The 144179-nt window shown below is 47.5% G+C and overlaps 2 protein-coding genes across 6 annotated transcripts; both read right to left on the reverse strand.

The window, feature by feature from the left end:
• Positions 1 to 13242: 13242 nt before the first annotated feature.
• Txnrd1 (thioredoxin reductase 1) lies at positions 13243 to 104116 on the reverse strand. 5 transcript variants are annotated; one of them, XM_052752998.1, is made up of 14 exons: positions 103998 to 104116; positions 36934 to 37056; positions 35428 to 35500; positions 33753 to 33872; positions 31841 to 31983; positions 31280 to 31395; positions 28841 to 29066; positions 25916 to 26008; positions 25350 to 25426; positions 24827 to 24983; positions 24631 to 24738; positions 23936 to 24031; positions 21386 to 21520; positions 13243 to 14990 (listed from the first exon to the last, which is right to left on the reverse strand). In XM_052752998.1, exons 2-14 carry the CDS (start codon positions 37018 to 37020, stop codon positions 14928 to 14930), a joined length of 1494 nt encoding a protein of 497 aa, XP_052608958.1. In that variant the 5' UTR covers positions 37021 to 37056; positions 103998 to 104116; the 3' UTR covers positions 13243 to 14927. The 5 variants fall into 5 exon arrangements, with proteins under 5 accessions (XP_052608958.1, XP_052608957.1, XP_052608956.1 ...); XM_052752997.1 differs by lacking the exon at positions 103998 to 104116 and adding an exon at positions 73864 to 73912; XM_052752996.1 differs by lacking the exon at positions 103998 to 104116 and adding an exon at positions 57937 to 58070.
• On the reverse strand, positions 38874 to 49292 carry Eid3 (EP300 interacting inhibitor of differentiation 3). Its single transcript, XM_052753001.1, has one exon. It carries the CDS (start codon positions 46130 to 46132, stop codon positions 45023 to 45025), a length of 1110 nt encoding a protein of 369 aa, XP_052608961.1. The 5' UTR covers positions 46133 to 49292; the 3' UTR covers positions 38874 to 45022.
• Positions 104117 to 144179: the final 40063 nt, after the last annotated feature.

Consider the following 144179-nt stretch of genomic DNA (forward strand, 5'->3'; position numbering starts at 1 on the left):
CCCAATACTCAGGCATTGGAAACCAGAGGATAATGAGTTTCAGGCCAGCCTGGGCTGCACAGTGGGACGTCATCTCAAAACAAGCAAATCCAAAATAAACCAACCAAACCCAAAGCAGTCTGAGCTGCCTCTTAATTTATCAAAGTGGATCTGGCCCCCAGTCTTTTCCAGCATCCCAAGTACCTGTTCCGGAGTCCTGACTCTCAGCACTTCTCAGCCCCGCCCCTACCCTACACCTCTCCAGGCCCTGAGCTTCCCTTCCCTTCCCAGGCTCCTCTTCCCCATATAACTCAGCCTTTATGGCTATGTGCTCTCTTGGCTCTGCTCCTGGCCCTCTCTCTTCGCTCTCTCTTCTCTCCCTTTCTTACTCTCCCCTCCCCCTCTCCTCTCGTGGTCCAATCTATTCTGCTGGCCATGACCGTCTGGACTCTTCTAGATGCTTCTGGCTGTTTTCTCCCTCGCATCTACAGTAAAAACCTTCTCCTCGACCATCCCTAGGAGTTTGCTCATTGACATTCAAAGGCCAGGTAAGGCCCCCAGAGATGGGCACTTTCCAGCCTGAAGCTTGAATATGTTACCTTACATGGTAAAAGGTAATGTGCAGTAGTCATAGATAACTCAAGGATACAGAGATGCACAATCACCCTGCATTTCCCAGATGTGCCCAAGTTAATAATGAGGCTCCTTAAAGGGAGGAAGAGGACCCGGGTGGCAGTGAGATAGGACAGCAGAGCAAGAGGTTGGAGTGATACACAAAAGGGGTCACATATCAAGAGAAGCAATGACTTCTGGAAGCCCGGTGAGGGAGGGAGGTGGATCCCAAAGGAATGCAGCCCTGCCCACATGAGGTGTAAGAGAGCAAACCAGTCTGGTTTAAACTGATGTGTTGGTAGTGACATGTCATGGCGGCCATAGGAAGCACACTTTTACTGCCCAGGACACATGCCAGCTGCTTAGAAGCTGCTAAAGGGGTGGGGCTGGAGAGATGGCTCAGAGGTTAAGAGTACTGGCTGCTCTTCCAGAGGACCTGGGTTCAATTCCCAGCATCCACATGGTGGCTCACACTGTCTATAACTCTTGTTACAGGGAATCCAGCACCCTCACACAGACATACATGCAGGCAAAGCACCAATGCGCATAAAATAAAAATAAATATTTTTTTTTCAAGACAGGGTTTCTCTGTGTAGCTTTGCGCCTTTCCTGGGACTCACTTGGTAGCCCAGGCTGGCCTCGACCTCACAGAGATTCACCTGCCTCTGCCTCCCGAGTGCTGGGATTAAAGGCATGCACCACCACCGCCTGGTACAAATAAATAAATAATAATAATAATAATAATAATAATAATAAGAAGAAGAAGAAGAAGAAGAAGAAGAAGAAGAAGAAGCTGCTAAGGGACACTGGCTCCTCACTTGGACCCATTCGAAGTGGGATGACAGCCTGACACTGTGACTGTATTCTGTGTGGGTCTCATGTACTTAACAGCATAAGACATATGCATACGGCTACTGCAAAAACACTTAGGCGTGACTTTCCTGAGAAGACCGCGCTCATGCCTGAATGTGTCTTACCCTGTCTCCAGTGCCTCTTTCTAGTAACACTGTGCGCAAGTCTCTCCCTGATAAAGTCAAAGTCCACGGCGGTTCCCTGAGGATCTGCAGCCCCTGGACTCTGCTCCGTCTGCCCCTCTGGCTGCTGACTAGGTTTCTCTGCCTTCACCACCACGCCTTTCTTTAACTGGTGGATCAGGACACGTGACTGAGCCCGGCCTGCTGGGGAGGCTGGAGCCTGGGCTTTTGTGTGAAAAACGTGGGCCGCATTGTGGACAATGAACAGGAGTGGCGATAACGCCAAACGTCCACCGAGTGCCTAGCTGCGCTCCTGCCTGCCCGGACAGGAACCCCACAACCCCACGGAGGAGCTAGTCTTACCTTCATCTTAGAGGTGGACTGAAGGGATAGTGCCCCCTGCTGGCAGGGCAGTAAATAGCCCAAGTAGAAGTTTAAATCAAGCCAGACTCTGGCAAAGATTCCGCGTGCACGCGGCAGAAACTGACTGGGGAAGTTGAGTTAGTCAGCTGGAGCCTCACTTGAGTTTTCTCTCCACTGCCGAGCTTCTTATAACTAAACTTCTTGCTTCGCTCTCCCTTTCATATCGAGGGGTTAAATACTAGTGATGTCTCTTGGAAATGGTTTACCTCTTAGCTATTTTTTTAAGATTATTTATTATTTTTGTTTTATATGTACGAGTGTTTTGCCTGCACGAATGTACATGAATGCATGCTTGATGCCCGCAGAGGCCAGGAAGACGGTAATCCTCAGAAACTGGAGTTATAAACTGTCATGTGGGTGCTGGGAACTGAACACAGGCCCTCTGCGAGAGCAACCAGGGCTCTCTGTCTCCATCTTCCAGCTGTTTTTAAGGACAAGGACACGGTGTTTTTACTCTTGACCTGTTTTGCTATTCTCTTCTCTCCCTGCTACAGAATTGGGCGTGGGCAGCCAATCATTAGCTAGACAGGGGCCCTTGAGGACACTCTGAGACAAACATGCTTGTGTCTGAAAAGGCGGCAGAGGCGCAATTCCACTTCCAAAGCTGGCTACCCAGGGAGCTCACACAGCACAGGACAGTTTTCCAACGCAAGACATGTCATAGGCTGCTACTGCCACCGGACCTGAGAGGCTCAGTGTGGGGACTCTGGGCTGGACAGTGTTCTTCTATGCTGCTGACTTCTTACAGGGCCTCCAGCCAGCACCGTCTCTCCAGGGTCCCTCCCTCTATCTGCAGAAATCAAGTGCAAGCTCAGAGCTCGGGGGTTTCTTGCAAATTCCAGTTTTAAAGTGCATCTCACCCAAGGAACAAATGCCCCACAGACCCTTCCAGCTGAACAGAACTGCTCTGAACTGCAGGTGGTAAGTGTATGTCCTGAGCGCCACCTAGTGGCAGTACCAGAGTCCCGGTTTTTGATGGAAACCTGGTCTGGACAAAGTCACTAGTCGGACCTGGCCCCAGGACACGTCCAAGACCTCCAATGCTTGTCCTGTCTGTGAAATGCCCCAAGTTTCTGCCTGGATGCCCAGGGAGCTGTCCTGGTTGAAGGATCGGACTTAGTCCATCTGTGGAGCATCCCCTGAGAGTGTGGCCAGGCTCTGGGGCGTCAGCATTTGCTTTGATGTGAAGAATAAAGGAGTAACATTTAGAACACTCTCTGAGAACATATGCTTGATGGATAACTTAGAATACACTAAAATCCTGAAAAATACAATTCATCCTGTATTGAACTATGAATATAGCCACAACTGTTAAGGAAACTGAATTTATAATTTAAAGACTCACAGAAATGAAGTCTCCAATTCCAGATGGTTCCACTGGAGAATTTACCAAATGTTGAAAGAGGAGTTGGCCCAATCTCTACACACTCTCTTTCTGAAAACAGAAGAGAAGGGGAAACTTCCCATTCATTTTATAAACCCAGCACAGCTCTGATAGTAAAGCCAGAGACAGCACAAAGACCCCCAGCTAGAGCTCCCTGAGCCTGGCCTCCTCTGACTTGGAAAGCTAATAGGATGGAGCCACGTTAGTACTTGAGTGGAGAGAACCATAGGTCAGTATCCCTCTTGAATATGGACACAAACATCCTTAATAAAATATCACTAAATAAAATTCAGTAATATGAAGAAGAGTGACACATCATTGCCAGGGGGGTTTGTTCCATGGATGCCAGGTGTGGTAGTTTTTAGGGCATTTTAGGAATACCCCCATGGGCTCATATAGGTGTGGCCTTGTTGAAGTAGGTTATGGCCTTGTTGGAGGGAGTGTGTCATTGAGGGGGTGGGTTTTGAGGTTTCAAACGTCCACGCCGGGCCCAGTGTCTCTCTCTGCCTGTAGATCAGGATGCAGCTCTCAGCTACTGCTCCAGCGCCATGCTCCCGCCACGATGACAATGGGCTGACCCTCTGAAACCGTAAGCAAACTCCCAGTCAAATGCTTTCTTTTATAAGGGTTTCCTTAGTCATGATGTCTCTTCACAGCAGCAGAACACAGACTGATACACCTGGATAGTAGAAAACTTTAAAATCAGTCAGAGCAACTTGCCATGTTCACAAGTTGAAAAGGAGAAATCACATGATCTTACAAATGAGCGTAGTCATGAAGCAATGGCCTTGGGAAAAAATGCAATGCCCATTCAGGATTTTTAAAAGAACTCTCACTGGGAGGCAGAGGCAGGTGGATCTCTGTGAGTTTGAGGTCAGCCTGGTCTACATAGTGTGTTCCAAGCCAGCCAAGACTATATATTGAGACCCTCTCTCAATAAGTAAAATAAAATAAAATAACTTCCCAAAAAATTAGGATAGAGGAGCATTTTCCCAGCTTAATAAAGAAATACATAGAAGAAAATGCTTCAGTAACATACTTAATGGAGAAAGGCTAGGGGCTTTCCCCATAGACGGTGACTGAGGGAAAGGACTCACTCTCCCCCTCCTACACGGTCCAGTATTTGGGTGGAATAATGTATGAGAAGTACATGGAAGGTACAGAGAGCAGAAAGAACTGTGTGCTTGCAGGCGGCAGATCGTCAGCGCATTCTCCGAGACCACCAAAGCAAAAGACACCTTTAACCCAACGAGTTTAAGAAGGACACAGTAGCCAGGTGTGGTGGCACACACCTTTAATCCCAGCACTAGGGAGGCAGAGACAGGCAGATCTCTATGAGTTCCAGGCCAGTTTGGTCTACAGAGCGAGTTCCAGGACAGCCAGGGCTACACAGAGAAACCCTGTCTCAAAAAAGAAAGAAAGAAAGCAAAGGACACAGTTTGTAAGAATGCACAACAAGCAATTTTGTATCCAAGCAATGAGCACACATGAATGCCAAGTTACAAATTACAATATTCTTGTAATTATGCACCAAAATTAAATACTAGTTATCAACCTGTCAATATACAGTTTGTGGGGGTTTTTATGTTCAGATCTTTCATGTAGCTGAAGAAGCCCTTGAACATCTGATCCTCCAGCCTCCATCTCATGAGCCCTGAGACCACAGGGTGCAGGGGATCAAACCCAGGGCTCTGTGTAAGCCAGACAAGCAGCTGAGTTCCATCCCTAGCCCATATACACAGATCTTCTGCTGACAACTATAAAATATTTATGAAAGGAATTCGAGAAACTATAAATACATAAAAAGACACCCTGTACTCATGATTGGCAAGTTCATCATAGTAAAGATTTTAGTTCTGTGTTAAGCTGCCAGCAAGACTGTTTAGCTATGAATAAGATTATTCTAAACTTTATACGGACAGGAAAAAAAACCAGAATAACTCAGATAACTTTGAAAAGAAGAAGAAAGCTTGGGAGAAATCTGTCTCGCCATTTCAAGAGTCATTACAAAGTCAAAGTGATCCAAAGTGGGTTGGCAAAGGAAGAGACTTGGAGATCAATGGGATGGGACAGCAAACCCAGAAGAGCCCAAGAACACGCTCAACAGGGCATTTGTTCCTGTTTCCTTGTTTGTTTGTTTTATTGTTTGTTTGAGACAGGGTCTTGCTCTGTAGTCCTGGCCAGCCAGGAACCCACTCTATAGACTAGGCTGGGCCCCAACCCACAGAGATCTGTCTGCCTGTCTCCCACACTCTGGGATTAAAGGTGTGTGCTACCTTGCTCTCACCTAATTTTTGAGAGGCAGAAAAATAATCCAAGAGAGGAAAGAATATCTTTCTAATAGATTGCTCTGGCACAGCCGGACATCCACAGGTGCCAAATACAGAACAACAAAACCAAATGCCCCAGCCTCTCAACTCCAAACCACACATCTCATCCAAAATTAACACAGCTGTGGACAGGAATCCAAAGTGTAAAACTTCCAGCAACAAAAGGAGAATCCTTGAGATCTAGGGACATCACCCTCAAAATACAATCTATGGAAAGAAAAGCTGATAAACTGGACAGATCAAAACAAAGCGCGCTGGGCGGTGGTGGCGCACGCCTTTAGTCCCAGCACTCGGGAGGCAGAGGCAGGCGGATCTCTGTGAGTTCGAGGCCAGCCTGGTCTCCAAAACGAGTTCCAGGAAAGACGCAAAACTTCACAGAGAAACCCTGTCTCGAAAAAACAAAACAAACAAACAAACAAACAAACAAAACAAAGCGCTAGTTTTGCAAAAGATCCTGTTAAGAGATTGGAAACATCTGTAAGCCACATCCCCAACCAAAGCCAGCGTCTACATTCCATAAAGAAAAGACGGTTCAGCGTCCCTGGTGACTGGGAAGAAAACAAGAGACGGGCGTTAATGAAATGCCTCTGGATAGCTATCCCATGAGCGGTAGGTCTCAAACTCAGGTACCGGCTCTGGCCTCCAGCTTCTCCCAGCATGGCGACTACCCATCTGGAGTCCTGGCCCCCCACCCTAGACCCCTCCAGCCCCTAAACTGGGCTTCCCTTCCCCCAGCTTCTGAGTCCTCTATAACAGCCGGTTTGGCTTCCAGCTCTCTTGGTTCCCCTCCCTTTGCTCTCTTGGTCTTTTTTTTTTTTTTTCTCCCTCTCTCTCCTCCTCTTCTCTCTCACCTCTCAGGGCCTGGTCTATTCCACTGGCCATGTTCGGTCCGCACTCTTCCAGATGCCTCTGGCTGTGTTCTCTCTCAGATCTACAGTAAACCTTTTCCTCAGCCTTACCTAGGTGATATACCCACACAGGCGAGGCAAGGCTTCCCACCCCATCCTTTTACCCTCGCCTGTCAGCCACTGGGTTAACAAGCCGGTTGTATTTTGCCAGGGCATGGTGGTGGGGGTGGGGTGGGGGGACAAGGGGAGCAGGCGTCTTGGAATCCGGGACCTGCTGTGCTAAATGCAGGAAAGTCCCTGACAAACCAGACATAGTTCACTCTACCGGAGGCTCCCAGATCTGCGTCATCACGGCTTCCTCTCCAGTTTCCCTGTTAGACAGTAACCTGAAGGGCAACAACTGCGTTTTGCTTTACAGTCATGATTGTTGGCTGCTCAGTAAGTACGTGGAGATAGAAGGTCGAAGGGAGACAGGAGGAAGAAAGTCGAGTGGCTGTGACCCCGCCTTCAGGGTTTCCTAACTACTTTTTCCTCCTGTATTTCAGGAGGACCCGACAGGGAGCTGCTTGCACTGGCTGCCTGCCGATAATGCACACATCCTGTGACGGCTTCTGAATGGACTGTGCCCTAGCTTTGATTTGTAGGGTTTCTCCCAGCACCCCGTGAGCTGGCGCTGGGCATGACTGTCCTATACATCATACATAATCAAAGGCGTCGGAACCCAGATGTGAACAGGATGGGTTGTGAGTGCGGTCGGCCTGGATTCAAATCCCGACTCTCTGGGTTCCCGGCTGTGTGACCTTGGACAAGCTGGTTTGATCTTTCTGCCTCAGTTTCTTCACCTAACATGGGTTTAGGAATGATAGGGGCTCTAACCCCCGTTAGAGGGGCTGAAAGGCGCCCACAGTGGCCTGAAGCTGCAGTGAACTGCACATTCTGGAGGGAAAGCGGACAGCAGCTCCCGGCATCTCTGAAGGTCAGGAGAGGGTATTCTGGGGTGAGGACACAGAAGGCGCAGGACACCACTGTCTCTCCGTTACAAATGTCCCCTCTCACGAGTCCCCACTCATTGCCACAGAAACCAGACAGGCCAGGCCCCTGAGGTCCTCTGGGCCCCTACCTACAACTACGATTCTGCATGCCTTGTTATTGAGGGGGCCAGGGGCTCTTGTGGGGATCCTGTTCAATGCTGAGTCCTTGAGGAAGCACTCTACTAATGATTTAAACACCTATTGTGATGAGTCCAAGTGTTCCTTTGGTCCCTGTTGTCTATCGGTGCCCAGACCTGCCTCATGTCCTCATCTCCAGACCTCACAGCTACCTTCTTCCTGTGATTGGGGTCATAAACCAGGAAGCAGGATGGCCCTCTACAAAATGGCTCCACTTCAAGCTCCTCCCCTGTACTCTAACCTGAGAGACGGCAGGGGAAACAGAGCATGCTGGATTCAAATCCAGTGCCGAACTCATCCTCATCACCACACTTTGTCTTTTTAAATGGTTTATTTTTATTTTATATGCATTAATTAGTATTTTGCCTGCATGTATGTCTTTGTTCACTTGGAGCAGTTGTGAGCTGTCCTGTGGGTGCTGGGAATTGGACCCAAAACTTCTGGAAGAGCAGTCAGTGCTCTTAGCCGCTGAGCCATCTCTCCAGCCCCCAACACCATCCTTTCTAGAGAGCTAACAAAACAGCCCCTTTGTCTGCAGACACAGTGAGGTACACGGATTCATTTCCTCTGCTTCAGATACTCAACAGCCTGGAACACACACAAACACATGAGGGAATGCACCATACACACCCGGCACTCACACACACACAGAACTCACACACAGAACTCACACACACACACCACACACACACACACACATACACACACAGAACTCACACACATACACACACAACTCACACACACACACACACACACACACACACACACACACACACACACAGAACTCACCCACACAACACACACACAGATATGAAATTAGAAAAAATAAGACACCAGGCTGTTTCCAAAATGCTTGCAGTTTGGGTTTCTGGAGGAGTGGACCCTAGAGAGTCACTCAGTTCCTGCAAGGGACACGGGCTTAGGGGACCAGAGAAGGTGGGTACAGGGTAAGGGCAAAGTCACCCGCTCTGGAGGAAAACTGGATCTGTGTCCGAGTCTAGACTTGACCTGTGACCGGCTGGGTGACCCCTGCCAGTGGCTTGTCCTTTGTGGGCCTCAGTGTTTCTCCTGGGTAAGGAGCACACATGAGCAGAGCTGGCTGAGAGATGGTAAAGGGTGAAGTCTGCGGATGCCGAGACTGTCTCTGCCTGGTGCTGAAGACGAGATTGTCACAGTTTTTCCTGCCAGGCCAGGATGGACCACGGGAACGTGGAGAGCCAATGCTCAGAATCCATTGGGCCACCAAAGCCACCACAGAAGACGCAGGGATTCGGCTGGAAGGCTAGCCAACAAGAGCTACAATGGTGTTTTTCTCTGTGGCCCGAAATGGCTTGTCCACCATGGTGGCCTGGGCACTCTGCGTCTTCATTACCTAGGTGGGTGGGGCAATCAGCCCTGTTTGGACCTCCCAGGAGATCTATTTTTGTGCAGCAAACAAGACCTAGACAAATCCAGAGGCAACCTACCAAGCCCCAGGCAGGACACCCACAGCTCCCACAGAAAGCCAATGTCTCATCCAGGATAGAGGCCTCCTGGAAGGGGCGGTATGGGAACAGGCAAAGGCTGTCTGTGTTAGCCAGAGCAGGGTGCTGGGGTGGGGGTGGGCAGCAGTGTATTAGAGAGGCTAGCTACCACACAGACCTATGCCCCACAGTCCCCACAGGCCTGGGGAAGCACACAACACCCTGGTTGTTAGTCAAGGGTTGGCAGAGAGGAAGTGGGAAGGAACAGAGCAGGAAACACAACTCCCCGGAGCTGCCTAGGGTCCGCAGTTTACAGCTTCACCCACAGACTCCAGCACCCAGCTTGCCGGGGCGCTCGGCACTGAGGGCCCTTTCTGAGGGCAGCTCGTGTTTGCCAAAAATAACTGGCAGGTCAGAAATGCTTTCCACTCAGAGGCGGGGAGATGGAAAGTTCCAGAAGCCCCCTACGTAATGGGGCCTTTCACGGCTCACCCAACAGACCCTGGAAAACAGTAAACAACTGGCCAGCTGTTCAGAAAGTACTACAGGGTCCCCTCCAAGAGAGCTAAAGCTGGACTCCAGAGTGACATGTCAGACACACAGCGGCAACCTCAGAGAGAACCATCTCTGAGTCGTCACACTTTGGGGGTTCCCCACTGAAACTCCGGCAGGGGAAATGACTCAGAAGTAAAGGTGTGCATGCAAGTGTGAGGATGAGTCCCCAGAACCCACTTAAAGGCTAGACACACATGACAGTGCATACCCGTCATTCCCGGAACGCCCATGGCAATGTGAGGCTGAGGCAGGGGAGTATTGGGAAGCTCAAGGGACAGCCAGCTAGCCTGGTGGTCACCGTGGCAGGTCACAGGAAACCCCGTAGTCAAACAAGGTGGAAGGTGAGGACCAGCACCCATGGCTGTCCTATGACCTTCACATCCTGTGCTATGGCACACGTGCACCATGCTTGTGTGGCCCAAATTCATACACATACAATCACAACACTATATATACATATATGTATAGATAGATAGATACAGATATGTAATGCTAAAGGGGGAAATAACAAAGTGGAGTATGTGGAACCTTTACACTTTTATGAATTAATTTGTGTGTGTGCAGGGGGAGGAGGGACAAGTGTGTGAAGGAGGTCAGAGGAGAGCTTGAGGGAGTTAGTTCCTTCATTCGGCAGGCTTGCTGGCAGATGTATTTACCAGCTGAGCCATCCCGCTGGTCTTTTGGTGGGACCTTTCAGAGGTGGCTGGGGCGGAGGTGGGGCTTCAGTCCTCACAAGCAAGCCATCCATCCGATCATGAGTGGTTCATCCAAGTGTCTCTTATAAAACACGCAGGCCGTCAGGTAGGCGCTAACCTGTTGCTCCCTGGGCAGACACCAGGGGGCAGGCCATCCCTTGGCCTCAGGAGTCACCTGTACCACATAAGCTCGCAGTGAGCTCCAGCACGTGACTGAGTGCTTCCAGGCTACCTTGCATAAGGCTTCTCTCCGCGGCCTCTTGGGCAGGCTTACATGAAGGTCTTCACTGTCCTGTGCACGTTTTTCTGAATTGCCCTCTTCCGGCACCCCAAACGCACCCCCACAGTAACAGCCCCTCATCTACAGGTGTATGGGAACTGAATCCATCTGACTCATTAGACCGAGATCCTACTACGTAGACATTTAGAGATCAGGCCATTGGAATTCCAGGTTTGTGCCATCACCTTCTGAAGCATTTTTAAAAGTTAAGGCTTTGGCAAATGCTGGGCCTTTTGTTCATGGCACCCAGCGGTTGAGACGACCCAGCTGTCACTACCTCAGCAACACTAACAATGCTCGCGGGTGACGCTCCTTTTGCTGGGTAGTGACAGAGTCCCACCTTCTCACTGACAGCCCCTGCCGAGCCCTCCCAGACCCTGAGGGCTAAGGGAGTGGGCACCCGGCCCCACATATCGGGTTGTTATGCAATTTGATCTGAATAAGGAATGTGAAGGGATGTCGGAAGGAAACCATACAGGCAATATAAATCAGCAAGAGATGCGGGGAAATCGAAAAAGGGGCAGTTGCCATGGAAACAGGAGAAAGGAGCAACACAGTCTATGATATGTCACAGTGTGCTTTTTCAGTCCAAAGAAAGTGTGGAATCCCGCCTACAGGAGCTTGGCATCGCTGTGAGCGCTGGGTGGTTGGAGGCACCGGCAAGTTCAGGCGTCTGTGAAAGACCCTGATGGGAGAGAGGGCGAGACCCAGATGTTGGTACAATGCTTTGGTCTTTCAGCTTCCAGCTCATTACTGAACAAAAGGCCCTGCTAGTCGGACCCAGATGTTGGTACAATGCTTTGGTCTTTCAGCTTCCAGCTCATTACTGAACAAAAGGCCCTGCTAGTCGGCCAGGTACGAGCTCACGTTTCACAGATGAGGGACCTGAGGCAGAATCAAGTCAGACAGAGGCGGCAGGGCTGGGATTCGAACCTAGATTGCTTGAGTCAGGACTGCAGGGGGAATTCAATGTACCCAAAGCGGGCTTCGATAAAACGGGGACTAAAACCAACTTGGGGAGGAAAGGGTTTATTTCAACTTACACTTCCAGGTAACAATCCCCCACGGAGGGAAGTCAAGGCAGGGACCACAGAGAAATGCTGCGTACTGACTTGCTGAGTCTGTCTGGTTCAGCTAGCTTCAAGGCCCATCTGCCCAGAGGCACCACCCACAGTGGGCGGGGCCGTCCCACATCAATCATTTGCCAAGGCAGTGAGTGCCCCCCACACACCCCGGGGCCGATCTAAGCGTAGTTCAATTGTTCTCTAGTTTGTGTCCAGTTGACAATAAAAACCAAGCAGCGGTTACCCAGGGCGGGGACAGGGGTGAGGCAGGAGGAAGTGTGGCTCTCCCCACAGGCAGCGACCATCTCCGTGTCCCAGTGTCTCCGGTGCGGCTCCTGCTCTCCCAGGCTGCTCCCCAGTCCTCCCTTTCCACCACCTTGTGCCTCAAACGTGAGCTATGTTCCCACGTGTCTGCCTGGGACATTCTCTCCTGCTCATCAGGAGCCTCCCCCGTCATTACCAAAAGAGTCCCCAGGCGTTGTCTTGGGGTGCTGTTCTCTCAGGGCCCCTCCTGGCTGAAGCTCTGAACTTTATTCGACCCGCTTCCTTCCTGGAACTCCTGGCTTGTGTCTGCTGGGCACCTCTGCCTAGCAGCCGTGTATTTGGGGCCAGAGAGCGGATGGCAAGCCCCACTGGTGGAGTGGGGCCCAATTACACACCCGAGACCCAAGGGCTTGGGCCAAGGGTGGTTCAGGAGCAAGATCTGCTGTGTGTGGTACGGGAGCGAGATGGCAGGTTAGAGGGAAGGGGGTGGCAGCGGTAGGATCCGTTAGGAAGTCAGGGCACCTCAGAGTGCAGGCAGCACCAAACGAGGCTGTGGCATGGGATGTCCAGGGCTGATGTGCAGTCAGGATGCCTGCCTGTCAGATGCAGTGTAGCAAGGGGACTGAGGCTGGGTTTTGGTGCCACGGGCCTGGCCTTTGTAACTTGGTGTACCACAAACTGACTAAAATCTTAAAAAAGTGATTCACACCTCCCGGCGGGGTGCTGAAGATCAAGCCAGCCAGCGTGTGTCGACCGGTGTCTGGCACGTGCCTTGGGGCACTCAGGGCAAGGCACTGATGGCAGCCTGCAGCTGTTCACGGTGAAAAGCAAATACGTTTTGGGAAGACACTTGCTAAGAACTAACCCAAACGGGGCATGTGAAAGAGGACAAGGCACATGTCACTGCTGTCCACTCAACGGAAACCAGAGACTGCATTCACCAGGGCTGGGAACAGTGCCCATCAGAACAGGGACATCAGAATGTGATTTGATGATGTGGATGGCTTTGCTTCCGGAAGACCAGGGTGGACAGCCAGGCGGAACTGGAAAGGGTAACTGAGGAGCCATCACCCTGTAAGGGAACCCTCAGCTGATACTGCCCAGGCAGCAGCACCACGGAGGCGACACACAAAGCCATGGGCCTGCTCAGCCCTCTGCAGCGTCAAAGAAGCCCGAACCACCACTCAATAAGAAGGCACACGCGAATTAACACCTTTTACTGTTTCACATTTTTTCCCCAGAAAATTTGTAACAAAAATACATGGAATTGGAATTTGAGTTACAGTACATTGTGCAATTACAGAATATAAACAATGAAAACTATTCCTTCTCATGGGGGCAGAACATTCCATTCCACGAAGAGAATCATAACATGATTAGGCACAGTTAATCTACACTGTCGTTCTAATCGCAAAGACTGGCAGACTTGGGAGAAAATTAAAAAATAAATAAATAAAACTGAACAGTCGACTCCTGGGGTCCCCTGACCTTTCTCCTCTTCCTACTGTCTTCACATAAGCTGACGGTGAGGACGTGAGGGAGCCCTGTGGGGGGGCAGCAGAGGTGCTGCTGGCTGGACACCAGGCAAACACATGTTCCCTGAGGTGGCCCAGAGTGTTCTGTGGCACCACTCAGTACTGCAGGGACAGGTGGGTAGAGGAGAGGGTAAAACAAGGAGCCACAGGACCAGGGCAGGCGGCTACAGTGGGAAGATGGTGTGAACACAGTCCTCAGCCTGCGCGTTCACAGTCTTGTAACCCAGGAGCTAAAATCACGCTGTAAAAACACCAGCAGCAAGCTGCCAGAGTTCCACTGGGTTCATTCAACAGAAAAAGGAAAAACCATTTGGTTTTTCAATGAAAATCCTTCACATCCACCTGTGTTCAATAATAATAATAACTTATGTTATGAACAGCTTCCTTACAAAAGTAATTACCTCAGAAGATTTATGTGCTAGGTCTGGAAAGAGCTACTGGCCTCTGAATGTATTCTCAGGGGACAGCAGCTTAGAACTAAATCTACCTCACAAAAACAAGAAGTTTAGAGCAAATTAAGCATTTTCCATTGTGAACAATCGCAGCTCACTCAGACCAACAGACAATAAACTGTATCAAGAAAGACATTTGCTGTTGGTCAGCCTCTGGGCTGGCAACAATCTACAGTCCTGCAATGGCCATGCAATGGATTCAAGTGGGCAAGCCAAGCCGCACCTCCTTCCCAAGCAGCTTCAGCAACGTGCACAGCGGGAAACTTGCAAAAAGTGGACCATGGTTTTTCTTGTTCTGGACATAAGACTCATGAAAAGAGACAGTGAGTGCTACACAGGTCACTAAATGATCAGTGTATTTAGTCACAGGGTGATCACTGTCTCGGGACAAACGTTTGTGGCTTTCATAAGCCAATTCATCCCCCTTCTACACGACTATGCAGTCCAGCCACGACACGTTTTTAGACGAAAACTGATTGCTAACATTCCCTATCTCTAGTATCATTAACCCCATGGAGAAAAAAGAAAATAGAATTGACATTAGACAGCTGGAAAACAAGATTATACAACCTAAAGGGGAGGTTGAGCTGAACAGATCCATCCAACAGCTGCTCCATCACTGCCTACCACTCTGGGCTTGCGGCTGGTGACTTCATGGACGCATCTCCCTGATGCACTGCCGAATGTCTGTTTGAGTCCGTTAAGGTGACCCCAGTGTGACGCTGCAGCCTTCCACCTGCCACCTCCTACCCACGAGATCCCAGGGACCTGGTGGCCTCAGGCCAGCATCTTGGATAGATGCCGAGAGCCCAAGAGCCTTCCTGAACTTCCCCTGGATGTGGGCAAGGAAGCAAGGCAGATCTGTAGTCTTGGCGACAGCATCCACACCGGGGCTTAACCTCAGCAGCCAGCCTGGAGGATGTCTCCACCAGAACGCTTAGTCACCGACAACGTGGTGAATATCTGCAGGGAAGAGAAGAATTTTCAAACCTGTGAGCAAACAAGTCCACGGACAGCAGCACATGCAGAGAAATGACCCAGGTGTCAGGGAGAATGGCCAGGACAAAAGGAGTGTGACAAGGACATCTCTAGTTCTCCAGAGGATAACAGGAGGGACTGCATTAAAATGAGCAGCGGTCTTGTGCGTGTGCAAACGTTCAGTGGTTAGGAAGTACTCACTACCCTTGCTTTGCACACCAGAGAGCTAAGCCCAGCTCATACAGATCAAAGCCCTGGAGAGGACGCAGGCTGCCTAAGGATGAGCTGGAGGGGCCTCAACAAGCTCCTTCTGCAGCAGTTCTGGCCGGCCCCACCCACCCTTCCCTCTTCTTGTTTCCACAACAGTGCTCCACGTCCTTGTCCTCTTCTGTAGCTCTGTGGTCACAGCCCAGAGTTGCAGTGAGATCCTGCAGACCCCAGTCACCTTACAGGCAGCCCCACCGTGATGCACAGGAAGCTCTGCTGAGTTCCACCTTAGCTTCCCGGTGTCAGGTACCCAGTGCTGTTCTGTGAGCAGCTCCTTGTGGGCACACGGATATGTGCAATCTCCTGAACTGGACCCTCCTCCTCCACTGACACTTCACTAGAAACACTGCGTACCCACTGCTCAATTCCTCCCAGCTCCTCTCGGGCAAAAGTTTGTCTTCTGTGAAGTTCTCAGGGTTCAGTCACCAGGCCGTCCCCTAATGACGCCATTCACAAAGGTTATACATCTAACAACATGGCAGACTGTTGCTACCCTTTCAGTATTTCCAATGTCAGCACAGCCTAGGGACCTTTAAACCCCAGCCAATGGGCTCGACCTGCCCCGCCGAGCAGAGCCTCCTTAACTGAAGGCCACAGGGCATTTGGAAGTGTACCCGAGGAAGCAAACACAGACTGCATGCTACCAAATAATACCTTCCCTGGTTCTCAAAAACTTGGTTCTTAGAACACTAACTTACGTATTTATCCATTATTTGAGACAGGACCTCACAGTCGTCCAGACTGAGTTCCAGCTCACGGCGGTTTTCCTAGCAGCATTCCGAGTACCACTATTCACCTACAAGCCACCACTCCTAATCCACGAAGAAAAGGGCATGACAGCAAGGCCATCTTGACACACGGACCAAAGCACCTGGGATCAACCAATGATCCTTCGGAGAAAGGGGTTTCTAATCCCGAGGAGGCCTTTGCTCTGGCTTAACCTTCGAGGGAGGCATGGCCTTTTCCTATAAACCAGCAGCAATGTAAAAATTCAGACTTGAGTACTTCCAGGCCAATTCCTAAAATATGAAAATTCAATTCAAAACCAGGCAACTATAATAGGGGATTCATCTTTGTTAGCAGGGATGTAAAGTCCCCGAAGTAGACATCCCTTTCGTAACTACAGAAAAAAGTACATTCACACTGAATTGTGAGAGGCTCATTAGCACCCTTACATTCCACGCTGACACACTGTGAGCCAGCCCAACTGTTTCTGAAAAGGAACGCAATTCCTTTGTTCAAAAACTGCGCGTTACGGATGGGGACAATGTGTGATAATGAAAATAGCTGTGAGGATAACAGTATTGTGTACAATTTAAGACACCATCAGAAGAGCTCTTCCCAGTCTTTACGACGGGAGACAAGCAATGAGCAGAGAGTATATTTAAACAAACTCCTGGCTCCTGACACCTGCAAGCTTACATTTCGTTTCTTGGGGTGTAGAAAGATTCAGAAAGAGGTTTGGAAAAGAACTAACCCATCGAGGAGTGGGAGCATTTAACAAAAAGAGCTGTTACTTCTTTTCCTGTACTGGCGGAATGCTACTGACGAGGAAGCCAGCCGCCACTGACAACAGACCCATGGGAAGATGGGAGGGTCGATTTTCCAGAGATGTCAACTCTTGTACCACTGCTTTAGAACTTTTGAAAAATACTTGTCTGTGAAAAGTGACCGCGGAGGGCAGCACACAGGACACTAGAGGAAGTGCTCGGACACTTCCACCGGGACACTGGGGTCTTGCCTGGGTTTAGCTGGGCCCCCAGTTCCCACCCTCTCTTTAGAACGGGAATGTACTGAACGTTAAAAACAAACAACAATTTTTGATGCATTTTAAGATGGGCTTGGTTATTTTGTTTTCTGGACACAAGGTCTCACTGTGTGGCTTAAGCTGGGCTCGGCTCGGAATTCCCCTTTCCTTCTCTCCTGACGTAGCCTGTGCTGCTGCAGCCAGCCTCACTTAAGACATTAGACACTTTAAGGGAGTTTTCTGGAAGCTTTCTGTGTTAGCTTTCCCCCCACAAGTGAAGTCGCTTAGCTGGAATCACTCGAGCATGGCTGACACTCCAGGCCCTGGGGCTTCTCCAAGACCTCCAGTCAGAACAAGAACCGTTTCCTACAGAAATTCCAGAAGGAAATTGTATCGCCTAAAGATGGAGTGTCAACTGGAGAATCTTCTGTGTCTGCAGTAACGACTCCTCTGAGGTAAACAGTGAAAACTGCTGTCTTCTCCTGGGTTCCTTCACGTGGCAGCAGGCAGAGTAACATTGAGTGTTCGCTGCAAGGCTACCAATGGCTCGGGTGCCATGGCCATTTCAGAACACTTCACGGTAACTCAGGACTGGTTTCTAATTTACCATGATTTCTGTGTCTATGGGCTGACATTTGTGAAATTCAACAAAACGCATTAGGAAAATGAAACTTTAAAAGGCATGTCAACTAGGGCATTTAAACTGTCAAATGGCTCACGTTTCTGACCCTTCTCTTCATTTCTAGCCCTTTCTGTCACAGGCCAGCAGCAACCATCCCAGGGACCACTCCAGACAGTAAGTGTCTGGACCCTGCCTCCCAGCCACCTGAGTCAGCTCAGCCTTCAGCAGAGAAGCACCCCTTGAGAGTCAAACTTCACTTCTAGATCAAGCCCCTTCCCCGGGAAAAGATTTCTGCAGTCGGGAAAGAAAGCCTTGGATTTGCCAAAATTCTAATTTCTCATCAAGTGGAGTTCACGGGCAAGGTTGACAAGACAACAAAAACTTCCAGTCAAGCTGTTCCCTCTGGGTGGGAAGGACCCAGGGAGAAGAGTCGCCTGGTCAGCTGGTACAGTGTCAAATGTACATCCACGCTTTGCCACAGCCTTGCTGTCGGGGCCACACTGGACACGTTCCCACTTTAGCACACTTGGCTGCGAGCCAAGCTGAAGAGCAGAGATGTGCCAGACTTCGCTGAGAAGCCGCTGCTGACTGAGATCACAGCTCAGGCTGGGCAACCGTGGGCCAAGTCCTGTGACCTGTCCTCAGTGTCACTGCCTGTCATCAGGAGATGCTGCCCTCAACTTCCTGAGGAAAGGGAGAGAAAAGCTAACCCAGGAGAGCATGGTGCCCAGCACACAGCAGGCCCTCGTGCAGGCAGTGGGGGGTCTTGGTCAGTGTCTCCACACTTCCACGGTCCCCTCCCCTCCCCTCTCCCTTAACAGTCCTGTTCTCCTCAGTTCACCTCCCACAGTGTAATGGAAGCAGGCTGGTGGAGATGGAGGAGGCACGGCTAGAATAGTGGGGATAGATTTCTGTTGTTTTCTTTTTTAAAAAAGATTTTTATGATTTATTTATTTTTATCACCTAAAAATTGTCTATGTGTATATGTGAGCAAATGCCAAGTGTGTGCAGGTGTCCTAAGGTCCCCTGGAGTGAAGTCACTGGTGGTTGTGAAGCCCCTGACGTGGGTGCTGGGGACAAACTCAGGCTCTTTTCAAAAGGGTCTAAACTGTTAACTGCCAGGTCATCTCGCCAGCCTGATTTCTGTGTTCCCACATAAGCCTGCTCCTGGTGCTGTTAACATGCTCTTAAGAACCAAAATTCACCAGCATCTTCCCCATGCAAGCAGTCTGTCACTGCCCTGAATAAAAGATATGGCCAAAGAGTATTAACCAAAACCGGGTGGTAGTGGTACATGCCTTCGATCCTACTCAGGAGGCGGAGGCAGGAGGATATCTGAGTTTGAAGCCAGCCTGGTCTACAGAGTGAGTTCCAGGATAGCCAGGACTACACAGAGAAACCTTGTCCTGAAAAATCAACCAACCAACCAAACAAACAAACAAATAAATAAAATTAGTCTAGACTCTGAAGTCTTTATGATTTTTGCAGACTAGGTTTTTGTTTTTGTGAATGACAAACAGCAGCTTCCATGACTCATGCTTCACCTCTCTGCTGTGCCTGTTCGGAGAAACAGGTTAGCAGTTTAGTTTCCGGTCAGTCTGGAGGAGGACCCCATTCCCAATGACGGAGAGGCAGAGCAAACAGAAGCTCAGTGTCTCCCCACCCCCGTCTGCGCTTTTGTTTGTTTTAAAGATGGGTCTTCAGCCTATTGCTGTAGAATATTATTTTAAAATGTGTTACATTTGTTTATGCCGTGGAACATTTGTTTAATGATGCAAAGATGTGCTGCATTCTTTCATGTTGCATCTGTGAAGCTGTGTTGCTGTGCCTGTCTAAAACACCTGATGGTCTAATAAAGAGCTGAACGGCCAATAGCAAGGCAGGAGAAAGGATAGGTGGGGCTGGCAGGCAGAGAGAATAAATAGAAGGAGAAATCTGGGAAGAGAGATCTAGAAGCAAGAAAGATCAAGGAGCAAGAAAAGAAGAGAGGACACCAGGGGCCAGGGGCCAACCACCCAGCTACCCAGCCAGCCACAGAGTAAGAGTGAAAGTAAGATAGAGAGAAGTAAGAAAAGGAAAAAGCCCAGAGGCAAAAGGTAGACGGGATAATTTAAGAAAAGTTGGCAAGAAACAAGCTAAGCTAAGGCCAGGCATTTATATGAGAGAATAAGCCTCTGTGTGTATTTATTTGGGAGCTGGGTGGCGGGACCCCTAAAAGAACAAAGCACCAAAAGAGTAAAAAATCAAACCAAACCCAACAACAGCCTATTCTGTGCACAAATTCACTTCGTAGCTGAGAATGACTTTGAACTTCTGAGTCTCCTGCTTCCAGTTAAGTACTAGGATCACAGGGGTATGCTGCCACGACCAGTTAAGTACTAGGATCACAGGGGTATGCTGCCACGACCAGTTAAGTACTAGGATCATAGGGGTATGCTGCCACGTCCAGTTAAGTACTAGGATCATAGGGGTATGCTGCCATGACCAGTTAAGTGCTGGGACTGAACCAAGGGCCATATGCATGCTGAGGCAAGCACTCTACCAAGTCACATCCAAGCCTTCTGTGTGTAGTGTGTGTGTGTGTGTGTGTGTGTGTGTGTGTGTGTGCACGAGTGTGTGTGCATGCACACTCAACTTCAGGTGTCTTCTGTTGCTTTCCACCTTTTATTTTTACACAGTCTTTCACTGAACCTGCTTCCAGGATCCACCTGTCTCCATTCCCTGACCCTCTGACAACCCCACCCCACCTCCGTACTGGGGTCATGGAGGCATGCCACCACACCAGAGCGCACTTTACCCACTGAGCCATTTCCTCAGCCCCTCCCTTTCTGTCTTCTCAAAGCTGACATTTCAACATTTCAACAAAGCATTCACGAGCACAACTGGAAACGGAAACCAGCCAGTTATGAGCTGCAGAATATGATCCAGTAAGAACGCGCACACACACACCTCCTGCGAGGACACACAGCACAACATATGGCTATAAAACTGCCATTATCAGCCCCCACTAAACCACTGAGTTCTTCCACGGCACCCTCGGCTTATGATCCCTGCATAGTAACAGTGTGCTAGCCTGGAGAGCTAGACGTGAGCCAACACTGACACCCAGAGGCCCGCACCAGGCAGTCTCCAGTTTCACTGACATCTGCTCAGTGTCTTAAAAGCACCACATCCCAGTATCAACCTCGGATACCCACAAGCTCAGAAGCAGACACCATCTTTAGCTTTGAGACTTTCCCAGACAACTAACATAGAGGATAAATCATCACCATGGAAATACTTCAGGACATACAGGAATAAAAGTTGTTATTGTTTTTTCCTTCCTTTGATACAGGGTCTCACTATGTAGCCCTGGCTAGCCTGGAGCTTGCTATGTAGACCAAGCTAGCCTTCAACCCACACAGATCTGACTGCCTTGGGGTCCCAAATACTGTAATTAAAGGTGTGTGCTGCCCTGATCATGGATAAATTAAAGCTTTAAGGCCAGTTTCTCTAGGCATTCTCAACACTCTTCTATCTATCTGCAAGGCAGAAGTCTCTAGTCTATACAGCAGTGGGAAATATGAAAAAAGGGGAGCCCAGTCTAGAAGGCAAGCCTCTGTGGAGGCATTATCAATCACTGCCACATGATCAGGTACAGAAGCAGCTGAAATGCTGGAAGAATGCCAGCGAGTCCGAGGCCTGCCACTCTGAGTGGCAAATGCGGGCATTTTTTAACAGAGGTGGAAAGTGCATGTGACTCACCTCCGCGCAGACAGGGTGGATACCAATAGTGCTGTCTAGCTGCTGCTTGGTCATTCCACACTTGAGTGCAGCCGCGAAGCCCTGCGTCACTTCTCCAGCATTCGGACCCAGTACATGAAAGCCCACGACACGCTCCTAAGATGCAAAATAAAGTGATACAGGTAAGTCGGTTTCTCCCTTCTCTCCTCACAGCCTGGGGTACCTCCCCACAAAGTTCTAAGAAGCCCCTCACAGAAATGGCTGCCTTGCACTGTTAAAGCCCGACTGTGTGCCGTGGAGGGTGATGACTTCGACACGGACAAGAGAGAACATGAGCTCACATTAAGCAGGAGGAAAACACCAAAATCTGAGTGCAACAGAGAACTGGAAAAGCACAGTCTGCAGCTCCCGGGCCACACAACCACTCCAGAAAGCTCGAGCAGAGGGCAATGCCCCAAGCCCTCTATCTGGTTGTCTCCGTGTCTGACAACTGATTGGTGATGATGGAAGTCACTCAAGTTTCAAGATCCTTCAGCTAACATTCTGGCATAGAAAAAGCAACTCCGATATTGTCCATACCCTTCCATAGGCGCACAAAAGGGAAATACCTGCAAACTCTGAAATACCTGTGTGAGCATTTTTTATTTGGGAGAAAATCTAAATCTCAAAGCCAGATTATCTCTGCCAAGAACAGAACTGTTGTGCAGACCACTGTTTAGCTGGTGCCTTTTCAGAGCTCATGGACTAGACCAGTCCACTCTGCTCAAGACAGACAGGCAACACAGGCCACCGGCCGCACACTAACGTGCAGAAGCTTCATTAGAAACAGCCAAGGTCCCTCTGCTGCAGGTCTCCTGACATATCCTACATCAGAGAACCAGAGGCTTGGGGTGTGGAGAAGGGGCACCCATGTGCTGTCACCTTAAAGGCATTTAAAATAGACCAGGTTTGCATGTCCTTATGCAGGAAAACATAAAAATATAATCAGGGTTTTGTTTGCAGCGTCAGGGATTGAACCCAGAGCTGCAGGCATACTAAACAAGCACTCCACCATGGAGCCACATCTCCTGTCCCTTCAAAACCGAACAGAAGTAGAAGGACCAGGCTCCGTTTACTGAGGAGGACTCTTAATTAAATCACAAAGCACTGTGTAATGTGTATATATGTGTAGACACACAGCAAACAAACAAAAACTATGAACAGTCTCAAGAGACTCCCACCCACTTCAGAAGACGTGTGAAGGAATAAAACAAAAGTACGCCAGCAGGAAGTGATGGTCACTGGCATGGCTGCTACACAGGCTGGAATCTAAGAACTCTGCCATTAGCTAGGTAAATGACTGGACTGTTTCCTCATGCACAGAAAAGGCAGAAGGACCAGGTAAGACTTATCAGTATTCACGGATGTGCTGACCAATCAGCACACGTGAACACAGATCCTGAGGTGCGCGAGCATCCGGAAGTGGAGCTGCTGCGGACTTCATGAACGGTGCTGAGCTCTTACAGCAAAACGCTGGGGCTCACTGGCCTGCACAGTGAGCACTTTGTGCGTGAGTTTTAAATGTTTCACACATAAAACCTAGGACACTCAGTCATTGTGAAGTCAGGTGACACTAAGATACAGTATGTTTTAACAACTTATGTCCAAAGAGACAGAGAAAGTGACATGTAATTGTTCCTTAAGCCAATGGCATAGTTCATTAGGAGTAAGTTACTCTACTGTATTCATTTACTAAACACTGCCTCAATGATGAGGTTTGTGTCCAAAGCAATGTCCTGAAACTCTGGATTCTGAAAAAAAAAAATCTGTAACTCTCTCACTTAAAACAGTAGTTTTTAAACAAAATATGCATCTTCATTACAGGCATATCCTTAGATTAATTTTTTAATAATCTAAACAAGCTCCTTAGGTATTCAGCATAAGGTTTTGGCTTTCTTCATATTTTTCCTGAAGGAATTTTTTAAGGTCACGTGCTGGCTACGTCGAAAAAATTCAGTTTCTGATGCACTATTTAAAGAGAGCATGTGTTCTGAGATATAATATAAAATATAATTCTTACTGTGTGGTAATGGTCAAAGAGCTTGAAACACACGAATGTATCTCACACTGTGGGTCTGGAGTAACTACTTGAGGTGGAGTTGGCCTGAGGCTAAGTCACCACTGTAGCAGTGTGTTTAAAGCTCCATCAGGAACCCAGGAACCCAGCTGAGCGAGGGCCCTCCCAATGGGCTCTCTACCGTGCCAGCCACTGAGGATCAAAGTGGCCGCCCGCCTGGGGCTTGGGGTTTTCTTTGGGGTGAGGGTTAAAGGGGTTGTTCATTCTTTTAGGGAGCAGAGGACTTCACTGCTCTTCATTCATCATAGAAAAGTCCCAAGTGTCCCGCGACTTCCTTCACTCGAGTGTGCTCTGACCGCCTGCAGAGGGGCCTGTACCAGGAAACAGAGTGGACAGCAAGGACAAGAGCCGAGACCCTGCCTCAAACGGTGCCCAGGGACTCCACCCGGGGGGAGTGCCAATGGCACCCACATCTCACGGTGAAAACTGTATCAAAACTGTATTACCGCACTTACGTTGTCTTTAAGATTACAGATTATTTTTGCATAACATTTGTTGTTGTCTCGGGATGGGACCGTCCACTCCAATGGCCAAAAGAAGCTGTGGTAAACCTGGGAAGAGACAAGCGCAGTGTGGACCGTTACCCTCAGCAGGCCATCGTCAAGCCGTGGGTGTGCAGCTGCTTCAATAATTAGCGGTTATTTTATGAACAATACAGTTCATAAGTAAATGTGACTTGGTCAAAAGGCAACGTGACCCTGGAGCACACCATTGTTTGGGAGGCTAGCAGCCAGCAAAGAACCAGCATTCATCATGGTCTACCCTCCAGCCCCCGCCCCCCAATGTTGGGTTTATATGAGTAGTGGAGACTTGAACTCACGCTCTAATGCTTGCACAGACACATTCTTACATTATTTAGCTCCTAAATTCTTTTTGATACAGTCTAGCCTCAAATAATAATTACAGAAATGGACAACGCTCAGTAGTATGAGTGGCACTGGCAGTCTTCCAGAGGACCAGGGCTCAATTCCCCGCCATCTACCTGGCAGTTCACAACCATGTCTAACTCTCATTCCAAAGGCCTCCAAGGTATACATGTGGTACAGAGACACATGCAGGCAAAACACCCATACACACGGAACAAAAATAAATTGACCTTTAAAAAATAAATTAAAAAAATAACACGAAAAGAAGGAAAAGGAGAACTCACTTCAATATTTTCTTCCCCAAATTTCTCAATAGCTTTTTCTTCAGACAGGCCACAACAGCCATACTCCAAAGGAGTAAACACAGTTGTGGGAACTTTTTCATAGTCACACTGTTTCAAATGGAGAAAAAAAAAGAATTAGGAGAGACAAAATGATGACAGGAACCACGGTCTCTGTGGGTGACAGCACAAAGCTCACCTTGACAGTGGAGCCCCCGTACAGCCTCTGAGCCAGCAATCTCCCTGCCTGGATGGCCACGGGCGTCAGCTCCAGCTTCCCCTCCAGAATGTCACCAATGGCATAGATGTAAGGCACGTTGGTCTGCTCTTCATCCGTGACAGGTATCTTTCCAGTCCTGCAACCATCAACGGCCACCATTAGTGAAGCTGTTAAGACTACGCCCTCTTCCTCCCCAGAAGAACCCGCTCTAATAGCTAAAAACAAAACCGTGCACAGGAATCAGAGCGCTCAGGGAAAATCCTGGCCACTGCTTTAAAAATCAACTAGGAAAAGTATTTTTAAAAACAAATCAAAAAAACCCTTTAACACAGTGGCTAAGAATGGAGTCCTAACTAAGACCAGCCCCACTCCCACCCACTGATTTGACAGGGCTGAAAGAAGAGCTTTCAATGCTAAAGTAATGCTCAGTACTCGGGGATGTTAGCGTTAAAAAGCCAAGGCAGAGTGAAGCAGAAGTAACTGCGCCATGTCGCCTCCTTACTTTTCATTTATCTTCACGCCCACTGTCTCTAAGCCAATGGTTCTTGTACAAGAATCTCTTCCTACTGCCAGCAACACCTGAAAAAATAACAAACTGTTAACAGAGATGCTGCATAAACCACTTAACTCCAGACCCAGAAAACATATTTCATTAACAAAATTCAAGAGTGTAAGTATATTAAAATCTTTTACTTTTTAAAGTCTTTTGAACATCCCTTGGCATTCCTTAAAAGAAAAGGAGCTGCTGTCTTATTTAAGCTAGACAAAGTCAAAATGAGGAGCTCAGTCCGTGGTCAATTATTTCCTAAGTGACAGTCTGGGGAGACAAATGGGAAGACCACGGACAGAGAAAGTCTACTCATGAACAACTCCTGTCTGTCTGTGGCCACGTGGCACACAGCCTACTGAGTTACAGAGGGCACATCCTTGTGCCCCAATGATTCCAATATCAGTAACTGAGATGTCTCAGAATGGGCAAAGATGGGGCATTTTAGAAAGAGGAGAGTCATTTGAAGTACATAACAGACACCCAGTAAGGACGCCGCCTGACCTGGGCCCATGCCTTACTGTGTTAAATTCGTCTTCAATGGTCTCTTCGCTGGTGGTGGACTGAGCAGTCACCCTGAGTCGGCCTGGTGTCCCTGCTTCAATTTGTTCAACCTATAAAAATCATCAAGGTTTGCTCTTAGATAGAGACATGGACAAGGGGAACAGCTTTCATCTGCTTCGTCCCCAGTGACCACGAACTCAGCCCTGCCAGGGTTCTTATATCCATCTCCCTCACATGGCAACATCAGGATAAGCAACTCACACGGTCTACTTACAGGCCTTTTCTCAAATATTCTTAAACAGAGAAATGCAGAGAAAATTGGGAGAGAAGAAGAAAGCAGAGAAGGCACAGGGCAGTCCCTAAGATGGACCATCATCTACTGCTGTCTCCAGGTTAATAATCAATCTGAGAGCCACCGCCATCATTCGAGAGCATCCCTCTTGGCTACCAATGTTCAGTTTTCATTGACAAAAAACAGTGATGTATGGAAGGATTTAAATGACAGTTAGAAAGCACTAAAAATCACAGTGGAAAAGACATGTTTAAGAAGTCCAGCAGTTGCTATGGATACAAGGAAGGAGTGAGAAGCCTCCTGCATTAGCAGGAGAATGAACATCCCCAGCCTGCTGTGCATAGACGTGTCTGCCAACCTCCTGAGAGGCTAAGAGCATCAGACACCACTGGACGGTCCACCAGCTCTCCAAAGGGTTCTCGACCTCTTGAACATGGACACTTTCAGGAAGATGCTACATTTCAGAAAAGCAAACACTTCCCACAGTACAACACACAGTTGTCTCCTAATCACAGCTCTAATGAAAATATAAGGGCAACACCTGTTCCCTAAAGCCAGCTAGATCAGTGGTTCTCAACCTTCTTAATGCTGAGACCCTTTAGTACAATTCCTCATGTTGTGGTGACCCCCAACCATAACACTATTTTTGTTGCCAATTCTTAACTGTAATTTTGCTACTGTTAAGAATTGTAATGCAAATATCTGTTTTCAGTGGTCTTAGGTGACCCCTGTCAAAAGGTCATTTGACACCCCCCCAAAGGGGTCATGACCCACAGGTTGAGAAATGCAGAGAAGAAGCATGCCGTACTGGTAACTCCCAGGAAACCCAAAGCTCAGCTCTCACAGTGGGTTGGACAGGAACTTTGGACTTACTCTAAGTCACATTGTGCTTTGTCCTTAGCTCCTTAGACACATTAGCTAGTACCACCCTCTCAGGCAATATGGAGATGCTGCCACTCTTCTCAGTTGACAGAAGAAACTAAGCTTGGGGAGGTTAAGTAATTCCCCCTAAGTCGTACGATAACAACCTGACAGATTTTTGACAAGTGAGTTTGGTTTCAAAACGTGTATCATGTCAACACTGAGATTCAGTCATACAAAGTCAATTCACTGAGAGAAAACAACCCACCTAGCATTTTAACCTTTACAAACCAAGCCCCTTTGCTTGGAAGAAACTGCCAGTTTGAGATGCTAAGTGGTGGATTGGACCTTGTAGCATGTGTACATGTGCATTAATATAGACTGAACCCAGAGCCTACTGCTTACCAGGCACACGCTCAACCACTGAGCTCCGTCCCAACCCAGTTCTATCACTCTTCTACGGTAATGGTAACGAAGTCAGAGACATAACGTGGTGTATTCCAGAACCTCTGAAGCAGAGATGAAACGGAATGGGAGGACTCGGCCCAGGGACCACCTTGGTCTAGTGAGTATGTGTGTGCACACAGAGAGCTCTAGTGATGCAAACAGTGAACAGGGTGTATGTGTGTGCACACACAGAGCTCTAGTGATGCAAACAGTGTCTAGTGTGTAGGTGTGCACAAACAGAGCTCTAGTGATGCAAACAGTATCTAGAGTGTAGGTGTGTGCACACACAGAGCTCTAGTGACACAAACAGTGTCTAGTGTGTAGGTGTGCACACACAGAGCTCTAGTGATGCCAACAGTGAATAGTGTGTAGGTGTGCACACAGAGCTCTAGTGACACAAACAGTGTCTAGTGTGTAGGTGTGCACACACAGAGCTCTAGTGATGCCAACAGTGAATAGTGTGTAGGTGTGCACACAGAGCTCCAGTGACACAGTGAATAGTGTGTAGGTGTGCACACACAGAGCTCTAGTGATGCCAACAGTGAATAGTGTGTAGGTGTGCACACACAGAGCTCTAGTGATGCCAACAGTGAATAGTGTGTAGGTGTGTACACACACAGAGCTCTAGTGATGCAAACAGTGTCTAGTGTGTAGGTGTGTACACACAGAGCTCTAGTGATGCAAACAGTGTATAGTATGTAGGTGTGCACACACAGAGCTCTAGTGATGCCAACAGTGAATAGTGTGTAGGTGTGCACACACAGAGCTCTAGTGATGCCAACAGTGAATAGTGTGTAGGTGTGCACACACAGAGCTCCAGTGACACAAACAGTGAATAGTGTGTAGGTGTGCACACACAGAGCTCTAGTGATGCCAACAGTGAATAGTGTGTAGGTGTGCACACACAGAGCTCTAGTGATGCCAACAGTGAATAGTGTGTAGGTGTGCACACACAGAGCTCTAGTGATGCCAACAGTGAATAGTGTGTAGGTGTGCATGCACAGAGCTCTAGTGATGCAAATAGTGTCTAGTGTGTAGGTGTGTGCACACACAGAGCTCTAGTGATGCCAACAGTGAATAGTGTGTAGGTGTGCACACACAGAGCTCTAGTGATGTAAACAGTGTCTAGTGTGTAGGTGTGTGCACGCACAGAGCTCTAGTGATGTAAACAGGATTACTGGTGTGTAAAGAGCGTGGTATCGAGGCAGCAGTCAAGCACACGCTCAGCATCCACACAGCACTCCTAATGGTTTGTAATGCTCACAGGACTGCTTCCACCCCAGTCCCGCCTTTATCCTTTCCTGTGACTACAAAACCAACGACCCACAGAAAACCCACTTACTTTAATTGGAACAAACTGCCTTATAAACTTGATGCCATGTTCTTCCATGTGTTCGCCGATTTTGTTGGCCATGTCCTGGTCAAATCCTCTAAGGAGAATGGACCGCACCATTACAGTGACATCCAAGCCGATACCAGCGAGAAATCCTGCACACTCCAAAGCAACATAGGACGCTCCAACCACTAGGGTCTTACCCGGGCAGTAAGGCAAGGAGAAAAGATCATCACTGGAAAAGAGGAGCAAAAGGAGAGGGAAATGTTCACATATGGGTAATGATGCAGTATTTTCCACTTTCCTAAGAATTTAGAACTTAATATTATAAACATCTGGTAAGACACTATACATATAATGTGAGAAAAGTCTAAAGGTCTTTATACTACTCTGTTGGAAATACCCGGCCAGTTTTCAAATATGCTAGTGGCAAAATACAGCCAATGGTGTAACTTCTGCTAGGAGATCCCACAGCCATTTTGTGCCCTCCAGAAAACATTACTCATGTGCAAAACCAAACCACTGATCTACCACAGTTTCATTCCTGGGTGGGTTTTACTTTTTAACCTGGAACACCCAGTATCAAGAATGGGAAGAAAACTTTGAAAATCTTTTGGTAATATAAAAAGTAATACAATTTTAACTCAACAAAAATTTTGTAGTTGAGTTAGAAATGCACCACAGATAAGAGATCGTAAAATCAGCCGGGCAGTGGTGGCACACGCCTTTAATCCCAGCACTCAGGAGGCAGAAGCAGGTGGATCTCTGTGAGTTGAAGTCCAGCCTGATCTACATAGTGAGATCCAGGACAGCCAGAGCTACACAAAGAAACCCTGTCCTGGGGGGACGGATGGACAAACAAACTAACAGAGGGAAGGAGGGAGAGAGGGAGATCATAAAATCATGGTAAGAAAATGAGGTTTAAAAAAAATCTTAAAATAAACCAGGGGCGTGATAGTGCACGCCTTTAATCCCAGCCCTTAGGAGGCAGAGGCAAGAGGATCTTTGAATTTGAGGCCAGCCTGATCTATATAGAGACCCTGTCTCAGAAAACAAACTAAGAAAAGAGAGAGAGAGAGAGAGAGAAAGAAAACCAAAATTCCATGAGGCTAGCTGGGTAAGGGGGTACATGATTGTAACCCCAGCACTGGGTCGGGGGGTCGAAGCAGGAGGATCATGGATTCAGGGTTGTCCTCAGCTACATACTGAGTTTGAGGCTTGTCTGGGCTACACAGTGCCCCCTACCTTAACCAATTTCCAGCCCATCACTACCAAAATGCTGAGCTGTCGGCCACAGTGGCACATGCCTGTAGTCTCAGCTTCTCAGGATGCTGAGGCAGGAAGACCATTGGAGCCCAGGAATTCAAGATCAGCCCAGAAACACAGTGAAACCCTAATTCTAGTAAGATAAAAATGGGAAACGAGTCTGAACGTCTGTGAGCCCAAACATCAAAACTCCTGCTAAATTCTTCCCAAATGTGCCTGTGTCAAAGGATTTTCAATAGATGGTTAGGTCATATAGGTCCGGCTCTCATGAACGGACAGGAGCCTATAAAGAACCCCACAGAGAGGCCTTCATTCTTTCCACCACACAAGGACACCGTAGGAGGGTGCCATCTATGAACTGGGAATTCGGTCGGGAGTCTCTGCCAGTGCCTTGGGCTTACTTTCCAAACCTCCACAACTGTGAGGTTTGTCCTTAGAGCCCCCCGTTAGTCACTGTGTCTGTCACAAGGGCCCAGACTAAGCACAGCAGACCACACCTTCCAGGGAGTAGGTACAGAAGCATCAGAGCTGCCCCGGCACGAGGTACAAGGGACTCCTACTTCTAAAAGAAGGAAACCGCACGTAGGGCAGTTAAACACAACCAGGAAAAAGCATCCAAAAAGGCCGAGATTGGCAATGTGTCCTAACGACTTTGTAACTTAAAACTCCTCAAGTAACAGTGCCTGGACGGGCAAAATCCTTTTTCTTGACATGTTTTCGAAGGTCCTTCTACAGGATACTGAAGCCACCGGAGGAGCCGGGCAGCGGGGGCCAAGGCCTCATAAACCTCTGTGGATGGCCATTAGAGCTAATCTTTTCAGCTTGTACTTCTCTACTGTTAACAAAGACATGATCCTTGCTTTGCAAAAAATAAACCTACATACACAACCACTCTTACTGCACAAAATGTTCCTGAATACCCACCTGGTTTTTAAATACATAGAAATAATTTCAACCGCAAACAGCAAAGTCCATCTATCTACGTTACACTGCCAGTGTGATGTGTCAACTGCAAGGCAGGAGACCAATGCTTGCAGCTTTCAATTTTAAAACCCTGTCAGCCCCTTCTTTCTTCCAGTCCCCAAGGACAAAACATGGCAAATAATTCCCTTCTAAGTCCCGGCAATGAACTAGGTGGGTTTAAAGGACAGGCAGCAGGGAGGCCCTGTGCCTGCTCCCCACCTGCTGATGCAGTACTCTTTGTCTCCAGGGATGCCCAGGTAGCGTGGCCTTTCACCCGTGGCGATGAGAAACCGCTCTGCTGAATAGATTTTCTCTTTTCCTTTGTTATTTGTTGCCTGCAAAGGAAACAATGTCAGTTCCAGTACAGGACTATCCCCCAGAACCTCAAAGTTGGTAAAGGACTATCCCCCAGAACCTCACAGTTGGTAAAGGGCACTTAGACGATGTCTCCCTCAGTCCTCATAATGATAGAAGAGGTTTCTAAAGGGTGAGCAGATAAAGGGTGAGCCCACCTTAAGGAATAATGCTAGTAAGTGACAGAGGCATGCCTCAAATTCAGGAAATTTGGCCTAGGTAGGACCTTGACACACCACCACCCCACAGAAGGCCCCATGAGCTGTGACAGCAAAGAAACCAAACCGGACAACCCAGGTCACAGCAGCGTTAACTTTGACACATTGACTTTTTAAACATGTATTAGACATGATTTTCTCTGCGCTCACCAATGAAAACTGTTTTGAAAAAGCAGGGGAGGAGAATAGAATGTAGCTTTACACTTACCATAATCTTGTGGGGACCAATGAATCTCCCATAAGCATTCTCATAGACGACCTTTTTCTCCCGAAGAGCTACTCGGTACCCCCAGTTCAGAGAGCCGATGTAATTCTGCACGGACTCCGTCATTTTCTCCCAGTCATGCTTAACTGCACAAGAGAGGAAACATTCAGTCCTCCAAACTGCCCCGAGGCTTCCTCCGCAGCTTCTCACCTGGAGCCAGGCGGTTTCAACCCAGAACAAGCTTTCTCATGTTCAGGATCCAAAACCACAAACTCTCTTCTCCTTCACTGCGATGTGAACTGATAGATGACTTTGGATTATAAACACTGATGTGTGGGGAAGAGGGTGTCATTAAGGACCACATCTGCAACAAACTGAAAGATTCTGCTACAGGCAGGTGTGGAGTTATTACATTGGTAACAGCACACGCTCATGTGGGCACACTGTGGCACCAGGGGGCCCTGTCGTCATTTTGGTCAATGACGTTTCACTGAAATACAGCCAAATTCATTTACATATCATCTCAAGCTATTTTCACAATATGAAGACAGCTGAGTGGTTGCCACAGAAACTATGTAAGCCCCCCAACATCTCAAACACTTGCTTTATCTGCAAGTTTACTGGTTCCTTTCAGGTTTCCAGAGAACTTGAAATCCCACTGTCCTCCAATCCTCACCTGGAAAAAGGAAAATTTTCTATTCTGTAATTAAATTAATCCTTTGACTCAAGACACTAAATACGCAATTTCAAATTTCCAACTGATAAAAACCAATCTCTTCTGACAGGCACACGCCTGCACCAGCGCTTAAGAGGGCAGTTGAGCCACCCAGTGTGTCCCAGGCCAGCCTGGGCTACAGAGTAAAGCTTCTGTCTTAAAAAAAAAAAGCCTCTAATCCCAGCACTCAGGAAACAGACAGAGGCAGGCAGATCTGTGTGTTCGAGGCTAGCCTGGTCTACAAAGTAAGTCCCAGGACAGCTGGGACTACACAGAGAAACCCTGTCTCAAAAAAACCAAACTGCCACCAACAAAATCAACCTTCAGTTGTTGGTTAATGACTGTTACTAATGACTTGAAGAAGATAACGGCACAGATAAAACACACTCAGGGCACAGGGAGGAGACAAGCCCCGGGAGGCTGTGGTTGAAGAAGAAACAACCTGAAAAGAGGCTTCTCTCAAGAGAGTCTACAACACACCAGCCAGGCAGCCCGGCCACCGAGCACATGGTGAAGCCAGGCCTATGATACTTACCGCCTGCTTCTTGGCGACCACACAAAACTTGATAAACCACAGACACGCCATTCACACAGCACACAATGTTAGAACGAGAACCAGCGTTACGAGATCAGGTCATGTCAGGGGCTCAGGCATCAGGACACTAGATACTTGGGGTGGGGATGCTGTAGGAAGCCTGGAGAGCCTGGCTGGCTGGCCTCTGTCCACCAGGAATGGAATAGGACAGTACATATCTTGCCCCATGTGCCAATCATCCAACTATAATAACCACCAACGTTTTACCAACCTCTGTTGCTATGTGGGTTGAGTTTGTTTTGATTTGTTTTTTAAGCACTGCATTTTAAGGAAATCTAGTAGTTTATGGACTTGTCACAATGCTAGCACGTGACAGGGAAGTCATCACTAGTCACTCAATGCCCAAAAGCCAGTGGTTCAAACTCTCATGCAATGTATTCATTACAACTAAGTTCTGTCCACAGCCCTGAGCGTCAAAGCACCCCAGTCACAGCACCCTGGAAGCTCAGAGTTCAAGAAGTGCTTCTGAAACTTTTCAATGGGTAGCTCTGGGCTAACCCAGGCCAACGTGGGCTATTAGCAGAACTCATCTCAGAACGAAGCTCCAGGTATTGAGATGGTGGGTCACAAGACCACAGCTCACAGGCGCTTCTCTTCTCCCATACCTGTGTCCTCGACTTTCCATCCATAGTTGCGGGAGTCTTTCAGGGCTTGTCCTAACAAAGCTGCCTGGTGCATCAGCTTTTTAGGTATGCACCCCACATTCACACATGTTCCTCCAAGACCTGCAACACCAGAGAAGTCAGTTCATACCCACTTCAGGACCTTCAAAGAAGCCAAAGATTATTAAGATGTAATGAGACGCTATTATTATTATTATTATTATTATTATTATTATTGCTCAGTGTGGCCAACACTGTTAAAGTCTGTTCCCAAGTCTCCTGGCATTTCTAATGTCATAGAGCCTATGTACAGAGGACAGTTGTCATCCTGAAACAAAACAGACAGATTTCCACAGTTTCTATAACTTTCAGATTCAAAAGGCTGACAGTGACACAAAAATTGAAATTTTACTATGTGTGTAACGCTATACTTGCTACTAAATCTACACACAGAAATAAAGAAGAGGTTGTTATACTAAACATGGTTATGTGCAGATCTGAAAATGTGTATAAAATTTGGTGTCTCTGTGATAGAGTTTTTGAGGAAGCAGCCTGTAGTTTTTAGGGATTCTCCACAGAACTCCTATGTTAAAACTCCTCTCTCCCAAAACAGTCATCTCTAAGCTGAGAGAAGAGTGTGATCACTTATTTCCATCAGAACAAAATGCAGGTGGAGAGGGGAAGTGGCTAGGGAGCTCACAGTTCAAAGGTATGTCTTCTGAGGAGAACACCACCACAGAATCACCATGAGGTCCTAACTCACAGGTCAGGGAATGAATCCAGCACCAAGATCCGCACCCCTGGAGTGTGGAACACCAATCATGCGCTGGCTGGATGAGTTAACAGGCTGCGATGCCACTGTGTCTGGCTACACTACCACCCGCTACTGCTAATGCGGGGAGCCGAGTCCTCTTTATAAAGTGTACCAGTCACTTCTCTAAATGAGCCCATTATCTGCCTTCATTGGTCCAAAGTCCTCAACTTGTCCTGGAAAGTGCTGTCCAGTTTGACCCGCCTTCCTTCCCACTTTTACTTCTTATTACATCCAGCTCCAACTACCCAACTATACCCACAAAGGACGCTTACCTGCCTCCAGACCTATGAATCTACTCTGTGAGAATGTAGCAAACACTGCCTGATTTCCGCTTCAGCTTTTAGCACATCCACCCCATTTCTCCCGCAGTGCTTCTAGAGGGCACTTCTTCACAAACCCTGCCTTACAAATGGCACAGCTAAGCTCTCCTCTACCCCAGAGGCCCCTCCTAGAGTACCCTCTCCACTAACAGCAAAGGGCTCGCTTATCTTTCGTTTCCCACTATAGGAGAAGTCCCACAGGGACAGGAACTTCTTCCACAGCGAGGGCACCACTACAGCCCATGCCCTGCTTCACAAGGAACTGACACACAGTCAATGAATGAGCAGCCAATATATCATTCACCAAGACGCAGAATGGCTACAGCTGACTTATTCAGGTGTAAGGTGGATTTAGGGGAGAATGCTCCACTGTAGAAGAGATCATGAAATGTCTGTCACCTTGGCCAGCTGGTGGTCAGGGTTTCTGCTGAACCTAAATCTACAGCATTTAGCTCAGTTCTCATGAAGAGCTGGGCTTTAGGAGTCATCAATGTCACTGCCAGGGGAAAGGACAAACCACGTGTGCAGTAGCTCAGAAACTCACCCCATCTGGTGCCAAGAGGAGTTGGTGTGACGAAATCCAAGACCAGCACCTTCTTGTCAAATCTGGCTGCCTCCTGGGAAAGAGAATTATTAAAATGAGTTAACAACAGGATGGAAATAGGGGCTGGCCCTCACGCTCTAAGGCACAACCAATCACAGATCAATGTGTGGGAACCCTGCACTGTTGATTAGCTCAGCGGTAGGACAGGCTAAGACAAAGATTACACAGATTATAACTGAAAAATCGTTAGAGCTGGCAGCCCTTGGATGACCTCTGCACAATTCCTCTCAAACACTAACAGACACAGCACAGATCTAAATGGTAAACACTTGGTAAGGCCCAAGGCGTCTGCCTCACCCTGTTCCCCGGAAGGCAACACCTGAAAACTAAGTATTACCCACTTCTGTCTAAGCCAGCGTACTGGAGGGGGCTTCGGTTTTGTTTTTCTGGAACTGCCTTGTAGAGACCATTGTTCTCACAGAGTAAGCATGGTCTACTGGAGAGCAAGGACTGAGGCCGTGTGTCCTTCAAACACGCCACCATCAGAGAAGGAAACACAGGTGCTACTGCTGAGTCACCTTTAGCAAAGCCCTGCTTCATGCCAGATACCCGCCTGCTCCTGATGTGGGAGGTGCATGAGATCACCTTCACAGGCTGACCACAGGAGGCACCTTTGTCAGAGATCCTGCAGGAAGGATGGCAGGCCTGAGGGCCGTCACACAGGCATCTCCTGTACCTCAAGCCAGGGCCAGAGCCTCACACTTAAGCGGCTTTCCTATTTTCAGAGCCTTTCCCAGTCAGGCCCTGAACCAGTTATTCTCAAATCACCCCACACACACCAGAGGCAAATCAGTTTTGATTAAGTTTAAGAACTAACTGTTCATTGAAGATTAATTACAGAGAAATCAAAGTGAAAAAGATCAAATGTTTTTAAAAAATCAAAAAACAGCTGGGCTGCAGTGGTGTACGCCTTTAATCCCAGCACTCAGGTGGCAGAGCCAGGCGGATCTCTGTGAGTTCAAGGCCAGCCTGGTCTACAGAGCGAGATCCAGGATGGGCACCAAAACTACACAGAGACACCCTGTCTCGAGAAACCAAAAAACAAAACTAAACAAAACAAAACAAAAGTATGTAACTTCAAACCATTTCCATACACCTTTACTGTCCTTGAAAAGAAAAAAAAACAAGCAAATTTAGAATGAAACAAAGTGTGCCTTAAACCCCTGGGCTCTGAACTTTACCTGAAGGGCCAACATTTAGTCTGGAAAGTGACTTACAAAGTGGTCCCTTTATATGTCTAATAGACGCCTAAGTCAATGGGAAAACACAAGCCTGTCTGGGGCAAATCCAGAGTGTGGAACAGCCAGGGGTAGGAGCACTGCGTCACTGCAGCGTCACTGCAGCGTCACTGCAGCGTCACTGCAGCGTCACTGCAGCGTCACTGCAGCGTCACTGCGTCCGAACCATCGCCCCGACGGACGCCACAGCACAGAGGGCCTTCCTTGCCTTAGCTGCCGCCAGTCCTCCGGAGCCTCCTCCAATGATGATGAGGTCGAAGTCGTAGGACCCGGGCGGGTCTTTGGAACCATTCATTGTCGGCAGCGTCTGAAGTTGGCCTTTCTGATGTGGCTGCAGGAAAACAACATAAAGGAAAAGAATTGAACTGAAAAGCAGCAATGTCCAAAAAGCTTTGGAAATCTTTCTTTCAAGAAAAGCAAAGGTCATTTTCAAGGAAAATGTCGACTCTCACTGCAGCTCCACGTACAAACATCCAGCCTTCCTGAAGGGGACCAGTGCTTCTTTTCATCAAGGCCAGGATCGCCGATCCTGCATCCCAGTGCCCTTCCCCACTCCTGCTACCTACTCTTAAGTGTCCACACAACTCCACATACTGACAGCCTATCCAAACCGACTAACATCTAAACAAAGATGGATTAACACTTCTCTCTCCAGAATTCAGTGTTTTACAAGCACGTATTAATTACACAAAATGGGTTTCACCGATATTTTCATACTGACTGCCCCGGATTTTTTGGTTTTTTCTTACCTGGTTATATTTACTTATTTATTTATTTGTAGGGGAGGGAGCCTGCCACAGCATGGTTGTGGAAATCAGAGGAAAATCTGCTGGAGTAAGTTTATCAGCTTGGTGACTTACCTGCTCAGCCATATCTCACCAGCCCTTCCTGGAGTTTTTAAACTAGGTTTTAAATTAGGTTTCTCTCACTATGAGGAAAACAAAACACAGAAACAGAAAACTTCTACTGAAATTCTCCCAATTGCAGTGTGAGACTATTAGATATAACTGCCCAGCATGTTTTTAATAGTGCCGCCAGCAACGGAATTTGGCAATCACCTTTACTTTCCAGTAAAAACAATCAGTGGGTTAAGGTCCTAGGCTAAGAAGGGAGTCTGGGAAACAGCGAACACAATGATGTTAACACAGCAAGTGCAAAGTGGGCCAAGATTTGGGACTTTATTACATTGTGTGGTTGAAATGCAAAAACCTAAAATGTCAGAAAAATCACTAACCAGTATTGATCGACATGTAAGTTAAATGTCTCTGCCTCTACAAGGTATTCTATAGGCTGGGGGATTTTGTTTTATGACACAGTGTCTCACTATGTAGCTCTGGGTCTCCTGGAACTCCCTATACAGACCTGCCACTGCCTCCCAAGTGCTGGGATTAAAGGTGGACACAACCACGCTCAGCCTCAAAGTCACGGTCTTATGCATGCACTCTACCGCCCAGCCCTCGTGGGACATTTAACCAGGCAGGAGAAGGTAGGACTCCATGAAGCTCATCACTTTAGCATGCACAGCTAAAGTTCTGTTTCGTTTCTGTTTCAGTATTTGCATGTATCAGACTTCAAAAACAGGTACCAAGGAAAAATTGTAAATATCTTTCCATTCTAGTGTACACACATTAGCTTTATATGTAACTAGCTACATTCACACTGTTTTAACAATACATTCACTACTACCTTATAATAAAACCCTGGGCTAGTGACCATAATGACTGAAAAGTCAGTAAGTACAATAAAAACATGTTTAAATCCAGTTCTACCCTCAGTAACTAGACACCCCCACACTTACCAGCCCAGACTGCGTGTTTTTCTCCTGCCTACAATCAGGTGTGGAGGGTGGAGGGCAGAGACGGGGGTCAGTAGAACAGGGCGTCTGGGATTTGGAGGGGGGTGCCGTGGAGGAGTGTGAAGAAGGAAGCACAGCCCCATGGGTGCCTCTCAGCTGCAGCCGGGGCGCACACAGTGGCCGGGGGGCTGGAGGGAGGAAACCTGGAAACCAGCAACAGTTGGGGCAAGTCTGCGCCACCCAGACCGTCTGCACAAAAGGTCTACCTCGAGAAGCTGGGAAGCACAGCCAGCATTCGTGAGCTGGCATGATGACCAAAGCTTCTCCTTCAATGCAGAGCACTGTGGGGAAAAACAAGCTGGTAGTAACAGCCCCTCAGATCAAAGTACGCCAGATGACCAGCATGACTCATCCCGGGGGGTCACCAAAAGCATGAGGCTCATCTGTTGGTTTTAAAGGGTAAACAAAAAACTTAAACAGATGTTCTTAAAAAATAACCACTGTTGCCAGGTGGTGGCGGACGCCTTTAATCCCAGCACTTGGGAGGCAGAGGCAGGAGGATCTCTGTGAGTTTGAGGCTAGCCTGGTCTACAGAGCAAGTTCCAGGACAGCCAGGACTGTTACACAGAGAAACCCTGCCTACAAAAAACAAAAACAAACAAACAAACCATTGTGTGGCTGAGGCAATGAATGGACCAGTAGTTCAGTGTCCCGTTCTTGTAGAGTCTGATTCCCAGACACCAGTTTACACACACACACACACACACACACACACACACACACACACACACACACACACACTTAAAAATCGTTTTAAAAAAATGGAGAGGAGTTATGGTTCTGTGGTTAAAAACACCAGCTGCTCTTCCAAAGGACCTAGGTTCAATTCCCAGCACCCACATGGCAGCTCACAATTGTCTTGTTACTCCACAGGCACCAGGCACACAAGCTATGCACAGACATACATGCAGACAAACATCATACACATAAAAACAAAGTAATAATAACCGACAGCACTTGGGTGTGGCTTTTGTTCAACTGGTGAACAAAAGACAGGCACAAAAGTCAATCCTCTTCTGGAACCACTGTTCAGAATGACACGTAAGAACATGGAGATAGAGGACAGCACAAGGGGATGACGGTGCCGATCCTGGGGTCATCATTTTAAAGTACAGTCATTGAGAAATCAAAGGTATACAGATCAGCGTTCCCATTTTCCCTCGACGGATGAAGATCCCCTTACGTGGAACATGAGATCCAATCCGAAGATACCTGTCTTTGTGAATGGACGCATGTTTCCATGTAACAATGGCATATCCCACATACATACCCACGGTATGCTGAATGGGATAGGAATGAATGTGATCTGAACTCATTCTTAAAAAGACCAGATGTCATCAAGTAGAGGAAGATCTATCCTAAAGTAAACTGAAGAAATTGGAAGCCAAAGGCCCCCAACGGAGCACTCTGAAGCTGTCATGAACATGTCTGTCTCTGATTCACTAGGATAAAAAAATCATAGCTAGGGGCTGATGACAGCTAGATTAAGCATTTGGTCTTTGAGAAACGGCTATCTTAGAAATCTTGACCTCAATGGACAGCAAAGGAATCACACTTGAAACCCCATAAATAAAAATTTTACTTAAAAAATAACTATTAGAATCTCAAATTCATTTTAACTGCATGTTCTTAGGACAAACAGGTACACAACAGAAAAATAAAAACCTCTTGCCCTTGAAACCAACCTTTTGCAATACACCTAAGCGAGAACAAATATATTCTAAAAGGCCACACCCTCCCTCTTCCAAAGGTTTATGTGGTGGTTTGAAAGGAAATGGCCCCTAGGGACTCACAGGGAGTGGTACTATCAGGAGGTGTGGCCTTGTTGAGGAACTATGGGGATGGGCTTTGAGGTCTCCGAAGCTCAAGCCAGGCTCAGGGTGGCACTCTCTTCCTACTTGGCAACTGGGATGTAGAACTCTCAGCTCCTTCTCCCGCACCATGTCCGTCTGCTGAGCCACGCTTCCCGCCATGATGACAATGGACTAAACTGCTGAACTGTAAGCCAGCCCCAATTAAATGTTCTCCTTTATAAGAGTTGTCATGGTCACGGTGTCTCTTCACAGCAATAGAAACTCTAACTAAAATAGTTTATGAAGTATTCTTTACCAAAATTCTGTATCTAATGGATTTTTACAGTTCAAGCTTTAAATCAAATTATATCAACTAACTTTTAACAAAAACAAAAAAGTATGCCACAGGAGCTTGAATCTTTAAGATTTAACTGGCCAATGTGAACAGCTGAAGCATTCAGCTGACCCTAGAACTGAACACTACACTTTCATTTTAACCCTACTTAAAATTGAACTAGCGATCATTCAGCGCCAACTAAATAGATTCCCACTCAAAATGTAATCCAATGAGAACAGCTCCCCAAGACAGGAACCAGAGCTGTCTGTGTCCCGATTTTGGTCTAGCCAAACCCATTTTTGTTGGACATCCAGCCTCCAAGACTGCTACGGTAGTGCTGTCTAAAGCTATTGGGTGTTTGGCGATTTGTTACGCAGCAGAAGGAAATCAGCACAGCCAGGACACTGTAAATCACATTCTGGATGGAGCATGCTCTACCATTCTCCTCCGGCAACCCCCGCAGTGCCTGGTACAGTTGAGTCAGTTAGCCGTGTGCATGTTACAATCAGTTGTCAACAGATTCCCCCAGAACAAAGGGAAGGAAGTTACTTACAAAGCGTGAGACTCCATTACTGAGTCTCCAACACAGAAGTAGGTGGCACCGTGCAATGGACTGAGTGTCCACAATGAGACAAATACTGTGCTAGACATGTTTGTGCACATTAAATCCCATCAAATCCAAGCCAGTTGTCATCTCTGTTTCAGCTATGACAGGCTACAGCACTAAACTTGCCCAAGCTGGTGAGATCAATCAACAGATAAAGTCACCTGCCACCAAACTCAAGTTTAATCTCTGGGACCACAGATGGAAAAAGAACCAACTCCCAAAAGCTGTCTTCTGACCTCCAAATGGCCAGGCACATCAAATTAACTAATTAATTTAAATGGCTTTAAAAAAAATACGGGAGAAGCTTCCGCGGTGGCGAAATCAGTAAAAGCGCTAGCTGCACAAACCTTGACTCCCTGAGTTCAATCCCCAGATCGATCACACAGTAAACGAAACAACTTTCAAAAGCTGCCCCTTTATGGTGGCACATGCCTTTAATGCCAGCGCTTGGGAGACAGGCAGGTGGAGCTCCGTGAATCTGGGGCCAGCTTGGTCTACAGAGCAAGATCTTGTCTCAAGGAAAAAACAAAAAAAAAGAGATTACAAGTATGTGCGCGCATGTGCACACACACACACACAACATTCAAACACATCTTTCTTTAATCTCTTGCTTTTCCCAATACATCACACCTAGTAACTATAATCACATACATTTTTTCTAGTTTAATCCTGTAATCTTGCTTTAGATTTTGAGTGTTTTGCCTGTGCGTATGTGTACCACATGTGCCTGGTGCCATCAGAATTCTAACTTTAAAACAAAACCCGTAAACTTCCTCCTTAGAGTGAGCTTCTTTTACTGGACCTTGACAATTCAGTTCATTTCTATAACTGAATTTGTCTTCTATTGCTCAATTCTTTTTCCAAGGTCCCTACTTTGAATCCAAAATAATGCAACAAACCGTGTAATATTACAACTAGTAAAAGCAAAAGCAAGAGCCCAGAGTGATAATATAAAAAAAAATAAAAATAAAAGCCGGGCGGTGGTGGTACACACCTTTAATCCCAGTACTCTCGAGTTCGAGGCCAGCCTGGGCTACAGAGTATAGAAGAACGGTCTTGTTAAATAAGAAACACAGAGCCAATGCAGAGATGAAAGAGTCAGTTCTAGGACAGGCACAAAGCTACACAGAGAAACCCTGTCTCGAAAAAAATAAAAATAAAAAGTAAAAAATCACCCGTCCCACCTGATCAGAAAACTAACCTCTCCCAAGCCTCTTTATTTTCTACCGTGTTTTCAAGCCGTCTACATGTCAGAACACAACCAGGTAGAGGCATTGACAATTCGGTCTGCTGAGGAAGGAGCCGAGTCGGATCTTGTAACCCAGCAGCATGTTCTCTTCCCAACGCTGACCTCCCAAAGGGCCCAGGGCTCTGGCTGAGAGATGCCAGGATGAGGCTCGTCAGACCAGACGATGCTGCCCTTCATCTTGAAGGATGGCCGGCGCTGACGCCTGAGCACGTCTTCATGTTCGAAGGGGAAACAGCGGCTATACAAAGTGTCTGTCTCATTGGGGTTTTTCTCCTGAATTCTCTATACATTACTGGTATAATAAAAACTTTCTCCACCAAAGACCCCTCCTCTCAGCTGGGCGGTGGTGGCGCACGGCTTTAATCCAAGCACTCGGGAGGCAGAGGCAGGCGGATCTCTGTGAGTTCGAGGCCAGCCTGGTCTACAAAGCGAGTTCCAGCAAAGGCGCAAAGCTACACAGAGAAACCCTGTCTTGAAAAACCAAAAAAAAAAAAGACCCCCTCCTCTCAATCTGGGTGTCACTTAGACGCTGGATTTCCTCTCCCCACCCCCTCCTTCCTTAGATTAGTAGGAAATTTTACTGTTACTATTAAGCATAACAAAAACACCACTAACCACATCAGTGGCAGACTTTTCCACCACCAAAGACTTACATCCATAAAAATAGCTCAGGGCATGTCTGCTGCCTCTTCTGGAATTATTTTAATAACCCAAATTTTCTGTATCAACCACCAAATAATTCGCACGCTCACACGCACGTACTCACATGCACGCACGCACGCACGCGCCCCACTAATGTTGAGGGCAGAAGCTAAGGCAGTCCTCAAGCTAAGAAAGCACTCAGCCACTGAACTACATCCCCTGTTGTCCCGTAATTTACATTATTAAAACCGCAAAGCACCAAAGACAGGAAAAAAAAAAACCTTATAAATTACGCAAACACCTTAAAAGGAGGTCCCAACTTGCAATACCCGGAGCAGTGCCTCCTTTAATGTTATCTTCTATACTGTCAGCACGACTCCTCAAATGAGCCCTGTCTCCATCCAACCCAGGCCCACAAGAAACGGGGTTTGCGGTGCAAGCATGAGGGGTGATGGAGAATTCACAAATCCTGCTGTACAGGCCCAGATACAGAGCAAACCCTCTTGAGTTTGTGCTTTTAATATTTACGTATATGTAGACGGGCGGTGGTGGCGCACGCCTTTAATCCCAGCACTCGGGAGGCAGAGGCAGGAGGATCTCTGTGAGTTCGAGGCCAGCCTGGGCTACCAAGTGAGTTCCAGGAAAGGCGCAAAGCTACACAGAGAAACCCTGTCTCGAAAAACAACAAAAAAAATATTTACGTATTTACGTATCATGCACACTACTTGCATTGTAGTGCCTGCATGACAGAAAAGACCATCCCATAGAGATGGTTGTGAGCCACCGTGTGGGTGCTGGGAATTGAACTCATGACCTCTGGCAGAGCAGCCAGTGCTCTCAGCCATTGAGCCATCTCTCCAGCCTCCCCCCCCCACCACACACACACACACACACTTTTTAATCAGGGTCAATTGGGACAACTATCCCAAGTTGTTACATGATGAACCAGCACTGATTCCTCAGGACACTATGCAGAAATAACAGTGGGGAGATCAGTAAAGACAAGGCTACTGAGTGTGATAAAAACATCATCTACCTCTGAGAAGACTGGGAAGGTTGTCACGATTCCTGCTCAGCTTAACATTCGAGTAGAAAAGTTTCTTTAACTCTGCACATTCTCATGTCTCACTTGTCACAATTCCACACACTTGACCTTGTTTTCTTACCAAGAATGCCTTCTCAAAGGGCATGGAGGTGCACACCTTTAGTCCCAGCAAGTGGGAGGCAGAGGCAGGTCCAGGTGGATCTGAGTTCTAGGACAGTCAGAGCTTCAAAGTGAAACCCTGTCTCAAAACGACAGAACAAACAAACAAAAACCCAAGATGCCTTGGTTGCTTGAGTCTAACATGCGCTCTCTCTCTCTCTCTCTCTCTCTCTTTCTCTCGTTAAGCTCATTTATCAAGGAAACTGGAGTATGGAGATCCACTTTTTGGAAGGAAGCATGCCACCTATGTTTTTAGTCTTAATGCTGCCTGACTACTGACCAACTGCCCTTTTTTCTCACTCTTTCCCCACCCGGTGAGAAGCAGTTCAGTATCAGAGTCCTGGGTTTTGTTTTTACCAAGTCAGCTAATACCTCCTAAGAAACTCAAGAACTTACTAAACGTATGGTGTGGATTTCAAAAAACTTCCCCTAAGCACGACAGTCCATTTTTAAGTAAGATTATAACCTTCTAAGTTATATCAAGAAAAATACACTGCAAGGAGACAATTTCATTTGTTCTGGAAAATAGTTTACTAGAACATGTGCTTCTGTTTAGAATCTATTTTGAGATGCTAGTACAAGACGGAGTCATACACTACAAACAAAACCTTTAGTATGAGTTTTTGATCATAGCCTCTGAAATTTCAAAAGTGGAGACAATATTTTTCCAGTCCTGTAAACTCAAAGATATAACTCCCTGCTTCCTGCCGTAGGAACAGGAATCACTTTCTTCATCCGCCTGGTTAACATTAGTCGGCTCTAATATCGGCAGTCTGTCTTGGTCAAGCCTTATTCTCGCAAAGCCATCCCTTATAATGAAAGAAACATAGAAGATATTCTCCACAGTGCGAGAGAATGAGTTTGGATCAATCACAAACTCAAAATACGACACTGGAGTATCGGGGTACTTTTGAAAGTAGGTTTGCAGCAATCCCAAGATTCTTTCTACTTCTTTTTCTGTCGTCTCCTGATTAGCATGCGTGTCCAGCTTCCTCAACTTCGTAGGCATATCTCCATTTCCTTCCATTTTGCAAGCCCTTTTGTGATGTTCAAGCCGGGGCTTTCGTGCACGACGCTCTGCCTTAAACGAACCAAAAATGAAGTGGAACGTCTCAGCTCGCAGCATCCAGGTCGTCGCTTCCTTCTGCACCATCCCCCAGAAGGAAAGCGCCATGCTGTCATCGCAGTCGCTGAGCTCTTCACACTGGTCTTCCACCCAATTCAGGCCCACAAACACCAGCAGCAAGTCACAGAACGCAACGTGATTAAAAAAGCTCATATCAGAATTCAACTGCTTTGCTTTTTCTTTACCCAGATCCGAGGCCAAAACCAGGAACTGGGCGTCGAGGGCTGCCTCTCTGGTTCGGCTCACTCCATCGAACAGCACGTTGGCTTCCTCCAGGGCCTCGGTCAGCGAGTCGCTGGCCGTGTTCACGATGTCCTCCCGGTTCTGCTGCACATTGTAGATGAGCTGCCGGTACTGCCTGCGGATGCTGCGGCACTTCTCTCGGTCCACCGCCAGCTCCAGGAGGTCCGGGTGCATGCCCGGGGCCTCGGGACTCAGGTCGTCCGAGCAACAGTCCTCCTCCTCCTCCTCCTCCTTCTTCAGCGCCTCGGCCTCCTCCTCCCCCTGCTTCACCAGGTACCGCCAGCCCAGGCTTCCGACCAGCTCCTCGCCTTTCTCTGTGCCTCCAGTCAGGGAAGCGTCTCCTTTAGACATGGTGGTGGCACGCAGGCAACAGCTCTCCGAGGGCTAACGGTGGCGGCGACGGTTGTGGCGACTGGGGACAGTTGGAGCCGAGGCCTCCTGCCCATGCGCGAGCGGCCCCGCCCCCAGCCCGTCCCGTGACCACGCCCCCAGTGGGGCCCAGCTGCGGGTCGGCCAGGGGTCAGCTCCAGCCCCAGCCTTCCCCCAGCCTTCCCCCAGCCTCCTTTTCTGCCATGCTAATTTACGTTCCAGTGGGCGAGGGAGGCTCACGTTACACAAAAGCCATCTCAGAGGCGGCTCCACTCGAGGGTGGAAGAACAGTGGGCAGGACTCCGCAAAGGCGCTGTTTATCTGGAAGCCCGCCAAAGGCTACATAAAGGCTTTTCTCCTCTACTGAGGTGCTTAACCTGAATCCTAGAAGATGAGCAATCTACCAAGATTTTAAACATCATCTGTGATCGCATGTACCGGGTGAATAATCTGCTCTGGAAAAGCCAGCACCAGCTCACTGGAGACTCATCGGGCAGTCCTAGTGGTTCAGGTGTCAGCACACAGCGATGTAACAATACAAGGAGTATTTTGTTCTAAGCACAGCAGGCACTTGCCTACCACCACCACAGAAAGCTGGACTAGAGAGGGCAGTTCAGGGGAGAAGCAGCTGCTAGGCCCTGCTCCTTTGGTTCACCTGAACCCTGGGGAGGGGGCGGGGAGGCGGCCAGGACAAAGTCCTTCGCAATGAATGAAGCAAAGTAAGGTCTGTAGCTATACTAAATTATTCCAAAGGCCTTACTCAAGTGCAGTAATTTCTTTTTTCCAGGAGCAACTCAGAAACACTCGGGTTGGGCATGGTGGCACAAACCTTTAATCCTAGCACTTGGGAGGCAGAGGCAGGCAGCTCTCTGAGTTCCAGACCACCCTGGTCTCAGAGTAAGTTCCACAATAGCTAGGGCTACACAGGGAAACCCTGTCTTGAAAAACCAAAAAGACTGAGACACTTTTTCTTAAATTATAAAAAAAGTGCTATTTTGTATGTATGAGCATTTTGCCTACATGTATGTATGTGCACCATAGGCATGCCTGGTGCCTGAAGGGGTCAGACGCGGGCATCAGATCCTGTGTGTCCCAAGGAATGAGCGCTCTTTAACTTCTAGCCCCAGGAGTTCAAGTCATCCTGTCTAGAGTGAGACCTTGTCTCCAAAACAGACAGGAAGGGAGAGGAGGGAGGGAGAGAAAAACCACTGAAATATCAGAAATATATAAAATATACTTCCTTGGAGCTGGAGAGATGTCTCTCAGTGTTTGAGAGCCTTCCCAGCTCTTGCGGAGGACATTGGTTTGGTTTCCAGCACCCACATGGGGTCGTTCCCAACCACTGCCTGAACGCCAGCTCCTCCACTCTCTTCCGGCCTCCACTGGCACCCATGTGTGGTGCGGACAGACGGACGGACGGACGGACGGACGGACTGCACAGCAAAACTGCTGCTTGACAAAGTTCCGGCATTTCGACACCGCAGATCACTACTCTCCAGCACCGTTTGCTTTCATCTTTAATGATTCTCCCCGTGTTATGGGAGCTTCCTTTGGGAATTTTGTGTGAGCGTTGGTGAAGGATGAGAACAGTCTCTTTAAACAAAACAATTCTTCGGGAGAAAATCCCCACCACCGTGGAACCATGTAGCAGGATAACTCCGCCTATTCCCCCACAAGAGTCCCCACTGTGCCCCTGTCTTACCCCAGGAATAGAGAAGTTAAAGATTTACTAACTGGGCACACCTGGTCCCAGGGATGGAAAACACAGAGTAGAAACAATGGGCCCGGGCCCAGAGCCTGAGGCCACTTAGGGTAAGAGTTCAGACAGGACTGGTGGCAAGATCTGGTCTGCCCCCTGCGGAGCAGATCCTGCTAACAAGTTAGACTGGCTTTGCTCCCCTCTGCTATATACAGAAGCAGGCACTGAAGGAATCAGAATGGTGTGGTACAGATGGAAAAAGAGACCTCAGGACCGTCCCCGCTTTGGCCAGCTAATGAAGGAACAGGCCTGCAATCAGGAAATGGCTGGACGCTGTTCGCTACACGGTACACATGCGATGTCGTGCCTTTTGAAGAAAGAAATTGCTCTTAGAGGTTTGTTTCTCAGGTGTCAGTCGTCTCCTCTCAGGGACTCCACACCTTCTCCTTGGGACCTGAGCTCACTGGAGCGGGACTCCAGCACGTACACACACAGACCATAATACTCATGCCCACACATACATGTCCTCTGAACTCCACACATGACCATGGTACTCACGCCTACACATACATGTCCTCTGAACTCCACGCATGACCATGGTACTCACGTCCACACATACATGTCCTCTGAACTCCACGCATGACCATGGTACTCAAGCCTACACATACATGTCCTCTGAACTCCACACATGATCATGGTACTCATGCCTACACATACATGTCCTCTGAACTCCACACATGACCATGGTACTCACGCCCACACATACATGTCCTCTGAACTCCACACATGACCATGGTACTCATGCCTACACATACATGTCCTCTGAACTCCACGCATGACCATGGTACTCACGCCCACACATACATGTCCTCTGAACTCCACACATGATCATGGTACTCACGCCCACACATACATGTCCTCTGAACTCCACACATGATCATGGTACTCATGCCTACACATACATGTCCTCTGAACTCCATGCATGACCATGGTACTCAAGCCTACACATACATGTCCTCTGAACTCCACACATGACCATGGTACTCATGCCTACACATACATGTCCTCTGAACTCCACACATGATCATGGTACTCATGCCTACACATACATGTCCTCTGAACTCCACACATGACCATGGTACTCATGCCTACACATACATGTCCTCTGAACTCCACGCATGACCATGGTACTCATGCCCACACATACATGTCCTCTGAACTCCATGCATGACCATGGTACTCATGCCTACACATACATGTCCTCTGAACTCCACACATGATCATGGTACTCATGCCTACACATACATGTCCTCTGAACTCCACGCATGACCATGGTACTCACGCCTACACATACATGTCCTCTGAACTCCACACATGACCATGGTACTCACGCCTACACATACATGTCCTCTGAACTCCACACATGACCATGGTACTCACGCCTACACATACATGTCCTCTGAACTCCACACATGATCATGGTACTCACGCCCACACATACATGTCCTCTGAACTCCACGCATGACCATGGTACTCACGCCCACACATACATGTCCTCTGAACTCCACGCATGACCATGGTACTCAAGCCCACACATACATGTCCTCTGAACTCCACACATGACCATGGTACTCACGCCCACACATACATGTCCTCTGAACTCCACGCATGACCATGGTACTCACGCCTACACATACATGTCCTCTGAACTCCACGCATGACCATGGTACTCATGCCTACACATACATGTCCTCTGAACTCCACACATGACCATGGTACTCACGCCTACACATACATGTCCTCTGAACTCCACACATGACCATGGTACTCACGCCCACACATACATGTCCTCTGAACTCCACGCATGACCATGGTACTCACGCCCACACATACATGTCCTCTGAACTCCACGCATGACCATGGTACTCACGCCTACACATACATGTCCTCTGAACTCCACACATGACCATGGTACTCATGCCCACACATACATGTCCTCTGAACTCCACGCATGACCATGGTATTCACGCCTACACATACATGTCCTCTGAACTCCACACATGACCATGGTACTCACGCCCACACATACATGTCCTCTGAACTCCACGCATGACCATGGTACTCACGCCCACACATACATGTCCTCTGAACTCCACACATGATCATGGTACTCACGCCCACACATACATGTCCTCTGAACTCCACACATGACCATGGTACTCACGCCTACACATACATGTCCTCTGAACTCCACGCATGACCATGGTACTCACGCCCACACATACATGTCCTCTGAACTCCACACATGACCATGGTACTCACGCCTACACATACATGTCCTCTGAACTCCACGCATGACCATGGTACTCACGCCTACACATACATGTCCTCTGAACTCCACGCATGACCATGGTACTCACGCCTACACATACATGTCCTCTGAACTCCACGCATGACCATGGTACTCACGCCTACACATACATGTCCTCTGAACTCCACGCATGACCATGGTACTCACGCCCACACGTACATGTCCTCTGAACTCCACGCATGACCATGGTACTCACGCCCACACGTACATCAGACACATTCTTAATGGACTGGAAGGTCTGGAGGCACGGTTCAGAGGTTAAGAGCACTTGCAGCTTCTTCCAGAGGACTGAGGCTCATGACACCCTGTAACTCCACCTCTGGGGATCCAGCCTCCTCTGGCCTTTGTGGGCACCTGCACACACGGGATACATTCACAGAAACACAGATACAGACATACACCTAATTTAAAATTTAAAAATGGATGGGAAGAAAAGCCTGTTTCCCAATCTGTATCTACCCTATTTGGATTAGCCTAGACAGGTAGCTAAACCTTCAGCCCACCACTGTCCCTCATTTGTAAGACAGAAATTACAAAATTACTCTCAAGTATAGAATTAAGATTACATAATTGATTGGTGTATTTAACGATTAAGTAGGTACTTACTACAATTCCAAAGTATCTCAAAGACACTTTTACATACAAAGTAGTGGTTTACTTTTCACTGTTTTAGGGAAAGAACAGTGTTTTTAGGCTGAGGATGCAGCACAGCTGTATTTGTCCAATATGCACAAGGCCCTGGGTTTGATCCTCAGCACTGGGCATTGGTAGTGCACACCTGCAGACCTAATATCTGGGAGGTGGAGGCAGGAGGATCAGATTCAAAGTCACCTTCAGCTCCATAGCCAGCTTGAGGCCAGCGAGGGATACTTGAGACCCTGACTTAAGAAAAGAAAGAAAGGAAAAATACTTTTCAAAGGTTCACCCGTCAGGGGGGAATAAGCAGTAAGCATGTTCTACTGTAAAAATATCAGCAGGAAGAAAACTGCAACAGAAAATGGAAAAAAAAGTTTCGACTAATGAAAAATGTGTTTAGAACCCGAAGACGGGGCTGGAGAGATGGCTCAGAGGTTAAGAGCACTGGCTGCTCTTCCAGAGGACCCAGGCTCAATTCTGGAAACCACATGGTGGCCCACAACCATCTGTAATGAGATCTGGTGCCCTCTTCTGGCCCGCAGGTGTACATGGAGGCAGAACACTGTGTACATAATAAAATCTTAAAAAAGAGCCCTGAAGAGTAAAGAAAGCACTCTAACAGCTCTTCCAAGGCAGGTCCACGAAGAGGTTGGGTTTGCACATAAAGGTACTGTTCTCATGAATGACTCCTTGGATTCCACTAGAAGTCTTTAAAAGTACAGTAGTACCCCAAAGGGACTTTGAGTAAGTGTTCTTTCATATAAAGTGGATTATATTATTTTACAGTACTGGAGAGCGGACCCCGGGCCTCACACCTGCTAATCACACATGCTCCCAATGAGCTGTATACACCCAGGCACAGGGCAGCAGCATATTCATAAAGCAAAAGAGAAAATGCAAGTCAAGTCACACTAAATACCTTGCACCTAGACCGTGAAGTATTGTACAACACACAGAACCTCCAGCTTCCTCTGTGGTAACAACACATGCTTCGTGATACCTAAAAACTAATGACAACCCACACACTTCAGAACTCAAACACGCCAAGAAAGCATCGTTTTGATCAACACAAGAGGTGAAACACTGGGTACATGACTATTCGAGATAGAATTGAAGCAGGCCTGGGTTCAATTTAAAAATGCCTGCTTTGGAGGACTGGAGAGATGGCTCAGTGGTTAGGACTGATGCTCTTCCAGAGAACCTGGGTCCTTGGAGCCCAAGTCAGATCCTCACAAGCTCTGTAACTGCAGCTCCCCAGGGCCCTGTACTCACATGCAAATAACCACATATAAACACACACATCTTTAAAAAAAAAAAATGCTTAATTTCCACTTACTGCTCTCTAGGAGTATTTGAGTTTCCACATTTGCGCAATCAGTCTCCTGGGTATCCTAATCTATCCTAAAATGCTGTTGCTGGCTTTTTTCTTTTTTAATTACAGAAAAACATTTGTTGGTATACATTTTTTGGTAGTGTAGATTGGACCCAGGGCCTTGTGTGTGCCAGGCAATCCCTCTACTACTGAGCTGCACCTTAAGCCCTAACCAGCTTTTTGGCGGGTTGGTTGGTTTTTTGAGACAGTGTTTCTCTGTGTAGCCCTGGTTGTCCTGGAACTCACTCTGTAGCCCAGGCTGGCGTCAAACTCACAGAGCTCTGCCTGCCTCTGCCTCCCGAGTGCTGGGATTAAAGGCGTGCGCCCCCACCGCCCGACTATCAGAAGTATTTGCAAGTGTCTATACTAGCCTACAGAACTGAGTTAAAGATAACACGGTAACTCCTAGCCTGATGCAAGCAGCAAAGGCACCTGGTAAACCAGCCACTGTGGCCACACTTTCTTCCTGACCGACAAAGGCTCACCCGAACGTCATGCTAAAGGCGCTGTCAGATATAAAAAACTCCCCATTGTTTCCCAGTGTGCTACTCAGAACCAGTTCTGAACAGCTCAGAGTTTCACGTCTGACGGCCCATCTAAAATGAAATCCAAACCTTCAATGTTAACTCCCTTAAGTGAGTCTCTAGGTCCCTGCCACTCAATGAATATTTACGGAATGAGTATACGAATGGAGTGTTAATTATGGAATGCATATGAAGAGCTGAAGGACACAGGGAAGACATCATCATGGAAAGGCATGTCATCCTTCTGATGTCGTGGGCACAGTGGAATGAAGGCTCATTCAGCAAGCCTCTCATGAATGGAAGTCTAGTGTATGCCGGAACTACGCTAGGAATACTGGGATTCGCATGGGCTCCATCCCTATTCACAACACAAGATTCAGACCAGGAGCAGGCATGTGTCTCAGGAGCGGAAACACAAAGCCAGAGGCGTGAGCAGAGCAGAGTGAACTCTGCATACAGGGGATCTCTGGCATGCAACCCTGCCTCTGCCTGGTAGCCAGCTGTGGGATCTGGGCATGCTCCTGTAACTCTGGAGGCCTTTATTTTACCTGCGATACTGGATAACACCAGATCCTGCATCAGGCAGTTGTGAGAACTAGAGTCCAGCACACAACGGCTGTTACTGTTACTAAGGCATCTTCTTCAGTTAGAGAGGAGTATTAACAACACACCCTTGCACACACAGGCACACAAAGTAAGCCTTCCTCGCCCCCTTCATAAGAAAGCCGGAAAACTGTCTCTGGCAGGGTTCCTCCTTTTCCAGAAAGGAGGATTTGTGAGAGTGCTGTGGAAACACAGCGGTAACGTGGCCAAGGGGGTCTGCACAAAAAGTGATCTAAAGAACAGGCAGAGTGGGGATCTAGGGAACTACAGGTACGGCTGTTCCCAGGAGCTTACCGTAGCACGGGAGAGGAGGTGAAAGCAACCAGGAGGGCCCCGGCCAAGAAGTACCCAACACCACCCTGAAAAGTGAGCCCTTTACCCTGGAAGCATATCTGGCAACAAGAAGCAGCCATAAGGAAGACACCCTGGGCCCTGGGCCCCTAGCCAGGTTAGGGAGGGAGCGTTCGAAGTGTGGGGCCCACCTGAATGAGGTGCTTGAGGTGATGCAGGCAAGAAGAAACCTGTACCCTTCTCTGATGGCTATCAGGAAGAATCCAGGCTGCTGCTAACGTGGGTAGGCTTGAGACTACAGCATGAATACAACTGGGCTCCATCTTCTTGGAGGTGAATGTCACAAGGCTTTATTGTCTGCCTGTCACCTCCTCTATTTTTGCCATTAAGAAATTTGAGTCTCATGTGGACAAATTTTTTTGTTTTGTTTTGTTTTTGTTTTTTTTCGACACAGGGTTTCTCTGTGTCGTTTGGTGCCTGTTCTGGATCTCTATAGACCAGGCTGGCCTTGAACTCACAGAGATCCGCCTGGCTCTGCCTGTTGAGTGCTGGGATTAAAGGTGTGCACCACCGCTGCCCGGCTTCATGTGGCCAATTTTAATCTTACCACCCATGACTCTTCTCCCAAACCACTGAAGGCTTAACTATGCCTGGCAGTGTCCCAACGGGCATCTCTCCATTCACCTTGCTCTTTCTGCTCAGTGCCACCAAGGGAGGCATTTACGCAGGTATTTTCAACTCTGGAATCGGGGCCATCGAGACGGCTCAGTGTGGAAGGCACTAGCTGCTAACCCTGACAGACACTGTGAGTTCAGTCTCTGAGGCCCACATGGTAGGAGAGAACTGAATCACACAAGTTGTCCTTTGACCTCCACATGCACACCATGGTAAGTGCGCGCGCGCGCGCACACACACACACACACACACAAGCACACACACACACAAGCACAAATGTAATAAAAAATTTAAAAACCTCTGGAATCCTGTAAATTCGGATTCTTGTAATCTTACCCTAAAGAGAAACTAAAATGCTGCCAGGCTCGGTGGCACACACCTGGAATCCTAGCATTCAAGAAGGCAGAGGCAGGAGAAAAACCATAATTCCACGGCCAGCTTGATCTACATACGAAGACTGCCTCAAAAAAAGACAGACAGACAATAGGAAGGGTTAGGAGTGTGGTGCAGCTAAGTGGTAGAACATTCACCCACCAGCAGGGCCCTGGGTTCTAGCCTCAGCATTACAGACACACAACACTGAAATGTTGCCCTGGGGTTATCACTCTGTGGTAGAGCACTTACCCAGAATGTTTACAGCCCTGTTCAATCCTGGCACATGCACCAAAAAAAAAAAAAAAAAAAAAAAAAAAGAGAGAGAGAGAGAAACAGAGAGAGGGGGAAAACATTTTAAGTAGTCACTTGTGCTAACCAAGTCCTTCCAAAGTGTCTATAACTAGACTAGGCCCTCTGCATAAGTGAGACAGTTGTGTAGTTTGGTCTGCTTAAGGGGCCCCTGACAGTGGGATCAGGATCCATCCCTGGTGCATGAGCTGGCTTTTTGGAGCCCACTACCTATGGTGGGACACTTTGCACAGCCTTGATGCAGGGGGGAGGGGCTTGGACCTGCCTCAGCTGAATGTACCAGGCTCTGCTGACTCCCCATGGAGGCCTTATCTTTTCGGAGGAGGGAGGTTGGGGGGGGGGGGCAGGAGGAGGGAAGAGAGGGGGATCTCTGGTTGGTATGTTAAAAACAACAACAACAACAAAAGTGTATAATATACCCACTGTGGCAAGCAAGTGGTTCAAATTCTCAACCCTGAGTCTTACTTACTCTGTCTCCTCCCACTTTTAGCAATACTCATTAAAAGCAAAAGAAAATACACAATAGAGCAGCTTTATGTGTGTAGTAAATGTTAAGTATGTACATATTTCATTCATGGCTCCGCACCTCACCAGAAGCCTGAAATTAACTAGCATATGAAATTGAAAAAGTCAGAGGATCATGTCAACAGTCAGTTCCAAAGTTAAAACTTACACAAGCAGTTTTAACTCCCATTGATGTTAAAATCAAGAGTGTGAATACGATTATGTAGAAATCAAATGGTTATAACTTCTCAATATACACTTACAACAGAGGAGGTTTCCCCAGGAAGATGCATCACTAGGTCTTTGTGTTGTTTTACTTGCAAACTCAAGGTCTGAGTAACACAACTACTTTAACTAAAGGTAAAAAGCCTTTTATCTCCCTTAATTAGATTCCATCCATTTGCTATTTGTCTTTGAAGTCTAATTCCATTCTCTATATTCATTCTTTAAAATGTATGTTTCTTTTAGAAGCAAACAAAGACGAAATAAAAATGTGAATCAGTTGTTAATGTCCTTCTTAACAGCACATCCATCTAAACGTTCTCACACTTAGCTAGCAAGCCTGGGTTTACTAAGAGGGCCTCAGCATATGTCACTCTGAAAATCACCTAAGGGCTGGCGAGATGGCTCCGTGGAAAAAGGCACTTACTGACCCCTAAGACCCACGTGGGGAAAGAGAAGAACAGACTCCACAGTGTCCTCTGACTTCAACACATCGTGCATTTTTGTAATTCTCCAGGCTGTCACCCCTCCACCCAAGTGGATGGACCAAAAAAAGACACCCGGCGTACTTGCCACTGGAGGGTAGCACCCATTCCTTTATGTTTACTCAACTGTTAACTCTGGCCTAGAAGAAGAAATGCCTGACGGGAAACAAACTCAACCCGGGGGCTTCCCGGCTGCTCCTGGGAGCTGGGGTTTCTCGGTGCCCCAAGCCTCAGCGAGTTAAAGAGGAAGGTGACGGGCGGCCTGACGAGGGAGGGCAAGCATTTCCTGACGCCCTTTTCTCAAGGCACTCACCGAAGGCTGTAAGAGGGGAAACCCGAGCAAAGGGCACTGTGAACGGCGCGGCTTTGCCTTCCCGGCTCGGGATCTGGGCACGTGGGTCGGCAGCCGGTCCGGCCCGGGCAGCGCGGCCCTACCTTCAGGGCTGGACCATAGCGGCCCTCCGCCGGCCTGGCCTCCCGCCGGCTCCCGCGGCCTCTCTCCGCTCGGCTCGCACCCGCCGCCGCCGCCGCCGCCGCAGGCCCCGCCGCCCTCGGTAGCACAAAGCAGAGCGGCAGTGAGCCTCCTCCGGGCGGGGCTTCCGGGACGCCACGCGCCCTCCGGCCACTCCCGCCGCCGCCGCCGCCGCCGCCGCGGGTGGACTCCGACCCGCCGGCCGCCGGCGGCCAGACCTCAGCCCCGAAGGGCGGGCGGCTGAAAACACCGACCTCGGGGCCACACGACACGAACACGTCCCCGTGTGGTCTGGCTGTTGGCGCTGCACCCGGAGGATGCAGCAGCCAGGGCTTCCTGGATTCTGAAACCCGGGTCCAGCCACGCTCTGGATGAGATCAGAGGATGGTCCCCTTTCACTCAGGGGTGAACTCGGCAAGTCTGGGACAGTTTAAAACGGAGCCCACAGCTACACTGATACCAGCACTTAAAAGAATAGTTATTCAGTACTAATACCAACAGTTAACATGGCCATAATGCGATATATTATATATAATGCCATCTATACATCATTATACACATAACATATATTCATTTAGTCTTCACAACTGTACTTTAGATGTAGGTATTACCACGTTCATTTCACAGGTAGGGAAACTGAGCTATTTATATATACCCAAGCAACTTGCACAAGTTCGAGCAACCAGTCAACACTGCAGACAGGACTCAAATCCAGACAGGACAGTCTGCTCTTCAGCACTAGCCTGCACCGCCTCCTTCAGTTAAGGAAGGGCTGTGTAGCAATCTCAGCTGCCCTGTTTAACAGCCTGGGTCAAGAAGAGCAAGCCACTCGGAAAACCTCACATATGCGGTGACAATTTCAGGAGTTTCTTAGGAAACTCCTGAAATTTCTTAATATTATCACGGATCTGCACTCATATTCGTCACACTGTCCTATATGTACAAATCAAGACCCTTGCTGTACAAATGATACCCATTTGCTCCGGTAGCTTGCAAACCACCAGGAGCCAAGGACCAGACTCAAGTCCCCGTATACTGAAGCTCTGTGACCCGGGCCGTCCTCTGCACCCTGCCAAGAGCTTAGCCTAGCTCGCTGCACGGGAGACTCAGCCCTACGGGACACACATTAAATGTCCCCCTCCCGGGCATTTCCAAATCACCACCCCGGAGCGATGCTCCCGGGCCCGCCAGCGACCGTCCGGGCCCTCCCCGGCTCCCGGCGGTCAGCTCCACGCTGACAGAGCTTACGTGAACAAGTCAGATGAAAACACCGGCTCTCCCGGCCCCGCGGCGTCCCGCACCTCCCGCGTGGCTGCCAGGCCTGACGGAAGCAAACTGAGGGTAAAGAGCGGCGGGTTCCGAGTGGCTCCGGGAAGCCACGCCCTGCTCTTAGTAGGCGGGTGAACTGCCAGTGTCAGAATGACAAAGCAAAAATCCAGTCCTCGTGCAGCCCTGGCAACCTGACCCGTCGGCTCGGCCGAGGGAGAGCTCCTAATTGGACGGAACCACAGCCTGCTGCTCAGACCTGCCCCCGACCCAAGGCTGCGGCGGCAATTCACAGAACGGTGGGGGCCGGACCCCAGGAAGAGTGAGTGTGAAGGGAGTGAGCTGGCCTCTGCCCTGGGCGCTGCTCTCCGCGTAATCCTGCAGAGTCACAGGAGGAACTTCAGGAATATTGACATCTGGCACCCACACAGATGTACTGACGTCCTTGGTGCTGGCTGTGACCCTGGCAACTCCAAAAGTGATTGTAATTGACAACGAGGTTAGGGACCCACTGCCCTAAGGCAATGGATTCGTCAGGTTTGGTGGTTCCCTGAAGGAAGTTACCTGGATATGTAAAGCACTGTCTACTTCATCCTGACTAACCCTGGAAAGAAGTGACTAACGCTCCTTACAGCACTTCTTCCTTGTCCCGGTCAGGCTTGGGGTTCTAAGTTCACTTTAGGAAAACAGGGTGTATTTAACACTTGGCCCAGCACCACCAGCATCTGTCAGAGAAGGCCATGTCCTCTCAGGCCTTCCTGCTCCTAGATCAGTGAGAATGCTTGGATGGATGGATGGATGGATGGATGGATGGATGGATGGATGGATGGATGGATGGACGGACGGATGGACGGACAGACGGACGGGTGGGCGGGTGGATGGATGGATGGAGTGTCTGACCCACTACTTTAGTTAATGCCAGGGTGAAAGAAAACTAAGTGAAAGTTAGTTGGCTCCTAACAGCTTGAAGCCACACCTCCTGCACTCCTGCATTCCTTTCAGGCTCTTCCAAGGTGAAAGGAAGAAACTTGCATAATGCATACACACACACACACACACACACACACACACACACACACACACCTAATGCACACACACCGCACAGTCTGACCCAACACTTCTCACACACTCTCCACCACACACTTCTCATATGTGTGCCCTGCTTGTCCCAGTGCCGCCCCTGATGCTGGAGATGGTGGGGCTGTAACAAAGTGCTCAGCTCCTAAGTGCTCAGGCCAGTGTGGGTAAGGACCAAAGAATGGAAAATCAGCGGAAAAGGAAGTCAGGACTCAGGGATGGTTCTTACCTTTTTACCCCTGGCCCTCCTGAACCAAGCTCCGCATGAAGCATTTTATCTGCCTTATCTCAGGCAGTCCATATAGCGCAGTCCCTAAAGTAAGGTCGTGAGCACCTCATTCTTAAATAGACAGTGCAACTTATTTCAAGAGCATGGCTTGGGGTAGAGAGCAGCTTTGAAATCACGGAAGGTGGAGCAATACACTGAATGCCGGGATGACAGGATTCTAACAGTTTGACACTGAAGTGCCTTACTGGTCACAGGGATCACAGCTGAGTTTTCTAACAGCTTGTTAGAAAAGACTACATAAGCCATTTCAACTTCCCATTGCTCTTCAGATAAGCAAATTATAGCACAGGCGCCCAGAAGCTTCCCCTTCGTGGGGAAACATAGGGAGTTGTTACAGGCTAGTTAGTTACAGGTTAGTTAGTTACAGGTTAGTTAGTTAGTTACAGGTGAAGGAAGAGGCCTCTCCTTGACTCACCACCTCTCACATTCTAAGCAAACACCTCGAACCTTGAGGTTTTTCTTATTTTTCTCCCCTAAAAGCCTATGCAGTCTACAGTCCGTCGCCTCCTCTGGGGAGGTTCCCTCATTCTCAACTATTACTAATTCTTCCTTCCCCCTTTGTGGCCCCAAGTACCTACTAATAACTGCACTAAATCTAAATCTATCAGACCTCTGGACAAGCAAACCCTTGCTGGATTTCTTGCCTCTCCAGAATGTGATATAGAGCAGATACTCAGAAAATGATGAAAAATGCTTGTCTTTCTCTAAAATGTCATCTCAGCTAAGACAGACCATATAGGTCATACTATGTTAAAAGTGTTCCACTGTAGAAGTCCACCTACAGAGAGCACACTGAGCTGGAACAATCACTGTTCAGACCATCGTTTCTCTAGGGCCCTCCAGGTTATGTTCAGGCTTCTCAATGGCGCAGACAAGTCAAGACCCACCTTTGGTTTTTTGGGGGTTGGGTTTGATTTTTCGAGACAGGGTTTCTCTGTGTAGCCCTGGCTATCCTGGATCTCGCTCTGTAGACCAGGCTGTCTTCAAACTCACAGAGATCTGCCTGCCTCTGTCTCCCGAGTGCTGGGATTAAAGACGCGATACTGCCCGCCCCCAGCAACTAGCTAAGATGCAATCTTGTTAATTCTAGCTGTCCACAGAGTCTGCACCCTACACTTAGGCAGCAAACATTGTTGGAGAAACACTTGGAGAGTAAAAGTGATTTCCACTTAAAGTCAAGGCCACAACCCTCCAATCTGTCCTCAGCCCTGCCCAGCAATCCTTCCACCCTGTGCTGTTTCCCAGCTGCCATGGTGACTCTTCCACGTCCCCTCTTCTCTCACATTTCTAACGGCACTGCTGTGTTTTGCCTTCCCTCTGCTCATAACCTAGTTTCTATTTAGGAAAACAGAAGGGACCAGACAGAATTTCCCAGTGTTTCCCCGTGGCCACCAAACTACTAAATTCTTTGCCATGGCTCCAGGTAGAATAAAAGCAGGGTCCTGCAGCTCCTGTGTGGGCTCTCGCCAATCTTGCCTTGTCTGGAAAGATATCCCTTGGTCATAATCAATTTCCTGTTCTGTACCGGATCGTTTCTATCATCACACAAACAAGGTGCTTTTCTCACTTCATAGAAGCCACTGCTTCCTTTCAGCAGGCAACGGGGGTGAGGTGTGTGTGTGGGGGGGGGGGTGCTGAAAGAGCCCTCTGCACTCTGAAGAATAGAGGAAGTAGGAGGGAGAGAGACCAAGACTGTGCCTGTGGGTGAGACACTCTGGGAAGAGCCGCAAACCTTCCTGAGCAGAGAACAAAGGAGCATCCAAGGAAGCCGGCTGCACCTACCCAGCCAGGCAGGAAACCAGAAAGAAATGCTTGAAGGGAGGCCCAGAAACCAGGAGGAAGCTGCTGTGGAGATTGAAGCTAGAAGCCGTAAAGGCTTGGACTAGTGAGGCAGAAGCTGAAAGTAAACACAGGCTTTGCGGACAGTGGAATGAGAAATGTCAAAGGAAGATAAGAATCTACCATCCAGATGTTGGGCCTTGGCAACTGGGGGAGTGGTGTCACTGGGGGGTGGGAGGGCGTTAGTTTGTTACAAATCTGTAGTCTGACTTGGAAGGTCTATGCTGGTTTTTGGTTTTTGGTTTTTCTTTTTTCTTTTTCTTTTTTTTCTTCTTTTTTTTTTTTTTTTGTTTGTTTGTTTGGTTTGGTTTGGTTTTTTTTTTTTGAGACAGGGCTTCTCTGTGTAGCTTTGGAGCCTTTCCTGGAACTCACTCTGTAGCCCAGGCTGGCCTCAAACTCACAGAGATCCATCCACTTGCCTCTGCCTCCCGAGTGCTGGGATTAAAGGTGTGCGCCACCACCTCTCGGCATGGTTTTTTTTTTTTTTTTTTTTCTAAACGGAGATTTCCAATAGACAACTAGATATATAGATCTGGACGTCAGAGCTAAAAGTAAAAATTAGAAATTAGGAGACTCCAATATAAATGACACACTCTATGTACTAGCTGGGCGTGGTGGCACATGCCTTCAATCCCAGCACTCGGGAGGCAGAGGCAAGTGGATCTCTGTGAGTTCGAGGTGAAAACAGATAGATAGCTATGAATTTGAGGCCAGCCTGATCTACAAAGTGAATTCCAAGCCAGTCAAGACTACCCAGTCTCAATAAATAAAATAGAAATACTACATGCATTATGGTTTTCTAGGGAAAAGAAATCCATTGGATATGTGAGTAGAAGGGGGAAGTGAAGTTAAAAAAGGAATCCGCCAACAGATTCTGTGATCCTAATGTTTGGGAAGTGAAGGCCAAAGGATCAGAAGTTCAAGGTTATCCTTTGTTGGGAGTTTGAGGCCAGCCAAGACGACAGGAAACCCTGTCTCCAAGAAATGACTCTGATTTAGAAGGCCAACAAATCTACAGTCCACAGGCTGCAGATGTAAGTAGAACTCTTCAGGCAAGGTGTTTCCCCTTCAGTGGGCCTCTGGCTTCTCTCCGAGGGCCTTGAAGTAGCTGGATAAAGTCTATGTGCGTTATGGAAGGGAAACCACTTTACTTTGAATCTACTGATTTCGATGTTAATTACACTTTTCAAATACCTTCACAGCAACATCTACTGTCAAACTAAAGAGTGGGTGGCCATAGCTGGGCCCAATTGACACACAAATTAATTCTCACACTATGGTACTAGATGAGATCACCTAGAGAGTTAGTGTATTTAGGGAAATGAAGGTGGCCCAGAAACAGAGCCCTGAGCACCAAGTTACAGAGAGAAAAAGGACCCAGCTAAGGAGGAGGACCCAGGAGGATGTAGGCAGAAAAAAAAAAAATCAACAAGTCTCTCAGAAGCCGCTGGAAAGTGCTCCTGTTTAAGGAGAGAGATCTACAGACCCAGTGCCGCGCGGAGATCCTGTGAGATGAGGACCCATGAAAATGCGAAGGGAACAGATCCTCGCCACAGGTCAACAGGAGCAGAAAAGGAAGTGGAGGTGGGAAGTAGAGACTGCGCAGGGAATGGGGCCTGAAGAGGATGCAGGACGGGGCCAACAGTGCTAGGGTCCTTGTGTTGTTGATCCTCTAGGAAAAAGGTGATTACAGCATGTTGTCATATTAACATATTGAGGGGAGTGTGGCTGGTCCCACGGGGGAAGGGACACGGTGACCGCAGAACCTATTTGAACACACATTTATGATGCAGTAGGACTTTGAAGTCACCCGGGTTCTCCCTAACTAGAGGCTTCCCAGCTCCCTTATCTCCTTCCCACCAGGCCCTCGTGGTCCTCCGCCTCTTCAGCTCACCCAGACCTCCTCTACCCCCAGGTCATTAGCCTGCCCTCCTTCCCTTTAATTACTGTGCTTCCTCTCACCACAGGGCTTCGCTGATTCCCAAGTACTCCACAAATCCAGTTCAAACCTGTCTTCCTCGAGGATGCCATCAGAGAAGCCAAGTCCTCTGAAATGTGCCACATTACCAGGCAGTCTTTCTCCCTGGCACTCACAGTTGCAATTACACTTTGTTTAGGATTATTTGCTCCACGTCAGCCTCCTCTAGAATAGCACAGTCCAGTAGAACTTTCCTGTGACAGAGATGTTCCTGTGTGTTCTCCCGCCTCAGTGCCATGTGACTACTGAACTCTTAAAGACAGTTTGCATGAGTATAGATCTGTTTATTTTATTTAATTTAATTGATTTCAATGTAAATAACACCAGTGAGCAGAGGCCACAATTACTGTTTTCATCACTGTATGCCCAGCACTTAATACAGTGTGCACATATAGCGATCCCTCAGTAAATATTTGATCAAAGATTAAATCTGTAAACTGAGGATGCTACTAATTAATTCATATAGAGTGGATCTTTTCCATAGAGGGAAAAATGTTTTAACATGACAAAGGTCGGGGTCTCTCTTACAGTTTTAGAAAGGTGAATCTCACTTCTAAGAATTTGATCTTTCCCGAGAGAAGCTGGGACAACAGTGAAAACATACTGGTCATCGGAATAAAACCCCAGCTGTAATCTGCTTTGGAAGTTTCTGGACCGTGGTGAAGGCTCCCATGTGCTGGTCCATAAGCTCCACTGAATACACAGAAGAGAAGCAGCTACTGGTGTGGGATCATAAATCTAGTGGCCTTCACCCATAGCCTGAAAAATAATGAAGGTGGGAACAGTGATGGGAACCGTCAGTACTCAGCATGTGCCGCGTGTAAACCCAGGATGCATGACTAAGTGAGTCCTTTCAACAATCTGAGAAGGGAGAATGTTCTTATTTTCCCCATTTTACAGACAGGAAGAACTGGGGTATAAGAGGCTACGTTTGTGGGCCCCAAGCTAGTGAGAACAGGGCTGAGACTACCCCAGTTCCTTGTTTCCGACCATAGTGCTGAGCTACTTCATGAGCACACTGTTTCAGGCAGACCAAGCAATAGACAAAACGGTGTTGGGGTCATAGGAAGGAAAAAGAACTTCTTTGTATATGGGGAGGTGAAACAAGGACACACTGGACTCCATTTGTAATTCAAAGCCTTATTTCCAAATATATTTAATGAATTCCCAAAAGCATCAAGGTATCACACCATAAGATATTAGAAACTAGGATTGTAGAAAGCCAAAAGACTCTTATCAAAGCAGGTCAATGTTAGAGTTGGGGTAAAAGTCCAGGTGGCCCATGCCTTTAATCCCAGCACCTGGCAAGCAGAGAACAAGTTCTCTATGAGTTCAAGGGCAGCCTGAGCTACGTAGTAAGTTCCAGGCCAGATAGGGCTACACAGTGAAATCTTGCATCAGAAATAACATGGCTGGAGAGATGGCTCAGGAGTTAAGAGCACTGGCTGCTCATCCAGAGGACCCGGGTTTGATTCCCAGCACCGGCAAGAAAGCTCACAACTGTCTACAACTCCAGTTCCAGGGACTTTGACTCCCTCTTCTGGCCTCCATGGGCACCAGGCACAGATACGGTGCACAGATATACATGTAAGCACTCAGTCATACACACAAGATTGTAAAAAAATTTTCTCTAAAACAAAACAAACAAAAAGCCTTAGATATAGATCCATTGTTTCACAGTTTAGTAACGTACAGGGAGGAACAGACCAAGAAGTATAAAAAGCAACATGCTAAAGATAAAAAAAAAAAAAAAAAGCAGTGGAAACTTTCCAACAAGGGCCAAAGAAGACGTCATCCATACAGCATCCAACCTGGGAACTGTGAAATCCTACATGGTGATCATGACCACATGAAGACATCTCCCCTCAAACACAGACCCTGTCACATAGCCTTTGTTCTTCCATCAGGTAGCACTAAGGACATCTCTTCATTTCTCACTTCCTGAGGGCCTCCATGCCAGGGGCTTGATGACCTCTCATCGGTCCTCTCCCACAGCCCTTTGGAGTCTTGGCATCAGCTCCACTGAGTAACTGAAGGCCTGAGAGCTCACAGCTAGCCCACGATCCACCAGCCTGCTCCTCTCTCTCCACCACACGTTATTCGCTTGAGGAGCTAACCTGTTTCCCCGGTGCCTGGCACAGGGCATGCCCCATAGCAGATCCTCATTCCAGGTTTGACTTCATCTGGTGCTAGGATTCTGCGTGTTTTGGGTGTCCGTGAAGTGGAGAGAAGCTTGCAGACGTCTGCAGGTGAAGGAGCCCTACCTGAACTGTTTGCCAGTGTCCGGCAGGAACACGTCAGCCTAGGCTTGTTTCACACGACCGGTCTAGGCACAAAATCCCTGACTGTCTAATGGTGGCTCTCCTCACGGGAGGAGTTCCCCTCTGGGCACCAGCTGTCTGCCTCTCTGTGTCTCCTCTTACAGCAGCATCCTCAGAAACAAGGACAGAGTGCTCGGCTGAGCCCCGCCCCCTACCAGCACTCCACACTGTCTAACTCCAGGTGTGCTCCGGAACCCCATACCCTGTCTTTAAATGGGGCCCCATCTGTCTCCCACGGATCTGGGCTAACCCCACACTGTCACGTCTCCTTCAATTTTCTACCGACCAGCAGTGTATTTTGGTAGTTGGGGAGCCTGCCCTGAAGCTACAGTCTGGCCTTCCTGCTAGCAAGCTGTGCCCCCATGGGAAAATTCTGTTACATCTCCATGCCTCAGTTTACTCCCCTGTAAAGTGCTGATATAATCATACAGTCTCTATACCTCATGTGGCAGTTGTTGAATGAGATTAGTAAACAGAGAAGGACCAAGAACATGATAGGTAATCAATGTTAGCGTCATCGAGTTCAAGAGCATGATAGGTCATCAATGTTAGCGTCATCGGGTTCTGACACGGTCTAAAGCTGGACGGCTTTCATTTTCCACTTGTATGAGGTTAGTCATTACAGTAAACTATCAACAATGTATTACACTAGACCCCCGTCCACAATCTAATTAAAGGGCAACATTTACCGTCTCATTCCCAGTCTGTAGGAAGCATGTCATTATATTTAATTTTTTCAGATACAATCTCACCTAGGCCACACTTGAACTTGCTATGGAGCTGAGGATGGCCTTGATTCTCCTGACTTCACCTCTGAAGTGTTACCAGGCCATCTCTGTGGTACCGGAGAGCAAACCCAGGGTTTCCTGCATGGTAGGCAAGAACTCTGCCAACTGACCTGCACCCCAGCCCTGAGCACGCCGCTTTCTACAGTGCATGTCTTTCCCGGGAAGAGAAAAAGCATGCTTTGCATAGTCCACGGGTTAGGAGTGGAAACAGTACACTACCTGTACACATGTGGTTTGTGTTACACAAACATACAAAGCTACTGTGTTCACACTGCTAGGACAGGCAGAAAGACACTCCTGTGTGCTATCACTTTAGATTTTTCACTATCCTATTTTAGTTTTAGAAGAAGGGAAATGGTTTTTTGTCATTTGTTTGTTTTTGAGACGGGGCTTCTCCTCTAGCCCCTGCTGCCCTGAACTCACAATCCTCCTGCTCCAGTCTATCAAGTGCTAAGATTCCAGGTGTGTGCCAGCACACCCAGTGGAAAGATGAAAGGCTTTTATGTAGAAAACCACCCGCCTGAAGAGCCCTGGGAAGCGTGGGCTCCATTCCAGTAAACTCTCAGATGTCCTGTCTTATAAATCTGGAGCTCAGCCACCCTCACCCCCAGTCAGGCAGCCATGGACTAATTACTAATGGTAGTCAGCTTTTAGAAGTATCATATTGCTTCTTACTACCCACTAAGTGCGTATACGTACTATGAAGAACTTGATACTGTGAGAAGCATCTTCCTCCAATTTCTTGAAAAGCCCAGACTGCCAACACCTGACTACAGGGAGTTGATGGAAGGCCACAGTCACCTCCTGAGCCTAGCCAGAAGGAGCCCTGGATCTTCCTGATGGGTAGCAAACACTCGGCTAGTCCAACCTTTTAACACTGCAACGTGATGTGATCATCTACAAGTTCATGCTCAAGAACTAGGCAATGAAGTTACTTAAATAACTGGAGGGGGCAGTCCCCATATAGTTTCAAGGAAGTCTGTGATTTATTACTGGGCCACATGCATCAAGAAGGCTGGGCCGCCGCCAGGCCCTGGTTTCAGCGGACACTGACCTATATCACATAGGATGCCGCGGTTTTCCTTTCCAGGTTGTATGTAGCCTAGTGGGAGAGCTCCTGTGGGCATGCACATGATTCCACAGCACCAGGACAAAACAAAAGACCAGCCTTCCCACTCACACAGAGGAGAACCTGTATGTCCCACCTAGTACCTCATAATTCTCTTATCTACAGATTGAAACTTTATTTAATCATTAAAATTCTCAGGAACTCTAAATCAGTGAGGTGGAGGAGGACACTGGACTACCTGCTACTGTTCTAGACAGGGTTCAAAGTTAGTCATTAGTGGATTTCGTCTTTGTCAGAGGAAAAACCTGTGCTAGGCCTCCAGTTCAGTGTGCAATCACTGGCCTTTCCAAAAAGACGAGGTGCTGTCGCATGCAGGCCACACTGTAAAGCATCCATATTTATGGTGGTTGTTTTAATTTGTTTGCTCTCTGGTTTCCGTTTCTGAGATAAGAGGCTCACTGCGTCGCCTGAGTTAGTCTCAAACTGAAGCACAAGTGGTCTTTGTCCCCGAGCCTCTGGACCTGGCTTATACTTGCAATTTAAATTGGAGATATGAATGACCTGTATGGAAATTATTGTCTATCTTTTCAGATGAACCAGTGTAAGCCACTCCACAGGTAAACACAAGATGTTATCAGCCTACCGGGGCATACAACATCCTAAGATAAAGATTTCATTTCTCAGTCTCCCTTTGGCATGTATATGGCTAAGTGACTACATTTGGGCCAATAAGTCTAGGCAAATTGTTATGTGTAACTTCCAGGAAATATCCTTTCGGGGAAGGGGCATGTTCTCTTTCAACACTTCCCGGTGGTGGTGGTGGTCGTGGTGGTTATGATGGTGGTGGTGGTGGTGGCTAGTTTGGGCACCCACTTTAGAAAGCAAGTTGGAAGACAGATGCTGAGGGCTACGGAAAGTCAGATTTCCAGTGTCAGACTACTGCTGTCTAGACTTATTTCAGCAAAGAAAAATGGGCTTCTACTACTTTAAGCCATTTTTGTCTGGGGTGTGAGGACTCTTGTGGGAAAAAGTTACCATAACCAGAGCACCTGTACTACATTATAGGGAATCTTAAAAGAAAGAATCTCACTGTCTGGCTGCAGTGAAGACCCAGGCTCTGGTTTCTCTCCACACACTTTCATAGAGTTCCAATTCATCCCCAAAGCTTGAACTTAATCTGTAGATTAAGCCTTCTCAAGTCCGCACCCCCAGCTCACCCAGACATGAACAGTTGCCCCTTGCATTTCTACCTTGGACACCCACAGCATGGAGAGATAAAATCACTGTGTTCCTTAGAAGTCGGTCTCTGAGAGGATGAGTGACACACAGCCCACACTTCATGGCGGAAATCTGAGCAACACCCTGGATTTCTTCCATTTCTTCCACCCCAGATTGTGAGTCTGTCTTCTACTAAGATTTTCTCCTGTGGATGAGGAGATGGTGAGGTGCTCTGGAAGAGGGACTGAATCTGTCCGCCAGTACCACTTTCCGGGGTTCACAGCTATCTGTAAGGTCCAGGGAGAGCCGATGTCTCTGGCCTCCACAAGTCATCTGCACCCACATGCACACAGACTGCCACACAGATACATGTGATCCACATAGTTGTAAAAAATTAAAATAAATAGTTTAAGACCTTTCTCCTAAAGAGAAATCAGATCTTATTCACCTATATTTCCACAGTGCCTAACACTAAAGGGCAAGTGTACAAACACCAGTATTTTCAACCCTTTTCCTGTGCTTTTCATAGTTTTTTAGATTTCTTTATTTTATGTATATGCATGTTTTGCCTGCATATATTTACATGCACCACATGTGTCCCCGGTGCCCATGGGAGTCAGAAGAGGGCACCTGATCCTCTGGAACTGGAATTATAGCTACTGTGTGCAGGTCGGCAACAGAACCTCAGTCCTCTACAGAAACAAGGGCTTTTAACTGGTGAGCCATCTCTCCAGCCCTCCTTTGCTTTCTTTTTCTTTTTGTTTTGTTTTTTTTTTTTTTTTTTTGAGACAGGGTTTCTCTATGTAGCTTTGCGCCTTTCCTGGATCTCATTTTGTAGACCAGGCTGGCCTCGAACTCACAGAGATCCGCCTGGCTCTGCCTCCCAAGTGCTGGGATTAAAGGTGTGCGCCACCGCTGCCCAGCTCTCCTCCTTTGCTTTCATGCAAGATGTGGTATGTCACAAAAATCTACTTTAAATTTTTTTGCTTTTCTCGTGAAAGATTATGATGTAGAATTTTTCCCATGCTATTAAACTTCTATGAAATCATTTTTATGGACGGCTAATTCACGAGTTAGCAGCTACTGCTATAACTATGTGTCAGGAACTGTGGGAGGCGTTTTATATGTACCCTCATCTCATCTCCATGTTAGAGATGAGGAAACAGAAGCTCAAGAGCCCTGGACTTGTGGTGACTCTGACTAATGACCACAAACAGAGCTGGACTCATTATCACTTAAGTATAAGAGAAGCCCTTCATTATTTGTTAGCAAGACCGACTGACTAGATATCAATTAAATAAAATTCCTATGATGAAAATCTTCATCTAAATCTGTCCAATTCACAACTAAACAGCTGGATAAGGGGCATAATTAGTTACCACAATAGATACACTACTACCTTACTTTGAATCTAACAACTCAACCCCAGTGGCCGGCTGGCTGAGGAGTCACTCAGTGGTTAAGTGCTTGCCTGCCCTGTACAGACAAGTTCCGGGTTTGGCCCCCAGCACCACAAGAAAACAAAACAAGGACAAGAACCTAGATGGGTCACACTATTTATACCCTTTGGGCATGAACTGGGCCCCAGATCTGTATGATAAAAAGATAGATTTTCTATTTCCTACTTTAGAGCAATTCTTGTGAGAAACATGGAGTTATTTTTAGCTCCACTCCTAGACTTTTTGGAAAACAGAAATGTGCCCCAAAGAGGAAGATGTGTATAAACTCTCCCATGAGTACTTGCAATCACTAATATCCACCCCTCGTCATCCACTTATGTAAGAGCAGAACACACCCTGGAGAAGCCTCTTCCAGAGGACGTGGGTTTGAGTCCCAGCACCCCCGTGTTAGCTCACAACTGTCTGTTACTCTAGTTGTGGGGAACCCAACACCTTCTTCTGACCTCTGTGAGCACGCACATGGGTGCACAGACATACATACAGGCAAAATACCATATACATACAAGTAATAATAAAAAATCATTAAAAAAATACAAGGGGACTGGCAAGATGGCTCAGTGGGTAAAGGCACTTGCTGTACAGGCCTGATGACCCGAGTTCTACCCTAAGAACCCTTGCGAAGGCTAGAGGAGAATCTGACTCCACAGAACTGTTCTGACTGGAGTGTGTGCTCCTGTGCATGCGCAGAGACCAGAGGATGGCCTCTACCCTGTACCCTCTCACTGAACCTGCCTCACACGCCACAAATTCCCTTTCCTACCAAGCTGTTGCTCAAGTCCATCTCTATTTTAATATTTTTACAAATAAACTCTCAATTGCTGTGGAATGGTCTGTATGTCAAATGCTCTGATTGGTCAATAAATAAAACACTGATTGGCCAGTGGCCAGGCAGGAAGTATAGGCGGGACAAGGAGGAGAAGATTCTGGAGACACTACCAGCCGCCACCATGACAAGAAGCATGTGAAGATGCCGGTAAGCCACGAGTCATGTGGCAAGGTATAGATTTATAGAAACGGATTAATTTAAGCTGTAAGAGCAGTTAGCAAGAAGCCTGCCACGGCCATACAGTTTGTAACCAATATAAGTCTCTGTGATTACTTGGTTGGGTCTGAGCGGCTGTGGGACTGGCGGGTGACAGAGATTTGTCCTGGCTGTGGGCCAGGCAGGAAAACTCTAGCTACACTCAATATTTAATGACTATCTTAAATTTCACTAAGAAAAAAATACACAGAGGGCTGAAGTGAGCTCAGCGGGTAAAAGCACCTGCTTCATAAGCCTGACCTGAATTTATTTCCCCAAAGCCCACAAAAAAGTCAGATGTGGCCACACACCTGCTATTCCTGCACTCCTGAAGAGGGCTGGGGACAGAGACAGGAGAACCCGCCGAAAGCCCTCAGGCCAGCTAGTCTGGAGCAGCGTCACAAAAGCAGAAGCAACAAGAGAGAGCACCTCAGTGAGGCAGAGGCGAGGAGTGCTCCGAAAAGTTGTCTTCGGACCACACACGCACTGTGGTGTGCACTTGTCTGTACTCACACACACAAATAAAAAATATAAACAGACACAACTTCCAGGAACCCCCACTTCCTGTAGGACAAAGCCCCCCTCCTCCCTCCTCCGCCCCCCTCTTTGATTAACGCACTGGAGAAGCCATGCGATTTTGTAACTTGTTTCTGCTCACTGTCATCGACTGCTAGCCCCTGACCTTTTCCTGAGAAAACGCCTATCCGGCATCTCCTCACGCTCCTCTGTGAGCCCACGAGCCGTACACTGAAGCACAGGGGAGGCAGATACTGAAGAGGAGATGGTAAGAATGAGGTGTGCCTGTCACCCAGTCTCTCCTGCCAGCAGCGCCAGGCACCTGAGCAGATGCCCCAAAATACAGCTGTTGGAGGAACAAACACAGGACCACGTGGAAACCAGTGCTGGCTGGGTGTCTGTGCTGGTGAGGAGCTGTGTTTGCGTAAGAAAAGCAAGCGGTGCAGAGGCAACAGGGGCAGCAGACAGGTCTGGGCTTGACAGCCACAGTGAACAGATTCCTCAGCCAACGGCATCTGCTTCCCTCTGTAACACAGAACTCAGTCCAACAACCACATAAGGCTGTTGGGGGGCAGCTAAAAATGAGAGACCCTGAGATGAAAAGGAACTCAAACACGGGGCCCTCTCCCCTGGAAACATCAAAGCAGGAGCTAAGGATGTGCACCGGAGCCCCCGCGGGTGACATGCAGTGTCTGGACGGATACTTCAGGCAAACTCTCACACAAGCACTCTCAAAATTTAAATCTGTTTTTCATGCAAATAGCTATAAGATGGCAGCCAGTGCACAATGTGAAGTCCATATTCGTCGATGTTAACTGATGCTCTGCTTACCCTTCAGGCCAAAGACACCAGCACGCTCTCCTGGGCAGACCAAGGCTTCCTGCATCAGCAAGCCATTTGAGAGGCAGCTCACCCCCAGGTATGGCTAAGATGTGGCTGGCGTGGTGACCTATTGCACAACCTCCAGTTGCAAAAGCCACCCTGACTTCCAGGAACATCTGTCACGGCACCAATACCTGAAGGCTCATGCCTAAGGCAGGTGGGGTGCGCCGACAAGGGCTCTGAAGAAGCATCAGAGGAAGCGATCTGCGCGGTAATGCTTTTCTACATTCCGTGTCCTCGTCCTCGTGAGAAGGTGAACTCACCCCTACGTCACTGGGGGCATTGTCGAGACTTAGAGGCAAGCACGCGTAAGTCTCTGGCACAGGAAGGATCATGTTAATGATGTGAGCCGTCAAGTGGGTGCCTGGAATGGAACCCAGGGCCTCTGCAGAGCGGCCATCAGGAGGACATCTTCCTCCCCGATTGGTGGAGAGCACGTGACCACCGCCGCCGGTGCAGGGGATCCCTTCCCTGCTGAGCCACTAGGAGGAGATTTCCCACTGTTGCTTTTACACAAACAAGGCCAAAGCAGTAGACAAGGCAGGTAACGTCAGTCAGGTTTGCATCTGGAGTCACGGAAGGTCACGGACACCTCCAGGGTTCTACAAACCCGCTCTGTTCACACTGGGAGAGAGGATGAGGGGAAGGTGTTACCTGACTCTCCGGGTTGGGAATCTGTCTGTAGGAACCGCCACACATCTACTTCCTCCTGCCCTGGGAATGAGCGTCACCCCCAAATGCTCCCCTGTCCCAACTGTCACTATCTCTTTCTTCTCAAGCTGAGTTCTCTGTTGTTTCACTCCCTCGAAGACTAGGGAGACTGTGCGTGCCCACGGCCACTCCCCTAGCTCCTGGGCGCAAAGGCTGGCATTTTCTGGGCGCTAGGCACTTCGCTCCATTCCTGTTGTTGCCCTGAGTCACTGGAATACCCTGACCCACCAACAAGGCCATGAGCACCATGGCTCTAGAAGCAACTTTCCATTTTCCTCCACCAACCGCGCTCGCCTGGAGTCTAGACTCATGCAACAGTTTCTCATGGCTCTTTCCATGGGACTTCGGCTCCGCTGCTTTTCATATGACCTCTAAATCCATCTCAGTTCCTGTTTGATTCACAAATTTTTCAGAATTACTTGCTAGAAGGGAGACAGATTTGTAAATAAAGTCACCAGGAAGCCAGCAAACACTGTACCAGTAACTAGGTTCAGGATTATCAGGCAGTAACTTCAACAAGAGGAAACACCAAGGTACACCACAGCCATAAACTAGGTAGAGGCTAAGGGGGAAGGCGGGTCTCCTATGGAGGCCTTCTTAACAGTCACAGAGAGGACTCGACAGCCTGTCAGACCTCACTCAACAGGAAAACCAAATGAAACAAACAGACCCCAAGCCGGCAGAACACATAACATAAAACACACAGTCACCATCAGCTCATAAAACAAACAGGCTCTTACCTGCTTGGTCAAGTTGAAGCAAAAGACAAGGGACACACATAGACATAGACAACTTCTTTACCTGGGGGAGTTGAAGAACAGGGAGAATGATAAGTGAGGTGACGACCAACGGGAAAACCTCCCCCGCCGTGGGGCTTCCTGGGCAGCCAGCCATCCAAGAACTACCCAGTTCAGTAGAAAAGGCTGAGTGCATGTATTATTCACGTGTGTGTGTGTGTGCGCGCGCGCGCGCACGCGTGTGTCACGATGCACGTGTGGAGTGGCTCCTCTCCTTCCAGCAGCCAGGTCCTGGGGACTGAACTCAGGGGTCAGGCTGGGTGGCAAGGGCCTTCAGTTGTGGGGTCAGCTTCCCTCCCCGTCTACAGCTCATTTTTATGTAACTTAGGAGACTCTCCCCATTGGGACTAATGATCTTTAATACAGCATTTGAAGTGTGTTGATTTTATTCTACTGTATTGATTTACCTACGTTTGGTGACTCAGTGTACTGAACCATGAAATGGGTTTAATAATGACCATGTTTTTAAAAGCACCAGGATACTTAGTGTTTCCAAAACACAACATGCTATTCCAGGGAGGGGAAAACACATCCTCATAATTAGTCAAAATATTTTTTCAGCTAAAAAAACTTCAACCAACACATCTATTAAAAATCATGCTCATCTAAGTCTGGTGCTGCATGCCTGTCAACCTAGCCTAGGGAGGGTGAAGCAAGAGGATTGTGGTAAATTCAGGGCCAGTTTGAACCTCAGAGTGAGTGACAGGCCAGTGTGGGCTCGACAGAAAGAACCTGTCTCAAAACACAAAACACGGTCTTGCGAGATGGCTCAATCAGTAACGTGATTGCTGTGCAAGCATTCGAACCCGAGTTCCGAGCCCCCAGGCCCACACAGCGGTGCATGTCCGGGAACAGACAGACTTCCTGGCGCTCACCGCCAGCCTGTACAGCTGAGTTGGTACACTCCAGGCTCAGTGAGACCTTGTCTCAAGAAATAAGGGGGAAAGCAATTGGGAAAGACATCAGCCTGTGTCCTCCACACAAAAGCTTGTGTGCATAAACACATATACCCATATGTACACGTGCATACACACAAACATGTACACATGCATATATCACATGCCAACACATATACTCACCACTAAACAGAACAAGTCAAACAAATACATATGCTCAAGATTCTGAAAATTATACTAGTAAAAACCAAAATTACACTAAATAAATAAAAGTTACTTTTGCCAAATTTACACAACTAAATAACATTTGAATTTGTAATAAAGGAGGCTGCTACATAGATGCATTTAATAAACCCACAAATATTCTATCAGCAATACTTTAGGAAACTTTAGAATCATATCTCTTTATCACACAATAAAAAATGTTTAAAGACCAAAGTGGCTAGAGTTTATGGAAATCATCAACTAAGAGAATGGATTCTTGGAGCTGGAGAGATGGCTCGGTAGCTAAGAACACTGGCTGCTCTTCCAGAGGACGGGAGTTCAGTTCTCAGCGCCCATGTCAGGCAGTTCACAATCACCTGTAATTCCAGCTCCAGGGGATCTAAAACTTGCTTCTGACCTCAACGGGCATGCACATACATGGGATACATTCACACACACACACACTAATAACACTAATAAAGATATTATGCATGGTGGCGTATGTCTTTAATCCTAACACTTGGGAGGTAGAGGCAGACAGATCTCTATGAGTTCCAAGCTAGCCTGGTCTAATAGCCAGGTCCAGACTAGCCAGCTAGCAGGACCAAATGCTGTCACAAAAAAATTAAGGGAGGGAGGAGCCTGGGAATCTGCTCTTCCAGAGGATCTGAGGCAGGAGCCTAGGAGCCTAGTCTGGTGGTTCACAATCGCCTGTAATTCCAACTCTAGGGAATACTTTCTTCTGGCCTCCATGGGCATGTACACATATGGCGGACACTTGCACGCACACACACACACACACACACACACACACACACACACAAACGATATTTTTAAATTGCAAAAATAAAGTCAGAGAGAGACAGACAGACAGAACGCATCCTTGCCTTGTTCTAAATTCAACCACTTATGCTACAGACTTCTGTACAGAAGCACACCACAAGAGCGCTGCCCGACCAGGTAGACGTCTTGATGGAGGCAGGAAAAAGGGCTCAGTCACACAAGCGTGGAGGTGTCCCTGTTGGGCTCCTGGATGCCACCTTAGTCTCTTCCTAGTTCAGCTCCTCAGCAGCACACGTTTAAAGAGAAACTCCTTCTGAAGACCACAGCAGGGAACTGGGCAGGCGGAGGGAACACAGAAAGCTGAAACAGGAAGCTCCTGGGACAAAAGCGCCCACCTTCTAAGACTAAAAGAGCTCAAGCCACATGCGGTACATGTCTGGAACCCCAGAGCTTCGGATACGGAGGCAGGAGGACCAAGAGTTCAAAGCCAAATCCAGCTACATAAAAAGTTCAAGGCCAGGCTAGGCTACAGGAGAGACCCCATCTCAAACAAACAAGTAGCAACAAGTAAATACATGTTTTCCTATCACATAAAGCACAGGCCTGGGGGCTGGAGAGATGGCCCAGGGGGTAAGAGCGTGTGAGCTTGGTTCCCAGCACACATATCCAGCAGCTCACAGTCTGTAACTCCAGTTCCAGGGGAATCCAATGGCCTCTGTGGGTACCTGCACTCGTGTGTACATACCTATATACAGACTCACACACATAATTAAACATAAATCTTAAGAAAACCACCGACTCTTGTGATATCCTTAGTCTTTCAGAAACAAAAAGTACACAGGCTGTTACTAAAAACCAGGTTTTTAGGTTCAGAGATAAAATCCTAAAAAGAACTTCAGAAAGTCAGGATTAAAACTTGGCTAGATGGAGAAAATATACTCTTTATACTCCAGACTATATACTGTCCCATCTCAAGAAACTGTTACCGTGTGGGTTAATGAACTTTAGCAAGTTCCACAGTACAAGATTAAAAATCTGTACTGAATCATGCAAGTGACATGTTCTAGAATGTGCTAGCCAACACACCACTGGCATGGATCTAGGCATCGGCCGGCATTGGCCGGCTGTGGTGAGTCACCATCAGATCCTGCTGATGCGCATGCTCACTGAGTTTGTCTTTAAGAGGCAAATCACATTTTCTGAGGAGATAGAGCTGACCTTTGTATTTTAAACCCACCCTTCTGAGAAGGACAAATTCAAAACTCATCATGTTACGAAACACGTAGGCCTCCACCTTCCTGTGGAGGTTAATTTCCTTGTGGACACTTCCTGCAAATGATATTCCTCACCTCAGAGATAAGGATACGGTAATCAGACCAAGCATAAACATGAAAAGGAACTTCCTCCTCTCTTAGGTACACAGATCACAATTACTGAATGAAACAGCAAAATCCAAGAAGGAAACAACCTGGGGAAATTCTACCTCAAGGTATTTTTTTTTTTAATATTAAAGCTGGGTGTGGTAGCATATACCTGTGGTCCTAGAGATAACTCAGAAGACAGAAGCAAGATGATTTTGAGTTCAAAGTCAGTCTGGACTACACACAGTGATACCGTGTCTCAAAACAACAACAAAAGCAGTAAAAAAAAATTTATAAGACTAACTAAGTATACAAATTATGCCCTGCAAGAAAAATTCACTATTTTTGTCAAGAGAAGTATTTAGACATCTTCATGCTCAAAGACCTTGAAAATAGATTTTCATATTAATTGGCATAAATCTGAAAACTGCTTATAAAGAGCTAGGCTTATGGGCGTCCAACTGGGAGGCTGAGGCAGGAGAATTGCCCTCGACTGAAAGTCACCTAAGGCTATGTGGTGAGACTCTGTCTTAAATAGAGGAGAAGGAGGAGCAGAAGGAGAAGGAAGACAACAGCTTGTATATTTAGAACAAGATGGGCAGGCAGCTTCGAGCTCTTGCCATGCAATTCTGACGACCGACCGGAGTTTGATCCTTACAGCCTGCATCAAGGCAGAAGAGAACTGACCCCACAGTTATCCTTAACTTCTGCACACACATGCCCACACACATCACACACAGCAATAATAAATACATTCTGGTATTGGCAAAGACAAAACCAGTCTATTTGTCCGACCCTGGCATGCCTACAATTATTCAGATAGTGGGATATTAAATAAGGCTTCTAGAAAACCTTCTCAGTATGTAGACAGAAATCCCTCATCGTGATAGATTTGCTGAAGTAAGACGGGGGTGGACAGAAGGGCAGGCACTGAGTAAGTGGGAGCAGGAAATGGTGGCATCCATAGAATCAAGAGATACGAGATACTAAGGGTGAGAGTTATTACAGGTCAAAGATCTGGGACCTGACACAACTCCCCAAGACTCCACCTCCCCGTCACTAGGGTGACTACTCATCGTACAGATCATCACTATACAGTCATCCCGAGCAGTAGCACAGCCTACACACAGAACTGGATCAGGGCCAGAAGTGGTCCTCGCCAGCTCCTCCACAGTGCTTAACTGGAAGCTGCGCCAAACAAGAAACAGTTTGTGGCAAGCGCTCAGGGTGGCTTGGGATTCGCTGTATTTGGAATTAATGCTGGTTGATTTTACTTGGAATTAAACTCAATATTGGAGGGCCTGGGGAGGTGGCTCAGTCAGTACACTGCTTGCTACAAGTGTGAGAACCTAAGTTCTGGTCCCCAGCACCCACTGAAATTCAGGCCTGGCTGAGAAAGTCCAGAACTCCAGCACTATAGACAGGGATCCCCAGAGCCCATCGGCCAGCCAGTCTAGCCCAGCTGATTAGCATCAGGTTCAGTGAGAGACCCCGTCTCAAAAACAAGGTGAAAGTGATGGAGGGGGACACTGGTTTCTGCCTCAGGCCTCCACACACACTCACATGCACATACACCCACACACATGCACACGCACAAACACATACACACGCCTCACACAACAGTCAGATATTGGAATCAAGTCTAAGATTTTCAGTCCTGATAGGAAAACAGGAAAAGTAAGTAGTTGGGGTTTTGTTATTATTGTTGCTTTTAACAAACATTTCTGTAGCATTTTCTATGTGCTAGGTATATTTATGGCTTCTATAAATATTAACTAATTTAATTTTCACATTAAAGTCATGACATAACTACTATTATTACATACATTTACTGATGAGAAACTGAGGCATAACCAAGTTAGCCATGGTCACATGGCTATTAGCAAGCCAGAGGCCAGAGCCAAGCTATAACTTTGAAGTCCAGGCACTTACCTATTATTTGGTAACAAAAAAGATCAGAAATCTTAATAATTACAGAGCTAAAAGAAACCAGTAACACATTAGTCTAGGCCAATCATCTTTAAGATTTTTTTAAGGTGAGGGGTTGGGAATCTTCAGGCAAAGTAGGCAGAGTCACCAGAGCTAGATAACTGGGCCAAAAATTACACAGCAGATTTCTACTTCCCATCCCTTGCCTAACTTTGATAACTTGTACTACCTGGATCCCTCATTCAGTATTCAGTGCAGCGTAGGTTATCCTATCTACCCAGTGTGTGTGTGTGTGTGTGTGTGTGTGTGTGTGTGTGTGTGTTTGGGTGTGTGCTCGAGTGGGTATAGAGGCCAGAGGTCAAAGTTAAGTGTCTTTCTCAATCATTCTTTGCTTTCTGCATCATCATCGACACCATCATCATCATCATCATCATCATCACCATCACCATCATCATCAACATCATCAACATCATCACCACCACCATCATCATCAACATCATCAACATCATCACCACCATCACCATCACCATCATCATCTTCAGTTGTTGTTGGTGGTGTTGTTTTGAGACAGGTCTCACTATGTAGCTCTGACTGGTATGGAACTCACTAGGTAGACCATGCTGGCCTTGAACTCAGAAATCCTGCCTCTGCCTCCCAGTGTTGGAGTTAAAGGTGTGCACCACGACCACTGGTTACACCTTGGTCTCAAAAAAATGGACCTAGACCTCACCAGTTAGGCCAGGATGACAGGCCAGCCAGCCCAGGATCAGTCCAGTCTTCCTCTGCTTTCTCAGCACTTAGAGTACTCATGTCATCAGGCTTTTTACATGGGTGCTAGTCTGAACACAGGTCCTCAAGTTTCTACGACAAGCACTACCACCGAGCCATCTCCCCAGTCCCCATTTCCTTATAAACCTACACTCTACCTCCTCGGATTGACTATAGCCCCTCAGGACAGGGCTTATGCCTTCCACCTCTGTAACCCGATTCTCATCCCAGCGCCCCCTCCTACCAAAGCATCGCTGTCATATTGAGGGATGAAGCCTGAGGTGGGAATGGTGCAGGCTGTGCTCACAAGTGACAGGTCAAAGGCTCCTCTGGGCACAGGTATTCTCATGGCCTATGTACCTTCCCTTTTACACACACACACACACACACACACACACACACACACACACACACACACACGAGGGGGGGTGAGAACATGCAAGCCCACACCAGTTCCTAAGGCTGAACCTAGAAAGATGGTTAGACTTGAGAAAGCACCGCCTTGCCAGGGTGTGGTGGCACACGTCTTTAATTCCAGCACTTGGGAGAGCCCCAGGCAGTGGCTATCTGAGTTTGAGGTCAGCCTCGTCTATATAGAGTTCCAGGACAGCCAGAGCTACATAAAGAGACCCTGTCTCAAACAAAACAAAACAGAAACCATTGCCTCGGCAGGTGTAGGCCAGGATCAGGAATTCAAGGTCATCCTTGCTACAGAAAAAGTTCAAGGCCTGTCTCAAAATGACAATGACAAAAACAATTCCTCCAGGTCTCAGAAGGGAGAGGACACCGACTGTGTGAAAGTGAAGACCCTAGAACTTCAGCGCACTAGGCCTCTGACACGGCAGACCAGTTTGTCTGAAGCCTCATCCTCACCCTTCCTTCTGTGGCTATTCCCAGCCAGATTAAACCAGCTGGCCAAGATGTGATCCCTGCCGATTTCTCGATGATGAAAATCTAAAAGTATGAACCAAGTAAAGACACGGGTTTTTTTTTTATTTTTTGTGGGTTTTTTTTTTTTTTGAAAGTCACTCCCCTTCCGCCCCACAATAAGCCAGAACAAGAGTTAACTAGAAAAAGCTGAAAACACTCCAAAGCCTTAGGAAACACTCCCTAGGGTCCAGCTCAGAGGATGCAAAGCAACCCCACTCTGCCTCCCTGGCCTCTGTGACCTTTACCACGCTGGACTTTGAAAAGGCTCAGAAAACAAGTGGTCTGGCAGAAGTTTATTCTCAGATCAACACTCACAGTTCCTCTGAAGAGTCACACATGCACACGCTCTCTCACGCTCTCTCGAAGGTGCAGCCCAGTTGTTTATGCACGTCTGTCAAATCCCCAGCTGAGCCAATCCTCATCCCCAGGGCGACAGCCTTACCTTATAGTACAGCGGTTGCTGGTGGCCAGCCACTGGGCTCTGGGGTCTGCGGGAGCACAGAGGGAGCCTACTGGGTTTTCTGGCGTGGTCTGGATGGGGTGATGGCCCTTAGCTACAAGCAATGTGAGCAAAGACGGTAATTATCAGACAGGAAAGCGGGACAACACACTGGCTAATATCAGGGTCACCCTGGGAGCCTCACAATTTTAGCCCAAGGCCAAAATACAGGATCTGAGGAAGGACTCCAGTGTGTAAGGTCCGTGGAGCGACTTCATCCCTGGAGACCTCCAGCAGCTTACTATTCCTGGATCAGCCTGCCACACTCTGTCTGTTCTCAGGAGAGCCTGACAGGCAGTGATGTGAACCTTCCCTGGGAGCGCAAGGGAAGGTCCGGACATCGGGCCTACACTGTGCCCATCTAGCCTGTAGGGTGAGTACAGAGTGGGCAAAAGAAACCCATCCCGTCCTTACACAAACACAGAAACAAACAACTGAGTTCCTACTTCCCAACTAACTTCTGGATAAATGGATGGGATCTTCAAGCCCCAAAGGACTGAAAAGCAAGTCACAAATAACAGCAAATGCCTTCCAGCTTTCCATTTCCTCCCCAGGATTCCGATCAGGCATCAAAGTGAACAAGAGGGGCTGGGGAGACGGCCTAAGTTGGTGAGGTACCTGCCACCCAAGCACCAGGCCCTGAGTTCAGGCCCCTAGCACCCACACAGAAGGTGCCACACCTGGCACATGTCTGTACGCTCGGCACCGGGGTGGGTGCAGAAACAGGAGGACCCCTGAAGCTCACTGGCCGGCCGGCCTCGCCACCCTGGTGAGCTCCAGGTTCAGTGAGAGACTGTCTCAAAAACTACGGTGGAGAACAATGGAGGAAGGCAATTCTGGCTTCTACACACGTGTGCAAGTGCATTCACATGCACACACAGACACACCCACCCTCACACGCACATACATGAAAGGCGAGCATGGAACTAACACGATGGCTCAGCAAGTAAAAGCACTCGCTGCCAAGCCTCCCTGAGTTCGATCCCTGGAATCTGCTGTGGATGATTGATAAATAAAACACTGGCCGGGCGGTGGTGGCGCACGCCTTTGATCCCAGCACTTGGGAGGCAGAGGCAGGCGGATCTCTGTGAGTTCGAGGCCAGCCTGGTCTCCAAAGCGAGTTCCAGGAAAGGCGCAAAGCTACACAGTTTCTGTCTCGAAAAAACCAAAAAAAACCCAAACAAACAAACAAAAAAAACACTGATTGGCCATTCGCTCAGGCTAGACAATGGTAGGCCTCAGCGAATGGCCAAGCAGTTTAATTAATATGAGCTTCTGAGTGATTATTTTATAAGCGGTTGTGGGGGTCCGTGGGGCTGGACAGGACTGGAGAAAACTCCAGCTACAGGAATCCACATGGTAGGAGGAGAGAACTGATCCTCTAAGTTGTCCTCTGACCTCCATATGCATATTGTAAAGCATGCATGCCCACACACATACACACACACACACACACACACTAAACAAACAAATATTATTTTTTTACAATGAGCACAAATCCAGCTTGGTGGATGTCCCTGCTACACAGCAACACTGTGGCCCAGCACCATCAACACCAAGGCACGGTTACTTCTGGCTAGTAAAATCCTCTGCTTCAGAGTCTGCACCAAATAGGCTCTACCCTACCTTTAGTTCTTGTCGGGAGTGATTTTAGATAGCTAAACCTGAAGAGCATTCTCCTCCTCCTCCTCCCTTTTTTTTTTTTTTTTTTTTTTTTTTTTAATTTTTCGAGCCAGGGTTCTCTGTGTAACCCTGACCGTCCTGAACTCGTTCAGTAGACCAGGCTGGCCTAAACTCCGAGATCCGCCTGCCTCCGCCTCCTGAGTGCTGAGACTACAAGCGTGCGACACCACTGTCCTGCTGGAAGCATTCTTTTCTGTCTTCTCAACATTTTCATAGTTGATCCTTGTATGTGCTCGGAACCACAGCAGTAATACACATCAGCACTTCACTTCTTTCTAGGCCAAGTAAGATTCCCTTGTGTGGACACACCACATTCCATCAGTTTATTCATGAGTTAGTGGACAATGAAGAAAGCTGCTATAAACATCATGTTCATGAGCTTGTTGGACACTGTTTTCAATTCTTTTATGAAAACACCTAAAAGTGGAATTATTGGGTCACATGATAACTGTAGTAAACTTCTTGAAGAACTGCCAAACTGTTTTTCGAAGCAACTACCCCACTTACTTCCACAAGCAGTTTGGGAAACAGTTTACCTACATCTCTGCCAGCACTTATGTGTATTCTTTATTATATCCATCCTATCGGCTCAAAGTAGTGGGATTCTGTTTTTTGAGACAGGGTCTAATGTACAGGTCTAGCCTCAAGCTTGCTATGTAGCTGAGGATGGCCTTGAGCTCCTGATCCTCCTGCCTTTTCCTAGGTGCTGGGATCATAGACATGAGCCAGGAAGTGGGCCATCACCAGCCATGGGATCTGCTGGGACACGGACATTGGAATCCCTAGACTTCAGAATGTGGCGAATAAATGTCGCTGTTTATAAACTACCCACTTTACAGTAAATTGCTATAGACTGGGTCTGAAAAGATAAAGCACCAAGGAATGGATTCTCAAAGGAAAAGCAAAATCTATACCATTTAATTACAGGACCCCAAAGATCAGCGGGGTTTGTATTGGCTGTAGAACATACCAGATCAGACTCTAGCTTATCTTCCACAGCTGGTGTGCAGGCAGGCCTTTACCAAAGCACAAGCGTGGCTCCCTGGGTCTCATCCATGACCACTGAACCGAACAGCAAGGCATGGAGCCCAAGCACACATGCACTTGTCTACATTTGCACATTTATGAACCTACGCACCTCATCTTCAGTGATGTTCTAACCTGCACTCTTAATCAGTAACTGTTGGGACACGTGACTGTTCCACCAAAGTCACCTCAAAAATTTTAATTTATCTCTGAGGTTTGTTTTCTCTTTTCCACTTTTATTATTCTAAGGGCAGCACAGAAACAAGGATTCCCAGTAGGAACAGCTATGGAAAGATCTGCGGTGGCATCCCAGAGGGCCTTTTGGAGTCAGTAGGTCAACCACTCCTCCTGAGGAAGAATCTAAGGTCAAGGCAGGTAATTAACTGGTGTCAGAATTGGCTCCGAATCCCATTGTGCTTGGCTGACTCCTCCACCTGATGACTGACTCTAAACGGAGACTATAATTCCTCACATAGCATCCATGCCAAGGGCACCACCCAACTAACTAGTAAGTTCGGAGCCTTGCCAATATTCAGAACCCAGCACAAAGGGACATCACAAGATCTTCTATGACTAAGGAAAGCTGCAGTCTCACCAAGGAGAGACTGTCTACCAAAGCAAACAGACAATGGGTACATTTATTTATATGTCTATCATCTCTCTATAAATCATAAATTATTCAACCAATTAAAATCACTAGAATTTTCCCTTAAAACTTGCCTATAAAACACATTTTTGAGTTTGTTATTTGCTTATCTTTCTGTCTAGATTCTTCTTCATCAATCATAAAAATTCCTATTTATTCTTTGACAATTTCACACATGTGTATAATACATATTGATCATTTTCTTTCTTAATTTGAAATAAAATTCAAAGCAGCATTAAAAAAATACATTAAGTGTTGCAAGAACATCACAGAAACAGATGGTCAGAAAAAGATGTAATTACGATTTCTTCTCTTTTTTCCCTCTAACTTTTCACCCATGATCAATTTCTAATACTTCACCCATTTCTTTATCCTATTTTTCCACTGACAAGATCTAAACCCAAAGGTAATAATAAAATATGCTCCATGCTTTTATTTATAAAAATCAGCACAGAGGTCAACAGACGAAATTAGCTAGCACAGAAATAGACAACTATAGAATAATTTATATAAAAAGCCATTGTGAAGAGAAAATGTGTACAGATGTTTTTTGGTTTTGTTTTGTTTTTGTTTTTGTTTTTTTGGTTTTGGTTTTGGTTTTTTTTGTTTTGTTTTGTTTTGTTTTGGAGATAGGTCTTGCTATGTACTCCAGGCCAGCTTCACACTTGTGACTAATAGTCACAGGCTTCAGCCTCCTAAATTCAGGGGTCCCAGGTGTGTACAACCACATCTGGTGAGAAACTGCATTCTTAAATAGTATGGTAACGACTTGATAATTTAGTGAAAGGTTTTTTTTTGTTTTTTGTTTTTGTTTTTAGTTTTTTTGACACAGGATTTCTCTGTGTAGCCCTGGCTGTCCTGGAACTCATTGTTCCCAACCAAGAGCTGGGATAAAAGCATATTCAGCCACCACCCAGATCTACCTATTTATCTTTCTATTTTTAACTTAGCACTTACTATATAACTAGGAAACTTTCTCTAGGTTTCCAGCAACAAGGCATATGACTGGAAGCTTTTTCTAGTAAAATTCTGGAAGCAATAACTTCCTAAGTTTAGAAGTAAATATAAAAGGAAAGAGCAGCTGTGTTAGTGTGGAAACCCCGGCTTCAGCTGAGGTCTCTGGAGACCTTGTAGGACTGCCAGAGCCCGCAGAGCTGAGCTGCAGGCCTAGAGGCCGCTATGTGGAGAACCTGAACTACTGCCCAAGAACAGCTTCAGGACAAGGGTCCTCCCACCTCAAACTGTCTTGAGATCCAAGCTTCTCTCCAAGACAGGAGAAGCGCTGAGCAAAAAGGACTTAAAGGAACAGGGCAAGGTGGCACACGCCTTTAATCCCAGCACTCGGGAGACAGAGGCAGGTAGATCTCTGAGTTCGAGGCCAGCCTGGGCTACAAAGTGAGATCCAGGACAGCCAGGGCTACACAGAGGAACCCTGTCTCAAAAAAAACAAACAAAACAACAACAACAAGGACCTAAAGGCAGAATGACCTCGGGGCTGACACTTGCCGCTGTGGCGTGCTCAGAGCAGGTTGTCGGCCATCTTCTCTCAAGCACTGTTTTAAAAAAAAGTGCGCAGCTTGCACAAGCCTGGATTCCATTTCAGGAATCGTTCTTCGGTGTTGTGCCACGTTTTCAGTCTCCAACCGTCAGTATAGCAAGAGAGGTCACCTTTTGTTTTTTTAATTACATTGACTGGTTGTAGGGACGTGTGTGTGGAGGTCAGAGGACAAGGTGCAGAAACGAGCCTTCTCCTTCTACCATGTGAGCTGCTGAGACAGAACTCAGGCCCCAAGCCTTTAACCCAAGCATCTGGGAGACAAGAGGCAGACACAGCTCTGTGAGTTCAAAGCTAGCCTGGTCTACATCATAGTGCTTCCCAGAACAGGCAAGGCTACAGTGAGACCTTGTGTCAAAGAAAACCAAACCCAAACAACAACAAAAACCTCCTCAGGTCTTCCACCCCCTGAGCCGTCTCCCCAGTCGCTACCTAATCTTTTAAACTTTTTGAACAATGTAACTTCAGAAGACACGAGACCATTCATTCACACACACACACACACACACACACACACACACACACACACACACACACACACACAATATATATGTCTACTCTTAAAACTATTAAAAACAACTTCTCATAACCGCAGTAGGAAGCTGGAAGATGCCCTATCCTGTAAAGCACTCACACAAGTGTGAGAACATGAGTTCAGACATCCAGCAACCACATGGACATGGCGGTGCAAACATCTGTAATCCTGATGCTCCCATGAGGAAACGGAGGGAGGCAGAGACTCTGAAGTTTGTGGGTCTCCAAGTCTGACAGGAACCACACCACGGAAGGAGAGAACCTACTCCACAAGTTCTCCTCCGAAACCCCATTACACTCCAAGGAACATGTGTGAATGCACACAAATAATCAAACAAATGTTTAAAATAAAATGAAGAGAAAAAAGAAGCCAACTCTTGGGAGCTGGGGAACGGCTCAGTTGGTAAAGCACTTTCCATGCTAATGAGGGCCAGAGTCTGGGTCCTTAGAACTCATGCACAAAGCCAGATTCCCTGGGGATGCCGAGGATGCAGAGGATCCTGGGCTCACTGCCTAGTTTTGTTAAAGGGATGAGCTCCAGGCTCACTGAAAGACCTTGTGTCTCCAGAAGTCAGGCAGAAGGCAATCAAGCTCTGACCTCCACATGCACATGTACACACACACACACACACACACACACACACACACACACACACCCCACATACACAAAAACCCTGCTTCTAATATCATCCAACTTTGCTTCATAAAAAATGTGCAACAGATTATACTGCAAAATCCTAGTAACATTTATAAGGTCAAAGAAAAGAACAGGGAGAATATTTAGAACAAAAATAACTCAAGAAAAAATAAACAAGACACAAACTACAAAAGGACTAACAAATAAGGACAGCTGATTGATCAGAAAGGAAACAGCAAGTCTAGAATAAGAGAATCTATTTATGCTATTTACAGTCACATTAAAACTGGACAGTGAAATGTGAACTGGCAGTGCTGGCAAACATTGCTGAAATGACTCCAGGGACGTGAGAGTGTGCAGCGTAAGCTACCCTCTACCTCCCCCCTTCGCATGTCCATTGTCTTTCTGGGCACAGGAACAGTTCCGCTGCCTCGCTGCCTCACTCCCTCCCAAAGCTGTCCAGCTTCCCAGCTCACATCACCCCATCCCCTGACCAGCCCTCAAGCTCCTCCTTTTACTTCATTATGTCGACAACTTGGTTACAACATCATCACCTGTCATTAAAAAAAATCCAGAGGCAACGCACGCCTGACTTCAGGGAGAGTGCTAACTACAGGAGTCTCTTGAGCCACAGTGATTCTCAGTGCTGCATGCAGTTCAAGATTCGGAAAACGTGGGGATGGTGTAACACACGGTTAAACAAGGCAGGAGAGCCCGTGTAACACAGACTTGCAATTGTCCAAGTCAGACTCCACAAGAAGGTCCCGACACAGAGGACAAATTAGTCCTATGGATGACCCAGGCACACCGGCTTCTGCCTGCTTCCTTACACTCAGCAAACTGTAAAACACCCTCTCGGGTGTACTCCTAAATGTCAAACAATTCTCTCAGATTTAAGTATGCAGAGAACTCATTCACATCTTTGTGCTGTAAGAGAGAAAGCGAGGCATCTCAGCCACAGACCTACGAGGGAAACCAACTCCAGGTCACTCCTCCTCAAGGAGGAGGCTTGCGTCTCTATTTTTGCTGTTGTTATTAACACCATCCCCCATGTCTCCCCCATGCCTGCCCCAATCTGAGGACCAACCTCGGGCACTGCACTGTGAGGCAAATACTCTACCCCTGATCTAAATGTTCAGCCTGAGCTTCACATCTTAACACTGCTTTCCCATACTAAAATGAGTGTTTGGCCTCATGGCTGCCACTCGTGAAAGCTTACACAGAGCCAAGCCGTGACTCTTGACTGAGCACACTACACACAGGGTGGTGTAACATCTCTCTTGAGAGACCTGGGTCACCCCTCCCTAGCTACACAGAGTAGTTCTAGGTAGGCAACCCAGGGCATCACAGTCCAAAGTCATGGTGGAAGCAGAGACCAGAAAGGTGCAGAAGGGCCAACCTGACTGCAAACCATCCTAAAGTGATGCTCCACGGATGGGAGAGAACCGTGCCAACAGATGCATGCTGAACTTACGGAAAATTTGAGTGTGTCAGCAAAGCTGAGTTCCCAAGGGTGAAGGGGACTGACCCAGAGAGGGATCTAAATGTAAGAAATGGGTGTCCTTTGAACTGGTCACCTTCTTCAAGAGGCTCTTACTACATAATCCTGCAAAATGTAATAACCTGGCTACAAACTGCAACTTGTGAAGCTTAGTTAGATCATGCATCAAAAAACATGGAGGGAGGAGGAGGGCAACTGAGTGAATTTTATACAGGTTACATTAGATGATGTGATTAAAGCAACAGTGAATTCTTTGCATAGAACAGACTGCGTGGAACATCACTGTTCTTGGGAGACCTGCAAGGATATTAAGGGAAGAAAGCTCTGATGTCTGAAATGTATTTCAAATGGTTCAGGAAGAAGTGTGTGTGTGTGTGTGTGTGTGTGTGTGTGTGTGTGTGTGTGTGTGTGTGGTGTGTGTGTATGTAGTGTGAGGTGTGGTGTGATGGGTGTATGAGTATGTATGGTATGTGTGTGTGTGGTGTGTGTGTGTGTGTGTGATGCATGTGTGTGTGTGTCTGTGGTGTGTGTATGTGGTGTGAGGTGTGTGTGTGGTGTGATGTGTGAATGGTTTGATGTGAGTATGTATGATGTGTGTGTGTGGTGTGTGTATGTGGTATGAGGTGTGTGTGGTCTGATATGTGTGTGTGTGGTGTGATGTGTGTATGGTTTGATGTGAGTATGTATGATGTGTGTGTGTGTGATGTGTGTATGTGGTGTGAGGTGTGTGTGGTCTGACATGTGTGCATGTGTGTGTGTGTGTGTGTGTGTGGTATGGTGTGTGATGTTTGTGTATATGTGGTACGATGTATATGTGTGTTGTGATGTGTGTGTCATGTGATATGTGGAAGGGGGTGTGTATGTGGTGTGATGTGTGTGCTGTGATGTATGTGTGGCATGATGTGTATGTGCATGTGGTGTGTATGTGTATGTGGTGTGATATGTGTGTGGTATATGTGTGTGCATATGGTGTGTGTGTGTAGTGTGATGTGTGTGTGAATAGAGGAGAGAGAAGGGGAAAGATAGGGTACAAGTAATAAAAACAAAGCAAACACAGTAAGATGCAAAAGGATGTGAGTCTGGGTGAGGAGAAGATGGTTTTGATTATATTTGCAGCTGAATAAACTGCTAGAATTGCTGGTTGGGGCAGCAGATGTCAAAGCTTTCCGATCAAGCTCATAACGGCACATTCCTGTTCACATCTGGGGGGAAATCCTTCATTCCATGGCCTCCAGTCACAGCCCTCTGCTCTGGCTTGAGTCTAAAGCTCTGAGGCTGAGAGCCTGCAGGCATGCGTCACTGCAGCTGAGGAACCTCTAGGTGGTTCTGGATTTCCATGAGCAGGTGGAGCCCAGTGACTTCTCTGACCACACAAACACCTTTGCAGGTCCTGCAGGTATCCTAAGATGTTAGCTGCCTTTTCACGGTTGGGCCTTAGGAATGTGGGAGAGTAAGGGATCCTGTGCCATTTAGAACTGCCAACCTGACACCCAAGAACAGGCCTCCAAGCACTCCTGTGAAGGGTTAACCTCTGGGTGTGTCTGTGATGGATGATCTGACTATTTAATAATGTGGGTGGGACCATCACCCAAGCAGGGAATCACACCAGTAAGCATGTGCTCCTGTTCCCTGGGTCTTGGCCACAGATGCAGTGTGACTTCCCCACAACAACAAGCTGTAAACTAGACCCCGAGCTAAAGGAACCTTCTCCCCCAGGCTGCTCTGTCAGGGTGTTTATCACAGCAACAGGAAAAGAGACCAGGACAGTGCTGAGGTCAAAGGCCTGAAAACCACCACCCCAAATTCTGTTTCTCTAGGACTTAAAAAATGAAAAAAACAGCTGAGTTCAGGGTTACACACCTTCAGTCTCAGCACTGGCAAGCAGAGGTAAGTGGGATCTCTTTGAGTTCCAGACCAGCTTGATCTACAGAGCGAGTTCCAGGTCAGCCAGGGCTACACAGCAAGGCCTTGCCTCTAAATAAATAAATTACATAGCTTTAAAAACTCTTCTCCTGATTTAAATGAATGCCAGTTCACTTTCCTGCCAAAGTTCCAAAACCAATTAGACCAATGCAGTCCTCTAGTGTAGACCCCCCAGTGAAAATACTCCCTACTGTTGAGAGTTCCAACAAGATCATTCAGGACAAACGTAGGAAGGAAAAATGATACAGCTTGACTAAGGAAGAGATTCTTCAGCACCCCCTCCCCTCTTGAGCCTCATCCATCTCTGAGGGACTCAAAGCACAGGGACTTGGAGCAGCACTGAAGGACCAAAGGGTCTGCTTTGTGATTCTAGAGAATAACAACAACACAAAACCCAGCAGACATCACTAGATCTAGTTACTAAGCCTCTTCAGAGGACGAGGTAAAGGCCTATGCCTTTGGAAGGGTGAGAGAAAAGAACTGCAGACTTCAAAGCTGGGAGATGGAGGAAGACACAGAGCCCAGAAGACATAGAGACCAGAAGACATAGAGAACAGAAGGTATAGAGCCCAGAAGACAGAGACCAGAAGACATAGAGCCCAGAAGACAGAGAGAACAGAAGGCATAGAGCCCAGAAGACAGAGAGAACAGAAGGCATAGAGCCCAGAAGACAGAGAGAACAGAAGGCATAGAGCCCAGAAGACAGAGAGAACAGAAGGCATAGAGCCCAGAAGACAGAGAGAACAGAAGGCATAGAGCCCAGAAGACAGAGAGAACAGAAGGCATAGAGCCCGACAGAGAGAACAGAAGGCATAGAGCCCAGAAGACAGAGAGAACAGAAGGCATAGAGCCCAGAAGACAGAGAGAACAGAAGGCATAGAGCACAGAAGGCATGGAGCACAGAAGGCATAGAGCCCAAGGCATAGAATCCACAAGACATAGAGCCCACAAGACATAGAGGCTACAAGATATAGAGCCCAGAAGACATAGAGCCCACAAGACATAGAGCCCAGAAGACACAGAGCCCACAAGACATAGAGAACAGAAGACATAGAGAACAGAAGGCATGGAGCCCAAGGCATAGAACCCACAAGACATAGAGCCTACAAGACATAGAGCCCAGAAGACATAGAGCCCAGAAGGCGTAGCACACAAGAAGGTATAGAGCCCAGAAGACATAGAGAACAGAAGACATAGAGAACAGAAGGCACAGGAGCCCAGAAGACATAGAGCCCAGCAAACACCCGGCGGCAAGGCTGCCCCTTGTCAGAACTTGAGTAGTGTGAGTACTTCAAGTCTGATACAGTTTTTAACAGTGCTCTGCTCTGCTGTCATGGCTTTCTGGATTGTAGGTTTGTTACCCAAGTGTTTTGACTCAGTTGCCCACAGTGAAAAGCATCCAGACAGCAAGAAATCAGAAGAAATGAGGCATTTCTGGAGTCCCATTACCCCTTAACAAAACTTCCTGTCAAGAGCAAACAATTTCATCCACACCTCACTGTTCTCAGAGGACTTCTTTTAATAAAGTGATAATGATGGATAGTGTTTTATTCAGCCCACAAGACACACTGCCTATCATTACCCTGGAGTCTAATGAGGCCCCATTAACTGAGAAGTTATTCCATAAAAGGCAGAAGAGTGGGGAAGCCTCCATGGAGGAGCATGACCCCATGTATAAAGTGAAGACATGGATAATTACATGTGCATTTTAGAGTCTGCAAGGAGTGAGGCATGCTAGAAAAATAAAACAGAAATGCGTACGGCAGCACAAGGAAAAGACCAAAGACTCTGTCATAGGCACGAGGACGAACTTCTAACACCGAAAACAATAAACACACACTAATCTTTAGTATCATTTGTCTGTTAATGGAAAAATGCTTTGGGACAAGGCTTCAGACTTCAAACAGTTTCATCCTTGCAGAGAACCCCTCAGATGAAGAACCGGCTGTGTCAGAAGCAAGCTCTGGAACGAGGACCACAGTGGCCTGGTTGGAGCTCCTGTGTTTCAGGCGTCTCACTGGAGGTTAAATGTAAACCTGGGCAGTGCTGGGGGACAGGCCGGGCAGGAACTTCCCACTTGCCTCACTTGATAAGCCTATTCTGACATGACTACAGACCACATCCAGGACTCCACGGTTGTAGGAGACCAAGAACGCCAGAGATTATCCTATTACGGTTAGAGCCTAGCACAGGGAATTTGGGAGCATCATTGAAGGACCACAGAGAAGAAGGGCAAGACCAACTTCCATTTACCTGCCTAATTTTGGGGAGCAGGGAGGCATGAAGCAGGACCTCTTTATGTAGCCCTGGCTGTCCTGGAACTCACTACATAGATGAGGCTGGCCTCAAACTCACAGAGATCTGCCTGCCTCTGCCTCCTGAGTGCTGGGATTAAAGGCATGTGCTGCCATGCCCGATTTACCTGGCTATAAAATTCAATATTGATGCTGTTAAGAAGACACAACCATTTTAAAGACAATACTAAAGAACTCTGTAAAAATAAAAATAAAAATAAAATATACTTTTAAAATGTTACAAGTACATCACCTTTTAAAAACAGTTTAAGAGGCGGGAGAGGCCAGGCAGTGGTGGTGCACACCTTTAATCCCAGCACTCGGGAGGCAGAGGCAGGCGGGTCTCTGTGAGTTCGACACCAAGCCTGGTCTACAGAGAGAGATCTAGGAAAGGCACCAAAACTACACAGAGAGACCCTGTCTTGAAAAACAAAAACAAAAACAAAACAAAACAAAATCTACCGTTTGGGCTGGAGAGATGGCTCAGAGGTTAAGAGCACTGACTGCTCTTCCAGAGGTCCTGAGTTCAATTCCCAGCACACACATGGTGGCTTACAACCATCTATAATGAGATCTGGTGCCCTCTTCTGGCCTGCAAGGACACATGCAGGCAGAACACTGTATACATAATAAATAAATAAAATCTTTAAAAAAAAAAAAGAATCTGAAAAAAAAAAGAGGCTGGAGAGATGGCTCAGCAGTTAAGAGCACTTGCTGCTCTTGCAGAGGACCCGGGTTCAGTTCCCAGCACCCGCACAGCAGCTGATAGCAGTCTGTAACTCCAGCTCCAGGGCATCTGACCCTTCCTTCTGGCTCTGCACACACACAGTGCACAGACAAGCAAACAAGACACTCAAACACATGCAATACAAATAACACCTTGGGACTGGGGATTTAACTCAGTGGTAGAGCGCTTGCCTAGCAAGCATAAGGCCCTGGGTTCGATCCTCAGCTCTAAAATAAACAAACAAACAAATAAAATCTTTAGAACTGTTGTTAATGACCTGAGAGGGTTAGAGAGATGGCTCAGTGATTAAGAATGCTTGCTGCTCTTCCAGATGACCCAAGTTTGGTCCCAGCACCCATGTTAGGTGGTCAAATAAACCCCTTTCTCACCTAAGATGTTTCTTGTCACCACAGCGACAGAAAGGAGACTAGCTGAAAATAAAGAACTAATTCACAAATAAGGAACTTAAATTTAGGGGTCACTCCCTTCAGAAAATGCCCAGATATAGAATCTGAATTTATGCAAATCATTCCACCCAGATCCTTTTCAAATACAACTGACAGCATCAGGACCTCCGGGTGTTTATTGCTATAAAACATGTCCGTCCTTGTTATCTTGAGCTATTGATTTGCCCATATAAAACGAAGTAGGTGAGTTGAGACCTTAGTCATGGTTCAGACATGAATTTTGGCAGCCAAGACTAGGAAAAAACATGTCTTAAATAATTCAAGTGCAATTACCTTGAATATCGTGTAATTTATAAAATGCTTGGTATTTTTATTCGGAGCTATCATATTCATTATATGTAAATTTAGGGGCATGGTGTCTGATTTTCTTCTTGTCAGATCGAGAGAGGCTAAAAGGACTTAATGTTTCCCCATTCACTTTACCTGGCTGATGAGGAGATCATGCCCCAGGGGTGCTCTGGGGCTTGTTTAAGGCCGTACAGCTCCATGGATGCTGTGTGATAGCTGGAACACCGTTCTAGTAACCCTAATTTTCTTTCCACACCATCAGGTGACTTGTAGAGCCATAATAAGGAGCCCCCGCACACAACACAAGCTTTCTGGAAAGGCAGGCTGATGTCAGACCAATCTTAAGAGCAACGCGGTTTTCTGCCAGGCTCTTCTGGCTCAAGGTTATGTTCCAAGGCTACAGCTGAAGTGGCGGACATGAAGAGAGAGAGAGAGAGAACTCTCTCTGCTTCCCAGGCAAAGCTCAGCAAGCCTACAGCATTCAGCAGGCGTGCCCTAAACCAGCTGTTCTCAACCTGTGGGATTCGCCCCCCTTGGGGGTCACATGTCAGATATCAGCGTCGTGATTAAGAACACGCGCTCCTGACAGGAACCTGGTCCTGCTGCCTGCTAGCTAGGAGCCCTTCTCCTCCCTGGTCTCATTTTCCTCTTCTGCGGCTGCAGTGAGGAAACTAACTGGCGTGGGCTACGGAGACGGCTCAGTGGTCCAGAGCACCCTGTTCTTGCAGAGGATCCAGGTTTGATTCCCAGGACCCACATGGCGGTTCACAACCATCTACAACTCCAGTTCCAGGGGCTCCAATGCCATCTTCTGACTGACCTCCATGGGTACCAAGCACACTCATGGTACACAGACATAAATGCAGGCAAAATACACATAAAATTTAAAAATGAATAGATTAAATTTGAAAATGAGTAAGCAAGGATTTAGATGAGTTCATATATGCTCAGCATAGGAACTGCATCATGGTACACACTCAGCAAGTCTCACTGCTTTTTCCTGAGTCCCTGAAGTTACAGATTACTCTAGAAAATGACTCTATGAAGGAATACTTACTCATAGACACCCAGCATCTTCAACCATGCCTACCATGTAGAAGATTCCTAAGTGCTGAATAAAATAAAGTCCACAGGGCTACCTTAGGACTTACTCTCAAACAAACAAACAAACAAACAAAAACCCAAACTTATTCCTGGGAAGTGTGCTGTCACATATGGGATGCTAGAAATACTCAAACGTCTCCATTCTTGGCTGGATGTGATGGCACTTAGGAGGTAGAGATGGGCAGATCTCTCTGAGTTCAAGGCTAGCCTAGTCTACGTGTAAGCTCCAGGTCAGTCAGAACTACACCCAAGAACCCCCTGAAAGCCAAGTGTTGGGGGCATGTGTCTACAATCCCAGTGCACACACAGGAAATAGGAGGCAGAGGCAGGAGAATACCTGGGAGCTCTCAGGCCACCTAGTGTCTCATACACAGAAGCAAACTAAGAAATTCTGTCTCAAAGAAGGTAGAAGATAAGGTCCCACAACCTCTGACCTCCACACGGGTAGCGCGTACACACATGCACGTACACACACACACACACACATGCACACGCACACGCACACACACACACTAAAATAAAACCAAAAGTCTCTCTCTTTTACCTTCATAACAGGCCCATCTGACCTGTGCTAGCTGCCCCTCTGTAGGGATTCAGAAGATCAGAAGTAAGAAGAAGAGATAAAAGTTCCTAAGAGGGAAAACAGAGGTTCCTGGGATGATCACAGGGCAAGAAAACCAGACAGAAGTCAGAACCTGACTGTTCAAGCATTTCCTCAACATCTGCTGTGCAGCATGCAAGGCCCAAAGAGGAAATACATCTCTTACCAAACAGCCTCGCCGTTGGACATGCTTCACGGAACACCGTGTCCTACAGTGCCACCCAGAAAGGGCACGACTCCGACTCTCGGAGGAATCGCAAAATTGAACCAGTCTTTATATGGGGAGAGTCTGCCCGGCAAAGGGGGCAAAAGGAGCATCCTAAGCAGAAGAACCAAACATTCAAACAGGCGGGAGAGAGGCCAGCAATGTCAGGACGGGGAAAATGCAAGGGAGACTTAGTTCTATGTGCAGGCCTGGCCAGCCTTCAGACACCCTGGCAGGATGTCATCCACAAAGGCTGACCTCCAGGATTGTGCAGCTGAGTTACAAAAGGAATACATTACACACAAAAAAAAAAAATCTCAGGTGTTTTGTTGCTGTTAATTTTTATTTTATGTGTATGGATGCTATGCCTTCATGTAAGTCTATATGCCACGTGGGTGTATGGCACCCGAAGAGGCCAGAAGACACTGGATCACCTGGAACTGGAGTTACAGATGGTTGTGAACTGACATGTGGGGGCTGGGAGCTGAGCCTGGGTCCTGTGGAAGAACAGCAATGCTCTTCAGTGCTGAGCTGGCTCCTTCAACCCCACACCCCAAGTCTTGCAATGTCTTAAGTCCCAAAGTCCACTGGAGTCACAGCTTGTATCTAATCGACTAAGAAGGACTGTTAACCAGCGCTGCTGCAGAAAGAAATGATCCCATGCAATTCCCTCCAAACTGACCTCTGCCTCCTCCCTCACTACTCTGCCCACACCTGGGGCCGGAGAAGCCATGTGCCTTTCCTATGGATGCTTCAATAGACGCTGTCAGGCTGGGGTGGTATTGCACACTTGAAACCCCAGCACCTGGGGCAGACCAGAGGCAGGAGGTCTGCAAGAGTGAGGCTTGCCGGGTCTCCATAGAGAGTCCCAGGTCTGTTAGACTACAGCGTGAGACCATAGTGTGGTGATATATTGTGTCCCCCAATATGTTGTGCACCCTAATAAAGCTTATCTGAGGATCAGAGGAAAAAGCCAGCCACTATAGTAAACATAGAAGTCAGGCAATAATAGCACTCGCCTTTAATCCTAGCATTAGGGAGGCAGGGATCTATCCAGATCTCTGAGAGTTCAAGGCCACATTGGGAACAGAGCCAGGCGTGGTGGTACACGACTTTAATCCCAGCACTAACCATAGAGGTCTGGAGTCTGTATAGACAGACAGGAAGTGATGTAGCTGGGCAGAGAGAGGAAGTGAGATGGCAGAACAGAAAGGCATATAAGGCATGAGTATACACGAAGTAGGTCTCTTTGGAAGCTGAGGAGTTGGTGAGGTGGGGTTGGCTGCGGCTTGTCCTATTACTCTGATCTCTCAGTTTTTCAGCCCAATATCTGGCTCCAGGTTTTTATTAATAAGACCGTTTAGCAATTCCTCTTACACCATAGTTAAAGAAATAAAACAGGAAAGTCCCAGCAACAAACCCACAAATCAGCTTGACCGTGTCCTGAGGGCTGTCTGGGAGGCAAGCTTTCCCTCCCAAGACATCCAGTATTACGTTTCTGATAGATGATACTTGGGGGTGGAGGCTGATTGCTTATTTCTTTTCTTCTTTCATTTTTTCTTGATCTTTCCATACAAAACAGAATGAAATCCAGTCCTGGCCCCGGAAAGCAAGATTACTTCTGCAGTACTAAAACCAAGTTCTCATCAGCAGCACTATGGCTGCCTCTACGCAGACCCCTGTGACACTGTACTCGGTGCACTGACTCCTGACTCTAGAGAAGACAGATCTTCAACAATGCTGCTGGACAGACAGTGGCTGCACGTAGAAGAATGTAAACAGATCCAAGTCCATCATCCGGCATAAAACTCAACTCCAGATGAATCGAGGACTGCACCATACAACAGACAGACACCCTGAATCTGACAGGAGAGGAGGAGAGGAACAGCCTTGTACTCATTGGCACAGGAGACAACCTCCTGACCAGGACACTACAGCACAGTCACTAAGACCAACAATTAATAAATGGGACCGCATGAAAAGCTTCTGTGTGACAAAAGACACCATCATTCAGACAGGGCAGCAGCCTACAGGGTGGGAAAAGATCTTTACCAAGTATACATCTGATAGAGGGCAAGTCTCTAGAATATATAAAACAAAAACAAAAAGCCACTGACCATCAAGAAAAACAACCCAAGTTAAAACTGAGGCAGAGAATTCTCAAAAGATGAAACACAAATGGCTGAGAAACACTGAGAAATGTTCAACACCCTTAGTCATCGGGGAAATGCAAATAAAAAATACTTTGAGATCTTTATCTTGCACCAGTCAGAATGACCAAGATCATTAAAACAAATGACAGCTCATGCTGGTGAGGACTGGGGTGAGGGGAGCACTCATCCATTGCTGGCGGGAGTGCAAACTGGTACAGCCACTATGGAAATCAGTGTGGCGGTTCCTCAGCTGTGAATCAATCTACCTCAAGAGCCAGATACACCACTCCTGGGCATGTACCCAAACAACTCTACATCCTACCATAGAGACACCTGCTCATGCATGTTCACAGCGGCTCTATTCTTAATAGGCAGAAATTGGAAACAGCCTAGATGTCCATCAACTGATGAACGGACAATGAAATTGCGCCACTTTATTCAATGGAATATTATCCAGTTGTTAAGAAAAATGAAATGTACAGGTGAATGGGTGGAGCTGGAAAACATGATCCCGAGTGAGGTAGCCTGTCATTCTTCCCATAAGTCACTTCTCAGCCAGTGAACTACTTCCTGTCTGGCTCAGGTTTTCCTCTAATGCACATGGTTATCTGAAGTGAATGTCTGTGTGGACATACCTTACCATCGCACTCAACCGCGGCCAAGGTACCTTTTACACACTGGTCAATGTTGGTGGCATATTCAGTTTGGCACGCTGAACAGGCCTGAAGGTTGAAAACCACTTTACCATCGGCTAAACAGACAGGTAGAGAAGTGATGCGGGGGGGGGGGGGGGGGGGGGGGGGGGGGGGGGGGGCAGGGGGACAGGAAGAAGTCATAATAGTGGCACAGGAATGAACATGCCATAATGAAACCTGCTGCTTTGTACGCTAAGTTAAAAAACAGAAAGGGTGTGGTGGCACACGCCATCGATCCCAGCACTCGGTAGGCAGAGGCAGGTGGATCTCTGTGAGTTCCAGGCCAGCCCGGTCTACTTAGAAAAGTTCCAGGTCAACCAGATCTACACAGTGAGCCCCCAGGTTCTGTTTGCAGCACCCATGTGGCAGCTCATAACCACCTATAACTAGTTCCAGGGGATCTAAATGCCGTTTTCCCGGCTTTCGTGAGCACTAGGCACTTACGTGGTCTATGTGTAGACAAAACACCATACACATAAAATAACGAAAACCATTTTTAGAGGAGATATGAGAAGTCATTTTTGAGTAAACATCCGTTATCACTTTACATTAATGTTACATTAATGGTAGACTAGTTCACCAGCAAAGTGAAGCCCGGGGCTAGAAACCAGGTGAGAAGGAATACTCACTCAGTTATTCCCTGGAAGAAAGGTACACAGATTCCAACTCCTCCTTTCAAGGATCTAACCCACTCTAAGTCTGAAGTTTACTTTCAATATTAAATAATTTAGAAGCTCTAGGTAGTCTGTGCACATACAGAGAACCAGCAATGGACAAAGATGTAAGTTATGACATTAAAATTGGCAAAAAGCTAATCTTTTCCTCAACTGCCCGGCAGATCATGCAATATTAACTTCTGACTGGGGTTCCCAGCGTGACAGTCAGGAGATGTCCACGCCCAGCTTCCTACTTCCCCTCTCCCTCTGCTTCAGGGGTCCCTGGTGGCTTTCTCAGCCTCATCCCCCACCCAATGCACCCAGGGTCTGAGACCCAGTCACTAGGTTCAGGAAAGTGAGTTTGTAACCTCCACATTCCCAGCTCCCATGTAATCAACTTTTGCAAGTGGTCTTGGGGCCATCTTAGAGAAACACCGGCCCCTGCCTTGCTGAGAAGCTGGTCAGTCTTAACTGCTCCAGTTTCTGGAAGGTTCCCTCGCTTGTAAGTGCCCTTCTGCATATGGTGCAGATGGATGCCTGTGTCCGCCTGTCGGGCAGGGAGCCAAGGACAGGGGGAGCTACAGGAATGACTGCCATGCATTCCTCATCTTCAAAACTCCAGCAGGAAAAATTTTTACAAGCTAATTAAGAAAGAATGGGACGTGTTATAGCAAAAACACATGCTAAATGCTAAGCACCCAAATGTACTCCCTCTGCCCTTCTCCCCAAGCTGCCGGCGCCCTCCACCTTCCGAACAGCACACCATGCATGACACTGCATTTTCTCCAGTGGACTGTATGCTCGAAGGCTGAGGTCACCCCGGTTTATCTGAGTCCGCGATGCCCGATAAACAATAGATGCTTGGGTGCAGAGTCATTCAGTCAGTTGAGACAGGGCGTCATTAGCAGCTGGAAATAGACTGTGGGAAACTTCCCATCAGACCCCAGATGCTCACGTGGGAACCGGCTTCTAGGGACTTAGCACAAATGAGGGAAGATTGTGTTCTTCACATTTCAGTAAAGTTGCTGTGCAGTGTCGTTCCAGAGAAAGGGCGTCTAGAACTGTTTATAAGTGTTACACAAGGAGCGTGTCTAATGCCTGTGTGTGTGTGTGTGTGTGTGTGTGTGTGTGTGTGTGTGCTTGCGCATGCGCGCACGCGCGTGTGAAGTGTAGAAAAATGGCTAGAACAAAGTGGTGCTTTTTAAGAACAGTACTTAAAACAAGCCCACACTTCAGCTTCACACAGTAAAACAAGGGTAAGTTGGGTAAATAAGTAAGTAAGTAAGCTCCCGCTCCAAAGTGTGAGGAAAAGGAAAAGGGGGCTAGAGAGATGGCTAGAGGCACAGAGTGATTGGTGTTCTGGCAGAGGCAGTGGGTTCATTTCCCGACACCCATGCCACGTGCTCACAACCACCTGTAACCCCAGTTCCAGGGGACATGGTGCACATATAGACAAGCAGGCACACACACACACACACATACATACACACACATATATACACACACATACATACACACACATACACACACACATACACACATACACACACATACATACACACACATACACACACACATACACACATACATACACACACATACACACACACATACACACATACACACAATAAAAATTAAAATTAAAAAAAGGCACAGTAATATAGACCTGTAATTCTGGCAAGGGAAACAGAGATAGCCTGGAATAGTAGCTAGGCCAATGAGACCCTGTCTAAAAATATGGACAGTGCCTGAGGACCATCACCTGAGGCTGTCCTCTGATGTCATATGCTATACTCCTGCAAACTCACGCATGCACACACATGTGCACGCACACACACATACACACACACACACACACACACACACACACCACTGAAGAGGGGTAAGACAATGTTAAGAGGCAGGATGGGGAGGAGAGCTGATGTGACTTGGCTACTGCCCTTGAGAAGAAACTCTCTGCAGTTATGGTGACCTGTACAAGCTTAAGTAATCAGGTCAATCAACATTCCTGCAGGCAGCACTATGGATTCAATGGATTAAAAAAAAAAAGCCATAACCAGAGAGAAAGGCCACACAGAGTGGGGTGGGAGATGTGGGTGCCCCAGGTGCCTGGGGGAGGGGGAGGTTGGCAATGGAGATGATCCAGATGCATTATTTACATGTGTAAAATTATCAAAGAATTAATAAAAGATAGTCTACTAAAAATGTGAATTTACTGGGGTTGTAGCTCAGTGGTAGAACACTTATGCAAGGCCCTGGATAAAATCCCCAACACTTTCCTTCAATAAACGGCATTCGGCATTAAAAAAAAAATCCCCAACACTGCCCCTCAAAATCTCACTATATTGAAAGGATAAAACATGATGTACTTTGAACCTAGAATGGACTATTATTTAGATGAAAAAGATTAAACCTGAAGACATTCTCTTGCGAAGTGAAATAAGCCAGCCACAAAACGACTCTATCTGTGTGATTCTACTTGGATAAGGAACCTCAAGTGGTCAGGGTCACAGAAACATAGAATGAGCTGGAGGGATCAGGAAACAGGAAGTGGTAAACGTGCCATAAGAGAGTTCCAGAGATATACAGCACAGTGAAAATTCACTTATCACTACTGAACTAAACACCTCAACAGGGTTAATTAAGTCAGTGCCTTAGTTAGGATTTCTATGGCTGTGATAAAATACCATGACCAATAGCCACTTGGAGAGGAAAGGGTTCACTTCATCCTACAGCTCTCGGGTCACATTCCATCACTACAGGAAATCAAGACAAAAACTCAAGACAGAAACCCGGAAGCAGGAACTACACCAGAGGCCATGGCGAGTTTCCGATTACTGGCTGCTCCCCGTGGCATGCTCAGCCTGCCTTCTTATGCGCCTCAGGACCACCTGTCCAGGGGTGTATGACACCAAGAAAATGGTGTCAATCAATCCCACATCAATCACTAATTAAGAAAATGCCCCCACAGGCCAGTCTTATGGAGGCGTTTCCTCAATAGTGGTTCCCTCTTCCCAAATGACTCTCGCCTGTGTCAAGTTAACACAAAACTATAAAGACAGTAACTGTGGTTATGTTTGGGGCTGGGGATTTAGCTCAGTGGTAGACACTTGCCTAGCAAGGCCCTGGGTTCAGTCCTCAGCTTGGGCGGAGGGGGGGGACAAAATTGGTTATGTTTCCAACTGTGTATATAAAGTGACCGTGTTCAAAGTAACCCAGTTAAAGGTGTGATAGCACGTGGGAGTCAGGGGGCGTCCTGAGGTGCCTCATAGAGGGCGATTTGGGACATCCCAACTCCCTTACGGTAGATGAGAAACCAAAGTGACGTCCACATTAGCTACTTGCCCTTCGCGCGTGGGAACTCTCCTATCCCCCCCCCCCCCGAAGACCTCCCCTTCCCCATCCCAAGTGCTCAGCTCTTCTCGGCCCTCTGCATGCTCTTCCCTGGGGCTGCCCTGGCCCCTGAATGCCCTTCCCTCCTCACACACCTTCCCTGCCAACCTTCCCTCACCAGCTCTGCACCCTACGTGGTGAGCCCTATCTCACCATCTCCGCGGAAGGGCGGGGCGCAGTGTTGGATTTCCCTTTGGGAACCTATAAAGGACGTGTGTGTGTGTGTAACCAATGATGCCAGCCAGAGCCCCCCGAAGCCCAGTGGCCTCCACTTGGGTCCCCGCGCTGCCACTCCAGCTGGGTAACTCTGAGCAAGTTTCCTAACCTCTGCGAGCCTCGGTTTCTTCACCTGTAAAACTGGGGTTACTCGAAACCATGGCGGGAAGCGCTTCCACCGGGGCCGGGGGGGCTGCGGGAGGTCGCGGCGGCCAGCGGGGTCGGGGCCTCCAACGAACCCGCGGCGGCTCACCCGGGCAGGGTGGCTACCCGTTGGTGGCCTGAGCCCGTTTCCGCTCCCGCCCGGCCGCCGACCCCTCGGATGCTCCCCGGAGAGCCGCTCCCGTGGGGGCGTCTCTCTCCCCGCAGCGTGGAGGGGCTGCAAAGCCGGGCTCGGCCGTACCTGACACAGCCTCGCCGGCTCCTGCCCTCCGCGCCTCCGGCGACCGTCCCCTCCTCTTCCTCCTCCTCTTCCTCCTCCTCCTGGCTCGGGCGAGCGCAGCCCCGGCACGCGGGGAGGGGTCAGAGCGCGCGGGAGGAGGAGGAGGAGGAGGAGGAGGAGGAGGGCGAGCGGAGCACGCGCGCCCCCTGCCGGCCAGGGGCGGGATACGCGGCGGGCGGGGCCGCGGGAGAGCTAGCAGGGTGGGGTGGGGTGAGCCGGAGGGGGTGCAGCTTGCTTTTCGGTGGTACCCCATACACCTGTTTTTGTTTGTTTTCTCGGCCCGTCTTAACATTTGGTGGTGTGGGGGGGGGGGGGGCGCACGCGTGTCATGATGCACGCGTGGAGATCAGAGGACAAGTCAGGAGTCAGTTTTCTTCTGCCCTCTGGGTTTCCGGGATCAAGCCCAGGTCATCAGGCAAATGCCTTTGTTACATACTGAGCCGTGTCCCCGGTTCTCAGTAGCCTTGTGAGACACTCAGCCAGCCACCCGACTTCCACTGTCACCAAAACCTCATCTGGCAATGAGAAGCGGGTACACCCGCCATCCTACTACCCTATTTTTAAAAAAAATAAGCTGTGTATGTGTTTATTGAGACAGAGTCTGTGTAGCCCAGCCTGACCTCCAATTAAGGATCCCCTGGTTTCTGCTGCCTGAGGCATGCACTACTATGCTTAGGCTTTATTTTTCTTCTTTACCCTGTGTGTGTGCGTGTGTGTGTGTGTGTGTGTGTGTGTGTGGTATTGTTGCTGGTATTTTACTTTGTGGGGGGGCATGCCACCCTGCTCCCAAATAAATCACACACGGAGACTTATTCTTAGTTATGAATGCCTGTCCTTAGCTTGCCTTAGTTTCTAGCCAGCTTTTCTTAACTTATCCCATATACCTCTTGCCTCTGGGCTTTTCCGGTTCTCTAACTTCGGTAAATCTTACTCTTACTCCATGGCTTGCTGTGTAGCTGGGTGGCTGGCCCCTGGAATCCTCCTCCTTTTCTGGCCCCTAGCACTCCAATCCCTCTTCCCAGATTTCTCCTTCTATTTATCCTCTCTGCCTGCCAGCCCCACCTATCCTTTCTCCTGCCTTGCTATTGGCCAGTGCTTTATTAGACCATCAGGTGTTTCAGACAGGCACAGTAACACAGATTCACAGAGTTAAACAAATGCAACATAAGCAAAAGTAACACAACCTTAAATAATATTCTACTACGGTGGGGGGAAACACACGTGTGCAGGTGCATGTGCACATAGCTTCCATCAGCCCAAAGAATGTCGACAGAGAGCATCTGAAACCTGTAGCGGAACTGTCCTTGCTTTGCTGAAGCCAGATGCCTTCGCCAATGTATTTAGTAAATGTCCTGATTTATGTCTGTCTGATCATGTGTACTGTGTTTGTGTGTGCATGTTCCGCTGTGGATGCAGGCACCTTCCTCACCAACCACCTCGTTCGGGGGTAGGGTCTCTTGTTTCCCACAGCATATGCCAGGCTAACGGTCATTCCAGAGATTCTCCAGCTTCTGCCTCCCGTTGGTAACAGGCGCTGGGGTTTGCAGGCTCTCTCTACCATATCCATCTCTACTCAGGTGGTCAGACCTGTGCAGCACATTCCCACAGCCGTCTCCACAGCCTCTGGCTTGTAGTGTTTTGAGACAGGGTTTCACCTAGTGGCCAGCTGGGCCCAGCCTTGCAATCCTCCTGACTCAGCCCCCTGGTGCCCAGATGATAGGCATGAGCCATCCTGTCTGCCAAACTGTTCCTTTTCTAAAAAGACTGTAGATTCGACTGCAGTGAACATGATTGCGTTTGGAACCTCAAGGCTGTGCTTGCATGGTGCCGAGTTGCTTTTCCAGACTGCGGACCCCATCTGTGTTCCCACTAGTCAAGAATGTGGGTGCGTTTCTAACCTGAGGCCCTCACAGAACCCCCCAGAACGGCCGTTCTGGGCTGTGCGATGTTTTGTTTTACTGTCTTTCATTAAGTCTCAACCTCCTCCCCCCACCCCACCCCTGCCCTCTGCCTTGCTCTGTTCAGGGCCTACAGAGTGTCTAGCTCGAGTGTTTAAGGAGCTGCCAACCCGACGAGACTTAGTGAGCCCAGCTGGCCACCAGATGTGTGACAGGTGTGGGGCTGTGCTGGGGCAGGGTCCTGCTTTTTCCTGGATGCTTTTTCCCAGCATCGCAGAGCTCTTGAAAACACTAGGTGGTTGTTTGCTTAAATATGGAAAGCAAATAAAAAGCTGGACCAAAGCTTTTTTAAAAAGCATACTGTACAAAGGAAAAGTGGAGCTTAATAATAACCTCATGCAGGTGCTGGGCGTCTGTTAAAATAGCAACAGACGTAAGGAGCCAGGACCTTTCAAAGGCAGTTCCCTCCCTCGGGAGCCGGGCTACATCTCCTTTGTTCAACCTCTCTCTCTCTCTCTCTCTCTCTCTCTCTCTCTCTCTCTCTCTCTCTCTCTCTCTGCCTCTCTCTGTCTCTCTCTCTTTCTGTCTCTTTCTCTGTCTCTCTCTCTCCAGGACCTCAGAACTAGAATTCTCTTTGTAGTCAAGAGTGACCTTGAACTTCAGAACCTCCTCAATGTCAGGAATCAAACCCAGGGCTCTGTGCACAGGAGGTAAGCACTCTACAAATTGAGCTACATTCTCAGATTCCATTTTTCAGGGTTTTTGTTTTTTTTTTTTTGTGTGTGTGTGTGTGCGTGTGTGTGTGTGTGTGTGTGTGTGTGTGATTCATGCTAAGATTACAATGATCACAATTCCAGTTGTATCGTGACCGTTTTTCTTATGTTTAAAGCATACATTTAACTAAAATGATGGCTTTTCTGCTTTTTAAAATGAGGACATACAAAAATAGCGGATGGCCATGTGACCTGTGCCACCCTGTTGTTCGTTGGTATGTGTAAGCCTTACCACTCCTGGGGTACTTAAAATGAGGCAGGCACCTTACAAAGCCTTTTACTGGGGTCTTCTCTGACTGTCCCCTGTGGAGCTGGGGCCTCTATTACTATTCCTGTTTTGCTGAAGAGAATCCAATGGTCTGTGGTTACTCAGCCAGGATCCCACAACTCTCTACTTAAATCCAGATCCCTGACTTTTGAGCTTCCATTCTGAACCAGTGACTATAGCAGCAGCATACCCAGCCTCTAGCCCAGCAGTTCTCAACCTGGGGGTTTCGACCCCTCTGGGAGTCTAACGACCTTTCCACCGGGGTGGCATATCAGATATCATGCATGTTGGATATTTATGATTCATAACAGTAGCAAAACTACAGTGATGAAGTAGCATCAAAATGACCTCATGGTTGGGGGTCACCACATGAGGAACTGTGTTAAAGGACTGAGGCATTAGGAAGGCTGAGAACCACTGCTCTAAACCTGAGGCATGAGAAACTCTCCGCCCTGGAACATTTGTTTTGACTTGTAATTGAATTCAATTAATTTAAATTGAATTTAATTAATAAATGACTTGTTTAAAGAGCATCAGAAGAGAGGACATTGCTGTTCCACCCCAACATGATTCTCAGTTACAGACTTGGCATCTTCTCCTCCCAGGGGATCAGCTCTCTCAGCTTTCTCCCGCCATGCCCAGGCGGCTCATCAGCCGCCTTTGCTATTACACCCCATTCTCCTTGACACTTGATGAAGGAACTCCCTGAGGCGTGGTCCTCAAGCCACCTGGCCTTCAGCTTTAAATGTCATCTCTCCAGTAATGACTGCCAACTCTTCATCTCCTGCCCTGACCTTGTCTGTGAATCAGCCTCATGTGTCCAGCTGTCACCTTGCATTCCCACTTGAGTGTCAAACTCAAGCCTGAAGTGCCCAAAAGCATTGTCTCCTCCTCAGACCCACACATTCCACTGCCTTCCCCATCTAGGAAAAGGGCAGCTGTCATCTTCCAGGTACTCGGGTCCAAGTCCCTACAGTCCCTTACCCTTCTCATACCCCACATCCAACTTGCCAATGATTCCTCTCTACTTCGAAGTCACATTTTGTTTTATTTTATTTTTGGTTTTTCGAGACAGGGTTTCTCTGTGTAGCTTTGGTGCCTGTCCTGGAACTCGCTCTGGAGACCAGACTGGCCTCAAACTCACAAAGATCCGCCTGCCTCTGCCTCCCGAGTGCTGGGATTAAAGGCATGCGCCACCGCCGCCACCCTGCCTTATTTTATTTTTTCTAATGTTTAGGTTTATTTTATTTTATGTGTATGGGTGTTTTGCCTGGTGTCCACAAAGGTCAGAAGAGGGCTTTGGATCACCTGTGTGGTTGTTTGAATGAGAGATTCCCCCCCACCCCCCCACCCCACCCCAACCCCCGTAGTCTTCAGTATTTGAACTCTTGTTTTCCAGTTGGTGGCACTATTTGGGGAGGTGCAGGAGGTGTGTCCCTGGGGATGGGTTTTGAAAGCTTAAAGTCCACTTTGAGTCCACTCTCTCTGCCTCTTGGTTGCAATGTGAGCTCTCGGCTCGCTTCTCCAATCATTGTGCCTGCCTGCTGCCACGATTCCCTCAATGGTGGTGATGGACTCTTATCCCTCTGGAAGCATAAGCCCAGATAAACCCTTCCTTCTGTAAGTTATCACAGCAATGGAACAGTAGCCAGTATCCTCTGAACTGGAGTTACAGATGGTTGTGAGCATCAGGTGGTGCTGGGAACCAAGCTTGGGTCCTCTACAAGAGCAACAAGTACTTTTAACCACTGAGTCACTTCTCCAGCCCCATCGAATCGTATTTTAAAACAAAGATGGGGTTGGGGATTTAGCTCAGTGGTAGAGAGCTTGCCTAGCAAGCTCAAGGCCCTGGGTTCGATCCTCAGCTCAGAAAAAAGATGTCTCTCTTGGGCCAGCGAGATGATTCAGCAGATAAAGGTGTTTACCCCCAAGCCTTCACTGAACTGTATACTTTTAAAGGCCAGACATTGTCAAGTTTCACTTTTTAAGTTGTAAAAGAAGCAGATTTAGGAAATAGAAGCAAATACAATCCCAGCATTCTAGAGGCTAATGCAGATGCTCCAATTTGGACCTCAAATTCAAATCTAGCTTGAGACAAGAAGACCAAGAGTCACTCCGAGCCTCCCTCTGGCTGCCTCACCTCCCACCTGGAGTACTGCAGGGGTGTCTTTGCTTCTGCACAGCCTTCTCCCTTTACTATTCCCCTGCAGCAGGTCAACCAGAGGGGACCCCCCAGCCCCCTGCAGACAAGTCTACGGTTTTACTATGGGGTCCGTGTGTCCCCAGTGTCCCCACTGTAATTGGTGAGCGATCAGGTCACAAGGTCTTTGCAGATGCAATGTCACTATTGCAGGAGTGCGTGCGTGCGTGCGTGCGTGTGTGATCACAGTCTGTGGCCCTGACAGAGGGTGGGTTTGTCCCTCCCTGCCCATCTCTGTGGTGTGTGCTCTCTCGTCTCCACCGCTGCCAGGGGACGATGCAGTAAGAGGCCCCTCACCAGCCGCTGCCTCTTGTCTCTGGACTTCCCAGCCTTCAGAAGCACACACACACACACACACACACACACACACACACACACACACACACACACACTATCTATCTGTCACAGCAGCACACACAGGACTAAACACAGCTGCCAGCCTCTAGCATGACCCTGTGTTGGGAGGTCCTAGGTGCTGAGTGGCCAGGAGACCTTCCAAACCTCCCTTCCTTCCTCTGTCCTGCTCACCCCCCTTCAGCCACACTAGACGCCTTTCTTCACCGAAGGCACCACGGGCTCCCGGGATCCTTTCCTAGCTGTTCCTTCCTCCCACATTTATCGACCTGGTTTGCTTCCTTACCCTCTCTAGGGTCTAGATGCCTCTTCTCAATGGCCTGCTGTGTTTACTGCTTGATGAACAGGATCGGGCCCCACAGCCAGTCACTGAGTGTCTAGGAGCATCAATGTGACTTAGAACTCGGTGATCTAGGCGCAGCATCCATCCATCCATTCACTCAATCAAAAGATGCTGTGGTCCTCCCTGTGCGCAGGGCACTGTTCAGTGATCATCCACATCACTCCCCACCACTGACGACGCCATCATACTGGTCTTTTCCAGAGTGGGTGGATGGACAGAAAACCTGCTGTCAAACCAGACTGACAGCATCCCGTTGAACACACCATCCATCCCTCACCGAGTTTGGAAACAAAGCCCTCGAGTCCCAGCAAGAGCAGAGTTCCAGGTGTGGCAAGTTAAGTGGGTTAAGGTGCTTGCTGTCAAACCTGATGGCCCGAGTTTGATCCCCAGAACCCACAAGGTGGAAGGGGAGAGCTGTCTCCTGCAAGCTGTCTCCTGACCATCACATGTGTGCCACAGTGCACACCCACCCACTCCCACTATAAAGAAATAAATATTTAAAAAAATTCAGAGTTCCAGCATTACTTAGTTAACTTTGTCACCATGCTGGCATTTCTGTTTACGCTGAAGGACCAAGGGCCACCCTGTTCTATTTGGCTTTCCACAGTTCTCTCCCTATGCCTTGCCCTGACACCATTACCCACGACCACAGACCTTGCCCTCCTGCAGGCCACCTTCGGCCAATGTCTCTCTCATCGGTCTCTGCCCCTGAGCCCTGCTGACATTGTCTTGGTGCCCCCAGCTCCCTCCTGCCGCCTGGTTATGGCCCCAGGGTTCAGGTTCTCCTCCTTGCTGGGTCTTGTTTCCCTCTAGTCTTTCTTCATACAGCATCCAACCTTGCATGCATCCGGCACATGCATTCAATAGCCGCCACTGACCGACATGTCACCTGGATAGGATCCGGTGCTCCAACCGAGGCTAAAACTAAACAAGCTTCCTGCCAAGCCAGTGTTTCTGGAGGAGGAGAGACCTCTCAGACCCAACTTGTAAATCATCATCACCAGAATGTAGCTCAGTGACAGAGCATTGGCAAGGCCTGGTGCAGTTCCCAGTACCTCAAAAATAAAAATAAAAAAAGCAGAAAACAGTTGTTATCTGTTTTTTATTATCTACAGTGGAGATATCTGCCCCTGAAGCAACCGCTTAGGCCACAAGGCCGAAGCCTGAGGGGATTTTGTGCCTCCGGGCACCAACTCTTTCAAAGCTACTAAGGGAACTTAACTAAATCTAAAGAACTCACCATTCAATGGTTTAGACAGAATTCTGCTCACTCAGAGAGGCTGAATAGCTAGTGACTAACCTTCTCCCTTTGCTGGCAGCTTCCAAAAACCCAGCATCCTTCTCTCAGCCCCCACTTAAAAAACCTTGCTACACGTGGTTCCTCCTTACCACTTCCTGTCAGCTACCTGCTGAGTCAGCCTCCTGCTCGCAAGTTAATTTTATTCAATCAAACACATCTTTGAAGTGTTAACGAAAGCAACAGGAAAAAAAATGCAACACACTTTAAAACAATATTTCCCAACAGAAAACCACGCAAATTACTTAATGTGGTGACAAGACTTTACTCTTTGAAATGATTTTCATTTCTTTATTATGTGTGCGCTTGTGTGTGCCACGGTAAACGTGTGGAGATCAAAGGACAATTTGCAGGAGTCAGTTACCTACTTCCACCATGTGGGATTCTGAGGACTGAACTCAGGTCATCTGGCTTGGTGACAAGCACCCTTACCCACTGAGCACCTCAAGACCATGTTGGCCCTTCTTACTCTGCACACACACACACACACACACACACACACACACACACACACACACGCTGCTTTTTACCAGGTGAAGTCACAGGGAAGCCACAGTCCTGCAAGTGTGTCCAGAATGTTCTGTTTTCCTTGTGTGGTGGCATTTGGGCAGCACCTGTGGAACTTCCCACAGAAAGGCTCCAGGGGTCCCTCACACAGGGCAGAAGCTGGCTAGGGAAGTCTGGAAGCTGGGTTGGCCTGCACGTAAGATAAGATTGCCAGACCTTGCTCAGGGCAGGCCTGTATCTCACTCAGGTGCCCTCCCACAACATACACACACACACACACACACACACACACACACACACACACACACACACACACACCTGGCTCTGTGCCTAAGAGAACCAACTTCCGCCATCTCTAACAGAACATCAATCATCAGTTATTCATTAACAAAACATTCTGAGCCATTGAGCTCTGACTGAGCTTTGCACTGAAATTAAAAATTATTTTAAAGTTATTTCCCTGAGTCTAATTTGACTAATATTAGAATTACTGTCACTGAATTGCATACAGCTTCCATATTGCCTTTTGAAGGCACTCGGTCAGGGTCACCTATTTGCAGGACGATCTTCAGTGAATCAGGTGTGCGTGACAAAAGTGTGAGAGAGCAAGCCCTGGCTGCCTTTATGCACACAGCTGTTGGTGGAGGGAAAGACTCCCTGATCCTGAGAAAGGCACCCAAGGCTCCCCCAGTGCCAGTGATTCCAGTTAGAATTGGTCCATGCATGCCTTCCGGGACTAGAATTCCAGGCAGGCCGGCTAGCAAGGTTGGAGCCAGATGCTGTAACCCCATAGACCTCATTCAAATCCTGCCCCTGCTCCTCACGGGCTGTGTGACGCTCCCAGGCTTCTGAACTTCTCTGAGCCTCTACTCTCTTAAAAAATGAGAACTGCAATATCTGCCCTGCAACAGAGGGTGTGGAGGTAAAGTCATATGATATTGTGCACTCAGCGTGTAAACAGCACACAGCAATCACGAGGGTGCAAAGGGGCTCTCCCTTCCGGGGTGGCTGGGGTCAAGGCTCCCTGGGAAAGATGGCACACACTCTCAGAGACAGGCGTTGTTAGTGCATCTCACAAGTGAAGAAGCCGAGACACTGGGTCTAAAATGTGACAAAGCTTTTTGCTCCTAAAAAGGGGTGGGGGAGGGGGCTGCACAGCTGCTTCCTAACTTCCCTGGGGGCAAAAAGCAAATTTCCATCCAATTCTATAAATCCCACAATGCTTTATTTTGTTGAGTAACTTGATGCAGTTTGAAACATGTGCATGTACACACACACACACACACACACACACACACACACACACACACACACACCATTTGTACACATGTGGAGTCCAAAGGTCATCCTCAGTTGCTCTCTACCTTGTTTCTTAAGACAAGACCGTTCATTGAACCTGGAATTTATTGATTCATCCAAACTGGCCATTGTCTCTACTTCCTTGTGTTAGGAATACAGGCATGTGCTGCTGGACCTGGGGTGGTGGTTGTTGTTGTTGTTTTTAGATGTGAGCTGGGGATCAAACTCAGGTCCTCATGATTACAGGCAGACTGAACACTTTGCCCACTGAACCATCTTGGCCGTGGAGCTACCGGCAAAGATGACAGGGTCCACGAGAAGTCCCATAAAAGACCACCAGACGCGTATGCAATCAACATAAGTGTTTAATTCTCAAGAGCAAGAATTCCAGCATTCAGGGGTCAAACTATCTGACAAAGTGGCAAAATGGCACCCCCAAGAGAAGCTCGCAGGCTCCTTTTAAGCACAGCTAGGGGAATTCCAGCTGTGGTTAAGTGTACTTTGAAGTGATTGGGTATAGACCCTTACTGGTACAGGAATCATTTTATGATTGACTCGTGACATCTGGTCAGCAACTGTGGTTGCAGTGTCAGGGGTCTGTTTGACAGAAAATAGCAACAACAGTTCTTGCTTGTGGCTGGGTAGGACCCTGGTTGGCTACCAGACTGGATATACTTCCTGAGGGTCTGGTTGAAGCCATACATGAGTCATCATAGGATGGTGGGGTAATATGGGGCAGAGGTCTTAGCAAACCGGACCCTGGAAAAAAACAAAACAAGCAAAAAAAAAAACAAACAAACAAAAAAAACAACTGGCCCTGTTAGGGTCAGTCCTGTTATAAGAGGGGACAGCCACTTCAGCTACCTTGACAGATCTTCTTGGTTTTGTTGTTGTTAATGTTTTGAAACAAGGTCTCTTGTAGCCCAGGCTGGCCTTGAAACTCACCATGTATCCAAGGATGACCTTGAACTTCTGACTCTCCTGCTGTCACCTCCGGGATGTTTGGGGTTATAAGTATGTGCCCCCACACCCAGTGCTGGGGAAGAAATCAATGCTTGCACAAGCACTCTTCTCGGGGCTGGTTCTGTCTTCCAACACAAGGGCCATCACCTCTGCCTGTTAGTCTTTGTCCCTCAGTGACTCAAGGTTTGTACTTACTTTTACTCTTACTCTTAAGAATAATGGGGTTGGTTGACAGTGGTGGCCCACGCCTTTAATTCCAGCACTTGGGAGGCAGAGGCAGACAGAACTCTGTGAGTTCAAGGCCAGCCTGGTCTACAGAGTGAAGAAAACCAGGTTAAGTTATAAGAGATAGTAATAAATAAGCATAATGAAGGCCAAACATTCAAAACTAATATTAAGTCTCCGTGTCATGATTTAGGAGCTGGTTGGTGGACCGAAAAGAAAAAGCCTGGCACACATCTCCCTTATATGAGGGAAACTATAGTGGCCAGACTCATAGAGATGAAGACAGGGAAGGCATGGGCTGAGGGAAGGGAGTACAGAGTCTCAGATGTGGAAACTAGGTGTTCTGTGACAGCCACATAGCAATCTGAGTGTTCTTATCGCCACTGAACTGTAGACTTTAAAGGGGTCCAATGGCTTTTTGTTTATTCCTTTGTTTGCTTGGTTTGCTGCAAGGACCTCATACATGCTTAATCCCGGAGTGCCACCTTCCAGCTCTAAAATGGTGCATTTTCTGGCCTACATACTTACGAGACTGCAGACCCTTCCACGTTAGCGCTTGGGAAACCTAAGGAGCAAGCCACACCTCAAGACAGGGCAGGTGAGGCTGGAGGGCAATTCTTTTAACACTGGGTGGAGCATGGGCTCCTGGCCAAGGCAGGTCTAGCCTCAAATCCCTGCCACATGCTGCAGGTATCTCTCCACTGGAGCCAGCATGCTTTGGGGAACACCCAGGGAACAGCGGCAACTATAAATCGGAGCTGCTTTCTGATTTTGAAACTCTTGACATAAAAAAGAAAGGCCTACTACACTTCAAAAGTCCATTTTCCATGGAAAATTCCAACATTGCATTTGTCAACAGAAGAGGAAGCTACTGTGTTATTTATGTAGACATCTGTGTGTATGCACATGTACATGTGTGTAAGCATGTGTGTGGAGGCCAGAGGACAATGTCGGGTGTTGTTTTGTTTTATTTTTGAGACACTGGCCTGGAGTTTGCTAAGTAGTTTAGGCTGACTGGCCAGCAAGCCCCAGGGGAGCCAGAAGGCTCTGTCCCCCCAGCCCTCGGATTACAAGTGTGGAGGGCCCCAAAATAGCTTGACCACACAGCAGCCATGACAGGCTTAGGGGCCTAGGCACAGCTTCTGTGACAGGCTTACTGACAGGCAACACCCAGATCCAGGAAAAACCTTAAGCTGATACCACCCAGGGATCCACCCAGGGATGAGGAAGTACCTGACATCCCAGACATTCCAACCATTAGATAGGGTGGCCAGATGTCCTTGAGTCCAGCACACACCTATTTTTTGTTTTACAGATACCCCTAGACGATTGTCAGCCAAACAGGGTCCTGGACCCTGGAAATCCCCTCACCCCAACCTCTGCTATGATTAAAAACCCCACCCCACCTGAGCTCGGGGATCTCTGCTCTCACCGCTGTGTCAGACAGACAGAGGGACCAAACTCTGGAGCTTGAAATAAAGGCTCTTTGCTTTTACACTCGGGATTCGGTCGTGACTCTCAGGGCAGTGGAGAGACAGACATGCTGAGGTGTCTCATCAGGAACTGCAAGCAGTCATTTCCAGCATAAAACCTGAAATAAAAGGTATTCTCTGTGTGGTGGCACATGCCTGTAATCTCAGCCCTTGGGGAGTGGAGGCAGGAGGATTGAGAGCTTGATACCAGCCCCAGTAACAGCAAGTGTGAGGCCAGCTGGGCTACATGAAACCCTGTGGTTGTGCGTGTGTGTGTGTGTGTGTGTGTGTGTGTGTGTGTGTGTGTGTGTGTGTGTGTCTGTGTGTCTGTGATGGTGGTGGGATGTTACTTCAGGGTTCATATACAAGGGTGTTGTATATAAAGGATGGGGAATCCACCTGTGGCATTTCTCTGGAAACTTATAAAGAGCTGACAGCGATAGCATCAGATGTCTCCAGTGGAGAGGACAACAGGACATTAGGAGACACAGGGTGTGGTTTACATAGTATAGATCCTTTCCTGCTCTGAGTCAAACTTTAGGTCTCTTAATAAACCCTGACCCTAACCTTAACTCTAACCCTAACCCCCTGACCCTAACCCTAACACTCAGAGCAGGGAAAGCTGGGATGTGATGAAGGTCCAGTAGCGACCAGAGAAATAAGTCAGAGTCCTTACATTTACAGGCGTTAGAGGAGGAGCCTGCCTTTAGCTGATTAGGGTCCTATCTAGGAAGTGAATCCCAGTGTCCCACCCTACCTTGGGGCTGCAAAATGCTAGGAGCTCAGCCTAAGGGAGCCACTGGAGAGGACAAGCCATGCCCTCTCCAGGGGAAGCCTCTTTGGCACACCAGGGTGGAGAGCTACTCTTTCCCAGTCCACCCTTGGGTAACATCTGGATTTTGAAGTGTGTGTAATGCCTACTCAAAAAAGCAAAGGAAAAACGAACCATTTCTGCCTTCCTTTCCCCAACCTTTGTTTGGAGCTGGGCATTTTAACTTAAGATATAACGCATAAATTCCTAAGAAAACCATTCAAGAAATAGTGTGGAGAGAGTACTCAGGGCTGGAGACACAGCAGGGACAAAGGACAGTCCTGATGCATGGGACACTTCCATCACGGGAATCAGTGAGGGGAAAACACACAAGAATCAAAAGGTAAGATACACACAGGCGTCTTCAACCTGTGGACACTGTTATATCACTGCCGCCTACAATTCTCTCTCTCTCTCTCTCTCTCTCTCTCTCTCTCTCTCTCTCTCTCTCTCTCTCTCTCTCTCTCTCTCTCTCTCTCGGTAGCCCTCTCTCCTGAAGCTCATTATGTAAACCAGCCTGGCCTCAAACTCCCAGAGAGCCGCCTGCTGTGATTAAAGGCATTCACCACCACGCCCCACCAAGTTAATGATTTTGTGTTGGGTCTCTTTCAGGGTTATCCTGGGGAACAGGTGGCTGTGGGTGGTGGCGCACGCCTTTAATCCCAGCACTCGGGAGGCAGAGGCAGGAGGATCTCTGAGAGGTCAAGGCCAGCCTGGGCTACAGAGTGAGTTCCAGGACAGGCTCCAAAGCTACACAGAGAAACCCTATCTCAAAAAACAAACAAACAAAAAGATTTCATCATCTGGAGGCTGGAGAGATGGCTCAGCAGTTACGAGGGCTTGCTGCTTTGGCAGAGGACCTGGGTTCAGTTCTGAACACCCATGTCAAGTGGTTTATAATCACCTATAACTACAGCTCCAAGGGATCCAATGCCCACTTCTGGCCTGTGAGGGTATCCAAATACATGTGGCATACAGACACACATAGACATAAATAAAAATAAAACTTGACAAAAAGGATTTTCTCATCTCAGCCAGGCACATGGCTCAGTGAGTAAAGGCGCTTGCTCCCAAACTTGAAGACCCAAGTTCACCCCTGGAACCCACATGGTGGATGGAGAAAACCAGCTCTACAAAACCTGACCCCTCAGGTCTTCATGGCACAGCATGTTCCCACCGCCACATACGCAAGTACTTACATGTCATATTTGATGAGTCCTTCTTGCCTCCCTCATGACTAAGGGGCATCTCACCCTGTTGATCACTTCGTTTCTAGCTCAGAAACACTTGCCCACAGCTCAGGACACAGCTCCTCTGCTGTGGGTCTAGTGTGTCCCGAACATTCTTCTACTTCTATGCAAAAGGACTCTCCGTTCTCTTCCTTCACAGCAAATGTCAAGAGTTGGGAACTGACCACGACGGTACCAGATATGTACTAGACAATGGAAACAGAACCACGGGAGTTTGGAGGGCCAGGGAATGTGGCTGCATCGGAATAGCGCTTGCTTAACATGCACGAGGCCTTGGGTTCAATGCCCAGCACCACTTAAGACTGGCTGTGGTGGTGCATGCCTGTATTCCCAGTGCTTGGGAGGCAAAGGCAGGAAGATCACAAGTTCAAAGCTGGCCTCAGCAACATAGCAAGTCTAAAGCCAGCCTGAGATACATGAGACCACCATCTCAAAAATAAGGAAAGGAAAGATACTGGAAGCAATCTAAACATCCAGGACTGATTAATTAGATCAATAGAATGGACAAGTAAGCCTTCATGAGAAGGAGACCCAACTCCAAAATAACTTCCAACAGAAATGAAATAAACCAGAAAGCTGGGCTTGGAGGAGCACACCTGTGAAAGCTGGGCTTGGAGGAGCACACCTGTGAAAGCTGGACATGAGGAGCACACCTGTGAAAGCTGGACATGAGGAGCACACCTGTGAAAGCTGGACATGGAGGAGCACACCTGTGAAAGCTGGACATGAGGAGCACACCTGTGAAAGCTGGACATGAGGAGCACACCTGTGAAAGCTGGACATGAGGAGCACACCTGTGAAAGCTGAATGTGGAGGAGCACACCTGTGAAAGCTGGACATGAGGAGCACACCTGTGAAAGCTGGACATGAGGAGCACACCTGTGAAAGCTGGACATGAGGAGCACACCTGTGAAAGCTGGACATGAGGAGCACACCTGTGAAAGCTGGACATGAGGAGCACACCTGTGAAAGCTGGACATGAGGAGCACACCTGTGAAAGCTGGACACGGAGGAGCACGTAATCTCAGCACCTGAGAGATGAAGGCAGGAGAGCAGGCATTTAAGGCCATCCCTGGCCACAAAAGAAGTTTGACCCTATCTAAAAAAAAAAAATCTAGAGCAGGTATATATTATGGGCACAATATTCCACCATCCTGTTTAAAAAGAAAGGAGGGGCTGTCGAGGCAGCTCAGTCTTTAAGAGTGCACTAGTAAGTACAGGTGCTGTCTGGAAGGATTTGCCCTGAGCTGTTTCCTGTCAGGGTTTAGAGAGCTGGAGCCAGAGGCTGCAATAACATCTTCATTTACATTGGCATTTTTTGATCTCTGAGTCTTGTACTACTGGAAAAAGGAAGAAACAACAACAACAAATAATAATAATAATGTTGAGCCGAGTGGTGACAAGCACATGCCTTTAATTCCAGCACTTGGGAGGCAGAGGCAGGTGGATTTCTGTGAGTTCGAGGCCAGCTTGGTCTGCAGAGTGAGATCCAGGGCATCCAGGGCTAGCTACATAGAGAAACCCTGTCTCTAAAAACAAACAAAAAAGAAAGAAAGAAAGAAAGGAGGGAGGGAGGGAGGGAGGGAAGGAAGGAAGGAAGGAAGGAAGGAAGGAAGGAAGGAAGGAAGGAAAAGAAAGAAAGAAAGAAAATAGAAAACTGATGAGAGAAGACAACCCAGGGGAGGGAAGCAAGAGCAGCTGCCGTGGTGAGGCGGTGTTGGTGCATGTCGGAACCCAGCAGGGAAAGAAATACACATGAGTGTGTAGGTGTTGGTGCGCAGGAAGTGTGTGAGCTTGACAGACACACCACCCTTTACACCACAGAACCTAAGTTAGAAGGGCAGGGGAGTGTAGCTGGGAAGAAGACCCTTTCCCTATTGCATCCTTACAAAGGATGTGGAATTCCTAGGAGTGCTGGGGAATGGTATTTTAAGGAGTGTTATTTTTGTTTATGTTGCATTTGTTTAACTCCGAGAAGCTGTATTACTGTGCCTGTCTAAAGCATCTGATGGTCTAGTAAAGAGCTGAACGGCCAATAGTGAGGCAGGAGAGAGAAATAGGCGGGGCTGACAGGCAGAGAGAATAAATAGAAGAAGAAATCTGGGAGGGAGAAAGAAGGAGCCAGAGAAGGAGGAGGACTCCAGGGGCCAGCCACCTAGCTACACAGCAAGCCATGGAGTAAGAGTAAGACTTACAGAAGTAAGAGAATGGGAAAAGCCCGGAGGCAAAAGGTAGATGGGATAAGTTAAGTTAAGGAAAGCTGGCTAGAAACAAGACAAGCTAAGGCCAGGCATTCATAAGAATAAGCCTCCGTGTGTGATTTATTTGGGAGATGGGTGGTGGGCCCTCCAAAAGAATAAAAATAGACAACAACAATATGGCTCCCAACATGGGGCTAGAGTCAAAAAACAACACGGGGGACTTGAGAATAGGGGTGGGGGTGAGGGGGGTGGAGGGATGGGGAGGAGGGACTGGTTATTAATCTTTTTTTTTTGGTTTTTCGAGACAGGGTTTCTCTGTGTAGCCTTGCGACTTTCCTGGAACTCACTTGGTAGTCCAGGCTGGCCTCGAACTCACAGAGATCCGCCTGGCTCTGCCTCCCGAGTGCTGGGATTAAAGGCGTGCGCCACCACCGCCCGGCATGGTTATTAATCTTGATGGGCCAAGGAAAGAAGAAGCCTTCTCTCTCTCTCTCTCTCTCTCTCTCTCTCTCTCTCTCTCTCTCTCTCTCTCTCCTGTTTTTTTTTTTTTGAGACATAGAGTCCATAGAGTGCTTGCTGCTTGAGGTCTGAGTTCAGTCTCCAGAACCCATACATATAATCCCAGAGTTGGGGAACCAGAGATAGGCAGATCCACGGGGCTTCCTGGAGAGCCCCGGGTCCCACTGAGAGTCCATCTGAAAGAAATAAGGCCGGCAGCTGTTCTGAGAAAACACCTGAAGATGACTTCCAGCCTCAACACATATGTGTTCGAACAGCAGAACATTGATGCTGTACTTTCAGAGGCATGTATGGATTTTGCCTGGCCTCTAAATTCTACATGCATGCGCACTCTGTAGGGGTGTTCTGTGTGGTGATATTTTTAATTGTGCTGAAATATGATTTTATTTGTATGTTAATAAATAAAGTGCCTGGAGATCAGAGGTCACATAGCGAGCCATGAAGTCAGGCGGTGGTAGCACACGCCCTTAATCCGATCACATGGCAGGCAGAGTCTCTGTGTGGTCAAAGACACAGCCAAGCATCGCGACACATGCCTTTAATCCCAGTACCAACCATAGAGGCCTGGAGGTCTGTATAGACAGGCAGTGATGATGAAGTCATGTGGCTGGGCTTAGAGCCAAAGAGAAGGCAGAACAGAAAGACAATAAAAACACAGGTCACACAGGAAGAAGCTCTCTCTGGGGAAGCGACGGCGGCGAGGTGGTAAGATAAGGTAGCCGTGGCTCTTCACTAGTTCTCAGATCTCTTTGGCTATTACCTCTGCATTTGGCTCTGTGTTTCTTATTTAATAAGACTGCTTAGAAATTCGACTACAGTTCTGTGTTACATGAGTCAGTCAAAGAAGTCACTCCGAGATGAATTTTTTAGGCCTGTGTGGTAGTAGGAAGTTTCAGCCTCTGGTGAACTGAACCTCAAACAGCCATAAAGGCAATTTACTGATTGTTACACAAAGTTGTTTGGGGGTAAACTATTTCCTCATACCAAAGTCCCTAATCCAATCTATATGTTTCTCTAAAGGAGAGCATCATACCTCTGCTACTTGAGTCCTTCTTATGTACCGTTTATAGTACCCAGTAATCCAAGAGCTTTGGGTGTGCCAGAGCGTCTGTGATCAAAGACATGCAAAGGCTGTAACGCCTCCTCAGAAAAACAGTTCTGCAAATCACAGAAAACAATCACTGTTTTCCACATTGATTCTTCAAGGTCAAAGTACTTCTAGAAAACAACTATTCACTCTAATGTTTACCCTAGATACAGTGACTCTGCTAAACACACACACACACACACACACACACACACACACACACACACACACTACAGAATACTGATGCTATGCCATGAACTGTACTTTTAGTGAAATGTGTGGGTTTCCCAGCATCTGTTCCCCTCTTGGAAGACCACTGTTTTCCCTCATACACCCTTTTCTCAGTCTCCGTCAGGCTTTCTCGCCAGAGGACAACATCCTAACTTTGATAATTACGGGGCTGACCTGGTCTGACTTGCACACAGCAGCCCTGTGTGCTCTGTACCAGCCTGATTCTGAACCCATGCCCGTTTCTGAGTTGCTTGCTTTTAGATAGCTACTGTAAAAACCGTGAGTGGGCAGGGTCATACAGCTGTGCTGTGTGCTGTTAGTGTCCCACCAGCTCTGCTCTAGGTACCCTGCAGGTGTGGGTCACCATTAGTGTATCCATGGCAAGCAGCTGTGCATTCAACCAACTCCTCGGTGTTTTGAATGCCTGTGCCATAAAAATCATGAAGATGGGCCATGTTTGCTTGGACTAGTGAATACTTAGCCTCTAATTCCATTCCTTCACATCTCAGATACACATTAGACCCTCAAGCCTGCCCTCAAGGAGGAGAATGCAAGACTCTGTCTCCCACCTACCTTCTTGGGTGCCAACTCTGTTTTATAGAAATCATTGGTTTAGTAGTTGGTACACTATGTGAGTTGGCAAAATGTATCCTGTTTAGTATCACGCACACCTACCTAGCAGGTGTCTAATCAAACGCTCACAATCTAGGGACTTCTACATGTGCCAAGAAGAGAAAGTTCGAGGGACGAACTCTGTCAGCCTGGACGGCAGCAGACATCCATGTTGTGAACTACCCACGGAGGCCAGGTGGGAGGGAGTGGTGGGTGGGAGGGGGGGGAGTGGTGGGCGGGGAGGGGGGGGGAGTGGTGGGCGGGGGAGGGGGGGAGTGGTGGGCGGGGGGGTGGGCGGAGAGTGGTGGGCGGGGGGGGGGGTGGGGTGGGCGGGGGTGGGGGTGGGGGTGGGCGGGGGGCGGGGTGGGGGGAGTGGTGGGTGGGAGGTGGTGGTTGGGAGGGAGGGAGTGGTGGGTGGGTGGGAGGGGGTGGTGGGTGGGGGGAGTGGTGGGTGGCTTCAAGAACTGAGAACAGCAGCAGGGTCAGAGAGGAAATGGGGTCTCCAGCCTAGGACTGAGTGAACCGGATTCTGTGGGCTCCAAGAAGGAGCCTGGGAGGCTCCAGGTGGGAACTCAGCCAAGTGACGGGATTTCAGACCCGGGAGGCATTAATTGGCGCTGTAAATTGCTATGGCTATGGTAATCTACCAATAGACAAAGGGCAGGTCTGCCCGAGTGTTTCAGGAGCCAGGCTCTTCCATTTCTTCCTGATTGGTCTTACAGATTTCCCAACCAGTCTGACTGACACATGCCTGGAGACATGTCACTTTGTTTATGCCTTGGACAAGTGAAGGAGCTAGTTTGTTTTCTTGTCCTTTTTCCTCAGGTAAAACTGATAACTTGCACAAAAATTTCACAAATGAACACAGTGGTCCCGTTCAGCAGGCGTATGAGGTCGTGCTTGATGGAAGACATTTTCACTTACAAATATCATCTGAAATGGCTTAAGGGAATAAAAGAGGTAGGGGAAATTATTATGGACATCATCCCAGGGACCCCTAGAGGACATGCCATGAACGGCTGGTCTCCATGTCACCTTTGACCTATATGTCATTCATTTGAATCAATTTTGCCAGAAGGCCATTTAGCCAGGCCATTTATCAAGCGGTTCAGTGAGAAATCACTGGGAATCATAAATAAAAGACAGTGTTCCATCCAGCAGAACCTGTGGCTGGAGTTGCCCCCCCACACACAAGTGGCACAGACTGCTTCCCACAAGGGACTGCCCAGACTTGTGCCTAGATGGGTCAGTGGAGATACCAAAGAAAAGCACTAAAGGCCAGATGCTTGGCCCAGCTGTTAGAAGCCGTCGCCGAACGCCACAGCATCCCTGCAATGGACAGAAAGAGAGAGTCCATCAAGGTGTGTCTACAGTTACAGAGCATAGGTGTGGTGTTTATAATAGGCTTTAAGGAATGTGGCTTAGGGCTGGGGCTAAGTGTCTTCTTCAGTGCCGGGGAGTGCCCCTGCTTGGGGAAGGATGCACACAGCTAGCCCAGTGACAGACTCAGCAAGATGCTCACAGCGATGGGAACAATAGCAGTCATCAGGCAAAGCACAGGAAGTTCTAGAAGCAGGGCTACCGTAGAGAAAAAGGACTGTGTTTTTGAAGACATTGAGTTGGAAGGGAGAGGGGGGCAGATCTCAAACAGCTTTGAATGCTGTGCCCATGAAGACAGATTTTATCCAAAGGGAATGGGACGCCATCAGAGGTTATTAGGCGGGAGGGTGCTGTTGCCTGGAGAATAAATTAATTGGAAAAGTTTTGGGGTGGACCCCTGCAGGCCTGAAATTTGCCCAAGAGGAGTGGCTGAGGTAAGAGATGTGCCTGGGTGGCGCTGTTGAGACAGAAAACGTTTTAACAGCCCTGTTTTGTAGCCATGGAGACGAGGTAAGACTCTTGTGGGGTTGGGCCAGCATTGGAGTGGGTACATAGCAAGAATGTGCAGCGTGGCCAGGAGGGCATAAGCTCCAACCAATAAAAGGTGAGTTAGATTGGTGTCCTAGAATCTAGCTGCTTCTGGGCTCTCTGGTGTCATGTGGATGGCTGGTGGGTGCCATGCCCTCGATGCCAGCTCCGTAAACACTTCTCACATGAGTCGTGCTTGCAGGAAGCTGGGCTTGGCCATGACTGACCTTGAAGAACTACAGAGCAGAGGAGAGTAAGTTACTCAGCTTTCTGTTACTGTAACAAAATGCCTGAGGTAATTAACCTGGAGACGAAGGCCAGCTTGGCTCTCAGAAGTTTGAGGGTCCTGACTTGAGGTCTAGGGTGAGGAAGCATATCATGGTGTGGAGTTCAGGATGGAGCAAACTGTTCACCTCATGGTGGCTGAGGAGCAAAAAGAAAGAACGGATAGGGTATTAATATTCTGATCCCGCCCCTTGGCGCCACCCTGTGTCCTGATGTAAAAGTCTCTTTTTAAGGAAAAACTCTGCCCCTTTTCTCTCTCTCCCTTTTCTCTCTCCTCTCCCTCCACTCCCACGAAGTGTGCACCCCTCGATCCCCCTTCCTCTCTCTCTCTCTCTGTCTCCCTCTTTCTGTCTCTCTGCCTCTTTATCTCTCTATTATAATAAACTCTCCACGCAGATGTAGCATCCGGGTTGTGAATGTCCACCCGCCGCTCCGCTGCCATGCCTGCTGCTGCATCTGCCCAGCATGTTTTCCTGCATGCTAGGGATACCTTCAGGGTCCCCCCCACACACATGTAATAAATCATAACACTACAGTCCTTTCCAGAGTACAGATTCAATGATCTAACTTCTTCCTACTAGGCCTCACCTCTCGAAGTTTCCACCACAGACTGGGACCTGAGTCTTTGTGGGGGGTGATCAACACCTACACTGTGGCAGAGGGTCATGGAGCCTCCTGGACACACTGCCTCATGGACCCTTCCTGATCAGTTGTCCTGCAAGCCAGAGTATCCAAATGATTTTATTTCCGTAGTATTTTCCCCACATCCCTTCTCTACATCACCCTGGAGCTTCATCCACCTCTGCTGCGATGCCCCGTGATCTAAAGCAGATGTTTTAGTACCACTTTATCCCTGTCAGTCCTGTCTCTTCTACAGTTTCCCTTTCCTAAAATGGCTCCTGCATTGGCATCATCCCCAAATCCCCTGCACAGAGCCGTTCTTTCCTTTCGGAAGGGTCTTTGGAAGCCCAGATGGCCTCTACAGTGCCGTCTCCACTTGAGCTGCTCTGTTCATCTAAGAACCCATGGTGGACACAGCGGGAATCAGTATTTGCTACGTAAGTCTGATGGCCTGAGTTTGATCCTTGGAACCCCTGTAGAGTTAGAAGGAGAGAACCAAACCCCAAAAGTTATCATCCGGCTTCCACACTCACACTGTGGCATATATGTGTATACATGCATGTCCACATATAAACTAATGTATTTTTTAGTGGAAATGGATTGTCCTCAGGTTCATTTCTGTCAGCACCGCTAAGCACCTCTCATGCTTAAGGCAGACTTGCACAGAGGATCTAAGAGTAAGTGCTCAGTTTAGCTTTGTTGTTGTTAGTATGGTTTTGTTTTGTGTTTGAGACAGTCCATCTATACAGCCCCGGCTGTCCTGGAACTCAGTCTGTAGCCCAGGCTGGCCTCTAACTCACAGAGATCCACCTGCCTCTGCCTCCCAAGTGATGGCTTAAAGGTGAGGGCCACCATGCTTGGCTCATTTTAGGTTTTTTGTTTTTGTTTTTCTGAGCATTGGTAAGAAGAATGTGAGGCGGGGGAGAAAGTTCGTTTGGTAAAGTGCCTGTGGCATAAGTGTGGGGACCTGAGTTCAGTCCCCAGAACCCATGCCAAAAAGACCAGACATAGTAGGCCAGGCATGGGATTCCAGCCCTGGGGAGGTGGAGACCAGGGATCTCTGGGGCCCCACGACCTGTCAGTTGTGCCTACTTAGCCTGTGAGAGAAATCTTGTCTAAAAATAAAAATAATAATAATAATAATGGCTGACAGCTCCTGAGGAATGACGTTAGAGGTTGACACACGCGCACCAGCGGCTCTCACACCTACACACGCGCACCAGCGGCTCTCACACCTACACACGCGCACCAGCACTCACGACCCCCCTCCCCTCCCCTCCCTGAACCACACACACAAACCCCAAAGAATGAGCTTGACGACTCCCTGCAAACACTTTGGGAGGGGCAGAAATGGATTTCCTGGGTTTGCTTATTTGACTGTTCAATAACAACTTCTCTTGTTTTGTCTTGAGGCAAGGTCTCATTACGTAGCCCAGGTTGGCCTTAAGCTCCTTCTGCCTCAGCTTCCCAAGTGCTGGGATTATAGGCCCCTGCCATCATACTTGGCTTTAATCCAGGTTCCCCCACCCCCACCCCATCCCCACACCTTTTCAGACAGGGTTTCACTGTGTAGTTCTGGCTGTCCTGGAACTCACTCTGTAGACCAGGCTGGACTTGAACTCATAGAGAACCATTTGTCTCTACCTCCTGAGTGCCACCAGGCCTAGCCTAATCCAGCCCTTCTAAATTGTGACTAGTTCTAGCAATACAGGCTGGTGTTGGTACTAATGACGTATTCCATGAGGCAAAGGAGTGCATTTTAGTATTTAATTTTAAAAAATGGGTTTGCTTAATTTCAGGTAACGTTCCACATTTATAGATGAGACTAGAGGAGGGCAGGGAAGGGGAAGGGAGGGATAAAGGGGGCGGAGAGAGGAGGTTGAGGGCAGGGAAGGGGAGGGGAAGGATAAAGGGGGCGGAGAGAGGAGGAGGGCAGGGAAGAGGAGGGGAGGTGTTGAGAAAGAAGAGAAGGAGGAAGAAGAAAGTTGCTCTTGAAAAACAAGAAGACTGTTGGGACCCCTAAATTCTGCACCAAAGATTAATCTCAGTGTGTTCTCTCCCAAGCTTTGAGGGTGAGTTTTACTCCTCATGCAAGAGAAACTGAGCTACAAATATGGATTTTTTTTTTTTTTTTTTTGAGACAGGGTTTCTCTGTGTAGCTTTGGAGCCTGTCCTGGAACTCACTCTGTAGATCAGGCTGGCCTCGAACTCACAGAGATCTGCCTGGCTCTGCCTCCTGAGTGCTGGGATTAAAGGCGTGCACCACCACTGCCTGGCCAAATATGGGTTTTTTAAAAATATATGTATTTTTATTCTATGTGCATTGGTATTTTGCCTGCATGTATATCTGTGTGAGGGTGTCAGATATTGGAGTTACGGACAGCTGTGAGCTGCCACATGGTTGCTGGGAATTGAACCCAGGTCCTCTGGAAGAGCAACCAGTGCTCTTAACCACTGAGCCATCTCTCCAGTCCCCAAATATGGATTTTTTAAAAACTAAAACTCCAGTACTTGGAGACTCAGGTGCAATGGGCATAAATGGACCAGATTAATTGAAAACATAATTTACTGCTCAAGTCCAGGAAAGCACCTGGGTCCAAGCACAGATGACATCATCAGCTCATGCCCCTTCTCTTTAAGTGAGCCATCTCCCTAGATAACGCGATGCTCCTTAGCAACCCAGATGTACACCTGCTAGTCTAGCATCCTCATGGGAAGGAGACCATGTTTCCAGATTCCTTTGGAAGACAAGTCTCAGAGAGGTGTTTTGTTTGAATTTTTGTTTGTTACTTCCCGTTGCCCTGATAAAATACCCTGACAAAAGTGACTTAGGGGAGGAAGGGTTGATTGGGCTCACGGTTCAGGGTACAGTCTGTCACCGTCACCATGGGGAAGTTGCAGCCCCAGTGCTGGTCCTATTACAGCCCCGCCCAGAGAGCAGAGCACCACAGTGCCTGTGCTCAGCTCCCTCCCCTTTTTATATAATCCAAGACAAAAAACCAGGCGTTAGGACCACCCCTAGTGGGCAAATCTCCCCTCAAATAACGTTTTCAAGACGATCTGCCACAGGCATGCCAGCAGCTTCCAGATTATTCTAAGTCTCACTAAATTGAAAACTTAGATCGACCCTCACAGTCTCCCAAGAGCCTCAAACGCAAGGTCCGCCTGTCTCAGCCTCCTAAGTGCTGGATTAGGGGTATGCACCACCACGCCTGGCTTCAGTGACGCCGTCACGTGGTTTTGTCTGCCTCGTGTGCCTAGTGTCAGAGTAGGCAGAAGACATCAGACGCCCTGGAACTGGAGTTACAGACCTTTGTGAGCCACCATGTGGGCGGTGCGAATCGAACCCGAGTCCCCTGGAAGAGCGGCCAGCGCTCGTAGCCAGTGAGCTCTCTCTGCAGCCCCAACCCTGAGCCCTTGAAGGTAAAAGCAGTGGTTCAGGATCCAAACACAGCGGGTGTTCCGTCAGGGACTGTTAGAGGGATCCATGGAGTCGAGAAAGCAGAGAGAAATGAGAAGTTAGGAATGGAGCATCAACTGCGGCGCACAATTTTCCTTCATCTCGGTGACCGCAGCCCCTGTTCCCGGAACAGCTCAAACTGACCCCAGAAGATTAAGTTAGCCTTGGGCTCCGTGGAGAAGACGCAAATCGGAGCAAGGCACCGGGTTTCCAGAGTACTGACAGGCACGTCTGCACTATTTTAACCACGCCGCCGTCACTCGTGGGCCTTAGAGGGTCCAGGTGAAGAGGATAAAAAACGAGAAATTCGCCGGGCGGTGGTGGCGCACGGCCGGGCGGTGGTGGCGCACGCCTTTAATCCCAGCACTCGGGAGGCAGAGCCAGGCGGATCTCTGTGAGTTCGAGGCCAGCCTGGTCTCCAAAGCGAGTTCCAGGAAAGGCGCAAAGCTACACAGAGAAACCCTGTCTCGAAAAACCAAACCAAAACAAAACAAAACAAAACAAAACAAAAAAAAAAAACCGAGAAATTCCTTCTGCTGCGGCCAAGAGTGTTTACGCCAGCGGTCAAGGAGCGCAGGAGTGGGTGTGTTTGCCTTCCTGCAAAGGATAATTGCGGGCAGCTGTTTGACTGTTTGATACTGCGGCTACTTCCTCCAGGTGGCCACTGCCATTGTTCCCCCTTCCTTCGGTTCTCATTCTATTCCCTCCCTCAGAGTCGGGCCGCACCATCGAGGGTTTTATTACTTTATTTTTAAAAATCTTGAGTTTCCAGCGTATGGTTGTTTTGCCTGTGTGTGTGTGTGTGTGTGTGTGTGTGTGTGTGTGTGTGTGTGTGTGTGTGTGTGTGTGTGTGTGTGTGTGTACCACATGCCTGCAGTGCCCACAGGGGCTGGATAAGGGTGGTGGTGCCTGATCTCCTGGAACTGGAGTTCTAGGTGGTTGTAGGCCACCATGCGGGTGCTGGGCACCAAACCTGGGTCCTCTGGAAGTCAGTGCTCCTAACTGCCAAGTCACCTCTCTAGCTCCGAGGTCAAGGATTTTAATAGAAATTTCAACAATTGGAGGGAAGTGGATGAGCGTCTTTCTCCCTCCCCGCCTCCCTTTCCTCTTCCTCTCTTCGCCTTCCTTTTCTTAAATCTTTATTTTTTTAGTAAGGGCCTCACAAGGCCTGCCTCAACTCTTTATGCAGCTGAGGATAACCTTGAATTATTGATCCGCTTGCCTCCACCTCTCAAGTACTGGGATGACACACGTACACCACCACCCTGGTTATGCGGTGCCAGGAACTGAACCGGCCCAGCCGCTGAGCACAGTTTCTAGTCAGGTCTGGAGTGGAGCAGAAGAAAAACGGCCAGGTGAAGGCGGAGAGGCAATGGCGCCACGCAAACGAGAGAGCTGGCCAGTTTCCAGCCTCTTGGCAGGGTAGGCAGGTTCATTCAACACCGGAACCACGCCTGGGCGGGGAATGAGAGGGGCCAGGAGGGACCTCGGGGCGGATTACAAAACACCTTGAACCTTATGCCAAACTGTTTGAGTTTGATTGTATCTCTGGGTGTAGGGAGAAAAGGAGTACTGAATCTTTAGAATTGAATTCTCAAACATTTGAATGATAATATCTCTGGCAGCTGACAGGAAGGCAGGATGGGATGGGCAGGAATGCCAGCAAGGAGCCCAGTCAGTGGCCAGGTGGGTATTCTGACAGGAGACAGTACTCGGGCATTGGCAGAAGGGGGTGGCATTCCAGGGCTCAGGTAGAATCTATGGGATTTGGCATGACAGATAGTTGGGGGTAGGGGGGAGAATCTGAAGCGGGAGGCTACTGCCCTCCCCTGGCAGGTTCTGGGCAGACTGACTCATGTGTTAAGCGGCATGGCAGCTCTCCGGTTCCCAGAACAGAGCCTGCTGCTGGGAAGCAGTGTCAGGAGCTTCCAGCCGCTCCAACACAGCGTTTCATCTCGTCTGCTTCCCGACCAATCTGTCCTTGGCTCCTGTGAAGTGCTGTGCCGGGTGTAATCTGGAGAGGGAAACTGGCATCCTTCCTCTCCGCACGGCACTCTCCGTGACAGCAGAACAGCATATGGGAGACAGAGATGTACAAACAAGGCTGGGGTGTAGCTCGACTGACAGCGGGCTCACCTAGCCCGTAGGAGGCCCTGGGTTGGCTTCTCAGCATTACACAAACTGGACAGGGTGGCACAGGCCTGTGCTCCCAGCCCTTGAGAGGCAGAGGAAGGCATTCTGGGGAGCAAATGATGGGTAGGAAGCAGGGAACCCCAGGAACAGGAGTTGGGGTTTGTGCAAGATGAGACTTTGTATGTGAGGAAGACACTGTCTAGCCCAGCATATGGCAGTAGACCCTGAGGACCACCTACGTCCACTCTGCAACTACCTGCTTCTGAAACTGTAAGAAAGTAGTGCTTTCTGATTAAGTGGTTAAGAAATAAGATGACAGCTGGACATGGTGATACTGTCTTAAAAAGAAAAAAAAAAGTCCAGAGCTGGAATGATGGCTCAGCCACGCTCTTGCAGAGGACCCAGGTTCAGCTCCCAGCACCCACATGGCAGCTCACAACTGTCAGTAATTCCAGTTGCAGGTACAGGAGATCCGACACCCTCTTTTGGCCTCTGTGGACACCAGGCACATGTGTGGTACACATACGTGTATACAGGCAAAAAAAAAAATTCTCTGAAAAGATAATTAAATATTTTAAGATATGAGTAAAATTAAACTGATAATTTCCAAATATACCATATTATCTCATAATCAAATTCTGATTCTTTCCAACAAACAAAATAGTTTAGGGCAATGAAAACAGCAGCTTAACTCTGGCTGAAAGATATAGTTACCCTGACTTTCTTTGGTGTTCTTCTGAGTTGGGACCATGCTGCTGCTGAGTCCATGAACTGAGAGATTTGCACTGCCACCTGGGGCCATGGTGGCATCCAGGCCCAAGCTGATGCTGAGGGCCATGTCTGGGTCTGTGGTCCTGCTGCAGCTGAGGTCTGTGTTGATATCCTTTGCCTGTGTTACCACAGGAGCCCACTTGAATCATGTGTTGAACCATGTGTTGAAGTATGAGGGCCATTCTGAGCCGGCCCCACCCCTCACCGGCCCTGGGATAGTGGGGATCCCAGCATGGGAGAGCTGGTACCTCATCTGAGGTCAGTGATCTCAGTGGCCAGGACTGACCAACTCAGTTACCACCCAGGCACACATCCAGGGCTTTGAGTTGGCACGCCCCAACATCTACCCCATCTATGACCTTCTGGAATATGTGAAGGGACTGGTTCTGTGGACCCATATCCGCAGGATGTCCATGACTCGGGGAAACAGCAGGATATCCAAGAGGAAATACAGTGAGGGTCCAGTATTGATGGTGTACCAGAAACCAGAGGCCTTGAACCTGACCAACAACTCATTACACAATGAATATTTGCGAGTAAAGCTGTTTGGACAAAAGGGCATACTGTGTGACACACCGCAGCTCCCAAGGCCACTGGGACAAGTGAAGAGCTGACGGAGAAGCTTTTGTTTGTCTGTTTGTCTTTGTTCTATTTTTGTTTTTAATTAATGCTTTTATGTATTTTTAATTCCTTTACTTTTTATTTTTATTTCTTTTTAAACTTTCCTGGGGTGGGGGGTGCTACAAGGATGAGGGGTGATGCAGGGGGACTGGGAAATGAGTAGGATTAGGGGGCCTGCTGTGAAATTCCCAAAGAATCAATTTTTAAAATTATGTTTAAAAATAAAAGAAGTCCAAACTGAAAAGCATGGCCACAGTCCAAGTCCCTTACTACTCCCTGTGTGTCTCTCCATTTTCGACACACCCTCTGACTCTCTATGACTACTTTCTGCCAACTAGTTGCTAGCTCTGCCTCTTGACCCAATAAATAATTTTATTTAATTAATGCAAGTAAAAACTCAGGATTCACAGTGTTATCATATATCCTGCAACATTTCCCCCTTTTTGTCTAAATAAAAAGGAAAGGTTTTAACTCTAATGCAGTAAAACTGTATACGATAAGAACAATTATCAGGCAAGAATTACATTCACAATGCCCAGTCCATTTGTATTTGGCAACTTCAGAGAAAGTACTCTATTATCTGTCCTATCTTGGTGAGTCCAAAGTTTTGTATCTAAATCACTTTCTATCATAACTTGTATTACCAACCTAAAAATATCTTTTCAGACTTTAAAACATTTTCTTAGATAAACAACTTAAGCTTTTATATGTCTCAACCTTTATAAACTTTACATCTCTTTTGTGAGTTTCTTTTCTGAATTTAGTAACAAGGAGAACTATAAAACTATAACTATCTAGTCTTGAACCCCATCAGAGACCTGAGAAGGATAAAATATTACCTGAGTAAACAGGAAGTGCAGAGCAAGCAACTTCCAAAACTATAGAAACCACAGAGACAGCTGGCTGCCTGGACAATCACCCAAAGTTTCTCTGCAACATTGGGGCATTCATCTCCAGCCTACAGGCCTGGAATATCTGACAGACTTTTCTGTGAAGCAATAATTTTGAAGGACTGGCCTGCCTAGTCTTAGCAAAGTTCAGCAGCCAACTTCTTTCAGACAGAAACCTACCACACCACTGCATGATAAAAATGAAGAGGGGCAGCCCAAGATTATGAGAAAACTAGTCTTACTTTATCTAGTTACTATACAAGAACTACCAGGAGACAATAGACACCTCCTCCAAGGTTATGCAGAAGTTAAATGGAGTTCTATAGAAATATTAGATTTGAGGAGATTTAAGGAAGTGGTCAATTCATACGGTATGCATTCACCCTATGTGAAGCAGATGTTAAATTCTTGGGCAACTCAGAATAGAATTATCTCCCAAGACTGGAAAGATTTAGTCACAGAAATATTGAAAACTGGTCCTCAGTTATAATGGAGAACTTGGTGGAAAGAGGAAGCTAGGGCCATAGAACAATGAAATAGGGCTAGAGGTATTGATATTTCCCAAGACCAACTTCTTGGTGAAGGCCAGTATGCTAATTTACAAAGACAGTTTGAATCTGATGATCACACCTTGGCCTTATGTCATTTAGCAGTTTTAAATGCTTAGGACAAGGTTGAAGAATCAGGAAAGAAGTCTGAGTCCAAGAAAATTATCAGCTGAGGCTGAGAGAGAATTGTCTCTGGAAGAAAAGCAATTACAGGATGTAATTGTGGATGTGTAAAAGTGGATGGCTTGGATCCAGAGCTTGGTTCTATTCTAGTCATTCTATCTTCTACTCATTCGCCTATAGTAATTCTTATACAGAGAGAAGATAATATCTTAGAATGGATATTTTTACTGCACAAACATAGTAAAAAATTAAATACCCAGGTAGAAAAAGTTTCTGTATTGATTCTGAAAGGAAAATTGAGACTTCATCAATTAGCAGGAATAGACCCAGCAGAAATTGTGGTACCTTTTACAAATGCTGAAATTTCCTCATTATGGGCAGAAAATGAGCATTGGCAAAGATCTTGGAGTAATTTTTTGGGGGAGAGATTAACCACAAATATCCCCAAAGCAAGAGACTTCAGTTTATAAAAAGAACTAATTGGATTCTCCCTCATATAATAAAAAGAACACCAATTCCTGCAGCCTCTACATTCTATACTGATGCAAATAAATCAGGAAAGGCAGGTTATAAGTCAGGAAAAATAAATAAAGTGGCTCAAAGTCCTTGTGATTCAGTTAAAAAAATCAGAATTATATGCTATTCTCATGGTATTATTAGATTTTTCAGAACCCCTTAATATAGTTACTAAATCTCAATATGCAGAAAGAGTTGTTTTACATATTGAAACTGCTGAACTTATTCCAGATAATTCATAATTAACTTTGTTATGTATTCAATTACAACAAGTAATCAGAAATAGAAATCATCCATTGTATATAACATATATCCAATCCCATATGGGTCTACCAGGCCCTCTAGCACAAGGTAATGATGAAATTGATCAGCTATTAATAGGAAATGTGCTAAAAGCCTCAAAATTTCTTAAGAAACCCCATGTTAACAGCAAAAGTTTGAATACAGATTTTTCTATCACTTGGCAACAAGCCAAGGAAATTATAAGGAAATGTCCTACTTGTTATTCTTTGTATACCCAAACTCCATTACCTGCAGGAAGTAATCCAAAAGGTACTCAAAGAAATGAATTTGGCAATAAAGACTCCCAGAGATCAATTACACAGTGTTTTATTAACTTTAAATTTTTTATTTATTTTATTTTTTAAAAAAATTTATTTATTTATTATGTATATAGTGTTCTGCCTGCACACATCCCTGCAGGCCAGAAGAGGGCACCAGATCTCATTGCAGATGGTTGTGAGCCACCATGTGGTTGCTGGGAATTGAACTCAGGACCTTTGGAGGAGCAGCCAGTGCCCTTAACCTCTGAGCCATCTCTCCAGCTCCAGTAACTTTAAATTTTTTAAATGCTAATGAAAAAGGAACAATAGCTGTGGAGAGACATTGGATAGTAGAATAAAACTGATGAATTAAATCAGCCTATATATTTTAAAGATGTGTTGACCTCAGAATGGAAACTAGGATATGTGTTACATTGAGGAAGAGGTTTTGCTTTTGTTTCCACAGGAGAAGAAAAGCTATGAATACCATCAAAATTGATAAAGATTAGATTCAAACAGGAGAGACCTTTTGATTAGGAGAGATGATAGTTCATCAAATAGCTTGGTCATTCAATCCAAACTTACTTATAAGACTAACAATTGCTCTTCATTTGATCAGGTATAAAAATATATAATAATAATATTTTTGAACCATAATTTACCAAAGGTACAATCGCCCCTTACTGGCATGAAAGGAAAAATGGGTTTTCTTAAACCACATGTCTTAATTCCATATTAGAATGTTAGACTGTAGATTGCCATGTGGCCCATACCATTGGACATCAGTTTTTGAGTTTTTTTTCTCAAATACAAAGAATGTTTTTATTGTTTGGTATTAAAAACCCAGCTAAGAGACTTAAAAGGGTTTAAGTAAATTCAAAGGGTTACTACAATTCAAGCTTGTTTTCTAAATATCTAAGAGTTAGAATGATTTGGAGCTTAGATAAAATATTTGAGCAGGGCAGTAATAGCCCATGTCTTTAATCACAATAGAGACAGATCTCTATAAGTTCATTGTTTTCTAAATTCTAGAGTTACAGTAAACAAGGTGGTGGTGGAGCACAACTTTAATCTCACTATCCAGAGACAAAATTCAGATAGATACAGCTCCTAATTGACATGTTTGCATACTAGACAAATAACATACCATATTTACAGATTAGTATAAAAACCCTCTACAGGGTTACTAAAAAGGCTAAAATTCAAAATGAATGTTCTTTGTGATCTAAAAGTAAATATATTTTAAGAGAGGGAGGGTGATATAGGTATATTTATCCACATATACCAAGGTACATTTAATTTCAAAATTTCAAAAAAATATTTTTAATTAAAAGATAATACTTTTTCCTGTTCCCAAAAAACATTTTGCCTTAACAATGATATAACCTGCCAAAAAAGAAACTCCCCAAAGTTAGAGTTGGGGCAGGGTTTTGTTTTTGTTTTTTTCAGGAAAATAAAATCATCCAACTAAGGAATTCGACGCCCACTGGACAAATGAGACATCTGAAGAAGGACAAATCATGAAAAGAAAATGTCTTAAGAAAAAGAGTAAGTTGGCCTAATGGAATAGCCCATCTCAAACAGGATAGAATTTCATCAGCCTTCCTAAATGCTTGTTTCTTGCAGCTCTCTACAGACATAAAAGGGAAATGGTCTTTATGTAGTCCCAATTCAATGAAAAAATCAAAGCTGGCTTTGGAGTTGGAGTGTGAGTCTCTCCTTCTCTAAACCCAAGCATGCCTGTTAAAGTAAAATCCAAAATCTCTGTCTCATGTCAGAAGAACCACCTGGTATGGGACAGAAGAAAGCTAAAATTAAGGGACTATTCTATTGCCACTAATCTCATAATACTTTGGTTTTATTTTGACTCTTTAAAACTTTTCTTAATATATAAATATGTCTCTAAATCTATAAGATTATTATGTATATATAAACTTCCTGTCATGTATTAGTGGTCATACAGAGTACTAATTCTAGAAATAAGCTTCATCCAGCTTCCTGTACATGTTTTTGGGTTTGAGTCTGAAGTAATTAGGCACTAAGTTTGTGTACCCTGGATGTACTTAGTAGATTGTGGTCCTTCAACCTTTCAGAGATCTTCTGTATGTGGCATTTAAAATGTTTTAAGTTTTCTGCAGTGAATCTTGACCATTCCTAGCAGTGACCTTTGAGGTCTCCATCCTCCTGGACAGTGGCAATGCCACTAAGATGACAGACACCACCCAAAGATCAGCTTTGGAGTACAAACTACTCAGGACAACTTCAAAGGGGTTAGCTGAGATGACCCAGCCTCATAGACTACTCCAGCCAGAACTTCAGCTAAGCCCTGCACTTTCCCATCACACAGAGGCTGAACAACAAATGATACAGCTAGATCTACCAGGACTTGACCATTAGCCCAATTTTCTCAGGGTCCCCTGAAGATGTTGTCACCCCCAGACAACAGGAAGTAATTTTAAGAACACGATGCCTTTTTATTTAGATAATACCTGATAATTGTTACTACTGTATATAGTTTTACTGTGTCAGAGTTAAAACCTTTTGTAGCTGGAGTTTTCTCTCCGGGTCCCACCAAGCCCCGGCAGTCCGACAGCCCACTTATAAAATAAACACACAGACGCTTATATTATTTAAACTGTTTGGCCTACTGGCTCAAGCTTCTAGCTATCTAGTTCTTACATCTTAAATTAATCCATTTCTATAAATCTATACCTTGCCACGTGGCTCGTGGCTTACCGGCATCTTCACATGCTGCTTGCGGTGACTGGCAGTGTTTTCCTCTGCCTTCCTGTTCTCTCAATTCTCCTCTCTGTTAGTCCTGCCTATACTTCCTGCCTGGCCACTGGCCAATCAGTGTTTTATTTATTGACCAATCAGAGCATTTGACATACAGACCATCCCACAGCAACCTTTCCTTTTTATTTAGACAAAAAGGGGAAAATGTTATGGGATATTTGATCACACTGGGAAACTCTAAGACTGTGCTTTAAAAAAAAATAATCTTGGATCAGGGGGCATAGCCAGTGACTAGTTGACAAGAATTAACCATAGAGAGGACGAGGGACTTGGGAAGATGGATAGAGAGATGCACAGGAAGGAGAAGGGAGGGACTTAAGAGATTTACAGGCCTTTTTGGTTTGGGACAGATGGAGAGACGCTCTCTTGCTGGGTCTCTGGCTGAAAAGGAAGGTCAGGTGGTTGCTTCTTGGCTGCTCTGATCTAGCAGGTTTTCACCCCAACATCTGGCTCCTAGATCTTTGCTGATAAACAGAACAACTTAGATAAAAACAACATGTGTCCACTTGGTTGACCTAAGATGTACAAGTAGCTGGTCAAACATTATTTCTGAGAATGTCCACAAGGATGCTCCTAGAAGCTCTTGAAGACTGTGTAAAAATGCCTTGCTTTTTCCTCTGTGGAAGGGCCACCCAGTCCATTGTGGGTCTGCTGGGACAAGGTAGGGAAAGGAGAAATTCTTGCCCTCTCTCCTTGAGCTAGAACTTTGCCCTTCTCCTACTCTCAGACACTGGGACTCCTGGTTCTTAGACCTTTGTATCCAGACTGTTATACCATTGGATTTCCCAGCTCCTGACCTTGCTGATGGCATATGGTGGACCTTCTTGGCCTCTCTAATCCTGTGAGCCAATTTCCCTTACAAATATCCACCGTACTCTCCTCTCTCTCTCTCTCTCCTCCCTCCCTCCATTTGCCCCCCCTTCTCTTCACCTTCCTTCCTCATTGTTTCTGTATTTCTGGAGAATCCTAACTAATATGATTTCTCTGCGACACCTTCACATATATTCACAGTATATTTGCATCTTGAATGGACCTAAGCCATTTTGGTCCTTGATTGTCCCTTGAGGGGCTGATATTTATTTTACCACTAGGTGATACGTCTTGGCTCCCCCATCCTGCCCTGCAAGCTCTCTGAATTGGCTGGTCACCCTTTAGTCAGGATTGATGGATCTGAGCTGGGGAAATTCTACTGGGTAGGGTTGTCCTCACCTCAGATTTTCCTCCTAAACCTCACTTTATCAATTAAGTCTATGCCCTGAGAATGTTGGCAGGTTCTGCCCAATGGGATTCTTGGATCTTGTTTTTCTCTGGTCATCAATAGGATATGTTAATAGCTTAGCTAATGAGCAGTGGGGACAGTAAAGAGGTCTTCACAGTCAGTCCATGATCCCCTCAGCGCAGGCACCGGGTTATATGCTCCTGGCTCCTTCATGCCCCTCAGCTGTTTCATTGTCTACTTGAGGACATTCTCCCCACCGTTGTGTTTTTACATTCTGAAGTGGTGTGTGTGTGTGTGTGTGTGTGTGTGTGTGTGTGTGTGTGTGTGTGTGTGTGTAAGCACAGGTGCCAAGGCATGCGTGTGGAGGTCAGGGAAAATTTGTGGGAACTGTATCTCTCCTTCCACCACGTGGGTCCCAGGAACTGATCTCAGATCATCAGGCTCTGGCAGGTAGATCCCTTTACCTGCTGAGCTATCTCATGTGTTTATGGTGTGTGTGTGTGTGTGTGTGTGTGTGTGTGTGTGTGTGTGTGTGTGTGTGTGACATCACGAGTATAGAGCTCAGAGGACAACTTGCAGGGTTCCAATCTCCCCTTCTACTGTGTGGACTCAGAGCGTAAACTCGGCGTGTAAGGTTTGGCTGGAGCGCCTTTGCTGACTGCGCCGTCTCAGCAGCTCTCCACACTGTTTGTACCGCCTAACCGGCCTTGAACATTTTTAGTGGGGAGAAAGGGAAGGGCAATTTGCCTTGGTTTCCTTTTCCCCTAACATAGTATTTTTATTAATTATTTGGGAATTCATACACTGCACCCGATCACACTCACTTTCCTTTCTTCCCAGGTCCACCCTTCCAGCCTTGCGTGCGCGTGCGCGTGTGTGTGTGTGTGTGTGTGTGTGTGTGTGTGTGTGTGTGTATACACCGCACACACACACACACACACACACACACACACACACACACACCAAATAAATAAATAAATAAATAAATAAATAAATAAATAAATAAATAAATCCAGCAAGTAAAATTTGCATTGCCCATATACTCACTGGAGCACGGTCAAACTCCCAGTGGTCAGCCCATCATAGATAACTGAGTCCAGGGCTGGAGAGATGGCTCAGTCGTTAAAGGCTATAGGCTCACAACCAAAAATATAAGATAACTGAGTCCTTTCCTATCCCCTGCCAGACGCCATCAACGGTGAAGAGCTATGCTCCAGCATCTTTACCACAGTTTTTAAGGACTCTCTTCAGAAACTTCCTGTCTGGATTGTTTTGGGGGGGGAGCGCGGGTGGGGGGAGAGATTGGCACAGACGCCTTCATTGTCTCTTATTCTCAGTTACGAGTCTGCAGTTATCGACACCACAGCAAACGAAGCTTCCTTGTCCACAGCAGCTGGTGGCCGCTGAGGTCACAGACTGCCACATGGTTCCTGGAGGCAGCACGGACCACGGGCGTCACCATGGTCTCCTTTGCCTCGGTTTCTTAACCTGGTAGTGAAGGTTGCTATGCAGGACCCTCTTTTAAGATAACTCAAGAGAAGCATGCCTTCAGAGTCTGGTTTAATGAAAATTCTGTAATGTACCAAGAAATCAAATGATCAGCACAGAGCGACGCAAAAATCAAAAGTCAGGACTTTGAACTTTCAAATATATTCTTCCTCTAAAACATATGGTGAAGAAAGCTTACTGGTCAGCTGTCTAAATGGTTCTGGTTTGTGGTCTCTTTTTTTTTTTTTTTTTGTTTTTTTTCCGAGACAGGGTTTCTCTGTGTAGCTTTGCGCCTTTCCTGGATCTCACTCTGTAGACCAGGCTGGCCTCGAACTCACAGAGATCCGCCTGGCTCTGCCTTCCGAGTGCTGGGATTAAAGGTGTGTGCCACCACCGCCCAGCTTGTGGTCTCTTTTGATAACAGGATACAGGAGCTTAGATTCGCCAGAACCCATAAAGCAGGTGCGGCAGTGAGCATCTGTAACCCCAGTGCCCCTGTGGTGAGATGGGAGACAGGCTGGAGAGTCCTAGGAAGCACACAGGCCAGCCTGGCATGTACATCGGCAGTAAGACCCTGACTCAAACAGGTAGAAGGTGAGGAACAACACCCACCCAAGGCTGTCCTCTGACCTACACACACACACACACACACACACACACACACACACACACACACACACTTCCCAAGGCATGTAAGGTTCTCATCCCTCCAATCTGGAAATGGAACATAATATCACTGATTAGGAAAAGATGAAAATGGAGTCAGGCTGTATTTAGCTCGTGAATATTAAGATTTCTACTTGCATCATTTTAATTATGGGGAGATAGCTCAGTCAGTACAATGTTTGCCTCGAAAGCATGAGGGACCTGAGTTCGAATCCCAGAACTCATGTTAAAAAACCAACAAAATCCAGGCAAACAAAATCTAGGCCCGGCAGCATGTGCTTGTTGTAGTACCAGCAATGGGGAGGCAGAGTTAGGTAGACTGATGGGCCAGCCAGCCTAGGCTACTTGGCAAGTACCAGGAGGACATATACACATGCATACATACACAGAAAAGAAAAAAGTCTTAAAAAAGAGTAAGTTGGGAGATTGCCCCATTTTAAAGCTACAATGTTGAAGACCATGTGGCGTTGGTGTAATGAGGGAGAAACAGAAAAGGGTTTTGAAATAGTCGCATGTATAAATTGTTATGTATTTTTACTTTATGAAGGTCACTTCAATGATTAGACTTTAAAGACACTGGGGTGCCTTCCTTGAATTCTGGGGTATCTTTCATATCTTGAGCAGCCCTATGGAAAGCTCATGTGGCTAGGGACTGTGGTCTCTTGCCAACAGCCGTGTGAGGGGACTTGTGTATTGTTCAGCTTTTTGTGTGAGTAGCAAATACCTGACATGATCAACTTAATGAGAGAGAAGCTTTATTCTGGCCTAGAATCCTTAAGGGTCATAGTCCCTGGTCAAGTAGATGTACCACTTTTAATCTCCGGTTGGGGTGCCACACCGTGGTGAAAGAGTTTGGCAGAGATAAACTGTTCATGGCAACCAGGAAGCAATGCGAGATGGGAAAGACCAGGGCCCCGTGATGTCCTTTAAGAGCAGGTGCCCAGCAGGCCGCAGGGTGCTTCAGCAGCTAAGAGTGCTTATTGCTCTGTCGCCTAGAGTTCAGGTCCCAGCACCACACTGGCCCACTCCCAAACATCTGCTAATTCCAGCTCCAAGGAATTTCCCACCCCCTCGGGCCTCCACAGTTACTTACTTACACACACACACACACACACACACACACACACACACACACACACACACACAAAAGGAACACATAATACCCAATATCCTAAAATCTACAAGGCCCATTTTCCTAAACCACTTCCCAATAGTGCTACACTGGGGCCCAGCTTTTTAACACACAGGCCTTTCTCCTTTTTTTTTTTTTTTTTCCTTTTTAATTTATTTATTATGTATACAGCATGCAGGCCAGAAGAGGGCACCAGATCTCGTTACAGATGGTTGTGAGCCACCATGTGGGTGCTGGGAATTGAACTCAGGACCTCTAGAAGAGCAGCCAGTGTTCTTAACCTCTGAGCCATCTCTCCAGCCCTTAACACACAGGCCTTTAAAAGCATCTTTATCTATTTAGTGTGTGTGTGTGTGTGTGTGTGTGTGTGTGTGTGTGTGTGTGTGCACGCTCACGCATGGTCCTATATTGTGTGCCATAGTGCGCACGTGGATGTCAGAGGACCACTCTCAGGAGTCCCCTTTCCCCCTCCAGCTTGTTGAACCAGGTTTCTCCTGCTGTTTCCGCCTCTCTGCGGACTCCGGCCGCGCGGACTCCAGGCTTCCACTTGGTTCTCCTGTCTTCGCCTCCCCTCTTGCCCTAGGAGTTCTGGGATGACAGATGGACATCACCACACTCCTTTTTCCCACGGGTCCTGGGTCCTTAGGCCATCGGGTTTGCAGAGCACGTGTTTTTACCCACGGAGCCATCTCCCTAGGCTGACAAACCTACCTTTGGAGGACGCTGTAGATCTGAATTATGGCGTCTTGGTGGCCAGTCCCCCACTGCAGCCTCCGCATGACTGTGGCCAACAACTTGACTACAGTGTCCTGGGCACGGGAGGCAGACTCCTTCCCCCAAAGCCATTACCAGATTCCCACCCTCAGAACTATGTGAGATCACAGATGTTTACTTTTTGTTGTTGTTGTTTTTTTCGAGACAGGGTTTCTCCGTGTAGTTTTGGTGCCTGTCCTGGATCTCGCTCTGTAGCCCAGGCTGGCCTCGAACTCACAGAGATCCACCTGGCTCTGCCTCCCAAGTGCTGGGATTAAAAGCGTGCGCCACCACCGCCCAGCAGACGTTTACTTTTTATTGGTATTTTGATCAGACCTAATATAGCTCAGGCTGACCTTTGAACTCTCCAGGCAGCTGAGGATGACCTTGAACTTCTGATCTTTCTGCTTCTACCTCCCAAATGCTGGGTTAGAGGTTTATTCTCTGCTGAGGATTTAACCCAGGGCTTGGTGCACATTTGGCAAGCATTCTACCAAGCACCCCCAGACCCTATAATGTTTACTTTTTAAGGTACCACATTCGGGATAGTTTCTTTGCATTAACAATTTATAGTCAGGACAGCGAGGAGTTACGAAGTGTGATCAAGGTTTAAGACACAGCGTGGGGAAGGAAGGTTAGAGCCGTCAGGAAACCGTCAGCCTCTGATGTCTGGAAGAGCCTGGAGAGAGCAGCTTCCGAATCTACGGACCGAGGCAGAATGAAGGGGCCTGACCACGGCCTGTGGTAGCGGGAGGTGGTGTGCCAGGGGAACAGGGGCCAGGCCAGCAAACACCGCATCTCGGTTTCTTCTCATCATCAACCTGGCCGAGCTAACTGCCTCTGCTGGCCAAACACATGGTAGGCGTTGGTAGAAACGGGGTTTGCAGAGGTGAATCTGTGCTGGAGGGAGGGGGCGCGGGGCGGGGATAGAGATGGTACCAGTGCTCTGGGCTATGCACCTGGAAAACCAAAAAATGAGAGAAAAAAAAAAAAAAAAAAAAGGAGAGCAGTAGAGTGGGATCGGGGACAGTGGGGTGGAAAATGAGCTGTACCGCTGATTGAGCTCAGGATAAGGTTGGCTGCAGAGTACCAGAACGTTCTCTGATGGCCTTGGAAGGGCTTCCTGTGCAGTCGGCCTAAAAACCGGTGTGTGACTCCCGAGTTCTTTATGTTTTAAGCTCTGTCCTTGGCCAGAGGTCACAGACTTCCTTAAAGAGACAGCCAGGGAACAGTTCCCACTTTGCATCCCGTTCTCCTTTACAGGTAAACATCATAAACAGTACACAGCCCAGAATGCCTGTGCCACGGCAACACTTCGCAGAAAACCAACAAACAAACAAAAAAAAAAGGGCAGCATGCCA

This window comes from Peromyscus californicus, unplaced genomic scaffold (assembly GCF_007827085.1).
Source record: "Peromyscus californicus insignis strain IS unplaced genomic scaffold, ASM782708v3 Scaffold_24__1_contigs__length_46423439, whole genome shotgun sequence".
Lineage (NCBI taxonomy): Eukaryota > Metazoa > Chordata > Mammalia > Rodentia > Cricetidae > Peromyscus > Peromyscus californicus.

Excerpts from the sequence above, each read along its gene's own strand:
- Txnrd1 (XM_052752995.1), bottom strand. The coding sequence starts at position 38,829 with ATGCCAGCTCACGAATGCTGGCTGTGCTTCCCAGCTTCTCGAGGTAGA. Across the intron at positions 31,396-31,840 it reads TTGGTCCCCACAAGATTATG|GCAACAAATAACAAAGGAAA; the intron begins GTAAGTGTAAAG and ends TTTCCTTTGCAG. Across the intron at positions 25,427-25,915 it reads TTGAAGACGAATTTAACACA|GTGTTGCTGGCAGTAGGAAG; the intron begins GTAAGGCATGGG and ends TTATTTTTTCAG.
- Eid3 (XM_052753001.1), bottom strand. The coding sequence starts at position 46,132 with ATGTCTAAAGGAGACGCTTCCCTGACTGGAGGCACAGAGAAAGGCGAG.